The sequence below is a fragment of the Hippoglossus stenolepis genome, chromosome 5 (genome assembly GCF_022539355.2).
Source record: "Hippoglossus stenolepis isolate QCI-W04-F060 chromosome 5, HSTE1.2, whole genome shotgun sequence".
NCBI classification, from domain to species: Eukaryota; Metazoa; Chordata; class Actinopteri; order Pleuronectiformes; family Pleuronectidae; genus Hippoglossus; species Hippoglossus stenolepis.
Window position 1 is genome coordinate 13974470 of NC_061487.1, and position 144179 is coordinate 14118648.

Consider the following 144179-nt stretch of genomic DNA (forward strand, 5'->3'; position numbering starts at 1 on the left):
ATATGTTAATAATAATAACAACAAGTATTATTATTACTCTCCTGTTACTGTAACCACAATCTCTCCATAAACTCAGCTGCAGCCATAGTGTAACCACATTTTATTTCCCATCATAAAATACAATGATCTGTAGTTGTCTGCACAGATATTTGAGTGGGGATTTCGATGTTACGCTATATTTTACTGCAACAATTATTATGTCTGTTTGTTACCACACGACTATAAAAACAGTTCCCATGAACGCAAGTTTCTAAAAATCATTTCACGCCTCAATCAATCGGTAATCAATTACTTTAATTGAATTTTATTTTACTTATCAATATGAATGTTACCTGCCCAATCATTGGCTACACTAAAACTGTCACAGTCTAAACTGCTGCAACAGAGGTGTCACGTGTGAGTCACTGGATTATACAAGAATGTCGCGCAGCAATCTGCCTGAATAGCCAGAGTCAACACCAGACTTGATTAGTCACTACATCCCATGTAAGACATTTGCAAAGTTATTTGCTGTAGGCATTAATTCAAAGGACTTGAACAAGCCGTGATAATGAAGCGACTTTGTGAAGGTAAAGTTCGGACTCTTTGGCCCAGTTTGTGTTGAGACTTTGCTGAGGACAGCAGCTCACATAAAACATGAAGAATGTGTCAGCTCTCCTGCTGAGCGTGCAAATACACAGTCAGTCATATCTTTTCTTTTCCACACGTCAAAGCTAACACATCAGACGTCTGAAGTGACAGCTTGACAAACAAGCTATTTATTGCAGCGCTGCTGGACTGGATCTCATTTAATTACCGTTTATACATAGAAAGCATGTAGGTAATATTGTTGGTCTTAATTCATCTTTATTCATCTGAGCACCAGATGTGATTTGAGCAAATTAAATCCACATTATCCCTTTTGTGTTTTCGATACAGTCTTTTTACAGTTGTGATAAAAAATACTCATATTAACACTCAATGTTAACAGTAAAGATTCCTCTGTTAAATTATGTTAACAGCTTGTTCTCTATGAGCCCATCTTCCTTAATTTTGACTGATGTGCAGAAACATTACGCTGGTCTCAACATTCTGTTGTCCTTATCTGTATCTGTTTTCATTAAACTGTGTGCGGTGATGGATGGAGCGCTGGGAGTTATGGATGGGTTAATTAGCAGTGAGAGCTCATCTAATTAGACAGTGAATGGCATCAGCGCTGAGTCTACAACAGGCTGTCAGAGCTCTGATGACACATTCCTCCACAGACCTGCTTCAGCAGCTCTCCATGTTTACTGCTCTGTTTATGGGTGCTGCCCACCTCATCGCTGAGAAAACAATAGTGCCCCTGCCTCTAAATCACTCTGCACTGAACAAAATGACTTGATGTGTGATGTTGTCACAATTCATATTTTTTAGATTCCTTCAGTCAAAAGAAGCAACAGCAAGGCTCTGTTCTTCTGTGGGTTGAGTTCAGGAACATACTTTTGAGAGTGTGATTATTTCAATATTTCAGTCAGTAGTTAGAGTTGCTCTGATATCATTTTTCTTTTCCTGATACCAATACGTGGACTTTTGGTTGATAAAGAGTACCAATCCCAAACCTGTGCATAAAAAAAAATACAAAAAACAACTTAATTGTGTTGCAGACGTGTTGTAATTGGCAACACAGGAGCCCCCCTCCAAACTGAAGTCTTACATACAGTACACTTTGTCAGTTCATGTTTTACTTGTCGGACTTTCCAGTGTTAAATATTGCCAAATTGCTTACATATTAGCTAGCTCTGGCTAACGCTACACTACCGGAAATTACTGCTCTTAATACAGTACTTGCCAGTGTCAGTATTGTGCAACTGCTGTTTTGGAGCGGTGAAAAAGACTGGAATGATTTCCCAGGAAAAGAAAAACTCGCTCAAACTAACACTAAAATATTATCTATCCATGTTCCTTAAAGACCTTCTACCAAAGGTGGGTCTGTCACATTTCATTGGATATTTTCTCAAAAATTGTTTTCGAAGGATACAACAAGGAGGATGAGGAAGAGTAACATCAGCAGCGAATCTGATGGGTTTCCACTACTAATTTTTGTTCTCCCTGACATGATTTTATTTCCGCAGACAGATTCCTGCATAAATGCTCTGATACCAAATGCAAAGTGTTTCCAATGAAGAATCTAATGAAGCTTGATATGAATCATAGAGCAGGTGGAACGCCTCTGCCTCTCCTTCCACACTGTGTGCTCATCTTTAACACAGGAAGCGATCCAGCACCAATCCACAGTCACATCTCCGCAGCACCTTGCTAGCAATTTAGAAGTCTTAATAATTTAATGATTCTGGCAATTGGGCATTAAATTTCTTATTTTCTAATCATGGAAACCACAGGAGCTTTCTCCATATTGGTCAAATACAGATCATTTGGCAAATCATCCCCCCTAGCAGGCTTAATGTCTCGTGCATATTCATAGCTTTTTCAAATTTCCAATCAAAGTGGCTGGCAGGTCTCTGGTGTGAGCTGCGCCTCTCACTCCTCTATGAATCATTCATGCTGTTTAGCTCACAGTTGTTTGGGTGCATCTGGCTCGGGGAGGTATGGGGTTGGCCAAATGGAGAGGCCACATGGTGGCTCCAGATGTTTTGCTGTTGTATATGCACAGCTCATCAAAAACAACAAGCAGTGCCACCCTCGCGTCTCTGCCATCTGGGGGAGACCAGACAACAGCTTCTCGTGTCCCCTGGTGAGTTATTCGAGGGCTCTTTTGAAAAGATACAAGTTATTTTCAGGCCACCTTAAAATGCCATAATCAGCAACTGTGACAACAGGAGGACAGAGTCTACTGTTGTTAAATCTTGAGTAGCAGGCTGCAAGTTTGGAGATGGCTCTTCAACTGGCAGGGTTTGATTTAAGAGAAAGCAAGCATCTGCAAAGCTGAACTATCCGTGAGCAATACAGCAAATCCCCGCAGGTGTGGAAGACGCTTCGTAGCCCCCATATGTCTGACCCGCCTGTGTAAAATATTGTATAATGCAAATAGATTTCTCTCACCAGGGATCAATACAAAAAAATGATCAACCATGCAGTTCCAACACTAACTCGTCTTTTAGCTTTTATTGAATTGCATAACAACACAAATCAATCACTGCAATTAATGACATATTTGAGTGCTGAAAGTTCTCTCAAAGTTTTGGAATATCTGTCAGGTCACATTATTCCGACTGCTGTGTGCTCTGCTCTCTACAGGCTCTTTGTGTCCGGCCCCCTGTGCACAGTAGATCCATCCCCAGATCCCTGCCACTCTCAGTAAAATCATTATTTAGTCCTTTTGTAAGCAAGCAGGGTCCCAGATCACAAATTAATCTTTCATATGTTTCCAAGATCTGGCCTTCTGTAATCCCATCTGTATGAGACACAACAAAGCACAGCGAGAGAGAGAGCGCTTATGAATTATTCATTCATTTCTCATGAAAGGCTTTCGTTATGTCTGTCATGTTTCACTCTTGCAAGGAAAATCCATTGATCCTTGCCTTTTCTCCGACAACAAGAACAAACAAGCGACATCACATGGCTGTACATTTTCCCACACTCCGACAAATAGATCTGAGAAAATAGCATCGGGAAGAAGGTAATGTATAATATGCATTTGTGCATAATGTGTACACACATTACAAATGCTCACTCACACATACCGTATGTACACCACATTAAACACATCACCATGCTCTTAACTAATAGCTGCAAGTGCAACCTCAGGGAAAATGTTTGAACTAGAACACAGCGAGGCGCAGAAGATTAAGTCACATGTGCCTTGCCAGTAATCATTTATCGCCAGTAGTATTATAATCTAATGGGCATGTCTTCCTCCTGACAAGTTGCCTTCATAATTCAGTGCAACAGAATAGAGAAAACAGCATTGTTAACAAGGAAAGGCTTTAAATCACAAGCATGGAGTACATTTCCTGTGAAATATTAATGTGGAAAGTGTGTTTGTGTACAAGGAACAAAGGGCAGAGTGTTGTACATCAATGGGCTGACAGTGCTGCAGGCTGCACAGACCCGAGCTCTGCTTACTCCAGCTATGGCAAACTGTGTATGTATAGGGGGTTGGTGCACGGGGTAAGAGAGGAGGTCATTTATAATGTAAAGGCCTGGTGGAGCGTGAGGTGTCGGGTCTGCTTAGGTTAGTGTGCACAGCTCTGTGCGGCTGGTCCTCACCTCGCTCTGAGCACTTGCCTTATTTACTTAAAAAGCTTTCCTCTAGAGCCTTGTTTAGAAACTCGGGAGGCTGGATGGATAAGACGGATCCAATCCCCTAATACCTCCATTTTTACAATGACATGCCTATCGCCTTACAAGATTGGGAGCAGGCACAACTCTCCCTTTGAAAGTCGCACAGCCTTGTAAGTCCACATTAGTGTCTTGTTACCTGCAACGTAATGAGGTTAGTCGGACGGTTGTCGGCAGGGTGCTCCACTAATGCTCTGGGCTCTCCGAGGAATCTGGCTGGATCCTATTAAGAACAACACAGTGGCTTTATCTCCTCTCACAGCAATGAAAAACAAAAACACACACCCCTGAGTAAAATCTGTACATTAATTGTACCATTATTCCCAGTGCACCTGTGGCTTTCGCTACTCTTCTCACTCATGCCTGTTTCATAGTACAGTGCAGCGCTGATATTACAAGTTGCTCATGCTGATTGTGTGTACTTGACTATGTAGATTACACAGCAGCTTGCAGGATAAGAGTGCTGTTGTTGGCCCATGCTGCCTCCTCCCTGCCTGTCAGCGCCAAGCGGAGATGAGCTTGTGGCCCGTTCTGTCTGCTGTTAATCCTGCCTGTTCTGCTTTGACAAAGCTGCTGTTTGAACAATGGAGCTGTCTTCTTGTCTGCTAATTTAGGAACAAACATTTGCCTGCGTAGCAAACAAGCTCTCCCAGGAAGTGCTATTAATAGGATAATTAAGCAGACGGTAATGAGCAGGATTACTGCTAATTATGACAAGATTTGTTTTGGCATTTGCCTGAGAGGCAGCGGAGTGTTAAAGTCTGCACAGGAGTTCATCACTGCACCGAGCAAGCAGGCACCTGAGTAAACAGACTGGGACTCACTGGGGGTATTGGTGTGCTACGTGCACATGCGCGTGCATGAGTGTGTGTGTGTTTGGGGGTGCTGGGATAAACAGAGGGGAGATAATAGCAAAGCACAGCAATGCCAGAGGTACTGCCAGGCCAGGATATCACTTTGAAACAAGGTCAATCTAACCAGCCTCTATTTGACTTTATGGGCTGTGAGGAGCTGTAAACAGCTGTAAACTGTATCTATATCCTGAGGCTAGAGAGAAATGCTCATCACAGTTTCCAAACGTCCAAAGTGAAGCTTTGTCTTGTCTCGTCTGAGCAACAGTCCGAAACGCACAGATATTCAATTTACAAAATATACAAAAGTCCATTGAGAAAAGCAGCAGACTCTCACTTTCGAGGAACCTGGGATGAGCAAGTGTTTGACATCTTTCTGTCATTACACACTTGTCCACACTAATGCAGATATTTTGTTTCTTCTACGTTTGGGCCTCTCGTCCATATTCAAACAATTAGACAACACATTCCAAAGCGCAGATGTTCGTAAACTCTGGTTTCTGTGTATCAGTGAGTACAGGTTAAACATTTGTTTAACGATGAGCTTACTTCGGGGATTCTCACTGTTGTTTTGTGTAATGATCATGCACCAGAAACAACAATGGCGGCAAAATTTGGTTTGTTCTATTTACCGCACCACATTATCGGCGTGGAAAAAAAATTATGAGCTACTATGGTTTTGGGTTTTGAAGTAACTACTCACTGAGCATGCTCACAGTGTTCTTCTCTAGTATTTGACGGATCGTTGATGTACACTTTATCGCCACCTACTGGCCCGGCATGCTTGTATGAGCGTTAGTAGTCAAGTTTTGTTTTAGTTTTTTTAGTTCTAGTCTGTAGAAGGTCATGAGGTCAAAAATGTCAATTTAAAAATATCTGCAGTATGTAGTCTAGGCCAAAATTAATCAGTTATTAAAAAAAATTGAATCGATTAATCAATTAGTCGACTAATTGTTTTTACCCTGATTTCCCATATTGTTAGAACTGTTTTAGAAGGCTGAGGAAATTTTCACTTTTTCTGTAACGGAGGAGCGGTAAGTAACGGTAAAATATTGTGATAATGATATTTGAAATGTGATGTTTAGCAGATTAAATGTAACAACATGTTTGTCGAACGCATTAGACACAGTTGTAGAACATCTGTTTCAGTTTGTTTGGTTTGTTAGGAAAACATCTGAATTTAAAGAACACTTCTTAAAAATGGCTGCTATATTAAAAGTAATCTGCACATCTCCTACTCCTTGTATCAGTCACACATTTTTCAGGTCGATGTAATGTTTTTATTCTTAGTTCTGTATTGCCTCTGGACGTCGATAAAAGATGCGGAGTGGGTAAAAATGTTGTCTTGTTTTCAAATAACTTTGTCACCTCACCATTTTTTTCTGCCATTAGACACCCAAAGTGGTGTTTTAATTGAAGTAATACTTTATTCCAGTACTATGAAGTGTGTGATCGTGTTTTGTTCCTTTGCAGTTGACAATTAGGGCAAAAAAGGCAAATCCTTTATTTTTAGTAGATTAAAAGTTTGATTATTTTTTGCAGCGTATTAGTGTATTATTAGTTGTAGTATCACTGTCATTCTTTCACATGATGGGGGATTAAATTAGACAGTTCATTCCTTGGAACACAGCAGTGGGAAGAATTAAACCGTGGGGTGACTTTAACCGAAATGAAACCTTAATTCACAAGATTCAATCAAAAACTGACAACAAACAAGCCTAGTTGAGGTGAAGGGGAATCTTAATGCGATTGTAGCTAAAGCTCAGACAGTGAGCCGCCTCCATTAAAGCATGCCACACGGCCCAGCAACTCCAGATAAGGCAGCTGAGTCTGGGATTTAGAGCTTTGGCTTATCGTCATCTTCACACCACTGTCTCACCAAGAGCAAAGAACATGGCCTCCAAATCCTCTCCAACAGGGAACCAAGTTTGCCTTTGGGCTGGTAGGTGCAAGTCCAAGTCGGGCACAGGTTCATTAATGGGTTATAGCTCTTAATTATGACATTGATCTCGTAGCCTCCTCAAAACACACCGCAGCTCGGGCACAGCAACGAGACTCTTCATTCTGTAGCAGAGGCTGCAATAAGATTATAGCGAGAGCTGTGTGGAGCACTGTTTCAGAAATAAAATTGCTTTTATTCCACCCAACATGTGTTCAGTGAGATTAAGGCATAATCTTACAACGTTTAATAAGAGCCGTTTGTGGCCTTCCGGCTGAGGCAGAAAAAAGTGGAGCATGCCTGCTCTACTTTAAATCCTGTTTATTGAATTATAAAGAACCTTAAAGGATCAAGAATGTGACTCATGCATTTAAATATTTCATGGTATTTTCACGTCAAAGCACATCATCGAGTAAAGTATGCACTGCAGTGTTTAGAAAACTTTTTTTTTATATCCAGCAATTTAATTTCCTAAAAATAGCTGAAGTGCGTTAAGAAAAGAGGGACAATATGGAATACTTTAGGGTGCAGAATATAAGACTTAATATATGTAAATTCATGCAAAGGCAATAATATCAATTTTTAAAAAGATATTGTTTAGAACATGCATAATGATCCATTCATGACGGATTCAAACGTTATAAAAAGACACCGTGATAAAATGCAGAAGATTTGCCGTCACAACCTACATCCAAAATCTGCTCTATTCTCAAACATAAGGGCATATTGGAAATCCCGAACTTCAATTTATGTAATCCAAAGCCCTTGCATGAACTTCAGCTTGAGCTCTGGCTTTCAAGAGGTATTTGGAAGTTAAAGTCTCAGATCAGATTTGGACAGATTAGAATTAAGAGTTGGAAGTCTGGGAGGGGTGGATATGAGGATTTGCACTGCTCCACGAGACGGCCTTGTCAGTGATAAGTTATACTGAGCCACGGGTAAGAGGATTGCCCAGACTAATCCGAATCAAAAGACATACCATGTGAATTACATCCCGAAACAGGTTCGCTTACAGAGATTAGGAGCCTGCATGTAAATCCTGTCATACTCTACTTGGCACTGGAAGATGAGCCAGAGAGAACAAACACAAACATGCGCTTTGTACCGGGCTGCAACTACTGGCACCAGGTCAGCGGCCAAAAATGGTTGGTTTCCTTGATTACAGCTTTCGTTTTCGTATTCTCCAGAAGATTAGATGTCTATTGATGAGTCTATCTAGGCCAGCCACACTAATTATGACACAACATCTAAGAAAGTGCTTATACCGAGGGTTGAGAATAACCCTCCCCTGGTGACCTGACACCCACTGAGCAGCCGGCTCACCCCTCCCTTTTTCTCCTTCGCCATTCCTCCCTCCCACCATCACTAAGCTAAGCTCTAGTTCAATGAAGCATTTATTTCTCTTCCTGTTTGACATGGGTGATTCTATCAAGGCATCTGGCAGCAAGCGCTGTAATACAAGGCTTCTGTTGAGACGTCAAAGAATGTTACTCTCTGCCGTAGTGAAAGAAAAAAATAGCTTACATTTTTCTCTTTTTTTTCTCTCTCTCTCCCCAGAAGTACTGAACAAACAAGACTTGTATCCCTGGCCCAGAAATGCTTCAAAGAGCACATGTCTGCTGGGACTGGCTGTGAAATGTAGAGCAGTGCTGGCTGCTTAGCTTTGCATTTCAGCCAGAGCAAGCTCATAAGAACACTGCAGAATTTGGGGAAATCTCTAAAGCAGGGGGAGTGGGGTAAGAGGCACAGCCTCCTTCTCTGCAACACCTTCACACAATGGAAACACGTTTCTGCTATATAATAAAAACAATTGCAGTTTCATAAGTTATCCACTATATTTCTAACTCTGTGAACTGCATGCTCATTGCTGAGGGTAATAAGACACAGTGATCCCAGAAGCCTCGGAGTTACACAGAGTCATAGGTACATGCTACTGATAAAAACTAATGAATAATATCACGGCTTAAAGATGGAATGAATCTGCTGGGCTCTCATGTGTACAAGGGAGATATACTATGGTAATTACCCGATACATCAAGGCTTGTGAAAAATGCAGCAAAGCAAAGCTATTTTGTTGTAGACTGAATGGATGTAAATTCTGTAGAGCACAGTATAAATGGAAAGCACTGAGACGAAAGCGGTAGAAGCCGGCATAAGAAAAACCATCAAGTGGCGGTGCGAAGCTCTCTGCAGCGCTATGAAGCATGCAGAATAGAGGTCTCTCACTGCAGTATAACGGCTCATAAAGCCGCAAATGGCATTTCCACTTCATTCAGTCTCAGGGCCAGGTTCCAAGCAGCTCCTCAACGATGGAATTGAACCCATTAGCAATCGATTAAAGAACCAGCAGGCAGTCACCACTCTGCCTGCGGGGAGGATGGGATCTGGCGGGGGTGGGGGCCTTGTCGGCCAGTAAAGGCCCCTGAGGACTGCGGTTCAAATCTTTGTTTATGTAGAAATAGCGGCGAGCACTTTAACCTCGGATCCCACCCCTGTGGAGCAGATTACGGTGGTCAGATTGTGAGCGGGGTGTGCTTTGAGATGCAGAGCATGGCAGCTTATGATTGAAAAATCACGTCACGGACACACAAGGTACAACGCTTCCCTGAGATAAAGCAACGCCCAGAGGACACCTGCTGCTCCTCGCGAGACGGTGGGTTACCAATTTGATGAGCATATTCATAAGTCCTATTGAATGCTCGAGCCGTGGATGTTTACCCAGACCATGAGATATGAATGATGAACAGTTTGACCTTTGGAAACAGATTAGAATTTCAATCAAGTGACCACAATCCAATCCATAAAAGTGTATGAAAATGGGAGTGGAGTCATATAATTAGCTCAGGCTTACAACATCTTTAAAAAACAATCTCTCTCAGTTTATAAATTTATAAAAATCAGAATTTGTTCTACTTGTGATCCCACTTCATCCCCACACTATATATGCTCCATACATAGCAGCCTGTCAGCTTTTATTCTTGGGGCCGACCTTTGTCTGCATGGGTCTCATAACTGACATTTTCAATTACACTGCAAACAACTTATCAATATGCATGGATTTCTCAGCCAATATCCGAGCAAACAGAGTCGTTTGGAGAGCCGAGCCTGTCAGGGGAGAGAAATAGGGCAGACATGTCAAGGTCAGGATTTTGTTAATGAGGGACGGGCCGCTGAATAATTGAATGGGCTGAGCAGTATCGACTGTTGAAGCAGAAGCGTTTAAAGCGTTGGCGATCGTTAAGGAAAATCCTCCCAGCACTTTATGTTCCATGGCAGTAATTTATGCACGGGCATCCAAGCGGGTGCCCTATGGTTCACAGCACTGAATGCACAAAGCAATGAGTGGATTAGCCGAGCACACTTTAGAAACAGCAGCCAAGCGTGCAAGTTATTCCTGTGGATGAAGTGATGGCTCTGGCAGTGCAATTATTCAGCTGTGCATTTTAAATACACAGACAAATGGCGACGAGAGTGCTCCGTGTACCTAGCGGAAATATGCAAAAAAATAGTTTAATGTGAGCAGAAAGTGATCAGTTTGCAAATGATGTATCACAGAGAGCGCACTCAAATACAGAGCAGCTGCAGTACTGACAGAGGGCAAACCAGAGTGAGGAAAACACACCATGTGATTTTACACTGTGTACTCGGTAAACAGGCTCCTAGAGAAACACAATCTGATGGACGACTAAACTGCTGACATCAGCTGGTGCCGTTGGATTCCCTGGCAGACACAACACCAATTTTTGGCCACAAAACAAATTCTAATAATTGTGGGATCAAAAGCAGCAGATGTAAACGCATGTAAACAAGCTAAGTAATATTGCATCCAAATGCCCCCTTTTGTTTTGAGTGCAATCTGAGCCATTTTTAATCTGCACCAAGAACTGCTCAAGCTGTTGTTGTTGCAGCAACATACTCGAGCAGTTCTCAGGACTTTAAGCCTCCACCCCTCTCTCCTCTCTGCAGGTTGGGAGCTTTGGGGGGCTTCTAATCCCTCTATGTAATTACTGCTCCCTGCAATGGCCAGACCATCTCTGTGTAAATCAGATTAGCTGACCTAAATCGCTCTAGTTTCTCTCTACCCCATCAAACAATTCCTTATCTACACCCAGAGAGCTTAACAACACACAGACACCACTCCTCCAACCTCCCGCCCCAAAAGACATGGCCTGTTTATTTGATCAGCACAGGAAAGCAAACAGTTTCTCCATGATACACAAACACGCTGGTGCTGGGACGACCCTAATGGGTGGCCAGGGAGCGGGGGCATAGGGCCGAGTCGTCGGCCGGGCCGAGGACATGCAGATAACTGCCTCCCATCACGTCTGCAGCTTCCTCACCGGGCCATTAAGAGCAGAGGAAGTGAGGCAGGCGGCTATAACACAGACGACAATGTTGCTCAATGCGCTGTAAATAAAGGTCAGCGAACATGATAGAGATGTATTACTCCTCTCGGTGCTGCCTCCTCACCTCCTTCCCATCCAATTTATTCCTTGGGTCATACATTTACAACTTTGAGAGAGGAGGTGGGTGTGTGTATAAAGAGGAAACGCTGCTCTTCAGAGGGAATAGAGAGAGACAGGCAAAAGGAAAGAGGGGGAACAAATGAGGTCTGTGATCCTGCCTGTACCTACCCCCTCCACCCCCACCCGACAAGCCCCAATCAGGCTGAACCACTACTCTCAGCGCGACAGCCAGGCCTTTGTTGCCGTCTGAATGGAGGTTAAATATCCCTCGAAATCAGACCTCTTTGGCTTTCTGGACGCATCGTCAGAGAACCGGCGCCTTTCACATGCTAATGCTGGTGTTTTTTTTATTTCCTTTGTAACCATGGTTAGACAGCAGTATCATGCTAAAGGGGGATGAATAAAGCGGGTGAATATGTTTTTTTCCTCTCTCCTCTCTCCTCTCCCTCTCTTTTCTCCTATCCCTCCCCCCTTTTCCTCTCTCTCCCTCTTTTATCACCATCTCTTCAAGCCAGCCCACATTCCATCCCCCTCCTGCAGGGGTTTAAAAAAGCACAGATGGTCTCTCCTGACCTGCTATTCATCATTGTGTCAAAAGCTTTGTCAGAATAATGCTCCGCAACAACAAGCTGAAGGATTTTTATTTGTTTCTATTGATGAGGCCCGTTAATTTCGCAGACGTCTCATTAGGCCTGAACCACCGATTAATTTCTTTTGTTCTCATTAAATGGCTAATTCTAAACATGAACTGCACTGACAATGAGTGCCGCTCAGAGCCAGAGCCAGACAGCCCTGCTCCCGCCACAGGGCTACTGGAGCGTGAAGCAGGCAGGTAGAGGGAGAAAATTGAAGGGCAGGAGGCAGCATGAGATTGGGGGATGAGGGGTGGTGAGGAGAGTGGTGGGGCAGGAGAATGAGAGAGAAAGTGGTGGTGGCAAGAGCAGAAAAGAGCGAGAGAGCAAAGGAGAGCACTGACAAAAGCCTCTGTTAATTTGTAGACACCCTTAACACTAGGCACGGATGGCAACTCATTAACTGCTTGCAGATTTTTTTTTTCTCTACCCTGTCGCGGGATCAAGTGGCCCTCAGGAGTAAAGGTTGCAATCATCTGTTAGTGGCAGCAGCCAGCACTCAGCTACGAATAAAAACGAAAATAAAAACGATAGCGGAATAAATCAAAATACAAATGGGGACAAAAGAAAAAAAATGAAAACCACAGACTGGAAACCAAGGTAGTAATTTTTCTATTGGAAGTGTGCTCACAAAAGCTATCTTGTGCCTGCACTCCATTAAAGCAGTGCAAGCTGTCATTATGGCCAAGGATATATGGAAGCCTCATAATATCCAGAGATTGGTAGTTTGTTAGACAGCACTGTACAATTTGCTGCAGCCTTGAAGGATCCTTGAGCCTCTCTTGACAATTTACCAAGGGAATTGCCGGAGCGTTGCCTTTTGTCTGCTGGAGACACAGGGGCAATTATCCAGCCTTCTGTAATGTTTCCCTGACTTTAATCTCCTGGCTGAGAGCATAAAGCAGAATGGGTAAGGTTTCAGAGTGCCTCTGGGTTCTATTAACACACAACTGCTGTTTCTGTTCAGGCCAGGCAGCCGAGAGAGGACTGCAATTTGACAGACAGGCCTCCCCTGGGCTTTTAGGGAGAAAACATGATTATGTCATAATATATTTTCGAAAAAGAGATCCATTTGAAAGATTGCCCCTCTGTCTTTTCAATCTAACATGGCTCTGCTTTTGTCAGGCACACTGGGAGCACTAGGAATGACAGATGCTTCAATGAACCAAACAGGAATAGAAATAAAGTGTTTTACCAGGAAAAAAAAAAATCACCAGAGACCGGAGGCAGGGGCAAGTAAATCCAGTTTCACTGACAATTTCAAACAAATATCATTAGTCTGGTGTCAACGTTTTCCGAGGTTTATTTAAATGTATTTTGTTGAAGGACAGTAAATACCCTGCAGAGATGTATTGTTTGCAAACGCATGTCTATGAGGTTTTACTCACAATTAGCATTGTCATTGAGGAGAAATGATGTGCTAATCAAGCTTAATAATTCAATTTGTTTACTAATTGTTTGACAGGATAAAGTACACATGACATTATTGTAATTAATCAACAATGAATGTCATTTTTCAAGCGAAAAAATGTGAGGAGTTGATGCATTTCTTAAGCTCAACATCAATGGTTGAATTAAAAAAATATATCTAAAATCATCAGACTGCTGGAAATTTTAACAGACATATTTTCCCCATTTTCTGACATAGATCAAACGAGTCATTCATTAATTAAGACATTACTCTTTGAAAAAATAAAAATACTGAACACTAGATTTTATGTAATAAATTACAAAAAGAAAGGGTTTCATTCTCGAGGCCGTGCAGGTGTTCCTGTCCTCTTCACTGAATGATAGGAAACACATCACTTTGTGGCAGAGAACAACACTGGAGGCTTCACAGCACAGTATTTGGACGGCCTGAGCTCTCCAGCATAGAGATTGTTCAGCCACTTCATGACTTACATGTTTAAGAGCTTTCCAAAAAGCCAAGAGAGACAAGGGTTAGCAATCTTGTGATCAAAGTTTACGCCTTTTAGAGAGCAGGCTGCACTCTGTCTCTGCACCTCTCCAGTCATGACTATAGTGTACTACAGCGACAGTGCAACAAGAGCTATGGAGTGTGAAACACTTACGCATGACACATTTACATTGCTCGTGAAATGGGTAAATAGACGATGTACTGTGCACAGGACAGAAACTGTTGTGAAATTATAAATACCTTCACCAAGGAGGTTTTCTACCCAATTCGTTTGTTGCTTTGTTTTATTGTCATTGCATTTCCATTGGGACATTTTTTGACATTTTCATCAATTTCCCAGTGAATAATTAATGGATTTTGTGCGTCCTGAAGAAGACTAATCAATAATTCTTCAAAGTAGCACTACATGGATAAATTTCACCCATTTGCAGAAATAAAAATCTAATGAGGGTTGCTTCTGTCACGTTTACCTGACAGCAGAAACATTCAAACCCATTCTTTGTTCCTGTATTTGAAAAAAACAAATGTGACTGTGTGAATTCATCACTGTTTTCAGTTTTGCTGGTGAAAATAAGAATAAAAAAACTAATATTTGCACAGGGATTTCTGCAGGTTTCAACAAGTTAAATTTAAGACTTTAAGACCATAATGTTTGTAATTTAAGACAGCTATATAGGAGTGTCAGAGTCCTAGAATTACTCAAAGTGGCTATTTAGTCATTCCTACAGCGTAGGAAGTCTCATGTACTGAGATAAATACCGACTGAAGTGTTTGTATACTCAGTTATATCGCCGAGAACGAACTAAAACAAACAGACACATTACAAACTTTAAGGTGTGATGGAAGTAGCATTTGATTGGTTCATATTATTGAGACCTACGTAAACACATATAAGACCTAGTAAATTGGAGTTTTACTTATATAACGCCTAAAACTTAATACTTTTATACTTTTTAGGACCCCACAGAAACCCTGCATGCAATAGCGTCACTATTTATTATTTTTCTCTTTTACAGTGTTTTAAAAGGAAGTCAGACATGATGTAACAGGTTATGATGGGATTATTTATAATAAAAAGGGAAAATCTGTTTAAACTGATTTTGGTCAAAAACATTGAGCCACATGACTTTTCAACACAGAAGGAAGTATTTTGACATGTCGTTCTGAACTTTATGATGCCATCAAAACTCATTTAGACAGACCAATGCTGTTTCACACATGGTGAGAAACTCAGCCAACAAACCTTTGTGTCTCAATGTCTTATGAATTTAAAATCATCTGCCATGTCATCAGTCACATCCAGCTAACCTAGCTAACGGAGTTAGCTGGATTTGAGTGTTGATTTGACTCCAGGGTGGATAATTTCATATTTTCAGAGATGAATTAAAGTTACATTAAATTAAATTGCATGTGGATCAGTGGTCACATGGAGTGATAACAAATAGCTCACCTGTTGAAGGCCTGGATGCTAGCTGTTAGCTGTTAGCTCTGTTGTTTCCTTTGCAGCGGGGGGGTGGGGTAGCAGCGGTGGTTAGCCTGAGGTCGGCCGCAGTGAATCCAGTCAATCCCGGCGGTGACAACAATTTACGACAGGGAAAATAAAAAAAACCAAAACTTCCACAGCAAGTGTTCACCTCTTCCGAGCAGGGAAGTCCGCCTCTCCGCTGTCCGTGCGTGTCGCCAACGTTGTCAAAACAAAGCTAAACAAACCAGGTCGACTCGGGTCAATGCTGGAGGGAGAAACCTAACAGTTAGCATATCGGCTAATCCACAGCTGGAACACGTGCGGCCTGTTGACATGTGAAAACTTAGCGACCATTTACATGCTGTCAGTGGAAAGTCGGTTTGCAGGCTGCTTGGTTTAAGTTAACAACAGTGGGGGGGAGTTGAAGCTGGTATTAATTATAACGTAGCAGATGAGAGTGATTCTTACTGATTGAGGATTTTGAGCTTTTAGACTATTTACATTCATTTGCCTCCTTGTTTCAAAACAAGGTACTTGACTATTTTCACATTACTGTTGAAATAGTGGGTTTGATAGATTTCTAATAGAAGTGTAGTTTATATTTAAAAGATGATGCTGTTATGTGTTCCAATATCAACATATCACATAAAAAGACCAAACTTAACTACTTAGTATTTCCCATTTATTTAACCTGTGATGTGTCTTATTGCTCTGAGTAGTGTTGTTGTTCAGAAACTGCAACAAATTCATTACTCTTCTTAGTATCACAATTGCTAAAAACCACAGACCTGTTGTACAGGAAATCATTTGACATTTAAAAATAGGAGGATAGTATAAAGAAGGGGCAATCAGGACGTTATGAGAGATGCACTAATATATTGTTGGTTTTGGTCTTGCCGTGGAATTTGTTTACAATTTTTAAAAAAACATAAAATTACAATTTCAATAGGGCCTCCCACCGTCAGTGCTCGGGCCCTAATAAATCCACACTCATCCTTTTGGTAGAAAAGACTAATAATTGCACGATTTCCTTTTAATCCATAAAGATGGAGGAACCACCACATACCATTCCATCAGTATGCCTGACATTACATACTTTGAACATGGTTATCTCATCCAGCAGGAACAACAGACAGAAAGCCCTGTGAAGTTAAACATCATCAGTACAGAAATATTTTGGTCCTACACTGCATTTACATGGTTGATTTAATTCAAACTAAATTATTGGCGCAAAGAGGTAAATCTATATTCACAATTTAGGAAACATAGACCTACAAGCCCTGGATATTAAGTGGACAGTTTCCCTTTTTAACTTTGTGGTGTGTGATCTCACTGTTAATCAGCTCTACAAAAACTAAAGGATATCTTAGAAGTAAACACAGGCAAGAGAAGGGGCCAAAGGGAAATCAAGCTCCCACAACTTTACCTCAATCCCAGCATTTCCTCTGTAATTAGTTATGTTGCTTATTCACCTCCAGCTGTGCCCTAATCAAAGAATGTGTGTGGAAATATAATTAGTATGTTAGCATAATGCACATGATAAAGAAGTACTTGTAGTTGTCTTGATCTTAACATCAAAGAGCGTGTTGTTTCCTTCTCGGGGCATTAGTATCATACAAATCTAATTACTCTGGCTATTGAATTACTGGATATTAGCGGATACTTGGAACAAATACAAAGGAATGTCCCAACAGTTCTCTGGCCTTTCAGTGGAAAACAACCATCATAGAAAAAGGGGCAGACATGAGAAAATGGTGGAACAACTTATTGATAATGTTTGGCTCTCTGCTTCGCATTGAGGAACTCGGTTTTTCGAATTTCACAGATCTCCAGCTGTGGTGAAACCAACCTGCCCAGAGCAGACGGTCCCTTGACCTCAATATCTGAAATAGCATCCAGTCCATTACCATGGCTTCGTTCTCTGACTAAGCTCTGAGACTCCACATGGTGAAGTGCAACATCAAGTTTAACACAGCGGCGGCGGCAAAACAGCTGCAGTGGCGGCGGCGATGGTGGAGGCAGCAGCAATCCAGCCTAATCCAAATGAATCCGGGTCTCCCAGGTTTGTACATCCTGGTTGGAGGGTGATGACTGCTCTGCTCTGCTGGGGTGCTTATCTGCTGTCAGTGGTCGGTGGCTGTACGGGTCTTGTGTTATCAGGGCTCAGCCTGCTCAGGGATTGGAGGGCCCATGGAAAGTAAACATAGAACCTGTCTTTGCTTATCTATCCCAAGAGGGAGAGTGTGTATGTGTGTGTGTGCGCATGTGTGTGTGTGAGGGAAACAGAGATGCACACAGAAAGAGAGAGAGAGAGACTTGTTTCCATGGCAACCTCCTCCTTTAACCCCCACCCCCACCCCTCCCCTCTAGAGGAGAACCCTGGTGGTCTTTGTGTAATGCGATTCCACTAGAATGCACTGTGGATTAGAGCTGCACTGCCTTCGGGCCCTAGGCAGGGCAACAGTGAAGACATTATTACCCAGATCAAATGCTGTAATCACTAGGCACCGGGGGCTTTCACATCCATTGCAGATAAAACCTAGGACTGGCAATACTCAGGTGATTAGGGGATTATTATTCTGCATTTCAGCACGGTGCCAGTCCCTCGCTTTTGAAAAAAAGAGAGAAAAACCCTGATTCTCAGTCTGATGGACGGGGGGGAGGGTGGAAAACAGAATGCCAGCTGAAAGAAGCAGCCAGCTTTCTGGTGGACTGTGATCAATGCCTGGCAGCTAAAACTGAAAACAAAAAAAAAACATTCACACAGTGGTTTTGCCTGTACAAGCCCACATATTGGCATGACAGACCCTCTCTGGTTTTCTGTCGATTCTTGGCTCCAACAATTAGGGCAGAAGTAGAGAATTGGACTGTGCTCTTATGTCTAGAGCTGCTGTAAAACACTTAGGCCACTCTGCACTGTAGTCCTCCCCTAAATAGAACAGCGCAGCATGGGCTTATGCATGAGAACCTGCTGAAAGCCCTCTATTGAGAGGTAGATCAGTGAAAGGCGAGACAATGACCCCTCAGTGTCCAGCAATAGGCACTCGGAGGTACAACCTTTCATCTGCAGATATTCTGCTGTTTGATTAAGTGAGGAAGAAAATTCTACTTGAGCAAGGAGCTTAAGCTACAAATGCACACAGGAAGTACACACTTCAGCAATGTGGGAAAAGAAAGACTATAGCCTTTAACAAATGAGCCCGTGAGAGCGGAGCATGGCGGCTGGCTCCATGCTGAAAGCATCCGGCCCTGCTTTTATAATCTAACAACAACATCTCTGAAGAGGCAGCCGTATGAAGGGCTCACAGCTTCACACACACAGAGTCCTAGAAGAGCCTTGCACTGGAGTGGAAGGACTGGGCCATTCACCTCATACTGCCCAAAAGTACTTAACTACCAAAAGACCTCTCCAGAGAACTCGAGAGCAGTGTTTGCGTCATGTTTCTGAAGTGGTACTGCATAAAATATCGGCCTTATTGTATCACTCGCAGTTGGGTTGTTTGCTTTCTGTGCTAACACTGCCCAAAGTAAGGTGGTAGATGACGGTGACCACAGTCCATTATGCTACATCGTGACTTTGAGAGCTGCTAAGTTAAAGCCACAGACTGATGTCCATATGAACCTCTTTAACAGTTCTCCTTAGACAGTTGTCAACTCTTATCTGGATGCATTTACAGTCGTTTACTGATGGACTTCCATTTACTGTCAAGGAGAGCCTGTACATGGTGCAGCTGCTGACCAGGAGCATGGGAGCACCCTCACAAGCAGCGCACAGGGCAATGAAAACTTTAACGACACAATTTCTGTTTTTTAGACGAAATACATAGAACCAAGATATATTCAGCATGGCAGGCCGGGTCAACAATAGCATCTGCTCTAGCCAGGTTTCGCTCCCTGTCCCACTGCAGGCTACAGCACAACAACAAATCTAAAACCACCTGAAATTTACTTATTTGCTTATTTAGATGAGAAGTTCGTTAACAGAGGAACATACCAGGGGGACACAGCAAGACTGGCTCTGTCCAAAACAACAAAAACCACCACAGTACACCAGTTAACACATTATTGTTGTTGTTAGTTAGGCGCAGTAACTTATTAGAATCTTGCCTTTAACATGGGATTAGCCATCCAGCAGAGAAAGCAGGAAATTATTGCAACCACCCAAAAAAATAGCAGTAATAGTTTACACTTAGTTTTTGAAACAGATTAATTAAACATGTGTTAATTACTGAGTTGCAAGTCGGTGGATTTTGCTGCATTCAAACAGAGCCTGGCTGCTAGCTGCTTTTAGTCTTTATGCCAAGCTAAGATAATCAGATTCTGAGGGTAGTTTGTTTCTTTTGGTACAGACAAGACATTTTTTATCTTCTTTTACTAACTCTTGACAAAAATGCAGGCACATATTTACCAAAATGTCAAACTCTTACTTTAAAACAAGCAGCAGTCAGGATGATTTTATATAAAAACAGTTTATTGATTCATCAACAACTGTCAACTGTACAATCCTTAGGGATGACGACACGTGTATGCTACCCAGTCTAATGTGTGTTTATGCAGAGACCAGTCCCGTCTATGAGAAGACTGTAGTGGAATATTATGAAATACTGAAGAAAGCAAACAGCATACCCAAAATGTCAAATGTGGTCATGGCTTTGCCTGCCACCATTATGAGTAACCACGTAGGTGTTGCACATCAGTCACAGAGAGTCAAACAAGAGAGGCAATAATTAACTCTTACAGACTGATGACTAAACTGCTGAGTGGAAAAATGAAGATTCATACAATAGTCGTGTTACCAGCCTGAACTCAAGTCACAGCTGCTTCTCCATGAAACCCACCAGTCCTCCAGTAGATAATGATCCATTTTAATGTTACTGAGAGTAGCCAGTGTTCAGGGATAGGTCTTCATTTCAAAAGCTGAATTTCTGCTCATCAGAGCCAAAGGGTAGAAGTAACTGGAAACCCGGATTTTCTCCATCTTCCAGTCTGAAAAAAAGGACATTTCCAGAATTCTCCACTGCTAAAATCCATTGGACAAACGTCTGTGTTCTGTGTTACAGCAAATAGCGAAAAAGAAAAAAAGCTGTTGTCAGGGAGAAAAAAAAAATCCAAATTAGATTTCCGAAAAGGTCATTCTGGACAACGAACGTGAAAAAAAGCGGAGGAGGGGAAAAACTGAAATAGAATATCCTCTTACAAAGTCCTAATCTAATTTCCATCCCCAGAGGGAACAGAGAATCACGGAGAGAACAAGAAAGAACCATCACAAGCGTAACTGGACACCAAAATATAAATCTATAAAAGGCCTTTTATTACTCCATTATGTACACTTTTCACAGGACCTCCAAGGAGAAGCTCCAAATGAAGCGCCGCTTCTAGTTGTGTCATGGAACTTTATCTCCACATTAAAAAGGACGAATAAAAAAAGAAATATCCAACAAACAGAAAAACAGCAAGACATTATTTTCTTCTTAGTGCCTTGGGGATCTGCACTCGCTGTACAAGTGAGGAAGGGCAGAGCCGAAGGACACGGCATCCAGGGCCACATGGGCACCGACGTCCATTTCAGTCTGGCACTGCCAAACCTCCTGCCCGCCCACCCCCGGGCTGCAGGCAACATCCATGCTGTCTTTGTGAGGGAAGGTAGATGGAGTCTGTTGTTCCTGAGCATGAACATGCTCTGATCCAAAGCCGTCCGCTCTAGTAGATCACTTCATACACAGTGGCCTTCTTGTCACCAGAGCCTGTCACAATGTACTTGTCGTCTGTCGAGATGTCACAGCTCAGGACAGATGAGGATTCCTTGGACTGTTTAGAGAAAAAAAAGATAAAGAATCAATTTATTCTTGGAGGGAGTTAACATGCTCAACTGCATTTGAAGTTAAATGGAGAAGATTAGCTGACTACAGGGCAAGATTAGATTGCAGTGACATCAAGTTCTGGCATGATGCCACTCAAAAGACTTCTTTGTCAGGTCAATAATTCAGGTTCGGTTTACACTGATTGGAGAGTCCTGTCAGGCAGCGGTCGCTGTGCCCTTCCTCTCAGAGACAACGGTGCATACTTTTGGCCAGGCTGCAGACAGAGTGTATCGATCTACATACCTGGAATATGCTGGCGCCATAAGGAGTCCTCCAAGCATTCAACAGATTGTCCTTCCCAGTGCTTACAAACCATTTACCTGCAAAGAACAACAACAACAGTGCAATCAGGATTCCTTGAACTAAGAAACAAGAGACATCCTTAAGAAAAGGCTCTGCACTGTTAGCACTAAATAAAAGGTCATTAAAAAGGTCAGGCTAAGGTTCCTCTGTGGTGACGTACAGTCAGTTGACATCATCATCATGTGTACTTACCACAGTAGGCGAACTTGAGAGAGAGGACGCAGCTCTCGTGCAGGTGGAGCTGATATTTGTCAGGCTTTGAGTGGTGGAGCACCTCCACGTTGCTGCTCTCCATACCCACGGCGAGCCACTCTCCGGTCGGACAGTAGCCCAACGAGAAGATCTGGAAACGAGACGGAAAGAGACACCATTTAGAGCCGGGTGCGTCATGTGCCTGTATATACCTTTATGACCCGGTGCAATGTTTGCGTGCTTCTCCCTTTAGAGCCAAATGTCTTCATTTTCAAGACATGTGACTAATGAAATACATCATGAGATACTCACGGGAAGGGCAAAATGCATTTTGGGAAATGTAGTTTGTTAGTGCTCTTAGCCTGCAAAACAATTTTTAAGATGGGATCTAAGCGACGGGAGTGATATGGAAGCAGATAACAGCCGTGTTTCATAGTCATTAACAACGATGAAAATAACAATGAAGAAGAATCAGACCCAGACCATGTGCCTTTTGACCTGCTGAACAAGGCTCAGTCAGTAAGAGACAAGGGAAAAGCCAAATGTTTAAGCTATCAATTGTTTTTTGATTTCATGTCTCTATCTGCTTCAGAGGCCAAGAAAGAACAGTTTTTTTTAAACATTAACAATTCTGTCAGCTCTTCACAAAACCCTCAGGTTTTAGGTGGGTGTTTTCCGACAGTTTTGAGGGCGTTTTTTTATTTGGCACCTTAGGTCTTGATGAGTTAATCTGTGGGTGATCCATCTCCTTCATGTTGCTGATATTTTTCTGTGCTGTACCTGTGATGTGAAATCATGCTGCTGCAGCTGTCGTCCCTCCCTCAGATCCCAGGAGCGAACAGTGTTGTCGAGACCGCCTGTCCACAGCTTAGTGCCATCATGGGATATGTCGATACAGCTAGCACCATCCGTATGACCTTGGAACTGCCTGCAATCAAAGTCAGACAGCATACAAACATTTATTGACACCCTCATTTAAAATTACTCACACATAGCAGCAGTCCTGTTGAGGGCCAAAGCCCACACAGAGTGAATAAGTATTTTATTCCCCCACCTAACAAGAGTCTGGTTGTGCAGGTCCCAAACGGCGATGTTTCCATCACTGCAGCAGGAGAAGCAGACTTTGGCGTCAGGGCTGATGGCCAAGGCGTAGCATGCCGGGGCTGAGGAGGTGAGCTCAGCCTTGATGCGGGGTGTTTGAGAGGCCAGATCCCAGATGGTCAATGTGCTGGCCTCGCCTCCAACAATCAATGTGCGACCATCAGGCAGTAGCTTACAAGAGCGGATGTAGTTATCCCTGTTCTGTTGCACAGAGGACAAAAACGAATCAATACGTGTTCAGGGCAGTGGAGCTACAGATAGATTTAGGAAGAATTCAGTGGGAAAGAGGATGAAAATCGTTCTGTCATAACAAACCAAACTGAGGGTTTTCTCAGAACTGGTCTGAACTGAGTGGGCACGTTTTTAGTTTAATGCATTTACACATTTATTCGGTCAGTTAAACATTTCATATGTCATTTCTGGGGGGGAAATGTTGTGTGGTGTTTATAATTTTTTCCCTCAGTTCTTGCCAAAACTTTCTTCTATTTAATTCCATCACTCAGTAACAGCATTTGAGTAACAGTACATTTGCTGTCAAACTGTCCTCATGTAAAACAATAGCATGTGGTTAAAAACGGTTCATTCCCTTTAGATACACTAAAAGAAGTAAGCGGAAAGATGTCAAACGTGAGTCTGCAGCCTCCTCACCAGACAGTCCAGTTGGGACACAGGACTTTTGCTGCCGGGCTGGCTAATGTCCCAGATTTTGACGCAGCCTTTGCCACCAGTGTAGACGTGGCGTGTGGGGTTGCTGATGGTAACAGCGCACACCACCTCGCCGTGGCTCAGTGTGTTGATCTGACGGGCGTGGCGAGGAATACCGGGGCCAATCAGGGCATCAGGTGGGAAGGGCACAGGCTGCATCTGACCATCTGCACTGACGTGGAAGGAGTAAGCCCTGCAGGAAAAGACGGAGACGCGTTAGTGTCTTACATCTATACTGGGTTTTAAGATGTCTGAGATTAACACCTTTGGTGAGACACTTACGGTTTGCCGCCAGAAATGGATGTGAGGCTGGCTGGAAGGCCTGGTGCTCTCATGTGGGTGTGAGGATCAAACCCCTGAAACGCAACAGGAACGATTTTATCAACACATTCTGGGTGATGTCAAATACAGCTGCATAAATGGGCAGAAAAGGATGTTACCATAGGGGAGCGTCCGTAGGCTGCAGCTGCTGCAGCACTCATCTGAGGCGAGATGTGCAGACCAGCATATACACTAGGACTCGTCAGACCTCCATTCATTTCATGATGGCCCATCATGGCAAAGGGGGTAGGGTAAGAGCCTGCGATGGACAGAGGGGTACGCAAAGCTGGTGCTGCTGCAGACAGAGACAGGAGAAGGATATTGGTATGTTAACATAACAGTATATTGGAAGAGGGATGGAACAAGATAATCTCAGTTGCTATGGGAGAAAAGAGAATGGTGCCAACCTAGAGCCTCCATGCCTGGGGGTTTGCCCAGGATGGGTCTGAGGCCAGGAGTGGAGCTGGTGCCCGGGGTGGGGGCATCGTTGCGGGGGGTGGGAGTGTTGGACTTGAGGCCAGGCGTGGAGGATTTGTCATTCTGCCGAGAGGGAACGAGAGAGCAAGAACATTCATAATCCCGGGAACCCAGGCACTGTGCAGACAATTTGAGAGCAAACTGAACTTAATCCAATCTAATTCTGACAACACTCATAGTCCTGTAGAGCCAAAAACTGCTATTTATTCCAAAACCTATTATGGCCACAATGGAGATGGGGCCGTTTTTTATCCCCTTACCACTTTGGCTTTAATCTTTTAGTGAGGGAGAGGGAGAGAAAAAAATCCTGGAATAGTTAAATACATTGAGCTATTAACAGAGAAGACCTGACTGATCCTGATGCGGGACAATATTATCCCTGACGTTTAGTCATGCACTTAAAGCACTGACAGTCATTCCTAATCCACTGCAGAAAACGTCCTAGATTTATTTGCACATATCCCTTTGCTCGCTCTGCAATTTAAGCCCCTTTCTGTCCCAGTTTGTTAGTAACTCTCTTCATGTCTTACATGACTGAGCTCCTTGGCCTTGGACGACGGGGTGCTTCCAGACGACGCCACTGATGCAGGGCTGTTGGGTGTGTCCTTCTTTGGAGGGCGGGGCTTATCAATGCCATTTTCAGGTGGAGAGTGCACCGGGCTCGCCCGCGGAGTGGTGGGGTCCTGGAGAAACACAGCGAAAAAATTATTTCATATTTATGCAAGTGTTTCATCTCACTCCACAACCACGTGCGTCATTTACAATTTCATGCTGCACTGCTTACCTCATTAGACACATCTACCACCAGGTCATCACTTTTCTCTCCGTCACTGTCCTGTAAAGTTAATTGGAAAATTAGTCACCTCGATAAATCTTTTTTAATGAAATCAATGAAATATGTCTGACTACGGGAAGGCTTAAGGAACACTTAAGCCGTTTTCAGACCTGCACTCTGGAAAACGTCCGCACAATTGGGACCGGACTTTTTCCTGATGTTTGCCTTTCACAAATGAACAACGCACGAAGTGTTCACCACAACACAGAAATCTCCGGATGTTAAACTAAGGGGTGGTGTAGGAGGCAGGATGTAGCGTATTGGTTTAGTTTTTTTCAGGTTTGCCACTGTTGCGTGTTAGAAATGTCATCAACACGCCTACTCACTCGCGGTGAAACATCCGGTGAATCTCCTGCTGTGTTCTCACATTGGCTTGGAGTTTGTACTGTGGGCTGACTGGAGAAACTCAAGAGAAAGTCCAGAGCCTCTCACTCGGCCATTTGTGTTCTCATATACAGCCCCTCGGGAGATTATCCGGAGTTCAGTGCACGTCTGAAAGCAGCTTGAGTGTATTTCTATAAACGTAGATAAATTCCTTCAGTGTCTTACATATCTGCTCATGCTGTCCTTCTCGTCCACTTTGCGTTTCTTCGAGTCCAAACTGTAGTCAGAGGAGCTGCGGTGCTTCTCGCTGGCTGTGCGTAAGCTTTCTGATGGGGATATAGAGTTATTCTGCAAAGGGAAAACCAAACACTTTATTACCATTTTGTCTTCCATCATAAAAAGAAAGCAGTGAGTCATTCATCCATTACAAATCCACACAGAACACACTATGCCAATGCAAATACTAAAAACATGCCTCATTCACAAAACTAAGGATGCCGCAGACTCTTAAAATGCAGCTGCAGGCCTGTTCCTCACAGTACCCTGACACCAGCCAAGCCCAATCTCACACACAAGCCTGTCCCTGGCCACGCAACAGAATGGGCCGTTATCTGAAGTTAAAGGGGAGGGGGCTTGTTTTCTGAGCTGGGCTCCCTCCTCCTCATAACTGCACAACAAACAGCCTCACAGGGACATGAGCAGTGTGTTGTGGCTGAACAGAGGGCCTTTTCTCTGGAGTCAGTCAGGCTAAGCGTGAGAGAGAGAGGGGAGGAGAGACAGAGAAATAGAAGGGGTGACTGTATGTTGTGGGCATCGGGCATCAATTGCCGCAGCGTGCTTAGGAACCATGTCAGCTCAGGCTTTGAGCTCCGATAAAGAAAGAGAATCTATATCCTGCCAGTGGGCTCGGCAGCGTGGGACTGACTGCTGCTTCTTCATGGAGCCTGCCTGCCCACACAAGCTGGGACAGCTCACTCCAGTCGCCAGCAAAATTGGAGGAACTAGGCAGGTGTCCAGCAGCTTTCACAGGAGTTTGCCATTTGCCTGCAACCTGCCAAGTCCTCCTGATTCTCCCCGTCCCCTTCCTCTGAGGACCAAAGCAACGACACGGACTATGTCAGCAGCAGCCCAGAGACGTGAACAAAGGCCGATGGACTAGCAGTCTGGGCAAAGGGCCACTGTCTGCATAATGGCTGACTTTTAAAGAGATGCTTAGCGTGACTCATTAACCAAAGTCACCACTCTGCTATCAGATGACCTGGGACAAGAGCGCAGAAACAAAACAGGCCTGCTAATCGCCCCAGGAGTTCCATTTCTTCAGACATGACTGCACCCATTCAGCCAGGCTGGCCTACAGAAACACAATCTCACCGGCCCATCACAAGCCATCAGAGATCGCAGCCATTCAAATCAAATGCTTTAGCAGCTCCAGCCAGACAGGGTGGAGAGATAGAAAACAAAAACAATCCACCATTTTTTGGATCATAAATATTCATCACATGCCAGAGAGCAGAAAAAGCGAGTTGGTAAACAATGGAGACAGAGGAGGGGATAGAATAAATCCTTTAAGAAGGGGAAGTCCAAGTCTTTCTGCAAATGTGATGAAATTACAAGACTTCTAATCTCTCCAGCATGATACCAGTCATTTCCGTTCTGGATTAAACACACAGGATTTACATTTCAAACTACATTTCTAATTAATAATTTTACTGACAGCAGATTACAACAAGGCACAGAATTCACAGTAACATGCAAAGCAAGAATCTTTACTTACATTAAATGTAAATTAGTTAATTTTACAAATGAATTAGAAAACCAACAAGTCTTGCAAATAAAAACATATAAATACAGTTGTTGGTTCGTACACTCACCGCGTTCTCTGTATCGCAGACATTAAAATGGTGGCCGAGGTGATGATGAAACCAAGTGGAGCAAAGAGAAACACACATCAGTTAGCGTATCATAACAGATGCTTCTGGTTGAACGTGTGAGAATCATCTGCAGGGCACATGGCCCCTCTTATCACCGTGTGTTCGGCTGTTGAATAGCTTATACAGTCATGGGCTGGGAATGTACCAGCTCATTACCCAGACAGAATGTGAACAGACAGGATGTGCTGCACACCTAAGGGCCCTAGGATTCGGCTCTATAGAGTGAGAAGCACTCCGCACCAAATTGGCTTTTCCTTGTTTAACAACTATATGCCAATGTTAAAATTAATACACATTTCAATTCTTCAAAACAAACTGGTTTAGCCGCTAATGCCTAATTGGACAGTCATATGCCACGCCAGTTCAACTCCTCACCTCTGTGCTCCAGATCGTGATGGTTTTTCTCATCCTTCACGGGGAGGTGGGCTTGGCTGCCCAGAGCGCCAAGTGCGAGCAGTCCTGATCCAGCGCTCGTCACGGGCGGGAGGCCGGGCGGCTGCAGGCCCGAGGGGTGAGGTGGCATCTGGATCGGAGGCCCGTGAGCGGCATGGGAGAGGTGCTGTGCCTGAAGCTGCTGCTGCTGTAAGTAGACAGGGGAGACAAACAGAGAGAAACCGAGTGGGTCGGAGGGAATAAGCAAGGCATAACCACACACTAAACATGAGGCTGATCAGTTAAACCCCACACGATATTAGCACATTCACACATCTATTACTGTCAGGATCAGACAGCAATCCCCTTCAGTGCTATTTCCATACCAGGCCAGGGTAGCATAAGCCCCAGATCTGTGCCGAGGAGAGTAGAAGTTGTGACTCACAATCGTCTGCTCAACACGTCTGAACGCATGAGGCGCAGGGCAGGAGACGCTCAGTCACACAGTGTTAGCAGTGCACGATGAGTCAAAACCAAAATGATGGGAATATTTTTCATTCTACATTTATGACAGAGAGAAAAATCTGATTCAACCACCGCTTCCCACAGAGGGAATATTTCACTTTGGGTCTACTAGCGCATTTCATACTGCAGCACCACAGCCCTCCTCACTCCTCTGCCACCAGTGAGTTGAGCAATCCTCTTAAGGAACATGAAGCTGTGTGGGAATCTGTCAGCCTGTGGGCTAAACAACTACCTGTTTTTTTTAACGCTTCAAAACCACAGCCGACATCTATTCACTCCTCTCATATTCACATTCTTGGATTAACAGAACATGAATCATTTGCACACCCAAACTTAAAGAGACTGAGGGAACAGTAAGTGCTAGAAGCTGGCACGCCTTCGCTCTCACTCTGAGCATTCAAGTGTGTGAGTGTAAGTGTGTGCGTGGGTAAGTGTGTGCGTGTGTGTGTAAGTGCGTGTACATCTGGAAGGCTGCTCCGGGAGCCTGGACCAGGGGTCCCATGCTGGCACTCACTCAACCCTCCAATATTCACCATCAATATTTGAAAGGCACAGGGAAATGGATGGGAGTTAAAAGGCACTCAGCATGGAAGTAAGCAGTTTAAAGCAAGGTTAAATAATACTTAGCTGAGACACCAATAAAAACATCAGCAATTTATTACTCGTCTACAAGCCCGCTGAATAATGCAGCTGCTGTTACAGCATGCACCTCCCGTCTTTTACAAGACGCGCTTCCATCACTGACCATTTATGGCCATTTAAGGAATATTAGGCAATTTTGGTCGTGGTAAATCACAGCAGTGCAACAATGGGGTGAATGTGCCCAACGCATAGTTAAAAATAAATTAACTCAGTAGGAATTTGCTAATAAATTTACTTTTCAAAACAGATATTCAAAAAAGGGCACATACTATAAAAATAAATCATATCTGGAGGGCGTTTTTAATTGCATCTTGCTTTCTGCATTATGTACCCTGGGGGAAGAGGGGACTAGATTGGAAGATAGTATGGTTTTTAACTTGCAACCTCGTCCTTTGCTCCATAGGACAGATGTCAATCCAATTACAAAATATACCCAGGGCAGAGAGCGTGAGTGAGACCGGAGAGTGAGCGAGAAAGTGAGTGTGTTATAATATTGTGTCCATGAGGGAAATTAAGGAGCCAGTTCATTGGCAGGGGAGAGCCATCCTTGCTCATTGTGTTTAATGAGGCACTGATGGGTAATATGCATGGTTGATCAGCAAGAGCCCTCATTAGAGGGCCATAAATGAAGACAATAATAAATAAAGAAAGGAGTCTGGCCTATTTCCACTAATTTAATATTTCAAGATAAAGACCTACTCTTTGCCCCTTTTTCTCTCAGACTGAGTGTAGCTAAAGGAAAAAACAAGACCCACACAGAAAGGCAGAAATGAGCAGATGTATTAAAGTGGTCTCCAGTGTACTGACTAAACTATTGTGAAATACATCGCACTTGGGCAGGAGAAATGCCATGCAACAAGCACAAGCACTTCAAGCCCAGACGTGTCCATTAACAACAGTATGACATATCCAGATATTAGTGGATGTCACTGACCATGAGAGCAAGGTAGTCAGTTTGCTGGAAAGGAGGACAGAAAATCTTCAGGGCAATAGCTGCCCTAGATGTTTTCTTTTCATTATTGTTCACTGAAATCGATGGAGTCACAAAGAAAAATCGCTTTACTCATTGTTCAGCATCCGTTTAAAACAAAGCCATACTGTGGGTTTATCCAGGTGGCCACTTGCAGGGAGAACCGTGGGCTTATCTGGATATTTGTATGTGTCTTCTAGTCAAACAGGAAGCAGCACCAGTCAGGTTCATCTCGACATGAGCAGCTGCCCTAGTTGCATCCTATTAATGGCCCTCGGTCCCATCAATAAGGCATGCATCTGGATGCTGTCTGTCTGCCTGGCACGCTCTTTCACCCCACCTTGCTTTACAATATGCATGAGGATTTTGGCATGCCTACAGAGCTCCTCAATGAATAACGAATGGAAGGGTATTCGTAAAACATACAGTAGCTACATTTCCACCTCCTCTGACACGAGCAAGCAGCATGACTTGGGAGGAGGCCGGAGTGTTTCATAAATCAGGGCGAGGTGCCAAACACTGCCACATAACTGGGATCAGGAATTGGCGAGTCAGCCTTCTGTGCCATCAAATATTCTATAAAATGTAGATGCCAATTTTTTAATTATAGATGAAGATCAACAAAGAGTCACGGGGAAAATATCACAGACACAGATTCAAGAGTACAGCCAATATTCCTATGTTATATTGTTCCCAACGTGAAAACACACGTACACAGGAAGGAGCCACAAACCAAATTAGCTTTTCTTAGGGATCAACTGCTCCTTGCAGCTGCTCTGCTTTAGTGTAATAAAGCATCTGTTTCAGTCCAGCAGATAAAAACAAACAGCTCTCCACCACCTATTGAATTCCACTATGTGCCGAAAGTCATCAAGTCAGCCTTCTGGGCAGGCCTCTTACGCATGCTAAAGACTCTGCAACATTCAACTGTAGTAATAAGATCACTGATGGCTGGAGCTTTGTAATGAGAGGGAAACCAATCACTTCTCTTTCAGAAGGGCCCGGGCGAGCGCCGCTGATCAATGAGGAGCAGGTGGTATTCTGAAGCCGTGATGAACCACCATACAGCTCGGTGCTGCAGTGTGCACAGAAAACAGCATAGCGGCAGAGTTGAGACTGCTGACTGCTGTCTGTACCGTCTCAGCGAGCTCGCAGCAGCACTGGCTGCGTTCTGCTCACGCTCAGCCTTCTAATTCCCACAGCTATCCAGGTCAGCAGTGAGGGATGAGGCTCCTCGTTAAAACCTTAGCCAATTAAAGCAATACGTGCTGCGAAGGGGATCTCAAGAGCTCTCAGGCTCGCATTTATAAACACACAACGAGGCAGTGAAGATGCCACAGAGACCCGAGCTGGAACAACAAACCGGCTCTTGAGGGCTACACTTGTTGTGTATATAGTATAAATTTATTGGTGAATATGGCACAAAATAAAAAAAATGAACACATTCGATTCAAGAAGAGGCAAATCTGCACTATAAAGCTGTTTTCAGACATGAACTGCGGAGGATGTCGGAGAAATGGAGTCCGAACTTTCTCTGGAGTTCGCCTTTCACATATGCAGCAGGAGATTCTCCAGTCAGACGCGTTCACAACAACAAATTAGTCTCTGGAGTGTTCAGGCAAGAGATGGCACACCATACACAGGCAGGGTGTAACATATCAATTCCGCTGTGGAGGTCACACGTTTTTGTTTAAAGCATATTGAAAATTCTCGAATCGTGTTTTCTTTCCAAGTTGAGTTTTTCATCATCTACATGTATGGCACCTCTTTTTCATTCTGAGAAATTCATATTCTTTTTGCGTCCGTCATGTGTTAGAAACGTCATCAACATGCCCACTCACTCACAGTGAATCTTCTGAATAATCTCCTGCTGCGCTCTCACATGTGCTCATGAGTTTTTACTAGGGAGCTGGCAGGAAACACTCCAGAGAATGTCCGCAGCAGCTGACCCCGACATTTGTGTTCGCATATACATCTCCTACGGACAATTCCAGGTGATTATCCGCAGGTCAGTGCATGTCTGGAAGCAGCTTAACTTTAGCATGTGAAGTTTCACATTATATCAACAAAATACTTGGAAGGCTTTTAATGTGTAAAAATACAATTAACAGCTATTGATTATCTTCTGTGCAGATTTGCCTATAACCAAGGTCAAATAAAGGAATAAAAAGGGGGTATACACACGGTGAGAGGCAGATTGGGAAGTCCACGTACCCCGATGATAGCATTCAGCTCGGTCATAGTCACCTGCTTTGCCCGCTCCACTGCCTGAGCAACCTGCTGTTGGTGCTGTGGGGAGACATTTACAAAAGATTATTGGGACAAGTTCACATCTATCACACACCCACTTATTCCACCTCACTTATCTGTTAGTTTCACACTTAATTTTCACAGCACTGCTGCAATTTTAAAAGCAACGACAAATGCCAAACACATTACTCCCCAACTGCTTAGCCTGAAACTGATTTGAAGTAGTATCTTTAGAATACATGCAACAACAAGTAACTTTATTTGAGCATTAAACTGTGACATTGTTTGGGAGCCCCATTGAAAACTCACCTCTTGAGACAGGAAAGGCATAATTTGAGCTAAAATTGCGTTGAGCCGTTTGGCAATCTCCGTCTGCAGAAAACAAAAGAGGAGCAAAAATGAGACGTTAAAGTATGAAACAGACAGTGACTTCATATAACCCCGCCTCTAATGTTTACACCGATTAAGTCAATTGCTGCGGCAATCAGAACTGCTTGACTCGACATCCTCTAAACAGCGTGATATTGACATTTGAAATATTTAAAACATTAGGAGAGCCCAGGGGGATGGAGCACAGCTGTGCTGAGAGTGCACTCCATGCTAAACGGATATGAGCAGGCAAAGTGCTGCTGAGTTGAGAGGATCCTCTCTCGCTCTGCCCTTCTTCCCCTCAATCTGCAACTGTGATGTCCTGCAGTTAACCTCCGAGTTAAACCACGAAACCACACCCCAGGAAGTGAGGCCCACTAACCAGACTGCGCTGTTTACTTACATGTGAAAGTGAAGGCAGCTTACATTAAGGGTTATAACTGCAGATTGAGCAAAGATTAGAAACCATAATGACCTCCAGGGTAACACACCTCAACTCTAGGATCAATACCATTAGAAGAGAGCCTACCAGCCTGTAAATGTAAGGGGCGCAGAGCTGGAGCTCCGCCTTCCCAACACTGAAGGCCAGGCACTGCAATCAGCTGCCCAGCGCACCACCCTCCCAACCTCCCGTCCATCCCCTCAACCCTCTCTCCATTCTCCTGCTTGTCTACCAACTGCCATGGCAACGGCTGCAGCCCTATCTTGCTGGGATCATTATGCAAATGGCACCTCTGCTTGACCGTAACAGGCTTTAAAATCATATTACGTGCTTGGAGGCAGGTCATTAAATTGGATTTTCAGCCTGTCGATCACATGAAAGTAGCAAATGAATAGTGAAAAAATAAGAGCAGTGGGAGGAGGTGTGATCTGACCCCCTCTCCTGTAAAAACACTGCACAGCCAGCTTGCTCCGCTTCCTCCCTTCTTCCTCTAGTTGGGAGACGAGACTCTCAGGTTCTAGCTCAGCACTGGGAGCAGAAAAATAACAGTGCCAAAGCTACATCATCTATGGAATTTATGAGCTGCAGTTCAACCCAGGGCCACTGCGGAACACAAACACATCACAGGGATTTTCTCAGATTTTTCATTTGGAGCTGCACACACAATGTACTTTGCAGACTGCCAGCTTATTTATTACACATGGCAGAAATGCCAGGCAGTTTTGGCAGCCAGACATATTACCTCTGAGCCGAGCCAGAGAGATTGGAGAGTAATGTCCAACAGAACGAGACCCGCTGACCCAAGCTGCAACACGGATAGCCACTTAGCCGGGCAAGCCGGCAGGACAAACAACCAGCTAAAGATGAAATATCAGATGAAACGATGTAAAGCCTGGGATCAGAGGTAATAATGTGAAACAAATATGTGGTAGCATGTGTTATGGAAAGTACAGCAGTGCATGAGATAACGCTGATTATAAATTGATTACTGTCTGCAGACAAGAAGGACAATGAACCCAAGCCTCCTGTGACACACAATAAATGTGACCTACAACCAATGAAGCAATAGAAGAGTTAGATAAAGGTTTTATGGGCATTAGTATTAATGCAATGTAGTAAGTGCTCTTGCAAGAGCTCAAGAAGGCCCTCAGAAATAGTTGAAAAGCTACCGATGTATAATCCATGTTTGTTGAGATAAGCCATGTCAATAGCAGTCGAACATTTGACAGGATTTGTGAGAAGGCCTTGAGCGAAAAGTCCATTGCTCTGTAGCTTAGTGTCATGGTGACAGCTGGCTGGGAGAGGTCAGGAGGTGGCTGATCCACTGTGCCCTAAACAACTGGCAGCCTCCCCAGCCTCACAACATGTAAATACATGGAAAAGGCATCAACTCAGCTCACCACTGCTGTCAGAATAGATATAGTGCAGTGCCGCGAGGATTTTTTTTGTTCCACTGGCAGATAAAAATGGGGCTGTTGCCACTTTAAGCAGATGACAGCTTGGCCCTTGAGAGGCCAGCTTTGCGCTGCTGCTACACAATTACAGGTACTCGGACCTGTGTAGCACCACTTTAAGAGCACTCTCAGGCTGGCTTGTCAATGCTGTGCAGAAAGGTATTCGCCTGTTGCTATCAGCGGCAGCGAAATGGAGTGGAGACACTGATGAGTATTAAATACAGAGGGAAAACAACTGGTGGCTCAGGTCACATGATCCATTTATAAACGATACTTGACGAGTCAGATTTAGAGGGCCTCCAACTTGTCCAAGATGACGACATCGCCCGTTTCCTGATTTTACAATTAGGATGAAAATTAAAACAAGTACTCAGTGACGCTTGTTTCCACTTAAGTGAGATGTTGAAAAAGCCTCACAGTCGTTCAAGGATTAATTTCTTTTTGGCATTTGAAGTTATCAGTATTGATCTCAGGGAAACCAATAGCCTGCCTGAAAGACTGCACGAGTCATTACAAGGATTAACCTCGTCAGCTGTCAGCTGTCAAAAGATGGCTTCAATCTTAAGACAATAAACCAACAAAAACAGCAAACATTAGCTTCATGCTAAATGTTAAAAAACTAAATATAAATACTCAATTCCAGTGCACTTCCACATGACAGCAGTGGTTGATGTAACAAAGTAAATTTACTTTAGTAAGTAAGTACCTTTTTCATGTATCTGTACTTTATATTCAGGTAATTTTCACTTTTACTCCACTACATATATCAACAAATATCCGTACTTTCTACTGCACTACAAAGCATTTGTAGCATTTGTACTTTTATGTAAGTAAAATGTTGAGTTTTTCCTCCACCACTGCATGACGGGATATAAGCTTGATGGCGAGGAGAGCCACTTTTCACTGCACGTCTCTTTTGTATGGTCCCTGCTGGCAGACCATGTTAGCTGTGACCCTGGGGTATGGCAGATAAGTTTGCTACTTAGCAAAAGCTTCCCACAGCCACTGCTCTCATGTCTGTGTTACAACTACAGGTAACAGCCAAATCTAACTGAGCCTCACCAACACCCGGGCCCATAAACCCTGTGCAGCTCTTGGAAACAAGCACCAGATGATGGTGATTACTGGCTGACATCACGCAGCAGAAATTAGCCTTTTGCATCCACATACTGTCACGCCTGATAGACACGGATCAGATAACACTGCCACATCGGTCCATCTGAGCTGCGGCGGTGTGTGCATTCCGAAATCTGAATTATGTCCCTGCACAGTAATGAAAAAGGCACAGTAAGAGGAATGGATTTCCTCACTATGGAATAAATAACCTGGCAGGAAAATAATATGCCTGTGTGCATCCAATAATCTATCCTCACCCTGCATGTTAACCACTCCCCCATCTTCTCCTCCTCCCCTGCCCGAGCCTTAAGGTGGAGGAGCTGCACTGACGGGCCCACAGTGTTTGCTCACAAACACTCCGTTCAGCAGGTTAGGGCCCCACTGATGAATTATTCAAGCACTTCCATCAGCTCTGTTGAGGTTCCTGATAAAAGTCAGGCGCTAAAATGGATCAGTCGATTAACCTGTTTACACAGAGCTGGGCTGTCGCCCCTCCCCCAGCTCTATTCTTCAACTTGTCTCCAGCTCCCATCCCCCTCCTCTTCCCCTCTGGTTGGCGATAAGTGCCTGACAGAAGCTATCAGAGCAGCCAGAGCCCTGACAGACATGTGGCAGTGTGACACAGGGCCTAGACACTGATGGATCACCCTCCCCGCACAAATCCACCATGCCCCCAATACTGTCGTTAACCAAGCTGGGCTGTCACAAGACCGGGGACCGCCTCGCTGGTTTAAGAGCAGCGTGCATGGGAATCTCAGGATTACTCATTCATACAATCTTTATCTCTTTGAGCATCGGTCTGATTGATCTGTGGAGCAATGCCAGATAGGATCTTTTGATGGAGATAAGGGCATAATAAAGGGACAAAAGGGCTTTTGCCCTGCTCTTGTAATTACTGTTCATTTAAAAAAAAGCAGACCTATCAGCAATCCTCTCCTTTTAATCATGAAGTCAAAGGCCGAGCCTGCCAAAGTCTACCTTTAATCTTATCAAAAGGCTGAGACAAATCCTGTCTTTACACCACTCGCAAACTTCAAAAAAGGTCTTAGGAATTATACAAGTGGTGATACTGCCTTGTTTGTTCGCAGCAGATCCACCTGTTCACAGCCTATTACCGATACTCGGCTCAGAACAGTTCACAGCCAGTAAGCAGCTCCTCCTGGGTCTCGTATCCCCTGACACTGCGGAAAACCAACCAGCTGAAAAATACGAGAAGCATGATGGTACGTACCTGTTTGTGCATCTCTATGTTGAGCCCGTAGGACATCTCGTAATACTGGAAGGAAAACAAAGATGTAATTGTTATTTTAATAAAGTTGACATCTACAAACAGGTTGTCCAAATGCTTCCTTTCTTTAACAAAAATATTTGTATAGAAGAAGCTTTTGTTTATTTTTAAACTCACAGGATTTCAAAATAAAAAAAACACACTAAATGTAGCCACAAATCAATATTTTTATTGATCACTACACTGATTACATCATCCCAGGGTTTTAATACAATCCATCTCCTGTGAGCAGATGTGATAAACTACAATCAGACAAAACAAGAGTTCTTTGAGCAGCCGACAGCGAATATCCAATAAATCTATATTTTCTCTTTTTTTGTTTATTGCGTGGGCACAGAGAAGAAAGGACCTGATTTATTGATCATCATCTTAAGCTCTCAGATCTCCAGGATGTCTGTTTACTTAGCGTAACACGATTGCTCAACACTTGATATTTCAAGCCAGGTCAGTCTGTCTGGCTGAAATGTAATCCGTGGAGCCCACAAGTGGCAGGCAGGGCAGAAATGGCTTTCCAGTCAGCGTCTATTTGATGAGGCCAATGCATTATTCAGTCCATTAGCTTCTTCGAAAATTACTCTCAAACAAGAGAGCCATTCTGTCTGAGATCAGAGCCCCACAGCCGTGGCGTAACCTGACACCTGGTGCTGGCTGTGGGATACTTTCCTACATGTTTACCTAACCTCCTCCCTGTCAGGCTGACATGTTGTTTTCCTGTGAAAAGAATGTTTAACTTAAGCTTGCGTCTATTGGTTTAAGTCATCCCCGGTGTGTTTACCTGGGACAACAGAGCGCGCTGCCACTGAACAGCCTCCTGCGTCACGTCTGAACTGAATTCCTGCATCATAGGCACACCTATGTTTTTCTAAACTGGTGATAAATTAAAAGGTATACCAATTAAGGTTTTCCGCAGAAACTGACTTAGACCTCTAGCAAAATAACCTGCAGCATGTTCCTGTGTCCTCCATTTTGTTTGCTGTGGTGCATTTTCCCACACACTGCTCTGGCCCTCCACCATCAGCTCACACCTAATTTATGGCCGTGCATATGTCTGAGCGTGTCTCCTAGGAGAATAATCAGATCAGCACACACAGAGGGCAACGCTGCAGTCGACCCTTGGAGATCAGGGGCACGCTATAATGGAGCCGCAGCCCACAGCCGCCTGCCTGTCAGGAAGAGATCCCCCGTAACAACCAGCTACATCAAACCCCCCTCCCCTGGGGGCTTTCACAGGCCTGTACCTGACACTCAGCCCGCCCTTACTACCACACAGGTGATCACAATAGTCTGTCTCACTCCACCCCAACTAGATCTTCAACAAGCCTTGCAATTTGGACCCATAATTGCTGCCTATTGTAACATAATCTTACCATGACATAGTGGCGTTGCATCTCCGTCTTCTCATTGGCCAGTTTGTCATACTCCACCTTGAGACTAAAATAGAAGGCAAGGTGTCAATTTCAGGCTTCTCTATCACTTCAATAACACACACACTTAACCACTTGACAGCAGTGTAAGGAAGGGAAAAAATGTCATTTTTCTCGTTCCTGCAGACGTCAACAACCAACTATCGCCCTTTAATATTCAACAGAGAGTCGGGGTTGACTCCGTCTTTCTCTGGTGATGTTCTCTGTAATCAGTACCTGTGATATTGGGCTTGCAGGAACTGGAATTCATCTTTAATCCTGTCACAAGACTCTGCTACTGTGAATTTGAAGCCAGGCTGACCGGGCTGATGTGGAGGCTGTAAGAAGGATGTTAAAAGACAAAAAAAAGGAGAGAAGAGAGAAATCACATCAGATGAGTCCAGTGCCAGTGGGAGGACGTGTTCATCTTCTCAGCTCTCACATTAGACGCACTTTCAAGATCACATCTCCTCTGCAGTTAAGCAGGACATTCTGAGCAGGTGGGTCGGCCTCACACCTCCACCAACTAATAACATGACACTGAAAGGCTTTCACTCGAACAAAATAATGTGAAACCCACTTTCAACAAAAAATGAATTGAAACCCACCACCTGTCTCCATATATTCAGCAGTCGTGTGTTAGTGCACGGCTGAGTAAACATCTCCAGGCGTGCAAACCCATCTGCATCCATTTACCACTAAGTGCGTGTTCTGATGTAGGATAAACGCATCATAATATGACCGTATAGAAATTTGATGAGCTGCATTATGAGGGTGGAGAAAAACGCTTGCATGGACAGGAGGGCACAGCCTGGAGCCATGTCAACAGCATCATGCGTTGTCACATCAACATGTAAAGCTCATATAGTGAAGTATACAGGGGAAGAGCTTTTTCTTACCGGATGTCGGCCTTGTGGATACATCTTGGGGGGGAAATAAAAACCCTCTCCTTTGTTTATGTCTCCAGTGTGCAGGTCGTTTTGAGGAAAGATGGTTTTTCAGATGTGCTCAGAGAGGGGGTGGTGGGGGGCAGGGGAGGTCGAGAAAATCCTGTGTTGGAAAAAATGACGCGGTTTAATAATAACAGTGACGAAAAATATAAAACATAATAATAATAATTAAAAAACACAGTTAATAAATAGTCCGGGCAACAAACCGGCTACTAATTGTAAGGAGGAATTTAAAAAAGCTGTATACTTGTTAGTCCTCGATGACCTTAAACCTAGGATCTAAATACAACAAAAAGAAAGCCACACACAATTTAAACTGCCGCAAACACACGCGCGGAGGCTGCTACTTTTTTCGACGCAGAATTCTGCGTTCAAGCCGCTGCCCCCTGTGACTCAGTCCTCCCCCGTCGCCCGAGCACAGCCCCCCGGGTGTACAGGACGTCCGCGGGCCGGTCGGAGCCGCGCAGCGAGCGATGGAAAGCGGCTACATCCGCTCCCCCCCCCCTTCTCCCTCAAATAAAAACACGCAGAAAAGAGAAATCAACAGCTACGTACCCGTGCGCGCTGACCGTCCGTCCGTCCGACTTTTTCTTATTCCTGAAGAAGGAGGGAAGCAGCAGAGCGGGCTGTAATTCATGCATTTAATCCAACGTGAGCGAGCTGGATCCAGACAAGCATCCTCTCCCTCTCCGGAGCGCACCCGGGCCACACTGGCGGAGAGAGACGTTGGCGCGGTCGTGCTCGAATAAACTAGTTTCTACCTCCGAGGAGCGTGCGCCTCTCCGCCGCCGAATAATCCCGCAGAAAAGAGGAGGAAAAAATATGAAAATACGCCTCCGAGGTCCTGTCTTCCGACTCGAGCGGGCTCGGTTGGATTCTTTAAAAGCGTAACACGGTCCTCTCCACGATCTCGCGTTTCCCCCCCTCGGTCGTCCAGCTTTACTCCGGTTGCCACACACAGGCACAAGGCGAGGAAGGGGCCGAGCTGCCCGTGAAAGCGGCGCGATCCGTCCAATCGGATTACTGCGGAGGGAGCCCGGTCCCGTCTGCCTATCGGAGAGCGACGGCCCCCACGTGGGGCGCGAGGAGGCATGACATCATCCGCGCACGGATCCACAAGGCGGCGGCATCATCATCATCATCATCATCCGTGTCCGACAACAACAACAACATGGATGTGCCGGTGGTGATGTCTGAAATCTGACAAATCCCACATCCAAGCTTCATCTTTTATAAAGTTGATTTTATTTGGGGGGGCTGAGACCACCACCGGCGGGACGGGGGAGGCGGAGGGAGGGTGTGTGTGTGTGTGCGTGTGTGAGTGAGTGTGTGTGTGTGCAACAACCATACTTCATTTTTATCCCCATACAAGGAAGCAGGGGTGTGTGCGTGTTATTCTGTGCAACGTTGTAATAAAACGTGTAAAGAAACAATGATCGGGTTCAACTTCCCCTCGTCGCACCGTGAAGGACACGATGCTGACCAATCGATCGTCGATAACCTCCGTGTTGACGCGACGTGAGCGACTCCACGTGTTTGTCTCCGTTCGAGTTTCTCGTGATCCCCCCCCCTTCCCCTCCTCCTCCTCCCCGGGATGCGTGTGCGGCGGCTGCACTGCGGGGACCGGGGGGAGAGCGGAGAGGAGACGATGGTCTTTGTCTGATACGAACATATGAACATCAGCCATGTCTGAGCCTCCTTCTCCGGCTTCCGCCTCTCTGCCCCCACGTGGGACCACGCTGCGGCTTTAAGGCGCCTCGTCCAATGGCGGCGCGCCGCACTTACTCGCCGGCCTCCCATTGGCCCCGGCGCGTCGGGCCTGTCATTCACGCGGCGGCGTTGTCAATCAATACCACGCGGGGTCAAGCGCTGACAAATGCCTGTGCTCCTCGGTGCTCCTCCGCTGCTCCACCGCGCCAGAGCCGGGGATGGCTGCTTCATTAGCTGCGAATGGCTTTTCTCTGCAGCTCAAACAATCTGTTACCACCGCGTGGTAATGAGAGCCTACATTAAACAAAGGGAGAAAGGAAGCAGGCAAACAGACGCACCACTACAACCTGGTGTTTCCTTTACATACGGACCCGAGCAGCGGCAACACACCAGAAAGACCCTGTCTCCTAACACACGTGTTCCAACACCTCTACACACTCTGCGGCTCCAGCAGTGAAACACGGACCTGGCTTTAATGCTGTTGTAACCGTGGTTACGCTGCACATCATGTTTTGGGTTTAATATAACTAAATATATGTTCATTTCATTTTCATAAATATAAATTTCCTATTGTATACTGTTATGAATATACCCATGTATATACAGTTAGTTAGAAAGGAAGAAAGGAAGCAGGCAAACACTTCAAACATCAGTTTCCTTTATATGGACCTAAACAATGACAACACATGAGAAAGATCCTGTCTCCTAATCGACCAACATTAAAACATGGACCTGACATTAATGCTGTTGTAACCGTGGTTACAGTGCACATCACATTTTGGGTATAACATACCCAAATATATGTTCATTTCATATTTATATATATTCATTTCATATTGTGTACTATTTTAATATCTCCTACTATAGTGGACAAATACAGTGGTCCTATACACATCCTTGTGCAATCATCCTTCGCCACTGCACTTTACTCAAGTACATTTCTCTACAATCAGTTTTTCCGTCTCTAGTGAAAGCTTTATATTATGTACATATTCCCTGTATTTTTAGTTTATATTATTTTGTCTGCCTCATTCCGACTACCTGCTGCTGTCACAGGTGAATTTCCCTGGTGTGGGATCAATGAAGTTTACTCTAATCTTTAATCACTAAAATTATTGTGCAAATGCCATGTTTTTGATTGAGCTGTGTAGTTCACAGTGTAAATCATGTATTTCACTAGGAATAATTCCACAGCATTGTTGTGCGCTTGCAGAAAGAAGTTTACTGTTAAATACGTCATTGTTTCATTATCACAGAGCACTTTAATTCGTATTTCATTGATATACTTTAATGTGTAACATGTCCCCCGAGGAGTTAATCGGTTCCTACCTGCCAGTGTTTTAGGTATAGGACAGGGAAGAGTGCAACATGGTAGAACAGCCTCGTGCTAGAGTAGCGTGAGAGGCCTTAAAAATAACAAGTACATGTACTTTATCGTGGAGACAACAAAAGCCCTTTGAATCACTGCTGTTTGATACCCTGTGAAATAAAAGAAAAGCAGCATCAGATGGCTAAAAATGGGCGAATAATTATATTATCTCCACTTGATATAAATCACACATTCAAAGATGCTACATTAGAGAGAGAGGAGACATGCAAGAGTCTTTACACATGTTTAAAATGTAATCTTATACAAAACCAAACTTAATTATAGCCATGTCCATTAAGCATGATTAAATCAGTGACATAAGTCTGGTCTGTGTAGGGCCTGTAGAGTATAAACAAGCTGACATATACGCATAAATAAGATAATTTATTACATCTTTGTCATAAAAAAGTCATTTTTAAATCATTAACATGATTTAATGCTGCAAACAGGGATCAGTATTTAGCAGGAAGTCATGTGTATCAGTGTGCTACAAAAAGTATAACACTAGGCTTAGTTTAAGGTCAGTTCAAATTCGCTATGGCTCTTTTGGATATAAATCTTTTCAGTATGTAGATGCTTTAAACTGAAACAGCATCATTTTATGGGAAACACATTGTTTCTTTTGCTTTGTAGGCTACGTATGCTTTGTTTAGTGTTGGCATTCCCATGCATATGTTTCATGTTGTATTAAAATCAAGTTATACCCTCTCCTCTTCCTGTTACTATGTTTGTGATTTTCTTTATTATGTGTGGTTTTGTCTTATGATAAAAACAAATACCCAACCAATTATGCGACCTAAATAAGCAGCTCTGTTTCACACGGAGCGTAGCTGCATCTGTTTGGGAATGCTGAGGTCATTTTTGTCATGTTAAGGTCTGAGATTGCCCAGCAGTGGTCTTACTTGTCATTCTTGTCAGCCACCTCAAGGATGTGGGATAACTGTGTTATTTCCAAAAGTGCGGAGGCAGTCTGTGAGAAACTCAAGCACACACAAGAGCTGGCAGGCTAATCTCAGCCAGGCACCCCCTCATGCTTTTCAATGGAGAGTGCTTGGATTAAAGGCAACAAAAGACCAGGCCAAACCCCAGGAGGAGGAGGCCCTCCGCCCACCGAGACCCCCACACTGTTTATTTACACGGAAACCCCAGCCTCAGTGAAACTCCCACCCTCAGGCATTACACACTGGCCTATTTGCAGAGGTGGCTCTAATTCTTGACAGAGCAGGGATTGTCCTCACTCCTGCCACTTTGAACTGAGCAGCATCTTACTTTCCACATTTCTCACATATAGCAAGAAAACAAACATTCCACTTCTTCCAGAGAACAATTACTGTGAGGCCATATTGTCCCAAAGGATCTATCTGCATGCATTTCTTAGGCTGCATCCACACTCACCTACTAAATTTCCATTGGAAAATGCATCAACTCTGCTACGGATGCCAGGCATCCACACTACTGAGGAGTTTTAGAGCCGCTAAAAAAAGTTTGGAAACGCTGCCGTACCCGTTTTAGTTTGCAAACAAAGATGATGTAGACACTCATATCTGCTTGCTGATTGGATCTTTTTGGTCATGACACAGTCTTCACTGATTCTTCCTATCACATGCCCTGAAGAAAACAACTGGCACTGTGTAGAACGAAACATGGATCATCAATTACAAGCATTGTTGACCCCGTTGTTGTGTAGTTAAATTCAACATTTTACAATGACACAACTGCACGTGATATGTGTTTTCAGGTGTATTACTATGGACAGGGATGAAAGCATGATACAGAACCAAAAAGCTTGTGTGGACAAAAATCGTTTTAGATTGAACATGCAGTTTCCAAACTAAAACATAGTATGGATGTAGCCTTCGGTAAAATTGGCATTGCACTGGGGTGTACTGTTTGAAATCATGGCTTTGCAGTGAGAAAACGAACCAAAGATATGGTGGAAGTATTTATCATGAACCTGCATTTGGGGATCATATGGCCTTGGCTCAGTAATGACTCGGGTATTTGTCTCTCTGGTGCAGCCTCACTTTCCTGTTCATGAAGCAGAAAATGAGGGCCCTGTTACTGCAAAGGCTGAGGTCTTTGTTGCCAATGACTTACACGTCACTGTGCTGGCATGCTGTTTGTATGGAGATGCACAGAGACGCACTGCACATTCACAAACAAACACACACAAACTGTGTATTGCGGGCACGTCATTCACAAGCGGGAGGCAGAAATCCGCAACACAACACACACACAGAAATGCCTAAACACACACACACAGGCACCCACATTCCATGCAACAAAGGACTCACAGTGTGCTGGAAAGATGAATTGCCGGCACTGTGTTATCAGGATGACTCATCAGACAGTAATCAATGAAAACAGGATGAAAGTCCTTATCAAAGGAGAAGAATGCAGACATGAAGTGTGTCTCAAAACAAAAAGAAGAGGAGGCTTTTGACACGTTTGGATGAGGAGGACATGGAGCCAATTGCTACTCAATTAATATTCTAAGTTATCAGCAGTCCATCACTGATAGAAATAAGCACAGCCATTAAAAACAAAACACAAAGCTTAGCCTGTATGTGATTTTGTTTTAAGATCAAGAATTGAGGAAATGCGTGTGTTAATCAAGAGAACACAACTTAAAACATTTACACTAAGAACTGACGTTTTTGTAAAATTAGGTTTTTATTGGGGTTTAAACCGGTAAACAACATGTGCCAGTGGATCAAATATGACACAACATGGAATATAAATCTAAATTAATTACCTAATTAAAAGGTGCAGTGTAGGATATAGGGGATGTACCACGTTCACTTACAGCTGTGAATTATTGTGTATTCCTTAGTCTAGAATGAGGTATTTATGTCGACATCAAAGGAGGTCCTTGTTCATGGAGTCTGCCATGTTGCTCCTCCATGTTTCTACGGCAGCCCACAATAGACAAACCAAACACTGGCTCTAGAGAGGGACTTCATGTTTTTATGTTACCTGCAGGCCACCGTAGTTTCTCCTACATGCTTGGAAAGGGAGGGTGAGGCAAGCAGTATTTAGTTGGTTGTAATAAACAACGTCACTGCTAGATGCCACTATATCCTACACACTTGACTTTGAAATTGAATTCTGATTGGGTACCACTTCTGACACACCCACCAAATGGTAAAACATACCTCATCGTTTCACAATGTTTTGTAGTTCAATCTGCAAACCGTAGAAGAACGCTGTGCGCCATCTTGAGATTGAATGTGTTCCATTTGCTCATTGTTTTTTTGAAGAAAACTCGGTCTTACTGTCCATGTGCAATACTGACGTGATAGCAAATTCAACAGACCTCTCCACACCAGCGGCAGCCATCTGCAAGAGGGAAAAAACATGTGCTAGCTGATTGGTCTGGTTTCCAGGCTAATTACATGTACTATAAGCCCATCTGCCAAGCTCTTTCAAACTCGCTGATGAAATCGACAGCACATTGTAAATAAACACAAAGTTTACATGTCAATTAAAAAGGCTCAGGTTAACAATAAAACTGTCCTTAGCATTAATCGACTGTAAACACATCCATGCTAGAGTAAACATGACGTCCTCAGCGTTCTATTAAAGTTTAGTGATATGAACTTAAACTCAGGATCAATTCATCACATGTCTCTTCATGTTTACAATACACGTCCACACAGTTAAACAATGCTGATACAAAGGTCTAAAATAGAAACTAGAAAACCTCAGAACTTCTGCTCTGTATTCAACCTGTAATACGTGTCACTGCTGAACCACGGCTGTTATACAAACACTCATATCTTCACACAAAATTGTTGTCTTGCTATGTTGCCGTTATTCTGTGGAACTGGAGGTTTTTTCAGACATCTTACACATTCTAGTTTCAGAGGTTGAAGTTGATTATTTTTGTCACGCTCTTCACGCTCCATAATCAAGAATCAGAATGACCACAGTGAGAGTTTCCTCAACATACCTCAGGAAATGCATAGCTGCATGATTTTTGTTTCGATAACAAAGTGCAGATTAAAGCTCGCCTATCTACTGATTTGTTCTTCTCTCTGGAGTTGTGCCACAGTCCAGCTCACAAAAAACTCTGCAAAAGAGTCCGCATTAAAGTGATCAGAGGATCAAGTGGTACCAGTTGATTGAAAAGGCCTTGAGCTGCTCAACAAAGATTTTGTTACTCTGATTCAGTTTGCTAAATGGCTAATGTGATTAAAAAGATTCTTTGGGCCTAAATTCAGTTATGGTTGGTGATTACATTCACATGGCAGGGGAATGACTTCACATGACTGTCTAGAAAAAGAAAATATGTTGTCAAGGTAACAGCCCATGCACGAAAAAGCACAATTGCTCCTGAGGTCAGAGTCTGGGAATTGTTTGGCTGAGAGTCTCAGGGTGAATGTTATATTCACTTACATCAAACGGAGATATACCAGCGAACGGCAGGGCGAAACCTCCACAGCGAGAAGCAGCTTTATAGAAGTGAGCGCTAAGCTGCATTCATCGCAGTGTAATGAATGGTAAACAGAGCCTGTTAACAAGCTGCATAATGACAATGTGAGCTGTGTAGTAGCTCAGAAATCTCCTTATGAGACCGCAGACTTCTGTACTCATATACTGCATTTCACCACTTCTGGCTCACTGAGGAGCATTTCATATTCCCTGGCACACAGTAATATAGCTCCGCTCCTCCATGCCAAATTGACTCCACAAGTGCTCCTATACCTGCTGACCGACACATGATTCCTTCACCCAGCAGCCAGCATTTCTGCTCGCTCTGGAGGGGTACTTGATTCCATTATTAAGTTGAAAAAGAGAGACACAGCGCGGGGATAGTGGAGAGAATGAAAAAAAAGAAAGAAGAAGAAGCTTGACTGAGTAGAGAAGAATAATAGAGAGCTGAGGAAGTTATCAGGGCAGGGGAGAGTGAGGCTGCCGTCTGACAGCAGATCAGAGAGCTCCTCCAGCTGGAACCCCTGCTCATGAGCCCAACCGCCCGGCGGAGCAGAGCCCAGCAGTCGACCGGGATGATGAGCTCCATACTGTAGCCTACAGGATAGGTCAGAGCAGCACCTATACTGCAGCATATATCAACTCCACTTCACTTCACCACTGCTCCTCAAATATTCTAATTATTTATTGAGGCAATGGTGAAAAAGTGCATCTACTACTATGACTATACTGTAGTCAAGTACAATTTTGTTACTTACTTCAGTATATGCACCTTATTCTAGTTTATACTACTCCACTATGTTTGACAGGTTTAATTACATAGTGGACACAGGTCAACAGGTTACATTGAACATATGGATGTCCCTTTGGCTTTTAACCTCTTGTCAATAAGATGTCAGCACTTCTACCGTAGAGTAATTTCTGTTCTGAACTCCTCGGATGATTTCTTGTTAATAACCATTAACCATTTCAGTTGAAGTTATTTAGGTGAAATTTAAGGTTAAGTTATAAAATAAGATTTTTAAGGTTTAAAAAAACCTACTTGACAACATGTAAAGTAGTAAAGACCAGCTCCACTTTGACCAGCTACAACTTTAAAATGCTGATTATGCATATAGAGATTGGTACAAACAGCCAGTCTCTGCATGTGTCCTCATGTAAGGGTTTGAATAGAGGACACTTACCTGTAATGGAGTTTCACATTGTTGTTTTGGCACTTTCACGTAAGTAAAGGATCTGTACTTACTGATAAGTACAACACTAAATTATGTTAGACTACATATTACATAACTGATGCTTTGGCCTTTGAGTAGTAAGTTATTGTTGCATTTGGTTGATATAATTTTAACTACTGTATATACTGTTGATTATCTTTAACAATTTGTTGTATCTTTTAAAGATGTGTAAAGTACCCGAAAATGTCAAGACTAAAGTACAAGTACCTCCAAACTGTACCTAAAATAAAGATACTTAGTTAGGTCCAATCATTGTTCACGTGTCATCAGCTTTCATGTAAGTAAACAGTTTGAGAATCAATATTATATTCACATGACATCATTGTAATTGATTTTTCAGGTGTAAATATTCCTGAATATTGATACGATTGTGTTTTTCTTCCCTAAACAACACAGAAGGGTTAAAGACTTATGGCGACAGAAGCCCTGAGAGAGAAAGCGAGACCAAATCAACAAATTAATGTCTGTCCTATGAGAGGCTAAGCCTCTTATTTTTATTTCAAATGAGGATAGAAATTGACTTCCTTATTAAATCTAATTATTAGCCGGTGCCCTCCAAAAGTCTTCAGAAATCGCCTAGAGCAGCCAGGCTATTAGCATAAACACCACCACTGGCAAGCTTAAAACAAATGGTATATTTAGTCAGTGTTAATGGGATTAAAGTGTGCTGGATTCAGGAGCAGTTCTACTAACATTGAGCATCACATCTTCATTATGGATGCCCTGACTTCATCATTTCCACTCTCTTTGTTTGCATTTCATTCCACTCTGCTGCCTCCCGCTCCTCTCAGTTATTCAACAGATTGTGTTAAATCTTGATCCAAAAATCCTAGACAATCATAAATAATAAAGGATTACACCAATCTCTGAAAAGCTGGTGGCACGCCAGCGGCAACGCACACACAGAGAAGTAATTGTTGGCCATCTGTGCAGCAGACTGGTAAGAGAAAGGGTAAACAAAGAGCACAGCGTACCTGCTGAAGCTACCTCCCATTCCCTGTCTGTGCCTTTAGCCGGGGAACATAAAAAGCTTTGATGATGCTCGCCCCTGCACTGGCTCGCTCCAAAAGATTTTTTGATTAGGGAGGTTTCAGAACCGCAGAGTGACAAGCCGCGCCTGTCAGGAATGTAACTAGGCTTGGGGTTATCTCTCTATCAGCAGCCAAACAGCGCTGTAAAAACTGCACCATGGCAGCCAACAGAGTAAAGATGGAGGATAATTGACCAAGCAAACACACATTTACATGTCATATACACAGCTCTCATGAAAAGAAAGTGAAGTCATGAAAGCTTAGCCTCTGCAGTCTCATAAATCACTCCTCTGTGGGATGAGATTGGATTTACTGGCCCAGTTTTACTTTGAGCTCTGCCAGAACCAGTGCTGGGGCTGCAAACACCTACACAGAGCGTCACACATCCTTATTAGAGAGAATTGATCTTGTTGCTAAAGACTGTGCGGCAGTCGGTCAATGCATTTTGATGTGAGCTGTAAAGTTAATCACGGTATGCTTTAGATTTGTGGGTCAGAGTATAAATCAATGAGATGGATTTCTCACACATGATGGATTTCTGCCATCTCTTCAACACCATGATTGACACCAATTTACTTCCTTATGACTCAGACTCATTTGGTATGAACCGTCACATTTTCTGTTTGGATAATGATCGCCAAATGTTGGATTTTCCATCCTAAACAGACACACAGTCACAGCTGTTTGCACCTTCTACTGGGACACTAAGACAAAAGCCTATATTTGCCTCACAGTCTGTGCAGGGAGTGAAAAATGACCTCACGCCTTGCCATCCATCCTGAGTGGAGGGGCCTCATTATGGTGTGGGATTTATATATGTATATATGGCGACAGATAGATAGAGATAAATAGTGTTGGATTCTGGAGCAGGGAGAAGACAAAAGATAGGGCACAGTCATAATGAGCTGTGTTTATGTGCAGTGTTGCTTGGCCTGTTGACAGCGGTTAATGAAGTTACAGTTAGTGGGGGGATCTGCTGGCACTAATTAAACTCCCTGTCATTAGCAGTGCTGGAAGGAGGAGGCGCTGCAGCAGGAGTGGGAGGAGCGGACACAGGCTGATTCACCCGAGCAGCAGAACAGACACAAACAGGAGCTATACAGTATGTGATGAGGGGGATTAGCTCTATAACTTCATGATATACAGGCAATTCCTGACTTAGCATTTCACTTTCCTATTGAAAGCTGACTAAGGAACAGAGGCTTTATCCTTTTTCAGCAAAAAAGAACAATATTTGAAACCCTAAAGGAAAAAAACAGTAAAATGAGGATATGCCCTGTATATATATATATATATATATATATATATATACATACATATATACATACATGAGGGTTAAACATAGTATACAGTAATTTATTAAGTGTCTAAAGATATAAAGTCAACACACTATGTATTAAACAGCAGCAACAGGAAATATTCTACACCTAACTGAGCCTACAATGTAGATTAGCTGCCGTAGAAGCCACAGCTCAGACATCTGGAAATGTTGCCGTCACTGCTGAACTGTTAGAGAGTGGAGGAGAGCTCGATTGACTGTCACAGAGTCTGAGTGGAGCTCAGTGTGTGTGCCATCTTAACCACAGCTCCATCGTAGCCTGTAATCCAACTCACCACCAAAGCCACCGGTGTTGGCTGCCGGCGCAGACCGAGCCTCTCTGTTTGTTTATGCAGCGCATAGACCCGGCCATTAAAAGTGGGAAGCCTGTCAAAAATAAAAGGAGACTTTTCATGTTTGAGGGCTGCAATTGTGGCTCTTGTGTGATGTTTTTCCTCCACACTGACCCCTTGCTTTGAGGTCGGCAAGCCGCTTAACCCTGGGCTGTGGAGCCCACCGATTGGCTGGGCCAAACAGCATTTTTGAATGTGGTGGCGTTGTGGGTGCCTCTGGCAGAGGCACTGTGGTTGTGACTCTGGCTGTGTAACCAAGACAGCATACACATCATTATAATGGCTCCTCAGGCAAAGAAGCCAAATATCCTTCATAAATGTGCACATCATTTCCCTCATTATATCCTAGTTACCTTTGCTCATGTTTCCTAAACTTCACTACAAGGTGAAGTTAACCATGCAGCGAGTTGAGCTGAGAAAAGACTATGGGTCACACCATTGCCAAAATAATGGTAAAGCAAAATTATAGCACGGAAACACTTAAATAATCTGTGTAAATACCTCTCCACAACACCCCCCATACACAGAAGCTGCTTACAAATGATACAAGCTGTTTAAAATAGCTATCCCCTGCTCACAGACATTCAAATACTGAAGCAGAACAGGGAGAATGTGGAAATTTGCTATGTAGTTAACTTGCGACAGCCACCAATTAGGTTTATGATTCGGGCGCCTTTGGGCCACTGTCGCCAGGCCTCAGTCTCCCTCTGATGTCATTACACAAATCAGCTGCAGTCTGACAGAGCAACAGGGCTGCAGGACACAGGGGGAGAAGGAGAAGGAAAGTTGGCTCGGCTCCTCTCCTCTGATAGCATCAGATAAGCCGGCCTTAGGGCCTCTTATCTCATCTGTGGATCCTGTGTAAATGTAAGTTTTAGTCTGGCAGATTACATCAGCAGAGCCTGCTGGGGACAGAGGCCGGCCGCCGGGGGACCATGATGACTCCCTTCATGCGACAAATGCATCCTCTCCACCCTTCATGGACTAACAAAGCAGGACCGGGCTGTATTGTGGGAGACGGCTCCTCTCAGCCAGTTAAAGTGAGTCCCCAGAGGAACTGGAATTAAAACTGTCAGCTTCCATTTAGTCCAAAACGCTCACCCTATAGCATTTGTTGTCACTGTCAGCTGCACACTGCGTGCACTGATAGTGATATTAGAGGACAGCATGCCTCGCTTTGGATAAATGTCTGTATTACAGCAGTGCGGAGGTGTGTGTGCTGACAGGAAAAGAGCCGACCAGCTGACACGGGACTGGGCCTCCGTGGTCCAGGGGCCACAAAGGTGCCATGTGACTGTGAGAGGTTCATTTTAGGATACATAAACACACCCTCCCTGTTTGTCTAAACATCTCTCTATCCGTCTACTGTACAGCACATTCCAGCCAGACAGACAGGCCACATCTGGGGAGCAAGCGATGGAGGTCCATCCCCCTTCCTTCTCCTCTCCCTGCTCCCAGCGTCTGTCATCCCACCCAGAGAGGGGAAGTGGTGAGGTTGAAGTGGTTGGCCAGACAGGGGCAGCTGTGTGACCACAGACCTCTGAGTGTGTGCATGTGGGAGGGAGGGCGGGATCCATTGGCCTTATTACAGACCCAGCTACATACTGGGCCTCACAAACAGCTGCTCTTCAGCCAGCAGCAGCCTCCGAGCAGCAGCAACAACACTGCAGGATTTGTACTGTGACAGCATTAGAGTGAATGCATGTGTGTTAAAATCAATCAAACGCATATCTACAGTAGTAACCGGTGTTTTAATGCATACTTAACAGCACGGCTGGTTTATTTCTAGATGGAACAAGAAAAATAAACGGTGTCATTTCTGTTTCTTAGACAAATTCAAGACATTAAGTCAGTGAAATGACAAAAACACTCAGATGATACAGATGTTAAGTAACCCGGGCAGTTTTGGGTGGAATGTGTTCTATCACAGACTGCTGCCAACTCTTATCAGCTGAGAGCGACTGTTGCTGACTGCACGGTCAGCTGGATCACAGGACGTAGAGTCTCATAGTGATGATGTCACGGTTTTTTCCTTGGTCCCCAGGGCAGTGATTTATGAGCTAATCTGGGTCTGTCTCCCCAGATTCCAGGTCGCTGTCTCCCTGGGGGGCTGCTAATGGGACAGTGGGATGGAGCCACCATGCAGCAGTAGTCCTCTCAGCTCCCAGGACCGGACATCCATCTTCATGATCACACACACCAAATGAAAAAAAAAAAAGAAATAGAATAATGTTGACTTCATTTTGCGGTGCACACATACACTTGCAGGCATGCACACAAATGCACACAGCCCGATACACACACACGCACAGAAGCAAATACAGAATAAATTAAGTATTGCATATATAACCTTGGCTATTTGCAATTTGTCATGCAACCCAAGAAAGATAATTGAGGCAACCTCCCAGTATGCAAATAGAATGATAATCAGCCTGAGCCACTCTACCAAACACATATGCACAGAAAAAAACTGTTACATTGTTAGCAATTTCTAATAGAGGACACCTATTGACCCATTTTCTCTTGAAAAGCAATTTGTCCCTCCAAAATAAAACTAATAGGTGGCAAGATGAATGGATTAGAGTGGGCTAGACTGGGTGCACCGTGCCACGAGGCACTAAATCACCAGATTATTAGTTTTATGAGCCGAGCCCATGAGAGAATAATTGCTAATGTTCCCGGAGTAACCAAGGGAAATAAAGGTAATGGAGCAATTTATAAATTCTGATTGGTATACATAGGGAACTTCCAGCCCATCTCCTTTGTTATTTTACTGCTCTCGATAAAATACGCCCCAAGCCACACAAACACTCGGGCCGGCTATCAAAATCAATACAATCACACAGAAGTGCGAGTGCTGCCTCTGCTCCTTTGTTATTTTTAGAGCAATGCAGCTTGACTTGCAGTTATAAATCAAAATAATGTAGAAAAGAGGAAGAAAAAAGCACCAACACTTCGTTCCATCTCTTTACTTTATTTAGCCTGTCAGGGAGACATGATGCCTCACCCATACAACAACACACTATGCATAGGGTGTTTCTGATGAGGGAGACAAGCTCTGTCTAAAATCATACTTTGCAAGAGCGTCTGCACAGACGGGAACAAGACAGGCCGCTGACGTGGACAGGTGTTCCGTTTAATCCGCCCAGCACAGATGAATAACCTTCCTTCACTCATCCTATTTTCGCAGCCGCACAACTTTCCATCACACAGAACCAAATCCCTAATTTCCACCTCTTCACAGCTCTCTTGATGTTTAAATTGCAAGTTGCTCAAAGTCCAGAACGTGGTCTGAAATGTTATGCAGATGTCGACCCTTCTCATGTGGTTCATGAAAGCGGAGATTTATCTGGTTAGACAGGCCTCGTTGCTTTGCGGCCGCAGTCTGACTGCGCCTCTTATTCGAGTCGAGCTGGGTGGTCTCAGCATCTCTACATGTCCATTTCTGGGGAGGGTAAACAGTCAACGTATCCTGTAACAATCAACTCCTGTTGTTATGCTTTCAACACACCGCGCAATTATAATTTCATTAAAGTCTCAACTAGACAGTTTTGCTGTTTAACCTACACGTGCAGCCTCTACTGTCATTTGATCCACTGCTGTATTGAATTATACATTGAAGTCAAGGTGAGGTAACAATGCAGCTACATGGAGGCACAGCGTAGCTGTCGTATCGTCTTCTCCGCCCTGAGCTGCTCGTCTGTCGGTGCATCTGTGATAGATTTGCTCGACTGGAGTGTTTGCAGCTGAGCAGAGCTGATGTCGTACCATATGCCGACACAGCACACACGCACACGCACACGCACACACGCACACCTTTCAACAGCAGTGATGACACAAGCTATACTTCCCACCCACTTCTTGTTTTTCTGTGGGGAAACTGTGTTGCTCACTTTGTGTTCTCACTTCCTTGTCTAACAGGTATGAAGTAACACTGTGAACCGTAACGGCACAATCTGTTCAGACATGTTGACTTAAGCTCAAGTCTCCGTTTTGTCAGTTTAACGGTCGTTTCCTAAGGGGGTGAATCAGCGGGGACAAGTCACCGCCGTCCTCACACCAGTGTGTGTACATTTTGGAAAATCCAGACTTACACATATACAGTATATCTGACATTCCATCTGAACTCCTGCAGTCCCACAGAGAGTGTGTTTGTGGGTCAGATCGTTCGTTCGTCAGCACCTCACATTTCCTGTTATGAAATAGCATGACACCCGGCACAACCCGATCTTAACAAACCATGAGGGGGTGTGAAGACTCAACTCTAGTGAATTTTCTCTCCCTCTTGTTTTCATGCTGATACGTTTTCTTCTGGCTTTATAGTACCATTTAAATTGAAACAGGTTTTAAAGTAATTCACCATCAACCTCAAATGTCAATTTAATTCCACACACAGCTTTCAAGAACCACTGACAGCAGGACGCGAGCTCAGACATGGAAATTGATTTTCCAAGGGATTGATTCCACCCCGGATCCTGCGCTGATCCACAGAGAAAGACGCAGTAATGACACATTCTGTGATCCCACAGTTTCTATACGATGTGGTTAGGTTTTATCCCAAATGCGACAAGGCCTGTAATAAATCTTGTCTTCTTTCCATCAGCTTGCCAGCAGCTGGGAGCCGTCAAGGGAAGCCACCCCAAGGAAAATGTTATTCCAGCTTGTTAGTGTTTGAAGTCGCAGCAAGCTGGGCTGCAGAAGCTGCTGCCTGTGGTTTATGGCTTGTAGGGTTGCTCAAGATATGGAGTCTCACTTTCCAAGTCAGGATGTCTCACAGCCATTGAAGCCACAACTGTAGCTGTGAGATAACGCAGGCACGTTGAGAAGAAAGGACTTTAGAGCAGACATGTGGTCTTGACTCAGTGAGTGACAACACTACAGTGTGTGTGCGTGCGTGCCTGCGTGTGCACGTGTGCCTCAGTTCATGTTGTTTTTCCACATCCGCCCATCCGCCCACTGATGCAGAACTGCAACCCCTCGCTGAAACACTATTGCTTCCTCTTCTCTCTACTTGCTTTTATCCAGAAACATGCTGATTTTTACGAGTTTATACACTTGCCAGATTCTTGTATTCTTGCAAAAAACATTTCTTTGTTCTCCTTTTCCTTCCGACAATAAATTAATTAGGCACTCTTGACAAACTGGGGAAATACATTTTTTTGTACTCACACAAACACAATGAATAATGGATATAAATATGGATATGCAATTGTGCTTTTGTGCAAGAGAAAATGAAATATTTATATTTGACTACGAGGCCACTGAGCCACACAGCTGCTTTGTTTTCTGAAATTCAATAATGTCTTGAAAATCTTGGCTCAGATCAGGTTCCTACTGATTAGAGTGGTTGTATTTCAACCACAACAGGTCAAAGGTCATCAGCCAGCCAGTGTATCCAGTCGGATATTTTTTCCTGTAATCCCTCCCTGTTGCACTTTGAGACTAATCCCTTACATTCCTTCACAGTCACAGTGACGACCCTCAAACAAACTAGTGCTGACAATTCACAACACTTTTACTGCACAGTACGAGTGAAAAATACAAATCATTTAGTGAAACACAATTACACTGAAGTACAGAAGTATAATGAGCAAAATATAAGTGATTACACGATTCGACGTATTATATTATTCATCATTTAATGTGTTGGTAACATTATAGAAGCTGTAATGGTTAAAGTGGAACTCAGCTACATTATTAGGTTGTTAAATCTCTATCAATACATCATGTTTTATTGCCGATTAGATGATTTTAGAAGATGCTGTGGAGTAACAGCTACAATATATAGAGATGTAAAGACACACAAAAAGAAAATAAAGTACACAGAAGTGTATTTTCTGTAGAAATATACATTTGGCATCAATAACACCCAGATGCTATTCACAATCTGCCTACATATTGTCATCAATACATCTACATTTCTAGATCTGTCCTGTGTATCTGTTCTAATTAAGTATTTCCATTATCAATCTATCTGACAATTATTACTATCGTCTGCAAAATAGCTGAAAAAATCTAAATCTAATTTCTCTGAACATGAGGGTGGTGCCTGTTTCTTGTTTTATCCAACATTCAGTTTATTGTCCCAAAAGATAAAGAAAAGTTGTTTGTAACGATACAATATCTATAATTTATGCTTTAAAAGGATTTTAAGATTATCAAAGTAGTTTAATTATCAAACTGAACAAAACTTATTTTAGTTCTATACCTTTAATAGATGTGAGAACCAATCACCCATCTCTGGACTCACTGGGATGGATGTTCTGAAGGGAAGAAGGGTGCAGGACGCAGGAGACAGTAAGAAAGTATACTGTATGCTCTGTGAGACTGACAGGGGAGGCTGTGAAAATGTCTCCCATGTACTACTATGAATAAACCATTAGAGCTTAAGCGAAGGACATGCAGATACTAATTGGATATGCTTGGTTGATTCTATTACACTGAGAAGATAAGGTTAGGCAGAGAGGTCAAGAGGGCAATGTGATGCTCCATCTGATTCAGTGATAGTTTTCTTCTCCCAAACCTCTCTCCTCCCCCGCCCTCACACATACACACACATACACACGACCTGGGGGTCAGCTGTCGTGGCTGCTGCTCCTGCTTGGCCCTTAGGGACGGCAGGCGGACAGGCTATTGATCAGCTGGACTATTATCAGAGCTGAAGCTGTTTATCATGCTGTCTGCTCTCTAGAGGGAGCCTCCCTCTCTAATGGAGCGTGGTACAGTGCTCCCCTGCACCTGTCCTTGTCACCCCCACACCTTAGGCGCCATCGATCCCCACATCACCTGTCCTTGTCCCACTGGTGCCCTGCTCTCTCTGGGGGAGGGCGCAGGCTCCTCCTGGCTCTTCTCTCCTCTGTCCTTTAAGAAATCACCGCTGGTAATTAGGGAGCAGTGATGTGCAGGTAATCACACTCTGACCTTTGCCATATTCAGGCTAATCATAGTCTGGTAGGAGACATGAACCAACAAGAGTCATCTTCTTTCTTTTCACATCTTTAAGGTGAATCATTGTGTTAAAGGGCAGCTGTTCCTCAGAAGGTAGAGCGAGTCTTCCACTAAGCAGAAGGTTGGTCGGTAGGTCAATCCCCGGCTTCTCCAGTCCGAATGCTGAAGTGCCCTTGGGCAAGACACTGAACCCTACATCGCTCCTGACGGCTGTTAAGTCAGAGTGTAAATGATGTGTGAAAGAAAAGCGCTGCATATAGAAGCTCTGCATGAAGATGTGTGTTAATGGGTAAAAGTGTAAAGCTCTCTGAGTGGCCATTAAGACGATAAAAACGCTATAAGCAATAACACATTCCATTCATTATAAAGGGCAACCAGCTATTGACTATGTAAGCTTGGAGGCTTTGAAGATACACATTTAACAAAAACTACCATTACTTTTAGATCCTAGTATGGCTCAAGAATCAAAAACATGTCCAAGGTAACAGACTTTGAATCACTGCTCCAGATCCAGATGGACTGGAATTGGGACCTCGATCCCACAGCTCCACACAACGATCATTACTCTGCACTCTGGCTCAAAATGACATCAAAGGCCCAAGATGACGCTTTACTTTAGCATCATTTTTTTACAGTGGTAGGAAGTGGAGAGCCATCATCCATCTCTATATATATATATATATATATATATATATATATATATATATATATATATATATATATATATATATATATATATATATATATATATATATATATATACGGTCAATACTCCAGTGCTACATTATTTAACTGCTTTCACTGGGTAAGTAGGACTATCCTTTAACAGTAAGATGATTGTGACGTGTAAAATTACCTTCAAATTAAGCCAGAACTCTGTAGAACAAGCAGACCAGTGTTCAATAAGCTAGTGATCTATTTTTGACTTTTGCCCTGAAGACAAATTGAGAGGTGCGACTGTGCTGACAAAGCGTCGATGCATTTTCTGTTGACAGCGGGTCACCTACTATATGAGCTCCCTTGATGGGTTAAAACTGTGTCCAGTCACACCCTCTGAGGCTGCGGTCAATATCTGCTCTGTGTACAGCAGCAGCGTTACACTGGCCTATTTAAAAAAGAGGCAGTAAATGTCTGCCACCAGAGGCCATAAACAAGCCAGTGGACAGTGGTTATTTAGAGGTCACGCAGAGTGCTCAGTCGTCTGTGGCGGCAGGCCGGGGGAAACAAACTGATGAGGATTTAATGATATCCAGCTTTGTGGCTATTGATAGCAGAGTCAATGGGCTGCACCGTGGGTGTCTCTCTGATACACAGCAGATTAGCAGCTCTGTGCCAGATGAAAACGTCAGAGATCAATAGGACACTGGGGAGAATCAATAATCGTCCCATCGCTCTGTGGCTTTCATTTGGCGGATTGCTCTGGTCCTTTAAGGCCCGCCGCGCTGTCACCGTGCCATTAACTGCATTCATAAAACATGCATCACATATCTGTCACGGGCATCATATGTTAATGCCTGCTACTAATGAATATGAATGCTCCGTTCATAAGGAAAGTCTCGATCTCATTACATTGCTTTACACCTCGCTGAGCGCGGAGAGCTCGCCTCTGATGAAATGTAAATCACTGCTTTATTGGAGTAAAAAAAAAAAAACAGCAAATGCATGACTGTCATACTAAAGTGCAGCGCAGGTGAGAACAAAACACTCACTCTGCAACCAGATCGAACGCTTTGAAGCCAATAGCCCTGTGAAAGGTGTGAGAAAGAGTGGGCTAATTGCAGCATCATCAGTGAGCCTGGGATGAGGAAATAACAGAGAATATTCAGTCATGTCTGGAATACTATAATCAGCATTACCTGGCTTGTCGCGCTTCATTATAGTCCAGAGATCTTAGATTAATTAGCATTATTGTGCACAGTGAGTGAGAGAATTGGACAGTAATTACATTAACCTTTGGGATCACACCTTGTCTTTTTACAAGACGTGTCTGAGCAATAAAAGATTGCCGCTGCATAGATGATTACTCTTATCCTTGACAGTGTCTGCCTTCCAAATTGATCCAATTAGCCATTCAGGGCTAATTTAATTACTTGAGGCTGCTATAGCCTCTCTATCTTTTCTGTCCTTGCCACCGGGATAATCATAACTGAGCGCTGGAACAGATTACCCTTGGCACATGCATGAAGAAAGCAAATTTAATCTGATATGTCAAAACACAAATTAACAATCCCTCTTACAGCAACCGAATGCAAGCAAAAAATACATCCCTCTGTCCTGATTTCTGGTGTATTAATGTGCTCTACAGCCAGCGTTTTCTTCAGACTGCGGCAGGAGAAGATAGCAAGTGGAGCTTTGTCAGTCGTCAGTCTCAGAAGTCTCTCACTTGGGGAACTTCTCCAGAATATCAATCAGGTTTAAAACAAGCATGTTTCATTTTAGACACTAATGAAGGTGAGAGCTAGTTCGTACGGAGGAACGTATCCGTAGGATTAGTATGCATGGTGTGGGCTCGCGGTTGATATTAGGTGAAAGCGTGTTAATGCACACAGGGTAATCTCATCTGCTGCATTTTGAGCACAGCACTGAGACGTCGGGCACGTACCAATCTTCTCCGCTCCAGGGACAATATGGGTTTGAGAAATGAGAGGTGGGAGCCGCCACGTTGCCAGCCACATCCATAATTGGCAAACGGAACATGATGAGAATGAACTCTGTGCTTGGCTCGTCTTTGTTGTAATTAAGATGAAATTCGCCAATCATTTAAAGTCATAAATGGAGGTTTGAAAAGAGGCCAAGAGCCAGCTGAAATGTCACTGGCATTCTGTTTAGGTATTAATCCGTCTCTGTCCGTGTGTTTCTTCAATCAGCATTGAGGATTGTGATTCCTGTGGCCTTAAACTCTGAGTAAAGGTCAAAGGCTACATCCATACTAACATGCCTGAAACAGTATATCAATTGACCACTCATTGGTCATGCAGGGAATGTCTGAATTTAAGTGAACAACTGTTAGCAAAGACAACATGGTCAGCAACGCTTGTGATGGATTATCCATATTGCGTTCTACTCTGGTAGCCTTGGCTAATGCCAGGTGTTTTCTTCTGGAAGGGGGTCATGTGATAGGAGCCTGACGAATCAGCGAAGGCTATGTCGTGACCAAAAACACCCAATCAGGAAGCAGTTGTGAGTTTCTTTGTCATCATTTCCAAACATCCAAAAATCAGTTTCCGCCCATCCAGACTAAAACGCAGCTCCGAGGTTTTTAAACTAAAACGGGTCTAGCTGTATTTCCAAACTTCTCCGTTTTAGCAGCTCTTAAACTCCGAAGTAGTGTGGATGCTAGTCGCATCCGTAGCAGAGTTGGATGAAGCAAAAGAGTAATATATGAGAGAAAGCAGAAAACACGTAGGTTATGATTGAATTTGAAATTAGATGCTGGGAAACGGATATGCAGTTGCACAAATGTAGAATAAGAGCTTGTGTTCCTGCACTGTAAATTTGAAAGAGAAACTAATCATATCTTGAAGAGGTTTCATACGGTCTGAAAAAAAGCGAGATAAAGAAAATACCGGAAAATGTTTCTCTCTATTTTTCTTTTTGTTCTATCTCATCTCTCCACGGATTTGATTCATGTGTGACATGTTAAGATTCAGGCCAAGTTTGAAAGTTAATGAGTTGAAACAGATCTAGAGACTTGGTGTTCACAATAGCTGGTGGGAGGCACATTAAAGACTGTGTTCGCAGCGCTGCTCGTCCTGCGGGGGGCTCTCTTCGAAGCCTGTGTGAGAATCCTCACTTGGTCATGAGCGGAGCGTATGAACAGAGCTTTAATCAGGGAATTGTTTGGGGAGAGTTCTTTTAATCTGTGATTATAACAGCAGATCAATGAGGATTCCTGCTCTGAGCCGTGTCAGTGATAAAAAGGAGGATTTACATCAAATATTCATAGCCCAGCTTTCCCAGAGGATTCACAAGCACAGACAACCACTGACTTTTATTTTATACAGAGCAGATGGAAACCAAAACCAGTGAGCGAATTCTCTGTAAAGAGCCAACCGCTCCAAATTGGGTCTTCTGTAAGGAAAGTTGCAAACTGCAGTAATTATCTACAAAGTGCTGCATTGTGACAAAACAGAGCTTTAAACAGAAAAAGAAACGGGGCTTTCTTGCCGTCCATTGCCTGCAGCCAGCAAGCCAACAACATGTTAAACATGGTTACACAACAGCACTGTCTCCGGAGACTAACCCAGCCCTGTCATCACAAAGTGTTTGGTCTCTGCCTCAAGATTCTCTACAAAAGAACCAAGGGATATAACTTAAGAGTGGACACAGCATTTTAAGAGCAACAGCACGATGAATAATACATGATCGCTGTATTACCAAAGTGAAACAATAAAAAAGTTTTAGAGATTAGAGCAGGAGATGTCTGTTGTTGGTCCCTTGTGTGCTGTCAGCAAATTGCAGAGGCATTAAAGGGCAACATGAAAGTGGTTTTAGTGATTTAGTTTAGTTTTTACATGCAAAAATAAGCACCAGTTTCCTTTATTGATCATAATTACATATTTCTTCATGATTTATTATTAATTAATATTTTAAACTGCACCTGTTTTGTGAATGGTCTATACCTCTTAATTCCCACACAATCACTGGGACGACACACGGTGCTACTGTGGAGACACAGAAATCTGAGCCTGGAAATAACAAACCCATTTATACTAATGTGGAACTTAGAGAACCAATACAAGCTCATTGCTGTGCAAGCCAGTTTAATCCTTTTTAATGTTTGATGGTATTTGCTTGAAAGCAAAAGCAACAAGTACATAATTATCTGTCTAATTAAGCTGCCAAAAAACAAGCAGAGTGCTAGAGCACCTCTGAAACAGTGAGTGCACCATTCATTAGCATGTGCTATAAGCTTATTAATCATCTAACAGCCAATTAGCACACTGTTACCATTTGCAGTGGGTGTGTAAATAAATTCCTGGGTTAATTTCTTCCTCTGATAATAAAGGGAACATTATGAAAATGAGCTCTGTGACTATGTAAATGATCTATGTCGTTAATTGCATAGCAGCGATAGATGTTTGCCATGAACCGGGCTGGTGATGCAACAAATATTTCCCGGGCTGTTAGAGAAATTAAACGGGAAGCTGCTGATTCCCTGGAGGAATCCACAAGCTACAATAATGACATTTACCGAGCCCTCTGGCACACTGATAATGACAATGTCGCCGCTTGGCAGCAGGCCAGTGGGAGGTGAGGGCGAGAGTGTGGGGCTGGCAATCATCTCTGAGAAAGACAGCACGGACCCACACACACACTGGTCACACTGGCAGTAAAACACTGGGGTTTAAGGATTAAATCAGCTCTTGTATCACCCACTGGTAATTAATAATAATTGCTTTCTAATAAGGGCCATGCCATTAGCAAATTACCTCTCTACTGAAATGCTACCACAGCAGAACATGCTGTTATTGGAAATGGAATCTAATAGGATTCACTTGACCAAAATAAACACAAACACACACACACACACACAAATACACAGGGAGTTCATTGAAAACAAGTGATGGTCGCTCACTGCTAATGGAATTAGATGCATAATGCATTATGACTGTCAAAGAAATGTCATCACTTGCGCAGACGTGGAGCTGATGCTGAATCAGTGTGAAGCTTCAGCAGCACTGAGGGAACAGATGACGTTTTACTGACAAGTGAGAGAAGTGAGAGCTGTTTGGATGTTAGAGGAACAAAAACCGAGGTGGGCTCTGTTTCCTTTTGCTTGAACTCCGATGCCCCACACCGACTCTACCTGCCCGTGTCCTGGTCGAGTGATAAATACTTGAAGCTGGTCTTAATCATGCATGTGACAGAGGAGGAAATGGAGGCTACTGCACACAGTTGTGTGAACGGAGCGTTTACTTCAGGCGGCTTCTATAAAACAGACCTCCGTGCAAAACTGTGCCTGCACCACTGACACCGTCTGACTACTGACGGTGCAGCACAGACAATGAATCGTCTGAATAAACCCAGAACATGACGAGTGAACTGCATTGTTTACAGTCATACTTGATGGTTATAAAATGATGAATCTGCTTGGTGTAATGAAAAGACCCCATTTAGCTCTTTGGACCACGGCTATTGTGACATATTATATAAGCCAACATCGTGAGTTAGTGCTTATTTATCAGCTGCTTAGCCTTGAATTCTCAAAGCAGCCAGTTCCTCCCTCCTCCTGCTGCCCAATCAATTAACACACGGGTAATACCAGGCCTATTAGAGGCAGCCAAACCTTCCCAGCCCTGTCATCTGCTGTTGGAACAATTGCTTAATATAACACCAGACTCAAAGGAGCACTTACTGGGGCCCAATCTTCTGGAATCAATAACAACAGGCAGGCTATATTGTTTCAAACAAGGAAACAGTGGGGGATGAGAGAGGGAGAGGAGAGAGATGGGAGGTGGGTCAATACAAGTGCCCCGTTTTAAGAGACGCTGGCTCAGCCATTAAAAAAAACAACACATTGTACGGTAAAGTGCTGCTGTTCTCCGACATGGATATAAGCACCACTTCCTGGGCAGAGGGGAGGGCAGAGGGCCCGTGTGTTGTTGAGGTCTGAGAAAGGACGTGGCCTCTCACCAGGCCCCTCCAAGACTATGAGAAAAGTCATGAGGTTTGACCCCTGAGCGGCAGCACAACAGCTAAAGGGCAGCGGTCTGGAGGGAGACGCTGTGAGGCCGTCTACGGCTTTGTCGCCAGCACAGTGGGACGCCGTCAGGGAGTGGCAGCAGCAGCCACGGCATTTGCGGTCACGGGGAAGATTTCATTTTCTTGATGATAATTCCTCGAGAGCTGTCCATCAAGGTTGATGAAAATTCAAATTGGGCCATGAGCAGATGATTAGAAAGGCATTTGCCATCCACATAGCACAAATGTCACCGCCTCGATAGCATAACAATGACAGGGCAGAGCCACCCGGCCAAGCTAATGGAGAGCGTTTTTCTAGTGAGTGAAGCTGTTGTCTCTCTGGGGCCCGTCAATGTCAGAGCTGCATGGATCACATCTTTTCCTGTGCCAGCCGGCAGAACTGGCTCGGGACAAAACCACGTATCGATCCGCCTGTAATCACATGAGCAGTTTGGGCTTGAGAAAAACTTCATCCTGAAGTGCTTAGCTTTAAGGACAGGATCCAATTTCTTTGAGCAGCGCAGGGGAGGACTGAGGGAATGAGGCAGAAAGATAAGGTGTCAGTGATCTTTACTACAGGCCTGAAACAGAAACGCAGACAGATATCGACAGTGGGCTGTCTATCATCAGCACTGGAGGCCTAACTCTGCCAATGTATAACCCAGTGGAAACAGACCTCATCACCACAGGAATCCTTTAGCACACAGTCCAGCAACCAACCCTTACAGCTCTCTGCTGCCAATTTGGTTTGGTTCAATCATTTAAGTGAAGTAACAGGGCTTCATGCTAAAATATGTATTTTCAACAGGAGTATCAGATCGCTGATGAATAAAAATCAACTGGGGAATGAAATACCACATTCCTCATAATCCTCTCACGGTGTGTTCTTGTGAATTTCTATAAAAAAAAAAGAAGAAAAAAGATGAAGGGCTCTGACAAATTGTGAAGTTTCTGTGAGGAGTGAGAGGAAAAAATGACAGGCGTTCTGATTTTGAATAACTCGTGTAGTCTGGGAGCAGAGGAAGAGGTTCTGAGAAACAAAGGAAACAGGTGAATGATTACACCTGCGTCTTTGGAAGAAGACCCCGATCCTTGAGGGAGGGGAAGGAGAGGGATCATTCCTGACTCACTCTGATCTATACACATGAAGGTTTCACATATATATCAGACTGAGAACCTCCAAATGAACAACGGCAATCAATGAATAAATGAATCATTAAATAAATGTATCACATGCCTGTTTTCCCCGTGTCTGTGCATCTTCCCTCCACGTTCTAAAGACATGTGAATTGAATGCTCTTAAAGGTCCAGTGTGAAAGATTTAGTTAAAAGGGATCTATTGGCAGAAATTGAATGTAAAATAATTCTAGTGATGTTTTCTCTAGTGTGTAATTATCTAAATTGTACGAATTGTTGTTTTAGCTCCCCGATTTGAGGCAATCCTCAAGGATCTGAGATTTATTTTTTGAAATATTACAAAAATGAAGAGTAGAAAAAAGAACAGAAAGAAAATATATGTTATTTTACAGCAACATATTGGTGTAGACACAGGTGGACAATCTGCTGACAGACAGACAGAGCGAGCCGTCTGCTGCTGCTATCAAACAGCCCACCATGACTTCTTCCAGCACACTACCTGCATACGTCCCCCCCAGTTGCCATGGCAATGGAGACCGGCGTAAATAGTGACGGGCAAACCACAGACATCAGAGCGGCTCTTAAGCAGAAACATCAGACGACTGCTGGCGGAGGTGATTTATTAAGCCCGTGTTCAAAGTCCATCTGAACCATAACAAGCCTATAAGCATGCAACGGATCGAATACATTAAACCGGTTGAGAAAGCCCTCTCCCTCTTCATTATGGCGTTCATATTACATTCCACCATGCATGAAAGGCTGAATGGAAGGACAAACAATAATCTGAATAAAATATACCAGAGTGTGCCGAAAATCTAGCTCACAATCTTATTTGGAGCATATCATGTTTATGCACAGAGTGAGCCATAATTTGCTCCTAAATAATTGACTCCTCCAGTGTGAAGATCTCGGGAGAGCCTTTCGGTTTATTCGGTGAATGGCCTTTGCGGCATGCGCGGCACATTAGCCTTTCAGAAATGTCTTGTCAGACCTGCCACCAGGCTGTACGCACACTCTCCTCTATACGCCTTCCCCTGAATAATAACCTTCAACTAACCTTTAAACCACGGCGAATAATTTCAATCCTATTTTCATATCAATGGCTGAGTCAAGCCTGGCAATTATCTTTTATCCGTATACTTTGCCGTCAGTGGAGAGAATAATAAAGTTTTCCCTTGCGAGGAGCTGGAGAAGGAAGAAAAGAGAGGCAGCCAAAAAAGCGAAGCAAGATGCAGGAGATGCTATCTAAAGACATTAATGCAGCGATGAATTATTCAGTAATGACTACAAGATCTGTCAAAAAAAAAAAAAGCGCTGCTAACATCTGCACTGTGTTCTGAGGGGGCTGAGCAGAGCAGGGCATTGACGCCAGAACGCCTCTGAAGATAAACATGACAAATTGGCAGATCATCTGTTCAATTAGGATAGCAGAGCAGGTGTGCCGGTGAGGCGCCTGTGCCACAGGATGACACGGTTACCAAGCCAAACCAGAGGCATGATGGGAAATACCTTGTTTGTGTGACAGTGATTTAGAGCGATGCACCAGAAGGATACCCCAAGAAAAAAAAAATAGGATATTCCCCTTGGTGCTCATTAAAATTCAACTGCAGACGGCACCCTGCCCCGCTCCCCCCTCCATTTCATCGCTTCATCCTCCTGCTGTTGGCTCCTCGACTGCCTGACTGGACCTTCCAGGATCATTTCTTATTAATCCATAAAACATACCGTCCTGGTGATTGGATTGAAGGGATCAGTGGAGCAGCAAAACATGAGATATGGAAAAATATCATACATTTCAGCGAGCAAGCAGGCAGGCAGTTTGTGGGGGTTTGGCGTTGGGGGAAGAGTAGAAAGGAGAATAAGTGGTGAACAGGGAATGGAGCTGTGAGTGTGTGTGCATGTGTGTGTGTTTGAGAGAGAGAGAGAGAGAGAAAGATGATGTTGGGGGAGGAGAATCATGGGGGCAGAGGAGGGAGGGGAGGTATAAAGGGAGATGGAGAGGAGGGGGGTGCAAGCAAGAAACATGTTTTGAAATATTAATCCGTGGTTCTGGCCGTGGGCTGGTGCACAGAGATGAAAAAAAAAAAAGCAAGGGGAACCTTTGAAGCGAGGGAATGTTCCCTGCGTTTGTGAAGTCGGCGCAGACGGCCATGTTGCTGGAGAACAACTGGGGCAGGTGCGGAGCGTCTCTACCTCACATCTGAGAGCCCTCGTCCCCGCTCTCCCCCGTATATACGCCTTATTGGTGCAGCGTGTGTTTAGAGTGCTCCCTTTACCCGGCCCTGACACAAATGAGATGAGTGTGTTACAGTCTCTTAATCCCCGGTGCCTTGTAAAGCCTTTGAAAGGAATACTTACTGCGGCATAAACTATCGTTCACAGTCTTAAAGCGAGCACATGAGGATCTGCGCTCTGAGGCGGGAGACGGCTTCCTGCGAGCGGCGTCCACCGGCTGTGGCATCATCGGATTTAGGCGAAGAGGAAAAGTGTATAACAGGATATCACAGGATCTTATTGAACCCTAATGACCTGCTGAAACCCTGTTATGGGGCTAATGGATTCAGCACTCTGTTGTGACTGGCCTGTTATAGCCGCGGCCCACTTGCTCACAGCCAGCTCGCCGGCCGCATCACCTCTCTGCCATCTCTCACTGGCCTTACACAGGATCGCAGTACACGCACAACGCCCCCCCAGTCTCCAGCTGTAACAGAAACACAATACACAAGCAGAAGCATGAAGGCATCTGCAGAAAGTGGCATAAAGTGAAGGCTCATTAAACATGGAAGAAAAAAAAAACTCATTTAGGTGGATAACTTAATATGCAGTCCTCGGGTTTACCACGGCAAACACATCCGCTGTGAAGACAATACATTAAAACACTTTGAAAAATCACATTGGGAAAAGTCATCGTCATTAAAGCGTACTCAGGCTAAGTATCTTAGATGAATTATGCTCCCTGCATCAAAAGACAGCAGGAATAACATTGAGAGTGTGTCCTTTTCTTTCTATTCTCCGGCAGCACCCTGCTGGGAAACTTGAAATTACCCTCTGTCTGGCTATTCTCCACTAATAATAATGATAAAGTTTATACTCCCTAATTATGCAAAGAACTCCCAATTAGCATAACTCGTCCTCTGTGTCAGTACAAACAGTAGAACACCCCGCGGGCCCATGATGGTTTCATTCTCAGCCTGTTGTTTTTTGTTTTTTTTCCCTTCTTTAATTTCTTTTTTTCCTGGCTCCTCTTGTGAGTTAATGAAGATGTATGTTAATAAAGATAGCTGCTGCGGTGGTGGGGGTGCAGGTGCAAAAGGAGCTGCTGTCTAGGTGGTGGGGATGTGTTAAGTATGCTGCCCTCTGCAGGCCCCCCAGAGATGCTGCAGGGCTGTGAGAGGCACAGGCCTGGGGACTCGGTGGGGAGGCGGTGACACACTCTCTCTCCCACAGCCTGCAGCGGAGATTAAAGATGTATGTTTAGGGCAGATCAAATAGAATGCAGAAATCCACAGGCCTACTGAGAGAAAACAACACATTACCAAAGATTTTAAATAAAACCATACACACTGTATGCTCGGGGCTTCGTCTGAGCCCCGAGTCCTGGCGGCTGATAACATCCATCAAGCCTGCTATCATCAAAAGAAACAGGCATCCTGAAAACCAGAGCTACTGGTTGCGATTTGTGCATTTTTAAGGATGATGCTGTCCTGAGGGGGAGGCATGAATGTAACTGTGAACAAATGTCAGATTCTTCCCATGCAAATGAGTGTATAATGGTTGCATGGGAGATGGCAATCAGTCCTTACAGACACAGATAAGTGACTCCTGGGACTCAAAGGTGTCGCACATAGTTTTTTTTTTATGCACAGGAGCAAGGGAGGAAAATAAGACATTAAAGGCGGAGGGAACAGAGGCGGGGAAGTGTGCACTATGTACTACTGAGTGCTGATGAAAGTGCCTGTAAGTCCTTAAGGGTTTGGCAGTAAACACTACAAACAGACAATCCCCAGAGAGCCCCATCAGCGCCCTCCTCCTCCTCCTGTCTCTGAGGAAGTGCTCTTTAAGAGGGGACGCCATTAAGACCACACCGATTGCCCGAGACGCAGCATTTCTTTGAAAAAGTCCAACCAGATGCCAGGAACCCTCAAATAGATCCAGCCGCCTCTGCTGACTTGTGCTCTATCAGGTATCCTCAGCACTGGTGAAAGTCACAGCTGATGGTGTGGAGTGGACACCCATCCACCACATGACGCAGCGATATCCAATCAGCAAACGGCGTTTTTACACATCAGCAGCACTCCAGAAGGCCCGTGTGTCGGCTCGAGTGTCCACATTCCTGCTCAGTGGGTCGCTCGGCCTGACCACGGACGCACACACGTAAACTGGCGTGTACAATGAGCAGGGTGGAGCTCTGTTTCCTGTGAGAAGTGGAGATGAAAGGTCACATTATGGTGTCAGATTAGACATGGCTTTGAGTCCCGTCCTCTCAGAGCTCGCTCAGACACATTAGAGGGACATGTTTTCCCATCGCCTCATTTGAGGTGTGCTTGTGAGCCTCACAAAATCCTCTCCCCTCTTTAGATCCCACTTCCACCGCCTCAGGCGCTCGCAGAGAAAGAGAGGCAAGAGTGAGAAGGAGTGCGTGTGCGTGTGCGTGTGTGTGTGTGAGAGAAAGAGAGGATTTCACGAATGCCTTCATCATTTAAACGGCTGTGCTGTCGCTGGAGCGCAGCATGAATAATTCATTGAGACTGCTCCTTCTTCAAACAGACAAATAGAACAGGATTACGCCTCCACAAAGCAAACGGTAAACACCACAATCAAAACAACAGAATTAATTAGGTAATTAGGGAGACAAAATAAATGTGAAATAATGATAAACTCTTCAGAGACCGCAGCTGCAACTCTGTTACAGTATTCAAATATGCAGATACGAGAGTTCAGAATACATTACGGGCTCAGAGGATTGTTTGGAGTGAATGGCATTGGCAACCATTTTTTAAAAAATGATGAGATTCAACATATAATCCAAGCATTGCAGCGCTGAGGAGGAATTTCAAAAGTGTATTTGCAAGACGGCCTCACACAAATCTATATGAAGCCAATCAATCAACAGTGATAAATATTCAAAAGCTTTTCCAGGAGATGATCAACACAGAGTGTATTTGCCTACTTATTGTTTGTATTGCTTAAAATCCCAGGGCAAGAAGGACTTGTGCTCTTTATCTACGCTTGCGTTTGAATTTTGAGATTATAAATCATATCTGTGATGAATACATTTCTATATACACAATGACACGGCTGAGTAGGAAAAAAAACACAGATGGAGGCTTACATAATTGAAGAATGAACAGCAATCCAGCTCAAGGATTTGTAGTTCATTTGCAGTCAAGAGTTAAGAGGGCATTTATCTCCTTTTCATTCCAGCTGGAGTATTTCACTGCTCTGTAGCTGATTAAAAGTGTAAGCAAAGAGAATCCCCCTCATCTGTCGGAGAAATCCAACCATGAAGAACAAGTGACAAAAAGCATGTGGAGGAGAAGACCTACAGAGGATTTTTGTTTGCCTTGTGATCTGGAAAGGTCAGATGCTAAACCCTCCGCTAGCGGCAATTAATGTCTTCCACTGGCGGCGCAGGACGTGCGGCGAACGTCAGCCGACATCCTCGGCTTTCATCACATGACGGAGCATGGCAATGGGGGTGGGGGGGGGTTGGGGGCTTAGGTGAATATGAGCTATCCGTTTCAAGCAATATATAAATCACATTTCCAATTTGCAGCCCTTGAACAGCAATTTAGAGCGGGATGAGGAGGTTGAGGCATAATGACAGCTTCTCCAGGGTTTATTGAAAGTGATGAATGCTCAGAAGAGGGGGGATTGCTCAATGTGAATTCATGAATTTGAAAGAGATGATTTAAGCAGAGATCAGTTTGAAAAGTCCTACAGCTCAATGTGACGCAACGTTTCAAGGGCAGGAGCATGACCAAGTGAAAAAAGGAAAAAGACAGAAAGACATCCTTTCAACCGCCTGAAAAGCCCTTCTTTTTTGCCACTGGAACAAATTAGCTCTCTAAATCTGATAATGCATCCACCCGCACCAGTTTCATCAGCAATATCAGGGCGAGGGGGACACTGCATGACACACTAGAGTGGAGAGATGCAGCGGAAAGCGTGCAGCATATAATGATGGATGAGTATGAGGATGGAGAACAGGCCTTGATGTGGACCCGAGCAGCAGGGGTCACGGAATTAAGGAAAGAGAAGCAGTCGTTATGCCGGAGAGTGAGTGCGAATTTACTGCCGAGCTGCCTCTAAACTGCAGGGACTAACTATATTACCCGCTGCCGGATACAAACCCCTGAAGACGGCATTAAAAGGCTCTACAAGACCGACTGGAATACAGCGTTGCTATCAAAGGACCACAGGAACAGATCCCCTGTGTTGGGAGAAAAGAAAATACATCACTAATAAATGAACATGAGATACAAAGAAAAAGGGAAAAACTGGGACAAAAAAGAATGAGGCGCTCATATTTTGTGCGAGTCAAATGGAATGGAGAATGAGGAGCTGCTGCTGCTGCTGCTGCTAATGTCCTGCAGGGGCAGGGCGGCTGTTTTTCGACGGCAGCACATCCCCGTCTCTGCCAGCACTCATTTACTGTTCTCATTAATATCCCTGCTCTGAGGAGGAGAGAGACAGCAGCCGTGAAACAGCCTCCCCCGTCTCCTCCTCCCTCCCTCCCTCCATCCGCATGTGCCTGTTCCACTGGGTCCCCCTCCCTCTCCTCTCATCTCCGCCTCTCTGTAGTTCAGTAATTGGGCTCAGCTCATTGTTATTCAAAACCCTGTAGAACCAATTAGCTGCAGACCTCCTGACCCTGGGTTGCTATGTAATGGTGCAAGCTAAAGACTCTAAGTGAGGAAGCCAAGAGCAAAGGTTTTAAATTCCTTTAGTTCCTGATTAATAATCCTGTCAGGGCGATCAGAGACATTAAAGAGAGACTCTGGTTCGGCTCCTGCTTTTATGGCTTCTCCCTCATTTCTAGGCTGTCCATTAAAGCTTAATGATGCCGGGGGTTGCTCTCTCTCCTCTGTCTTGTCAGATAAATGTACAGTTAACAGGATAATGAGGAATCCTGATCCCCCAGCAATCTGGGACAAAGCAGCCCTGTGACCCCACCGGGGAGAAGTAGGGCATATAGCTAAGGGGAAGATGAGCGGACAGCAGAGAGGACAGCGGCAGCGGTGGTGGTGTGGATGGTGGACCCGAGATGCCCGGCCACCCCGGAGGATAGAGATGAAAGAGACAAGGGCAGATAAAACCTAGGGTGGAAAGCAGAGATGAGAGGGATGCAGATAACACCTCATGCAACATTGATGAGGAGACTGAAGGTAAAAGAGGAGCGGCGGTGGAGGCTTTCCTTGGCAGCTGGCGCTAAAAGTCATTTGTTTAGCTGGGAAACACGGTGCAGATGTTACAGTGCAACACTGAGGAAATAACAACTAATCAGCTACCCAGGAAGATGGTTTATTAAAACCTGTTTATGTAAACTGGTTTTATAGCAGCATATGTCCATAGATTGATTAATTTTGCATAACAGATCACCACGCCACATGCTGCGGCAACATTTAAATATTTAACAGCACTCCGGGGCTTAAAGCATTTTTGGGAAATATACACTTCTTCACTCTCTGGCAGAGATTCAGATGAGAGGATCAACGCCTCTGTCGGTCAAATATCAGGTCGAATGAGAGCAGCACTTGTTTTAGCAAATGTAGCAAAACAGCCTGTTTACATTCAAGTGGCGATACCGTTGTAGGAAGTGTGACTCTGGTCCGTTGGGAGGGAAGGATGACGTAGTGCGGCATCGCTCCACAGATGGAGGAGGTCAGGGTGGAAGGATGCATCGACAAAATGCCATGGGAAGCAGTTGTATGTTTTGGGACTGGAAATGTCACACTGGCAGTAGTGGCAACAGATCAAGATCAGATAACTAATTAAACACAAACTTAACAGCAAATTGAACACCTAAATAAACATCAGTGTGATTAGAACTTATTCAAATTGACAGAAACTATCTTTGAGAAAAATTTACTTCACACATACTTTTAGTCACTGAGGAGGCGGTATTTCAGACCTATTCTGCAGCCAACCACCAGGTGGCAAATGAGATGTTTTGGCTTCAGTTTTAGGGAACAGTCATGTCTTTCATCTTCATATACAGTTTCCACTGGTCAAAAAAACTCAAAAAAATCTGACTGGCAGTGATTGAAACATGACATACAGGTGAAAAAGCTAATTTCTTGGCAGTCAAAATGCTGATGCGGTACCTTCTCCTGCACTACATTATGGCCTGCATTGAATTTCCAGTCGTTAGCACATAAATAGCCATGAAAGTTTGTGTATTTATTGTTTTTACATCTTGGCAACAATGTTAAACAGCAATTTTTTTTCTTTCAGTCGTGCACAGAGCAACATTGGCAAGACTAGAGGTGAGAGAGCATCTCAGTTTTCCGGCAGGTTTGTAAAGTTGCACATGACGCACCGGAGAAAAAAAAAACAGAGAGACAAACTCTTCTTCTGGCAATGAGAAAGAAGTCAATCGCGTCTTTACCCTTTAATTTTGGTGCAAAAGAGGTATCATCTACTGTCCTTCTAGTGGTTAGTTTCCATTTTATGGAACAAATAATTGTATGAAATCGTCAGGAGGCACAACACCTACTTTTCAGATCGGTCCATATAAGGCCACTGACTTGTCCTGTTTATGAATCGTCCCTGCAGGGGATTACAGTTTGGGAGCCAAGAGGACACAGAGCTCACACCTGTTTTCTCAAACCTGTTTGGAAAAGTTGTGGTGTTTGCATTCCTCGCACTCAAGTGCTTATTTGGTCGAGCTCTCCGGGCTTGGCCGAGAGTTGTGGGAGGATTCACATGCGATGCTGTAAACACTGGGCCGCCTCGAGCCCTTTGACACTGATGCATCGCCTCCCAGGCTGCTATAAATCCTTTTACAACTAACTCCATAAAGCTCTTTGATGCCTAAATATTTATGGTTGCCTGCGTTTCCCTTGAGGGTTGTTCTCTGTCAAAGTACCAACAGCACTAAGTCATGTGGAGCGACTCCAGACATCTTATCAGGGAGTCAGGGTAAAGGGCCTGGTGGTCTGGACATCTCCACCAGGAGGAGGAACACACAGGGAGGAAGGACCACTAATGAGTGCTTCTCCCTCCATCACTTCTGCTCACCGACCTCTTCTGTTAGTGGACTCAATTGACCCAGCAAACAAACACACCGCTGCGTGACCTCTGCCGACCAGACGGACAAACAAACAAACTTTCCCGTGTCAAAACTACCAAGCTCGCCGCTGACAGGGACCAGGATGCGCTGGACGTAGCACAAACACGCTGGAAATATCAATGGGCAGAGGATGACAACAGACATGACAGGCCGTAACCTTACCTGGCTGCCGCATGACTGACGGATCAGGAGGTCAAGCGGTGTCACCACCGTAGTACATGCTGTCAGCGTGTGGATACGAGACTGTCGGAGGGTAAATACAGGTGTGCTGACAGTGAGTCTCATAGGTGGGCGCCTTTCTGAAACATCTAATTTTACACGTCGCGGTGGTGCTGTCTGTTGCTAAACACGGCTGCTCCTTGAAACAAGTGACTCTAAAAAAGCAGCAGCGGGCCTGATGAGTCCTCGAGCATCCTCCCAGTGCTGTGATTACTGACGTTTACCCTCTTTAATATGTGTAATTCCCATTTTCTCTGATTCACGAGTAAGAGCCCTCAGGGGGACCACACTAAGTGGCAATCTGCCAAAGAACCTCCTGCAGGAAAGGCTCTAAGTCACGTCTCCTGCAGCAGTTAGACGCAGGAGTGGCAGTTACAGGTTACACTCACTCTACCTTTATTATTGTTATTTGCATCTCGGAGCTCAGATGATAGCTTGATTATACAACGTCTAATAGCATGTGCTTCACATGCAGGTGTGACATAATTTGAGTTCATACCTATATAAAAGGAACAGAAAAATACTGAGATGCTGTTTGACAAACACTGGCTATAATGTAGTGCAAATTGCACATTAGAGCCCATATAATTACCACTGCTTAGAACAGCCGGCATAAATAAATGACCACAGAGGACGCTAGGACTGGTATTTTCTAAATCCGTTTTCCAATACAGCCCGATACTTCACAGTAAGTCATAAACACGTGTGCCATCTAATCCAACATGTAAAAAAAAAATTTGGCACAAATATCACATTGGAGAGGCTTGTGATGCAGTGATGGTGGCGAGAAGCGTTGACTCACCTGGACGTGCTGTGATCACACAACACTTGACTGTTTGTGTTTGGGCTGAAGGTTTTAGAGCATCATGTTAAAGTTCATGAAGTCGAGCTCAGCCACAATCCAGTACGTCAGCTGACAGCAGCAGATCTCGACACCATCCCACATCAGCTGATCCCCTCCCATGCTGTTAATTGGCAAAGCTCATATTGCGCACTCTATTTAAGCTGCTCTACTCTTCCTGCTTCCACTGCAGGAGACCCTCCTCATCCCCAGCACCTCCATTTCCTACTGAATCTGACCTAATCAAAGTCATGTGTCGTCACTGACGCTGCTCTGCTCTGTGTCGGGGTCTTTTAGATGCTGCTCTCCCTGCCTCACTTTTCATGGAGGCTCATGGACGCAGTGAAGGAACATTTTACTAAAGTACAAGTACAGATACAAAGTAAAAGTAAGAGTACCACATTAATAATAATAATAACTTTAATTTATATAGCGCCTTTCAAGAGACCAAAGGACACTTAACATGTGTCACTAGGGACAAAAGTGAAAAGAATCCACACAGAACAGAAATAAAGAGCATTTCTGGCAGGGTGGAGTGTTAACTGAGTAAGTATATTTAAAATCATGAACTTACTTCATTTTGCTTTGGCCTCAAAGTGCTTACAGAGTGAAGCCTATTCCCTAATGCAACAATCATCTCGATCATTACGGCTGAGTCTGGGCCTTTTCTGAAACCACTTCAGGAGTTCCTTCTCCACTGAGGACTCGGTCACACATACGCAAATGTTTCAGTGACGAACCTTCGCCTCCCTTTCACTTCCAATCTGAGCGAGCGAGGAGGTGAATACAAGCGTCTTGTGGTGAAGCATAGTCACAGTCATTTTCAACTTTGGTGAACTTTGACCCACGGTATTCGCTTGACAATCGTGCACATGTAACCGCACACCCGAGGCTGTCGCAGGCGGGGTCTAATGTTACTGCCCGCTCTGATTGGATCAGTAGACCAATTCCCCTCTCATTATTGAGTAGTTTTGGAAATATAAAATACAAAATAACAATGTAGAAAGTAGAAAGTGCATGATATATGTCGTGGAGTAAAAGTCAAAAGTACCAAAAATAAATGGAAGGGTAGGGATAGGTGCTCTCCCTGCCTAAGGCTTTCTCCACGTATGCATGTGGAGGGGCAGCGAGGTTCCAGAACAGAGCCATACCGCCAAACATAACATATTACTATTATTGAAAGCAAATTAATTTTAAAAGTGGTCTTGACTGAAATGAAGAAAAAAAACAGGCACTTCTGTTCTGTTCCCATCTGGCCTCAGCTCTTCTTAACTTTATTTCCAGTGATTCATATTATTTTTCCACATCCCTCCTCTTTACTGACCCTTGACGACGGCTGGCTCCAACCTGACCTGAAACAGTAGCAGATCCGATCGACACCACAAGCAGAGCCAAGCGGTCCGCTGTCAAAATATTTTATTCCCCCGCTTCAGCTAAACAATGGAACAGAACTTCAGAGTCGAGTCAATATAATATTGGTTTTCTCCCACTTCCTGGCAGGAGGTGCTCTTAATCTCCACAAGCAGAGAGGATGTGAGAGGTGGTGGTTTCATTTAACGTCCAGTTAGTGTCCTCTTTTCATCTCTGGGTTCCAGAGTGAGCTTCAGGCCAAACACAGAAGGCCCTCTGTTGGAGAACAGCTACACGATGACAGACCCACCAAGAATGTTGCCCAGACCGCCACATGTAATACAGCACCAGAGTTCCCTTATTAAGGAGTGAAATAATTTCCACCAAAGCGGTTGGTGGTGCTGACAGCTCAGATTAATGCTCTCTGTAAAACAGCCAGAATAACAACTGCTCCTGCATGCATCGTGAAAACCAGTACGTTTGGCTGAGGGAAGCCTGCCAGCTCTACAAATTCATGCATATTTGGGTCTGTGAACATCTGCCAGTGCAAATAATTTATGCTGTTCTCTCAGCTAAGGGGCAGCGAATCCCCTCAGAAAACTTTTCTCCAACTTCTACAGCAAGCCTGCGCGTCCCCGTCCCCCCCTCCCTCCTCTCCCTGGTGTGAAGTGGTGCAGACACACGCTCCAACCGCAGACCAGGCTGAACGAGGAGGATCCTGAGGCGTGTGGGAAAGTCCCAGGCACCACTTCAGTCGACTGAGAGCCAACTGTTTCCTGTCCCTCTCTTCAGGGCCTCGGGGTTAGGAGTGTGCTCGTCAAGGCCATATACATAACATCCTCCGTGCTGCAGCATGAATGGAGCCCTGCCCTGGGTGGGATCTCCAGAGCGGCCCCAGACACGGAGCAGATATCTGCGTGCACGCCTCACTGTCAGGGCCCCGTAGACGTGTTCCTCCACTGGAGCAGTGAATATCTTATGAGCATTCGCGGAGGTGGATCAAAAACATTTGGGCTCGCCGACACTGCACCGCACTTCCAACAGCTCTGTTGTTGTGTTCCAACACAACGGTATCAGGTGATTAAACATCCGATGGGAGTCGTATTGATATTCAGAGCGCCACCTCAAACAGATGGCATATTAATCATTAATTGATTCTCTGCCATTTCTGTTTGATCTACGGCACAAAATTCTGGGCTAATTTAGCTCCACTATGAGCTGCTCGCTGATCACAGCAAGACTATTTATGAGTGCGGAGGGAACCTATCATTTTCCTCTAAAATTATAATAATACACTGCTCTCTGTTCCTGCAGTGAACAATCCATGCTGGCTACCGAGCCAGTCCTTACACCATTAGATCAGCACGAAAATTGAGGGACAACCATCAAAATATTTGTGTAATTACTCACTTGACAACTGATTATAATGCCTGTTAATAAAAAGAAAGTAGTGATTTAATAAATTATTACTTTGCCCTTTGACTCACACTGTGGGAGTGTGGGAACAAACTAACTAACTCTGCAAGGCGTGTATGTGCATGTGTGTGTGTGCGCGTGCGTGCGTGCATCACACAAGGCAAAAAGCTGTCAAGAATCTGTCCTCTCCTCCTCATTACTACTCTCGGCTTCACTCTCCCCTCGCGGTCCACGCCGCTCTCCTCCTCTCCTTCAGCAGACTGGCAGGAGGTCAGCATCGGGCCAATCCCCGGCAGCCCCAGCAGGGAGCTGCTGTCAACAAGCAACACGGATAAGTTTGAACACCGAGGGCAACGCTGTGGCACGTCGAGGTCAGGAGGAATCACTCAACCCAGAACTGACCAACAGCAAAGTTGGAGGAGATGTAACTGTCACGGTCCAGGACTCCTCGTGAGATACCACCACCACATTCCCACACATCTAAAGGAAGCTGCTGCCTGTCAGACGTGAATTGACAGAAGGCACGTTGTGTTGTTACTTTGCAACTAATTACATTTCACACAGTTTATTACTTACTTAGAGCTAAAACAGACAAATACAACAGTCCTGCAGTTAATCCTACCTTCATGAACCTTGTTATTATTATTATTATTATTAGAATAGTTGGCACTGTTTTACAGTGGTCTTGATTCCGCTTTAAGGAGATTTTTACAGTGTTTATGTATTATGCTGTATTGAGAGGGGGTTCTAATATTAACTCTACTCTGGGATCTAAATCAGGTTGAGATGAAACTGAACATTATAACCTTCATGGAGGTAGGATTCACAGTAAGGTATTTGTATTAGATTGTGTTAGTTTAATTTAGGCGTTCCTAATAAATTGGCAGCTGGAGTGTCTCATACAAACTGCTCTCATCTCAACAGATTATTTCTCAGCAAAGTCTGCCCTCTGCAGGTTAAATCGTGGTGTTTGGGTGTTGAAGTCTATTATGGACGGAGATTTATTGTAAAATAAATATTAAAATGTTATGTTTTTGCAATAAGAAAACATTTCAGAAGAAATAGTAAAAGTCAATGTTACTCCACTGAGCTGAATAGACAAAAAAGTGTATTAATGTGTTGCCATGAACTATAACTCCTCCTGCGGAATTCCATAAGTGCAGGCTGCTGTACAATAGATAATAAACTATAATGACACTCAGTAGAGTGTATACCTCCAGCAAGGCTCAATAGTCTCCTGATGAAACCACATTTAAATTCACCAAATCCATAAGATATTTTCTTAGAAATCAATGAAAATTGTTGAAATCTGCCCTCTGATCCAAATCTGAACCAAAATGTCTTCGTTCCTGACCCACAACATCCTTCCGCCATTCGTGGTAAGTAGCTTATCGCGAAATCTAAATGAACACAGGGACAAATCTACAGCACTGAGATGTGATCACAGCCAGACACTGAGCCGTGGATCAAAGCTGAGGGAGACACTGGGGAGCAGCAGATGAAAGAGGAACATTAAGCTGTTTACTGGGGTGACATGAAAAAGGTGTTTTAGCTCCGTATTGGGCCTAATGAGGGAGACGCAGGCTTCTCTTATTAGATACTCAGAGCTGTCGGTTCACAGCCTTTCACATCCACATCAAAAGAAAACTCCTGTTTCTGCCGAGGTGATGTCTAATAATAGTATGATTAACTTTCAACTATTTCGCTGACAGGCTCACGTGCGCTCTGAAGGTAGCTGAGGTCTCAACACTGTCACACCACAGACGTGTATATTTAACCTGTGACAATGGTGTGTGTTGTTTCCTGGTTCCCAACCTCCGGTCTGGCCCCCCCCACAAAGAGTCATAAGATCAGTTTAAATCGGTCAGGAAACATATTCATGATGAAACTTTCTAATCTTTGCAAGTTTTATTCAGTATAAACTTCTGGTTCATTATACTAATTAAGGATTCATAATTTGAATAAAATAAGGAAAATATAGTCTGGTTGAACTAAACCGGTTTTAGACATGGTCTTTTGAAAATGTGTGGAAAAACAGGCCTGGACAGTTTCTGGAGTTCATCTTTCACATATGAAGACGCGTGCCCAGCAACAGGAAATGGTCCGGAACATCCAGGCGAGGGGAGAAACCTGGTTAAAGCACGCAGGAGGCCGGACACCAGCGTCTGCTCTTGTCGTCAAAAGTTCTCCAATCTCATAAGTTGACATCTTCATCTTCTACGTGTAGGAAACCTCTTTTTCATCCTGTATTCTTTTCAGTTTTTTTCTGCCGTATGTTAGAAAGGTCAACTGCACGTCCACTCGTTCACTTTTCCTTGCTGTATTCTCACAGGGGCTAACTTGGACATTTTCCGGACAACTAACTCTGGGACTGGCATGAAAAGTTCTGCAAATTGTCCAGAGCATCTGACTGAGACATTTGCCTTTTCTCCAACAGCCCCTCCAGAAAACTTCAGGAAAATGTCTGCAGTTAAGTGCACGTCTGAAAGCAGCTTGACAGAAACTAGAAGGGCGAAGAGGGGCTGCAAGCTGCTCTGTTTTAACGAGTCACAAGCTAAGACTGCTGCAAACATAAAAGTATGCATGTGAAATCTTAACCTGCAAAGTGACTAATAAGTGCAGCTGTCAGGTTCACTTGCTCCCACAATGTGGTGGAAAAGAAATCTAAATGGTTCTTGAGTGGATTCACTTTGCACTGAGGTGGGTGGTGTCTCGGAGCGCTCATCACACACACACATGACAAAAACCCAGAGTGTAAATTGAGTAAAGGCCCCCGACACGCTCTGAAGTCTCCCACTGTGTTGGGATCCTGCGCTGCACAAAACCACTACTATGCCGCATTGAAACCAGATGGATCAAACGGGCCTCGGCCTTTACTTGGACTGTGTTATTGGAAAAAAAATCTCAGTAAGAATGACAGAATCTGGCCACTTCTCAGGAAAACAAATGGACACAGATGTACTTTTCCATTTTACAGGCTGTTTATGTCTTGCAAATTCCTTCTCCAGAAGAGTGGGGTATGTTCTTTCATGTTTTAATGGCGCCGAGTGACCGCAGCCCTTTGTGGCAAATGCACTTTTCCAATACTAATGACACACAGTCACATGAGGCTCTTGGCAGCAGCGTGCTACTGAGGCTGCATGCCCAATGTGTAATTAGTCTACCACTAACTCCTAGTCTGGGGAAACATTCACAACCAGATTAAACACTGAGGGTTTTTCACCTCAGAGAGCCCGAAGCAGATGGATTCACTCCGGAGGAGTCGTGGAGAAGCACAAATGGCTTTCATCAGTCACTTAAACTGATAACACTTGTTGTCTAATGGACAGGGGGGGGGGCTCTCAGCGATGCCTGCAGGACTTTGTCTTGAGTTTACGGTCTGAGAGAAGGATTGTATGACTGTCTTTTTATTGGCATTACATCTCCGCAGTAACCTAATCCGTCCCCGGGGTGGCCGTCTCTCATGAGCTTCTGTTAGAAGGAGAAATGACTTTGGAGAAATAAATCTGAAGCAGCCAGCGGGGTCAGCTTCCCAGCACCTCACAGAAACTGCACATGCACTGAGAACCACAGAGCTTCGGTGTGAAACTGCTGCCACTGTTGTTCTGTGCAATCCTGCCACCTGCTGGCTCTCACTCAACACTACACCAGATCAAACTTTTTCCAGAGGTGGAGGAGTTAATTGGATCTTTTACTTATAAGTAAGTATAAGTGATATTATAATTATCGTAATACAAAAATCACAGTGTGACAGTGTTTGTTTGTTTGCAGGATTATTCCAAAATGACTCAACTGATTTCCATTCACTTTTGTGGAGCTGTGGGATATGACTCAGGGAAGAAACCCTTAAGTTGTGTAGCAGATCCAGTAAAAAAAAAAAAAAGAGTCCTTTCATTAACTTTGCAAGACAGGGCGTTTTGCAAGATTGTTTTTTATTTCTCAGAGAATAATTCATGGATCTAAATGAAAATGAAATGAAATCTTAGGGGAATGATATCTACGTGTGTGTGGAATTTGGTGCCGCTTGATTGAATATAAGGGGACTGACTGTTGGGCCTTCGGGGGGATGAGCTCTACTGAGTCTCTAGTGTTTCATATTGATATTCACAAATTTGAGATAAACTACCAGAATGTTCTAATATTTTGGTTTGTTCCTTTGATTATATGAGAGAATGGATATTTTGCCTGTGTTTAATGTGAGCAGTCTGCAGAACGTTTCTGTGTAAATGGTTTTTGTATCTGATCACATGAGTACATGTAAATGTAATACAGTGATAATGTGACCAATCAGCCTTGGTTGTAGCTCCATAAAAACTGTAGGAGGTTGAATCAAAGAATCTGATTTTGTAACTGATCATATCTTTTGTTTTTTAACATGTAGCCATAGTGTGACATTGTCCTCTGAAATGTAGTGAACCCCAAAAGGTAGTGAAAAAGGGCAAAACCCCAGTTAAACAACCTTAAAATTGTACTGGATCAAATTAAATGTATTATCCAAATGTTATAGTTTATACATATAAAAGATCAACTCCTCTTTGCTCTGATATATAAAGCAGAACCACATATAGATGTTACAGTACTCATATTAAATCCTGTCCGTCCCCACAGGGCAGTGAACTCAGGTCGTTTCTGATGCCTGTTCCAGCAGGCCTGACTGAAGTGAGTCTTTTAGATGAGAGCAGACACATGAGGAGTATAAACCTGCTGAAACCATCACTCAGACTTTGTTTCAATAGCCGGGGCTGTATCATGCATACGTCTGTCTCTCTCATCTGTGGGGGTTATGGCAGCTCTACGGCTCAGTGTCACCAGGGTCACATAAAAAGCAAATCGCACAAGAGGGAGGCCTCTGCGTGACCCGGCCTCAAACGCAGAGTGTAAAGTGTTAATCGCGGCGGTAAACTGAGCCAAAACAGGCACTGAGGTGTCTCCCTGAACAAATCTGCAGAGGAGTCCTGTGTGTGTGTGTGTGTCAGTCTTTCTGACGGGCTGTTAAAAGCTATCAGGCTGCTGTGATCTGAGAGCACACCCCAGTGAAAAAGGCATATGGTCCTGGTTAAGGCCGAGGGACATCGGATTAAAGAAATTCCTCTTGAAACAGTTCTGAGCGGCTCTTGCCAAAACAACTGCGAGCGGCTGACACAGGCGAAACCACAAATCAGCCTGAAACTAATATTTAGCTTCTCTTTTTCATGTCGAGTAACAACAGCGGAAAAGACGCCAGCTGGAGGGGATTCTGCTGAACACATTTCAGAGCAGAGAGGTGAGAGGAGGAAGGTGCTGTGGCCTGGTTTCAATAGCCTATTACGTTTCTTTCCTCTACCGCGCCACATGCTTTCCATCACCCAGATGTTATTCCACCACTGGCACCTTCCTCAAACCATCAGAGCAGGAAAATCATTTCAGCCGATATGAGAAGAAAACGCTCACAAGTGTCTGCGTAATCCCCAGAGACTGATCACATTCACCAATTCACTTGAAATTATTTTAAAGTGGAGTAATAAAAGCTCGGAGGCAGAACCACAGCACACGGGCCCCAGACTGTGTCTTGTAAATGTTTAAATTAAAACCACATGTCCAGTTCATACCAAGTGAGCCATAAATTACAGTAAATATTTTTTTTAAAGGATGGAATCTTGGCTGCAGTCACTAAGCCACAATTAGCTGAAATAAAGCAGGTCACCATCAGCGTGATGATCCCATTCAAACATCCCAGGTTACTGAAAGCAACTAGACAGAACATGAGCAGATGATTAGGATAAAAAATTCCAGCAGAGCCTTAAAGTGAATGAAACAAGCTGAGGCAAAACAGTGGAGGCACCTGGAACTATGAGCAACTCCACTAATGTCAGAGGACATTTTTATTTAAATATAATATTATGTTTATTAGATATTTCAGGAAACAAGCAGTGGCATTATAAAGCACAAGACCAGCCACAGGTCACTGTTTAAACTGTCATCTAGTGACAACAATGTTTTCATCAGTGTTTTCCTTTAGCAGCATTGCACAAAAACTACTTGGACGGACTATCAGGAAACCTGGTAGAAGGTAGTATGGGTCACGAAGGAACCCATTAAAGCTCAGTGGGTTATTGATCGATCACTTAGAACAAGCAGAGCTGCAGAACAACAGGAGCAGAACATGTGAGAGCAGTGACACAGACCTGGGCAAGTGACAGCATGTGAGAATACAGCAGCTGGTCTCAGAGAGTTGTAGCATTCAAATAGTGACGAAGAGCCTAAACTGTACGTACAAGGTGCTGCAAGTTCACGGCTATACTGCTAACTTCTAATAGAGCCTCACCCATATTCCCCTATATACTGATAATAGGGAATAAAACTGTCTGACACCGTTATATCAGCCGATATATTTACTACAAAAAGATTTAGCCGTGATTTACAAAGAAAAGTAAATGATGCTTGATACTTTACAGTTTAACCATCAACTTTAAATAAAAAGAAAACTCAAATACAACCAAATATATAGAACATGAATTAAAACACTTTTTGTTTAATTTGTAAAAAAACATTTTCATATCAGCAAACATAAACGCTGATAGCACATGTCTGTGAAAAGCTCTCATAGGATGATTTTTATCGGCCAGCCTATAAATCAGTCTGGCTCTGCCTCTAGAAATCCTCGAGTGCTTGAGGCCTCTCTCACAGATGATCTGAGCCACTTTCCCAAAGGGAATTACTTTGGGGCCATTATCGCAGCACTACTGACAAACGTGAGTCTCAATCCGTCTGTGTTAAATCAGATTTGTGAACGTGTTAAAGAATCTCCAAATGTGTAATGAGATTTGTGAATGTGCTCATGGATCTGCAAATGTGTATTTAGAATGATAGTGTGTGTGTGTAATCGGATTTGAAAATGTGTAAAGGAAATATCTTCAAATACATATTCAGATTGTGTATTTATATCTGTAAATGTGTAGCCAAATGATAAACGCGTTCATGGAGATGAATGTCGGAAAAGGATTTTGCTTCAAGAGCTGAAAATACAAAGAAGTCATCAGGTTTCTGCTCAGGCGGCTTCTCAATTGGCTGTTTTTTTCTGTGACTTTTGCTGAACTTCTGCCGTGCAATGCGTGGAGCGGTCTGCAAATATGTGAGGAGATTAATCTTTGTTTTCAGGAGCTGCAGCCTTAATAAATTACCCAGAGTTCATAGCATTGTGACATGGATAAACAAAGCATCACTTACTCACTTTGCACTTACACCACTCAAACTTACATGTCTTGCTCAGAGGTGGCATGTGTGTACCTGCTACTGTTGCCTGATTAAATCATCAAGTCAAATTAGGGTCATTAATAATTTGAGTTTGTGGAATATTTCAGTCAGCAGTTGTTTAAATACAACATTTTCTTAAACATAGATTAAATGTGATGACCACAGGGAGACAGTAACATCTGTATCACATGGACTTCTCAGTAGAAGCAGGATTGTAGAGCTGCAGAAGTTTGGGACAGAACTTGATAAATGAACTCTGCTGAAGATCTCAACATTAGATCTTTGGTTCATTTAGCTTTAGCCTGGACGAAGTTTTGTGTGAACTCACCTGCAGCAGCTGCAACAACCGGAACAGACGCGATGATCCCGGTGCTCCCAGTCCAATCGGAGGCAGGGGAGAGGTGGGTCTTGGGACAGTTTGGCTCCGTCTGATTGGATGGTCAGTGAGCAGGGCACTGATTGGCTTGTCAGGTATAAATTGAAACCAACAGCATGGTTAAGGACCGGAAGTAAAAATCCCATTAATTTCGGGAATAGAAATATTGTAACAATTCAGAGGTAAACTCACCACAAGCTACGAGACTGGGAAACGATGTTTTATGCTTCTGTAGAGGCCACAAGTCTGTATGATATAAACCAGTTTTAAGAAAAACGTGTTTTATTTGCAATGTCAACAGGAGTAGTGCATTACCCACAATTCCCAAGTGCAACAGCGACGTCTCTGATTGGTGAAGCATACTGTTACCATGGAAATGATTACTACAACCGGGAAAATCACGTGTCCTTTTAAAAATAAACTTGGTTAATTAGCAAAATAAGCAAGCAATAACAAACAGAAATAAATAGATCTACAATGCCAGGGAGTATTTACACACGTTAACACAAACAAATGAAAACTGTGTTAAAGTAAACAGATATAACTAATAAAACAATTACTCATATTAAAATTATATCAATATATTAAATTTGGTGCAAAGATTGAAGGTTTTTACTGCTTTGCTATTAGAGGAGGTAGACAATGAACTCCTATAGAACCCTGCTTCCCTTTTAAAAACACAAAAATAATTTCTTTTTCAGTACGTTAGAGAAAAATGATGAAGTTGCAAAGAAAAAAATGAAAACAAAAAACCTGACACGTGTCATGCTGCCTGTAGCATCATCTAGCATGACCGGTTTGGCGGTGGGTCAGTGATGTTCTGGGGAGGCATATCCTTGGAGGGTCACACAGACCTCTATGTCATAGCCAACGGTACCCTGACTGCTGTTAGGTACCAGGAGGAAATCCTCAGAGAGGTTGTCAGAGCTCTGTGCAGTGGGCCCTGGGTTCCCTCCTGGTGCAGGACAATGCCCGGCCTCATGTTGCCAGAGTGTGTCGGCAGTTACTGCACGACAACCTGGCCCTCACGTTCCTCTGACCTCAATCCAATTGAGCCCCTAGGGGACGTTATGTATCAGTGCATCTGACGCCGCCAAGTACCACCACAGATGGTGCAGGAGCTCACTGTTGCCCTGATCGAGGTCTGGTAGTAAATCCCCCAGGACACCATCCGCCGACTCATCAGGAACATGCCCAGATGTGGTTATGAATCAAGCCCTCAATGGGTTGATGATTTTGGTTTCCACTGACCGTCGTTACATAATTTTGTTCTCAACAAATTAAACAATGTCCATCAGTAAAGATTTTCAACTTGAATAATTAGTTCATCAATATCTAATGTGTGATTTAAGTATTTTTGGGAGCAGTGTATTTTAGCCATAGCTGGACGACACGAGTGATGTCACAGTCTGCTTTGACCCAGAATGAGACATTTGTCCAGCTTCTAGATTGATTGCTATGAAATGTTGTGCATCCAAGATTCCCAGTCAATGAATCCTACTGAAAGGTGAAGCCTGGACTCATCTCTAGTGCCACACTGAGGTTGACATTTCAGAGTGAAATTACAAGGAGCGACATTCAATTTATAAATGATATTTAAGGTCCCCGGAGGAAGCACCCTTTGGTGATCCTCTGTTTCCTGTGGCACCAGGTTCAAGTTTGAACTTACCCTTTAGAGTTTTATGACTTTGAACACAATTTGGTCCCAGTTTCCAGGTGATGCTCTGACTTTTGACTTAGTGGCACAGTACAGTTGCTTTCTTCTTATGTTTTCATCCCTGTCCGATTGTTTGATGGTACGTTTGTTTGTTTGTCAGAAAGTTTACACTAAAACTACTGGACTTGGACTGATTACCACAAATTTGCCGTTGAGGGTCAGAAAAGAACCCATTGCCTTTTGGTGCTGATCTGAATCAGGGGGCAGATCCAGGACTTTTTTCCCACTTTCTTTTTCACAATCATGGATCTTTATGGAAAAAAATATCAGGCACATATTTTTAGGGAACTGATGAGTGATGAGACACTTGAGTCTGTGTCATTTGGTACAGTTTGATTGAATTTAAGGAGACAGTTGGGCCTCGGCAGAGTTGTGGGCTCTACTACTGAGTGTCATTCTCTTTTCAGTTCATTAACGAAATAAATCAACAACATTTGGATGGTTTACTGTGACATTTGCTTCAAACATTCATGAATCCCAGAGAATTATTTTCAAGTAACTGTGATCCCCTCACGTTTTATTCATACACTTTTACATACAGAAATGCAAACTGATAGTGATAAAGTATATAATTAATAAAACATTTACTTATATTCAAATTATATCAACGTATTACATTTTTAAAACAAAGATTGAAGGTTTTTACCACTTTTCTATCACAGGAGGTAGACAATGAACTCCTACAGAACTCTGCTACCTTTTTAAAAACACAAAAAGACGGCAAAAACCTAAAATCTAAAAAATTCCAAATGAAAAGTAAAATAAAAAAACAAACGATGAAGCACAGCTGACGCATGATGCGGTTCACAGCTGCAAAGTCAGTTGTTTTTATTTGGGCCAGAACCAAAGGCCTCTGCTCCTTCATAAAAATCCTGAACGCGTTAGGCGGCTGCTTGATGTACGACCGTCTGTTGTCCTGCTCACGCTTTCTGTTTCTATGGATAAACAGAACAAGAGGGAAAATTGCTACAATGTAAAACTGTGAGGTAAGAAAAGAACAACAAAGTCAACTGGGATCTTGACACACAAATAAATATAAATGTAAGAAATTTGACTGTGATTGGATTATGAGTCTGGTTTTGTTATGGTCTCCCAGTTGGTGCCACAGATGATGAACCAGTCGGGTGGACTTACTGTGTAATGCGGGCGTTTGCAGAAGGATTTCGAAGAAGCAAAAGGAAGAGCTGTCCTTGGTGGATACCCATAAGCCACCTTTCCATCCCTGGATAAACACAATCAGACAGATACATTAGATAACTGAAGTGTGTTTGAAGATGCAGAGGCTTTATGTGTTTATTTACATTTATGTGTGAGCGATACATACACAAATCCAACAGGAACCAGGTTCTGCTCCAGGCCTTGAGGAAGTCTCACTGTTGGAATGTTTCTGTACTGGAGATATTCCAGTTCAGCAGGAATCCTCCATGGCGGCACCCAGCTGATTGGAGCTTCTCCATCCAGTCCACACAGAGCGCATCTCTGAGGGTGGGGGACAAAACCGTACATGGCAGGGACAGGAGGTAGAGGATTGGGTGCGCCTCGAATAACCTCCTCCATCACTGCCTCATATGGAGGTGGAGGCTGGTATGTCTCCCAAAACATTTCCTCCATCAATACCTGGGCTGTGTGCCGCACCTCATGTGGAGGTGGAGGGTTTCATGTGTCCCCAAATATTTCCTTCATCACTGCCGGTGCTGTGTCCTTCACTTCAGGTGAAGGTAGAGAATTGGATATGCCTCCAAATATATCCTCCATCACTGCCTGGGCTGTGTCCTGCACTTCCTTCCACGCCATCTCCGACAACAGTCGGAACTTAACTGCTCCTCTAATAACAATGCATCCTGGCCGGGTGGCCTACAGACCACTGCTAGCAGCCTGAAGTTGTGTGCTTTTGATTTATATGTGAAATAATGCAGAGCATCCAAGCTTTTCAATTTCCATTGGATGAATGTCAAATGTCATTGACTCAACTGCATTAGCATAGATGTTATTTGGATATTATAGGTTCGTCACTTTAGTAACTGTAAGCAATAGCATTGATTTATTTAAGATCTCAACAATGTTATTCCAATGACATCCCCGGCAAAACATTTTGTCGCGTCATTTTACACCGACGACTACCGATGACGTAACGGCTCCCCTGATCCAGGTCTCGGAGGAGATCCCCAGGACACCATCCGCATACTCATCAGGAACATGCCCAGATGTTATCAGGAGTGCATACAGGCACACGGAGGCCATACACACTGAGTCAGCCTATGATTTCAATTTTTTACTTTGATTTTCTGTGTTCCGAATCAAGCCCTCAATGATTTTGGTTTCCACTGACTGTTGTTACATCATTTGTTCTCAAAGCATAAATATTTAATATAAATAAAAATACAAATGGTCACAAGATAAATCAGAGTATACATCATGCTTGTGCAGCTATTCTTATTAGGAGTTTACATTGACTTGGAATTCATTTTGGACAACCAAACCAAAACCTTATCCCCTTAACCAGGACCTCAGAAATTAAGTAGTCTCATCAGGACTGAGCTTTGGTCCCCATGAGGTACACTAGTCCTGACAAGGTCTGTGTCTATGCTTGAAAAGGTCCTGAAGAGGTAAACTCAAAAACTCACACACAAAGACAGACCAACTAGAGAGTGAAAGACTTTTATTAGAAAACGATGACAGCCTACAAGACAAATTTAGCCAGCATCTGCACAGGAAACAAAATAAAAACCAGGATGAAATTCCTTTTCACGAGATTTTGGAAAACACCGGGCAAAACAAGCATCATAGAAACTAAAATGTGGTACTGAAAAACATACCAATACAGGAAGAGTGTACTCAGCAGCTTTCCACATGAAAGAAAATACAATTTGTCCAGGGATTAGTGTGACATCTTGCTCTGATCCTTCCTTAATAAATCGACAGATCCCACACAATCCGCTCTCCGAAGGCTGTTTGTAATCCCGTCCTTTCCACAGTCTCCAAACTTCCACAAACAAAAGGCTCCTAAAATAAAAATCCTTAAACTGCCTTGCGGTGGTACTCTGGAGGGGCAACTTCATAGTCACTTGCATTGAACAGCGTCGCCGAGTTCTTTACAAGGTACCTGGAACGGAGCAACATTTAACTAATGTTTGCTGCAGATGAATCAATACGAGTTTTTATTCACAGCTTTGTGAAAGCTTGAGTACTCACTTGAGAAAGTCTTGTAGATAACTGAGCAGGAGTGCAAGGCTCTTCTCGTCCAGCGGAGTGTACGCCAGCATGGCTCCGATTCTCACTTTCAAAACCAAACAAAAGAGTTTTACACACCACACAACCGGTAACCTTTATTCATAATACCTTTCTATTTCCACTTCACTGGTTCAATTCTTATAAAGCAGCGCAGAACACAGGTCATAAAGCTAAAGAAATGTGAACATTGATCTTTTCAAAATGAAGGTAAAAGCAGCTACAGGCTGCAACTCGCGTTTCTGTTCTATGTACAACAAATAATTCAATAGCAGGTTAGGAAGCTGTTCTGTTGGCTTGAAATGTACAACAGTTCAGATTTTGTTTTACATGTCCATCTCATTGAAGCCAGTGTTGATTTTCTAAATATGAACCAATTTTTAAAAGTTTTTTTTGAGTCAGAAATCAAGATCGTGAGTTAAACATCAGAAAAGATCCCTGTGTCTAAAGAGGCAGAGATCTCATTGCAGATGTGGTATTTTATCCTGTCAGATTGGAAGCTACGGTTTAATGCTTTTAAAGCTTAGATGAGGGTTAGGTAGCGAGCTTGAGACTTAAGGCTGAGTGTCAATTTACATCATATCAAACAGTGTCAACTTTTGATACCCGAGTGCATCTGGATGAGAGGGTAACAGAGGATAGAGGGAAACGTGAGTCCACACTTCAGGTCAGTGGGTTCACACGAAAGCTAAAGACGAAGAATAGGTTAACTTGATTCTACAGCGAGAGGCAGGGGACTGGCAAGAAGAATGTTGTTAAAAAATATTGCAACAGTGTTTGTACCGAAGAGTCTGAGTAGATGAGGAGCGCCATAGATCTGAGACATGGATGTATCCGTGTGATTGGCCAGGATGTCTGCATACTGCGGCCTCTCAAATTTGTAGAGAAGTTGTGTCCCCAGCATGACGTTGAAATATTCCCGGATACCAGCAACCACTTCGTTCACAGCAAACTCCCTGAGCGGTGAAAAGAAGAAAATGTTTAATCTTTACAACACAAAGAACTGGGAAATGGAAAAAAGAAGGTCGCATGTTTTGGGATTTCAGAATGTGAAAAATGAGTATTTTTACTTGCTGTCAGAATTTCCTCTTGATCTCTTGTAATTTGCATAATCTTCAAGAACTGCATCAATGGACTTTTTGGCAGGTAGGTGGAAGAGCTAACAACATAGAACAAAGAGACAAAATGCACATTATGTAACATTAATAAATAAAATGCTGTGAAAACGGTGACATCTTTAAATCACTGGTTACTGACCTGTTTTTGCCGTGTAATTAGGTCCCAGTCATCCACAAGCCACGGTTTCAACTCCTCAGGGATTTTTACTTTAACCTCCACTCGATTAATGAAGGTTTCCTCCTGAACAGATTTCAGAAATTAGACTTTTTCGAGCAAGTACATATTTAAGCATCTTACTCAGATACTTTCAGTGCAGCTCAGTATCAATTTACATTAAAAGGGCAAATTAAAAGGAACCACCAACCAAAACAATAAGAGGTTAATAGATTTGTGAACTCACACTTTCAACAGTCGGGTCAACACGTGCCCTTTTCTTTCGTGGAGGGTGGGTTGGGTCTCCTCCTGAACTTGTCCCTTCGCCTGGTCCAGGAGCTTCACAAAGACAAAAATAATTTACTGTAATTAAATTCATAAAAGTTTTTTGCTACACCCTGTTATGACTGTAGAAACATTTGTGCAATAAACTTGTAGAATATATTTTGGAGGGTTTTGGTTTATGTGTTTTAACAGTGTCAATTATAATTGTATACTTACTCTTCTGTTTGTTCTTTTTGGTTTTCCTACAAGAAAAAAAAAAAAGTATTAAAGTGACAATAAAAAATTAAATAACAGGTATAACACATGTTAAACAGCAGCTGACAAATAGAATACCAAATGACTTGCACTCACACATCAGTTTTCTGCGATGGAGGAGGTATCTTCTTATTCGGTGCAGCTCCCCTCATTCTTCCTTCTACATAATGGTCTCTAAAATAAGAAAGCAAAAATTGCATTAATTCAAAATATACACAGAAAATTGTGTGAAGACAGTTTGTCTTTCACATATGAAGAACGCAGCAGGAGATTGTCCGGATCAGACATGTTCGACATGTCAGACATCAGACAAGTCGAGCGTGCAGGAGGTAGGACTTATAAATTCCACTGCAGAAATCACACGTTTTCAGTTTACAGCACACCGACACCAGTGTCAGCTCTTATAGAATCTCATTCGCTTCTACGTCAGCATCTCCTATGTTTATGGCTCCTCTTCTTCATTCTTAGATATTTGTTTACGTTTTAAGATTTGCGTCTGTTGCATGTTAGAAACATCATCAACACGCCAACTTACTCACTGTCAAATTTCCGGACATTTTCCTGCTGTATTCTCACTCACCACATTATTACATTGTTCTACTGAAATTTGATTAAATGTATTATTTATATATTTATGCATTGGCTCTGTGGAGCTCATAATTAACTCTTTACTGCATGACATTAAAAAAAAAGAGACTGCACTTACTGATTGGCCCTCTGAAGCTCTTTCTGTTTCTGCAGATTACTGTCCACATACTTTAGCACTCTGCTTTCAGGAACCCATTCGTCCCAGCTGGAGCAGAAAGAAAATCCAACAAAGGACGAAATCAAGCACTTGTGAAATCTTCACAGTGCGAATCTTTGAGACTTGATTTAACTGAACAGAGAACTTACTTTTTATTCCAGCCGCTGTAATGAATAAAGTATTTGATCTGTTTTTCCTTGATGTTTATCTTCACACACTGCAAAAAGAGACAGGATTGGCTGTTAAAAAAGGAGAGGTCAGAGACACAGAAGATGATCACGTGATCAGAGGTTACCATGTCAGCCTACCTTAGCTTCGTAGAGCAATGGCCCATGAAAACACAGCACTCTTTCACCTGCACACAGTGGTGGTCAATTAAAATCAGCATGAGAGGAAGCCAACTACACTACTTCCACATACACACATGCTGAACGTTCATTAGAGGTTTCGGATTAGGGGAACATAAACAATTCTCCTAAAAGCCTTGGACGTCAGCCAGAACATAAGCCTTTAGTCAACCTGTGGTATGAAGTGCAGGCCTAGAAAAGGTTCAATATTTATTACATTTTATAATTTTGTCATGAAGCCAAATACAGTACATTCAAATAATAACACACGAGTAAAACAGAGAAAATGCTGACATTTCAGAAAATGTTTAACTCACTGACAGTTAACTGCATGTCCAAAGTCCAATCAATAATTAATCATCTCATCATTTATTTACATTGCACCCAGTTAAACAGAATGTGTTTCCGTTGAGACAGTCACGTTACCTCGAGGCTCAACAAACACTACATCCAACAGCCTCAGAAACAGGAAGTGTATCATGTACATTGGCTTTAGAAATGTGCTTTTCTTTTTGATACTATTAAAGCAATCAGCAGTGACTGAAAACATCAAATTACTTAATTGATATGCACTGTACCTGTCTGGATATTAGTCTGTATATATTGCTTGTATGTGTTGACTATAACAAGTCATGTGTTTTCAAAACTGGCCAGAGAAAACTGATGGAAATTATTCATTTACAGTCATTTTGCTGTTGATTAATGACCATTGTCATTAATGAACAAGAAATGAAACGGTCCACCCTCGAACCTTGTCTTTCCTCTAAAAGGTTAATTGACCTCTCGGGGGACACGCAGGTGTCCACCGTGCTCTCGGTGTCTCTGATAGAGAGCAGCAGTGATCTGTATAAGAGAAGAACTGCGGTGAGCCCGTGAACACCACATGAATGATGCTCCAGCCTGGAGCTAGCTGACCACAACATGGCTGCAATCCGGAGCCCAGGCTGCGCTGCTACCGGGCCGCCGCCGCCGCTGCGCTGTGTTGGGGAGTTACACACTCAACACGGAACCAATGTGGCGAACAACCGGGACGAGGAGCCGCTTCGTGGGCTCGCATCAACAATGAAAGCTAACGGCGCTAGCTGCTCGGCGGCAGCGTCACTGTCAGCTAGCGGCTAGCCAGCTAACGTTCCCAGCGGCCGCGGCTCTGACAGAGGGCGCGGAGCCAGCCGGGGAGGAAACAGAGAGGTTGTTACCTTCTTGAAATTTAGGCTTCGGGTCCTGTTTCGGCGCCATTCACGGATTAAACTAACAAAATATGGGGAAAATCGCCAGCTCCCATTCCAGTCTGAGACGGCGCCGCTTTCTACATACGTCATGACCAGCGAGGTGACGTATTAAAACTGCGACGTGAGATGCGACCTCAGGGAAACGCGCTGTGATTCAGATCGAAGCTCTTACGCATTTTATTTCCCGCAATTTTTCAAGTTTTCTTTGGGTATATTTTTTTAAATTTTGACTTCTGAAAAGAACCCAAAGGAACATATGGTGTCCACAGACTGTACGATGATGTCATTATGTCAAGTGAAGTGTGTTTGCAGGATAAATATAAGGAAATATAAGACAATACTTCAATAAGTTTAGCTGTGCAGTTTGTTGATAGATTGAGTTGATGATGCAGATTTGTAAATGAAAAAGTTCAACATCTATTTAAAATATGCAACTTTATTTCCTGATTAGATTTCTAACCCCTGTTCTCTCTCTCTCTTTTAATGCATTTTTATCATTTTGTTGTATGTTCATGTTTTGTATCTTCATACTCAGTCTGGTTTTAAATACTATGTTTGTATTGACAACTTATTGCCTTTAAAAAAATATGACCAATTGCAAAAGAAACACCTAAAAACGGAAAGGACTTGCCTCCAAATGAAATGTATGAAAAGAAAATAAGACACCCTTGTAAATCTATTTGTACTTAACATTGTGTTCAATTCCTCTGGCACAGATTTTAATTAGAGTTGTTTTTTTTACAGAAGTAAGAGGAATGTCCTGGCTAAAAATAAGTAGTAAAGCCAATAGCCAAGTCAATACTAGTTTAGATGGTTTTGATAAATTGAAGAAATTCAAGAAACTGCACAGCTACTATAAGGCTGCAAAATGACTAATTACCTCTGGTCTCAGGATATTTTACCATGAACTACTTCAGATAGACTGCTATGCTATTTTCAAATGGAATAAAAAAATATCTCATTTCAGACGATAAGACTTTCAAGATGTTATAGTTCTATATTAAAAAAAAATTCAATGTGACCCTAATGCTACACTGTGTGGGATTTTCTGCATCTGTCCATTCTTATACTAAATCTTGAATGTATATTCTTGTACACAGGTCTCTCTTGAAAATTATACAACCACAGTAATTCTTTCTTATTTATTATACATGAACAGATAAGATAAATAAACCAAATTTATAAATCATATTTTAAAAACCACATTCATTGTGGAAATGCTTTGGCCCCGTAATTTTATTTTCAGAAAACAAAAAAATCATTACTGAGTGTAATGTAAATGTTAACTGGAAACCCCCAAATGATCAGAAACACAACTTGAGACATGTTGTCTTCAGAGTCAACTACAGTCCTGCTCCTGTGCCTCTTCCTCTGCAGTCACAGCAGCGAGGCCACAACAACTACAAACTCAGTTCAGTGTTTCACACAGTGGCAACAGACATCAAACTTTCCTCCAAATTCTCACCTGTCTGTGAGGACTTTTTACTTTTTTGCATTTAAAAATATATAATGAATAACTTTAATTATGGCTTTGCATGGAACTGAGCAGACATTAACACTATTACAGACATATGAATGTTGTCGTTCCTGTAGATGTGTGTTGCAATAAAGCAGTCCGTTATAGAGCAAGTAATTTGCCGCAATAAAATCATAGTTTTAAAGCATTTAATTATCATAAATGAATAAATTGATACCTTTGGAAAAAAAGCATGGTATAATATGAAACTTTTGATTTGCATTTGATGGCTCAATGAACCCAACATCTAATGATCATGATTAATGATTAATAAAAAGATAATTTGCCATTTAATTATCACACAGCATTTTCTTATTCTGTCCATAATTGTAAATTAATTATTTAATTGAAAAAATGAAATGGCAAATTTCATTTTGAAAAGGCTTTTAAAACTGTACTTATTGCTACTTCATCCAAGTGAACTCATGCAGCAGCAGGAGCTCCTGCTAAAAGCCTTTCTTGAATTAAGTGTAATTCCCTCTTGATTCCCTTTTTTTAATTATTGTTTTTATATTTTAAAGACAGATTATCAACTGACAAATTCATCTTGTTGCTGTAGAAAGGAGATATAAAACACCTTTTAGATTTTTCATGGAACGGCCTTCACCATACTTAGAAATTCTAAGGGAAGTTCAAATACGATTAACAGTTTTTGATCTCACTGATCACTAGAGACACTCAACAAGCTAAAAACTCAAGGTCCCTGACTGTTTCAGTTATAGATTCACAAATGAGTTCTGACGACAATCTAACACCTGCTGAGTCACGACCTCAGTGTCTGCTGTGCACTTCGAATCATTTCATTTTCATTTTCAGTGACAGTTTGTTTAAAACAAGTATGCAACCTTTTTCTTTAACAATACAGATATTGATACCTCTATTGTGAGCATGTTCTATAGTGAAGACTTTAAAAGGTGTGATTGATTTTAGGGTTTTTGCCAAACAACAAATTGAATTCAAAGTAAATCTTACAGCAGAATGTGACAGAATGAGCTGAATGAGTTCTGCCCTAAGACCGACTACAGAGATGCACTTTCTTATATCTGTTTAATTCTTACAAATATCAAACAGCACAGTAGACCTTGTAGCGGTTCAAAATGATCAAAGCCTCTAATGAGTTATTGACATCATCTGATAATAAAACGGACAGAGAAACAAAAAATGATACATTGCGTGTCAAGCAACAATGACATTTTTAAATAGCATTAATTATATAATTACAAAAGAAATATCACATACAATGACAGCAATGCATATCCACGAATCAACAAATGCTGGAAATATATATGATAATAATAAATAATCCTAATTGTAAGCACAAGTAAAGAAAAATTAAGGGAGGGGGTGTGTCCATCCTAACTTCAATAGTTTTGAACTTCTAGGCCAAAATGCATGTTGTGATACACTTGAAGACTAAGCTATCACAGATATCTTAATTAAAGGCTGTTGTAAATACACTAAACAACAAAAACATGGGGCTATGCTAATCCTGTGGACTCACTAAGAACCAGCATAGCACTCTAACAGGTGAGCTTTCAGGTAATTCGCAGACACATGCAAAGCTGAAAACTACTCGTGTTTTTAATGCAACTGTGAACGCTTCACAGCTCCATACAAACCTTTAGGTAAAAAAAAGAAGAAGAAAGCAAGTGCTAAAATCAAACATAAAGATATCATGAAATGTCATTAACCCACTTGCACTCGCTGAACACTTTTTAAGCCTTTCAATTAAATAAATACTTTAAGTGGACCAGAAACTAGCCTTGTCTTGAAAGCGGAGAAGGAATTTGTCGACTGGCAACTTCACTGTCGTTCACTGTGTATATTTTTTAAACATGTAATAGAGCATTAGAGCAGCTGTGCTTTAAAAAAAGACACAATACTGCAGTTCTTAAATGTGTACAAAGGTCCAATTGTGTCACTTACCAAGAGAAGGCTGCTTGCTGGACTAGAGCCATTCACACACTGAAAAAACCTGCTCTTACAATACTGACTTACTCCCAATTTATATTTGTGTTAAATAGAGTATGAACTCTGATTTGACTGACAGAAAGGAGAAGGAAACGAGTGCAGGGTCATGACAACAGAAGGATGTAGCGTTTGCTTTTGCAAATTCTAGTGGCAACGGTTCCTCGAGGCATAGGGAATGCTTCTTTAAAAAACAGCATACATCCAACATAACTTACATCATAAATAATTCCTTAAAAATAATATGACCACAGCATGAATGTCTTCCAGAAAAATCTACAGTGATGGCGTAAATGGCCAGATCTTTCTGTTGTCAAAACATTGTCTTTGACAGAAATGATGCCATTTAGAAAATAGAGAAAGTGTTACACATTTTTCCTGTTTTGCTGTAACTTGTCTTTTGTACATCTATAACAATGCCCATTTTCTTTATATTCTAAATATCATGTTCCATAAGGTGTCACCTTACTGGGTTCTGTGCATGTAACATACTGAAATAATGCCATTGACATGGAATATCGAAACAAAACTGTAAAAACCAGGTACAAAAGATACAATATAATCAAAGGACCACATGAAGAGGTGTGAAAAAGTCTTCAGTATTCACAGAAAAATATCAACTGAAGTAACTCACTGGACAAGAAGCGTCCTAAGTTTATATACATATGATAAGTAAAATTGAAAATAGATTTTCCTCTCTGTACATAGGACTGTATTCTTTCGTCTTCCTCTTCCTTATTTACAAAGTACTCCTGTTCTCGAGGTCCCCCGTGTCTTTCAGTTCTGTGTGGGTCTAGTCAAGAGAGATAACGTCAGATATGGAGCCATAAATGGCCGCTGCAGCTTCCACCGAGGACCTCGACAATCCTGAGAGGGCGTGGCTGTCCCTGTCTCGGTCTCTGTCTTTGTCTCGGTCCCGCAGACTGCTGGACGACACCAAACTGCTGGTGCTGCCACTGTTGCTGCCTCCGTTGGTGGCTGCCAGCGTGCTGCTCCCCGGGGTGCCCGGCGGCTCCCGTAGCATCTGAGAGGAGCCGTACGGCAGGAAACGGTTGAGGAGCAGCTCGTGGTCCTCGGACGCCGATGCAGCTGCTGCGGCGGCCATCACCATGTTGTAATGCTAACAGAAAAAGAGGAAAGCAACAGTTACCCAACAACCAAGCTTATACTGAAGTATGATGCTGCCTTGTGACACTACATTCTAGTTCAGGGGCTGTTTGTATGAAACATAGGGAGAAAAGTAGCTTCTAAGCGACAGATTTAGGAGAAAAACACAAAAATATATGGGTTTGGAGTAAAACACATTTAAACTGTAAAATTACCTCTCGAGTCTTTGAGAAGTTAAAAGTGCTGAGCTCAGTATCTCAGCCATCTGACAGAATTACTACCTCCGCCAAGGAAGTTATGTTTTTATCCCTGTTCCGTTTGTTTGTACGCAGGATTATCAAAAAACTACTGGACAATTACAAAGAAGAAGTGTGGAAGGATGTGGTATGGGTCCGTCACATTTAGGTGCAGATCCAGGAATTTTTATTTATGACTTTCTTTATCATTGCGAGACACGATTTTTGGACATTTTCACTGATTTCCCAGGGAATTATTTATGGATCTTGATTAAAAAAAAAAACAGGCATGTTTAGAGGACATATATCTATGATTCTTGGCAATTTGGTGCAGCTTGATTGGATTTAAGGAGACAGTTGGGCCCTGGCGGAGCTATGCGCTCTACTAAGTGCCATTCTAATTACTTCAGTGTTCTTCAGACTGCACTGTGTGAATAAGACTCGAGAGGAAACTATTTGCTGCGACACTGACGAGTAAGGTAACTGTAAGTATACCTGATTGTCGCCTTGGAGGAAGGAGAAGAAATTTAGATCTGCAAGAAAAGAAAGAAGTCTCAGTCCAATAACATTCATCATATTTGTTGTTACAAGCTGATTGAACAAACACACAACAACAATACCTGGCAGGTCACTAGTTGTGTGGTAATAGTGGCGGTAGTCCTGGATAAGAGGTGGAGGAGGAGGAATGTAGCTTGTCTCCACAGAGGGCATGCTGGGAGCTCTGCTCACAGGTGAGGCCTGGCTGTGTAGGTTCAAAACCCTGAGAGGAAACAACATAATCATGTTAATGACAAAAAGCAGCAACACAACACTTCCTGCTTGTGGTGTGGGTGACTCACCCTTTGTTTGGAGGTGGAGAGACTGGTGAAAGTGAGGGACAGGCCCGTTTAGGAGGCGGCTCATCATCAGGTTCTTCCTCCGAGGAGCTGTCCAGCGTGAGATCAATCACATCAACCTTCTTGTTGTTGTCGTGAGATGACCCCCGTTTTAGATCATGGGTATCTGTCGAATCTGAGAAGAAACAGCTTAGTTACTCTCTGCCCACAGATCTCAATGACGTGAGCACATGCACAAAATGTGAAGTCTATGTGCTACTTACCGCTGTCGACACCATTATACGAAGCAGACACCTCCTGCACCTCTTTCTTTGACCTCATGGGGGACCAGTTTCCATCTTCTTTGAACTGGATTTCATCACAGTCAGAACAACTACTCAAGATTTCCATGAACAACCTGTGAAAACATCATGATATTTCAATACAGGTTTTTTTTGTGGAATTAATTACAATCCTCTTCAGACCTGATATTAATATCTTCGATCCGATTACAAGAGGACATCTCCGAATACATCTGTTCACACCTGGTCTTAGAATGTCTCCACAAGCATTTCTGTCATCGGTGTTGATAAAGACCAAATGTCCCTTTTAAGCAGTTCAGTGTGTGCATTTCATTGTGTGAGGGAGAGCGTGGAGCTGAGAGAGGCTCAGCAAATCAATGTACAGCTCTGCTATAAAAAAAATAAAAAAAGATCAATATGCGTGGGTGTTAATATTGTGGCTGTGGCATCAAATAAATCTGTGTGTGGGGAAACGGAGAACTGTAAAAATACTATTGGTTCATTGTGAAAGTGTGAGCTGGCCAGAGGACGTAAGCAGAGTAAACGGTCATACTGTATACTTCACTTGCTGAAAAAGATCAAAAAAGGATTCATGTAGTCGATGAAGCAGTGTTGTGCTCACCCGTCAATTATGAGGTGCTCATATGGAGCCTTCTTGTCGCAGACTGGACAAACCCAGGTCGGCTTCTTCTCATTCATTTGGATGTAAAGCGTAGCGTCAAAGCACTGAAGGTGTGAGCATGTTAATGCTCTGCAAGGGATTGTCAGCCTCATCTTCCCCAGCTTTAAAAAACAAACAAAGGGAAACACAGGATCAAAATCCCTCTCTCATACGCTATACAATACAAACATTTACGACAAATTATAGCAGAAGCAATAATATAGTTCCCCAACACTTCTTCATTTCCCCCCCCCTTACACAATAGAAATGTTCTTTATGAAGCAGTATAGTAGTGAATTGTATTTACAGGACAAAGGAGAGAGACTCGTAGACTGGTGGTGGCGATTTCACTCTCTGGATCTGCCGTCAGTTTTTCTTTGACTGTGAGAAAGAATAAGAAAAACACAAGGATTAAATACAAGAATGAAGACGGTTGAATAAAAAAAGAAGAGTGAAATATGTTGATTTATTCATTAGGACCCCAATCTAGCTTCTAATACCCTCAGATACACACAGAATGACAATACAAGACAAACACCACACTTGGATTTACTGTATAGCTCCACACAGTAAACAAATGGAGTTTTCCTGGAATCACAGAGGAACTTAAGCCCAAGCAGCATTTACTTCCCTTTTTATGTCCTAAGTTTAATTCCTGGAAATTCCAATCTATCATTATATGAAATAAGAACATGTATGTGGCAAAGCTAGTTCAACGTTTTCACAATAAAATTAAGTGGTGACTTACTTAAAGCTCTTGAGTGGTCAGGGTTCCTAATTCCTTTGGCCCTTAGTCTTTGCAGCAACACTGCAGACGACTGCTGTCTTACCAAATAAACAGCCATGGAAAAACTCTGATAAAAGAGATAAAAAAACAGTGAGTAAAAAGGTCAAATATCCTCCTCAAGGCTTCGGAGGAAAAAGGAAAACAGTTTGTGGTACGAGAGCTGTTTCATAACACTTGGCCAATATTCTGTTATGGATCTTCTTACCCTCCCAATTTCTGAGGTCCATGACACCACAATTGTGTTAGGGACTGTGGTGGACAATCGCACGAGAGAGGTTATGTTAATAGGACGACTGGGCCTTTTTGGTTCAACTCCATTTTTGGTGGGAGGAAGATATCCCTGCAGAAAAAATATCAAACATCAATGACTTGAATTGTCAGTGGTTGTATATGGAGCCAAAAGAGAGATTAATGACAAACTGTGTGGACTCACCGGCAGATTACAGGGTTTGCCGTTCACCTTCACACACAGATTAGAGGGGAAATGATCCTCCTGGGGACAGCTCGTCTCCGATAAACAAAATCTGAAAATAAGGAAAGTAGATTACGTAAAGTGATAAGTTTAATGTCAAAAGTAATTTGTTTCTGTTGCCACTGTCACAAAAAGGTTGGCTTGCTTGATTTATTTTTACCATGTCAGTTGTGTCAAGTACAGCCATCTCCATCTATGATATAGGAGAGCACTTCTTAAAGGATGGCAGTCATCCCAACACTGAATATTTAATCCTGCAACTGTGCTTTGACCGGATTGTTCATTCTTTTTTTTTTTATCATTAATTTCTTATAAAATGGCTTAAGTTCAATGTGTTTCAAAACTTGTGAATGTGAATCCAAGACACAGACATGCCCTGCACGCCTCATCCCACAGCTCAGAATCTGTTCTCATGGTAAATCATCTTGATTTCTAGCTTTGGTATTTAACATCACCTGTAAATTAAAGTTAAACCTTTTTATTTTTCTATTTAATGTTTTTATTTTTTTTACTTTGTAAATCTTAATATTAAAGTGAACCTTAACCACAGGGATGTTTATATGATATGCAGTTAGGTTTTAAGACAAAAACATAATGAAGTAATGGAACTGTACAAGTGACATGGACGTTTTTAGTTCAAAACTGAGAATAGCTTTAAACAATACTCACTTTAGAGCAAATATACATCTTAAATAAAACAGAAGGGTTTTGTGCTCAGAAGAAAAGTATGATAGTTAGACATACCTTAACTGGACTTGAACAGCAAAGTCACATTTAGTCGCAGATATGTCCCTAAAGGATAAAAAGAGAAGTCAGGTCACACTGGTGAGAACAGTTAAGCACAGATATTGAATAACTACACAGTTTACTGTAATTGATAGGTGTCAGATAAAACCTGCTTTCTTGAGTAAACACATGTAAAAGGGTTTGACAGCTACAATGCTCTCATTGTATTATTTGTTATTCCCTTTGAGCTGAAGACAATTTGCACCAGAGCTTTCTCACTTACATGGAGCTGCTGATTTGTTGAACTTGTTGTGGTGTTAATGCGAAGGCATAACATGATTCCTGGAACCGTTGACTATTGTCTGAGGCTACGAAAAAGAAATTAGAAACAGAACATCACAGTCAGGGGACAAATCTACAGAAAACACTAATCACTAATGTGATCACATATTGGACTTTCACAATGCTCCATCAGTAAACACATGAGAGAGAAGTGTTATCACTGGACCCAGAGCTCAGCATGAAGTGGTGGACTCACCCAGGCTGGTTGGCTTAATGAGCTCATCCAGCACGTCATAGAATGGTAGTCTCTGGAGTTTGACATCAGGGTGTACTGGGTGCAGGGCAGAGGGGAGGTGAGGCAGACTCAGCTCATGTTTAGGCCCAAGTAAAGAAACAGGCAGCAGAGGTGACGGCGAACCGTGGCTGTCAAACCCCAGCTGAGCGAGGCCAGCGGGCAGGCTGGAGGCAGAGTGAACGCCAGGCAGGGCCAGGTCCACTGGCGAAACCATTTTGGTTGGGAAGCGCCGTCTGTAGAGCTCCTTGATCTTCATCTGGACCGCAGGACTGCAACCAGCCTTGAGTAGGTGGAGAGCTTTGGTCAAAAGTTCATGTTTGCGTCCGTGCTTATTCCGCCCTGCATACCCCAACAACACCTGGAGCTCCGAAACTCGAAGGCTCATTACCATTTGCTGGTGAAAAATAAAGAGTGGGAAAATGGTCTATTATACCCCGGAGAACACATAATTGCTACACTGATGTAAAGAAACACAATTTCTTTAGACTTTAAACATGATTTGTTTAAAACATAATATCAAAGCTGATTGGCTGATCCTGAATATCCTTTGCTATCTTGCGAATTGTCCATAGAAGACAAATATAATATAGTAGTATACATAGTCTTTGACATGTGTCCCACTATCTGTTTTTGTAAACGAAGACGAACATATGAACGTCATTCTACAATAAATGTAACAAACACACCCACTCTGAGATTACTTCTTCCTCAATCTAGTTTGTCAAATCCATAATCTATAAATCTCCCGACCCGCAAGTGATAACACAGGATGTGGACACAATAACACAAATATCTGTACAAAAGAATTGAATCCAATACAGCGTCACAGAAATGTTGATTCAGCTTTGGTTATCTTTTCAGAAAGTAGAGTGTGATCTTGTATTATATGACATGAAGGACATTGTTTTTTTGTTGTAGGAGGTTCTCAAAAACAGAAACATCTTACAACAACACATAATCTAATACCCGTGTTAATACTTGTAATTCTCCGGAAAATAACAAACATCCTAATGACATTAATTTAAGCAACGCCACAAGTTTAGGTCCACCCAGTATAATAACAATCCCTTGTCCCTGCTAGTGAACAAATCAAACACTTGATGTTAGATTTAAAAAGCCAACCTGATATTATGAAGCCTAGAAACAGACGTAACTGTCAAACTTTGATGACCAGTCGAGGTAATCTGTGAATTTGTTAGCACAGTTAGCCCCGAGAGAAACAGCAAAAGGTAAATATTTGAGTAACAGTAAACATCCTGATGACGCTTGAAATCTAGCCACATACCTTCAGACATACGTAGAACAAATAGTCGATGTTAATAAATGACTATTGAGCTCTTGGATTTAGTTAAATGTCTTATTAGCGGTGCTGCACTCATGTATTTACTGTATTTACTGAGTTTAAATGACACAGATTATTTAATCGTCTGGTGAATGTAGTGTCAACAGAGCAGAGATTAGTTCAGGGAGGGAAACAATCAAAACAAGGATGTTTCGCGTTAATATCGATAGCTGCTGTGTATTGATTACCTAAACTGAATAGATAGGAAGAAGGAGACATTATAAAGCAGCTAACAGCGCCTGAACGATACAGGTGTCATCCGATTTAAACACTTACATTTACATTGTTTACTTCATCCCGTGTGTTTGAATAGTAACCATCAACGTGGGTCAACATCAATCCTATGCAGGCTGTGGATTATTTCTGTATTTAAGGGGGGTTTCACATTGTATCTGCTCAAGAGATGAGAGGTTGGAAGCTAAACGGCGCTCGCCTTCCAGGGAATAGACAGAGCCCGTTTTTTTGAAAGAGACACAGCGGTCCGGTCTGCGAATCCCTGATACTATCAGGTGGATGGAACTACGGAGCTGCTGAGCTCAAAAGCGCTGACGTGACTGTGTCTTTGGTCTTTTCCTGAAAGCGATATGTGGCCTTATCTGCAGGGGACCGCGGGGACAGCCTAACGCAGCGTCGGCAACAATAACAAAGCTAATGCTAACGAGCTAGCCAGTCAGCTAACAGGCTGTTCGGGCCTCCCTGCCTCGCTGTTTCGTTGGGCGCTTCAATCACACCGCTCCTCGCCTCTCTGCTGTCGAACAACAACGACGCTTCGGTTTGAACGTGAAATATCGCAATGGGAAACGTCTATTTGTCAAGCTACGGTAGAGGCTAGCTTTACCTTCAGTTCCGCACTCTCCGCCATCTTGTTGTACTGGCTGCGCATGCGCAACAGCCAGCCTCAAGGGACAGAGAGGATTCAAAATAGTCCGTCGCTTCTCGGCAGCGGACAGCAGAGGGCGCTGCCGGAGCACAGACAAATACACAGGGAACCGCTGAAGAAACTTTATAAACAAACCACTCACACCCAGCGTGTGAGGCGTGTACACAAAACATACAACATAACACTTCTTTTTCTTCCAAGACAGCAACTGTTAATCAATTATTTTTAGGCTACTTCTTCACAGTGTTACGGTGCTTGTACTTTACTTTTGTATTTTCTTTAAAGGTTTGCTGAAGATTTAACATATCTCCATATAATAAAAGGCTTGGTCCCAAGATTAAACCAGAAGTTAACAACCTAAATGGCTTTTAACTCCCTACAAAAAAAAGACCCAACAGCTCATTCATTCATTAAATGTCTATGAATTGTCAGCAGTTATACTGGTTTTATTCAAATAGCCAAATCAAATATCTGATGAGGTGGCTCAAAATGTTCTACTCGAATAAATGAATAAATAAATATATGTGTAGAGAAAAGACACAAACAACAGAAGTGGATTGTGTGTATTGATGACTGATTTTCCTCTTTTCACAGTGAATCAGTAGGAGGCGCTATGACCCTTAGTAAATATTGACATATGGAGCTGTTCAGGCTGGGACACTGATCATGTGTCAGAATTTCGGTGCTGATTGGACAATTCACACTGGAGTTATGACAACTTTGTCTCCTTTGGCGAAGGATCAACCTTCGCCGCACCTCAATGTTTACACGGTTTGAGGAAATGTCACGATTCTGACCATGGTCATATGACTTGTCTGAGCTCATTTGAGCTGTATATTGTAAACCAGCCAGGAGCAGTGCATCAAGGTAAAATAAATGTCACTTCCTGTTACTACAAACCTGTAGTTTGAGGGAGATTGAACAAAGTACACAGAAGTTACAGCAACTTCGTGTGTAACAGCACGCCACTAACATGGTACTGACAAAACCTCACAGTTTCCATAATACTTCATCATCAATGTCTTGAAGCCCTTCTGAGAAAGTTTGACATGGTTGTGGTCTATAGACGAGGAGGAATACATCAAAGTTTAAGACGTGCAAAAAACAAGATATTTCCTGTTGCCACCAGGGGGCGCTGTGATTTTAATTCATGATTTTGTGTGTAGATGTCATCAGGCCGGGACTCTTGTCATACATGTCCAGTTTGGAGTCAATTGGACCATGTATGTCCGAGATACAACAACCTTGTGTTTTGATGGTGATTCATCAAAATTTGACGCCACGCCACGGTCACACCGTGTGACGAAAACTCACAATTTGAGTTAGTTTTAATCTGCAAGGAGTCAAGATGACACTCACCGAATTTGAAGTTGATCTGATGAAAGCTCTACGAGGAGTTTGTTGAAATACACAATGTGTTAAACGGCCAAAATGGACAACTTCCTGTTGCATTAATCAAAGTGGTGCTAGGAACTTTTTTTTCGTCCGGTCATGATACACGTTTACCGAATTTTGTGATGCGCTTTAGGAGGCGCTGTTGAGCCATTTTGCGACGCCTATTTCAAATTACTCCAGAATACGTACATTTAAATCAGGCCTGACACGAAGTTTGGTGAGTTTTTCGAGTATGTTCAAGCCGTCAAAAATGCGATTAATTTTCCTGAATAATCAAACGAAAAGCAGTTGGTGCTCAGGCCCTTATCAAGCACAAATGACGAACAATTGTTGGTTCCATACTGGGGAGTTTAATTTATGTATTTTATATATGCAGAAAATAGGAAAGTTGTTTTTTTCCCCGTGGATATAATTGCTATAATGTCGAAAATCAAGCACATAAAAGTTGGATACAAAGTTGTTCTGATAAAGTCTTTGCTCTTCCTTTATGGGTAAGATTAAGAGTTATATGATCCATATACAATCTATATGCTCATATTTTTGCTGTTTGTCCTTTTGTGAATAAACATTTGCTCAGATGAATAATCCACATTTCTTTTCATTAAACGATTTATTCAGTAGAGATGAAAACTATGACATGAACAAATAATCTACTCTTAATACAATATGTGGCTACTTACAAGGTCGCGGGGGTGAACTTGTTTAGCCTACTAACTTCTGTGTTTGTTCAAAAGAAAAAAAGAATGCATGGTTTGACCGCTATATACTTATTTTAGGCCTAATTTCAATGCACAGGCTTTCTTTTTTTTTATTTCACACGTTTAAAGTGCATAACAACCAAGCTGATGGCCTGCGGAGGTGTACAGTAAAAAGTAGTGGTCGGCTAATTCACAATACTGTGAGGATCAGGAGCAATGGATGGGCTAATCCAAGCTGCTATTATTGACATAAGAAAACCCAAATAAATAAATAAATAAACAACCTAGAACTATTACAAGGTACATATACATTGTCATTGCACTTTGCCACAAATAATAGATATCAATTGTATTATTTCAGGAAAGAAAAACAAATGTCACCTTATGCCAAAATGGTTACATAAACGCTGGGAGTGTGGATACACATTTTTTTATATTACAGGGAAATAATACACGTTAGTCTTCTCTGGACTCGAGTGTCTCTGGAGGTTATTGTGTCCTCCTCCTCGCGGTGTGCTGTTGGACAGGAGCTGGAGGGAGGATGAGGTGTCCTCTGGTTTTCATCAGGTCAGGTGTATAAAGGGGGAGCGGTGTGGTTCAGGGCGGCAGCAGAGGAGACTTGAAGGAGCAGGAGCCGCTGCAGTGGCGAGGAGTCAACATCTTACACGAGAAATGGTGCAAAGCGTCGTGAGCTTCTATGAAGAAGGGGATATAACCATCAACCGTGAAACGCGCACGCGAAAACAACACATGATTGACATTTGATACAAGGTGAAGGAGGGTGGGTAATTGCCTTACGCACGCGTATGTGCAGGTTTGATGCGAACAGTAATGTGATCAGCTGATTCACGACCATGCGCAAAACATGGAGGCAAGTTTGGATTGAACCTTTAGAGTCTATAGTCTGGATGTACGGCGGTTAAATGTCTGTCTGCAGAAATGTCTACATGCACCCTGGCTTATATTCCACCTCCTGTATATAATGTAACGAGGATAACAATTATTACAGAAGTTCCACTTGTGCTTTCTTGGTCCAACTCAAGTGTCAAGCAGGAGACACTGCAGAGCCAAGACGTAAGGAGGCATGTGAGATGCACCGAGCACTGATAATCAATGTACATGGTTAAGAGAGAAATGTTACGTCCCTTTGTAATTTCCATTAGGTCACAGGCCCTGTGCAAATGTGAGGAAAACACGACGCTGATTATGCGTAAGAGGCAGGAAAGTCCCCAATAAGGGATTTCCAACATAAACTACTCTTGATTTGAAGACTTTCCCCTAGTTAACTAAAGGATATGTAAACAGTATATATAAGTGCAAGTGAATTCTGCAGGAAGCCCGGACTGATCCGTGACATTGCGCACACACAGACCATTTTACGCACAAACTGTCAATCATCAATCACGCCAGTAAAACGTGCCACAGCGGTTCAATCTGGTGAATCGATATAGAAAGTGATGGTGTGTGTGCACGTGCCGTGTCCGCATCCCTCCGCTCCTTATATGTCTCTCACCTCTGACGATGTGAAGCTGCTGAACCATCTCCTCCCTGTAGGAGAGCTCCCTCTTCATCTGATCCTGGAAATTATCTGAGGGACGAACGTGAGCCACACATTTCAGTCAGTGGGATTCGGTGAGTTTCTAACATCACAATCAGTCAATACGAACCAATCTTCACAGAAGAAACGTGTTCATTTAACCAGGCTCACCAAAATGCTGAAAACATGCGTGAGTTTGTCATGAATATTTAAATGAACCTTGAAAATTGGTTGAGCTTTTATGTTCGAGAGTGTGATGGCAGAGATAACAGTCACAGATTCACTCGCCTCTACAGGGCGCTGTTCTCAAGCTTAACACCAGACAAACCACAGGCCTCCTCCACACTGGCTCGTGGTGTGGAGATATATCAATGAGAGCTTTAAAGTGGAGATATAGGATTCAGCCTTTTCAAGAAAAGAAACCTGTAATTTATCTGTAGTTCATTTATTGCTGTTTTTTGAGAAAAAAATATTGAATGGAGCAATGAGAGTTGAAATGAGCAATAGCAGTGTAAGTCAAAGCTATAAAGTGTAAATCTTAAGTTGACAATTTTATTTTTTACTTAAACAGATCTTAAAAAATACAATTTGTAAATTTAGGATTTTGTCAATATTGTAATTTGGTCTTGTTTGCAGATCAAGATTAGTCCAGATCCTAACACTCCTCACTGCCTCTTTAAAGTATTATACAAATATGGAATGAAACCAATGCTATAGATGGAGCACCGGTCGCACTGTGTTGTCACTCAATTGTTATTGCTTCTGTCCCAATAGTTGGATCCAAATATCATCAATGAATGTACAGAGAAATATAAATGTATTTATGGATGTGAGTCAGGTCCAAAGCAAAGATTTCAGTTTTACAAAGACGCATCACTGGGAACTCATGTTATATGTGTTAAAAAGCAATGAGACAATAATACATAAAACCCCATAATACAACTGTAAAAGCTGGAAGTGTTAAATCATTTTTGCTAGTTTGTTTACAGAGAAATCAACAATGTGCACACTTCACAGTGGCTTTATCACTTTATCTTTCTGAATTAATTTAAAGTGCCTCTCTAACATGCATGGTTTTGTACAAAGGTGATTCATACAAGATGAATATGATTTTAAACAACAGTAATATATGTAGTATATATATGTACGAGATCTTTTTGCTGCATCTTCAGTCGTTATCCACACACTGGCCTGTAGTGTATAATTTAACCTTGGACTCAAAACCCACAGAGACTTGGATCATCCTGTGCTGATCTTCAGTAATGTAAACATTTTGTTAAAGACTTTTAAAATCAACAAGTCTATTGTTTTTCCTCTCTCTGGAGATTTGAGGTTTCTTAAAGTTAAATATAATTTTACCAACTAGAGCTGTTAGGGATATGCTGCTAGTGCTTTTCTCTTCTTTTTTTTGATATCACAGACTACTTTTAAAATCCATTCTAGATGTTACTATACTTTTCTCAAAAAGCTTCGAAATCAGAGTGTGAAGAGTTGAGAGGGTGATATTTTGGAGAAATGTTGGAGAGTTTACTTACTGACATAAAAAAAAAAAAGTATATGATGGACTCCATATCGTCAGTTGCTAAGCCTTCAGTTTATTATAAGCAATATGATCTGTACAGCACTAGTTTGGAGTTTTATGTGTATCATATATATATAAATCCAGATGTTCTGAATGGTTTTAAAATATTTTCTGTAACATTTTCCTTTGTGTTGACGTTCAAAACAGCTTAAGATCAATTCTAATATTTCAGTTAAAAATCAACACTCTCCTCATTGTTCAACACTTTGACATTTTAGATTAAAAAAAACTGTCTATATGGACATCTAGAGTATGTTTAAAACAAGTTATTTGTATTCACAGTATCAATGTTTATAAATTAAACTGAGCACCAAAATATCTGCTTGTCAATGTTCTTCCCCAGTGCTATTTTCTAACCATGCGTGAGTATGTTTGGACTTAAGGTTAAAATAATAATCCTCTCAAATCTGTGTTAAAATGGGTTTTGGAAACACATTCTTCTAAGGGAGTGTGTCCCTGAACCACTTAGTGTTCTTTGGATGAATGACGCCCTTTAACTGATTTTTGCTTTGCAGAGAGAGCTCATGCATGCCACTGCTGAGGTGCATCCGGTCATGGCATGGCAAGGCCCGGATCACGAAATACGAAAGAAAAAGAACACTTAACTTTGAACTGGAAGACTTAAGAGTCTCTATCTATGACATCACTTTCACAGGGATAACAGCCAGAGTGGTGGATAAGGCACTGTTGCAGAATCTGGCTTACCTTTCAAGTTCTGAAATTCTCGTTCCAGTCTTTTCCTCAGCTCAACCTGCTCTAACAGCTGCTTCTGGAGTTCATCTAAAAAGCAGACACAAATACAAGCTGTTTGAGGGGCAGAGGTACAGGAGTATTGTGTGTCCTTCTAGGGCGGTTTTCAATTTTTAATGACAGGGAAGAGGACATCATCATCATTTACACTGACAATTTAGAGCAGGTCTTATGGGCCTGAAGCAAAAAATAAATAAACCTCCACTTCTACATTTTTTGGGACACAACAGAATCTGCCTCAAGGGGAAAAAAACTGAAATTTATGAATTGTTATATTTAATTTTAATTCTGTAGGAGAATGTGAGGTTTTGCAAGTGAAACTTTGGACATACGACCAAAGTTAGAAATAAATGGGGAATTTGAAAGTGTTTTGCCCTAAGGCATTACAATTTGAAGGGGATGAGCAATGTGGGAGGAAGTGGTTGAAATTAGTTCATTAAATGGAAAGTGGCAATATCCTTTTTAAAGCTCATTTGAATTACTCTTAAAACAATTGTTGTTATTGTATTAAATAAAATGGATGAAGTGTAAATAAGTGGGATTTCTACTCATCCAATAGTATAATACTAATGCTACTAATAATATGACAATGTTATTATATCCTTTCTTCGCGTTAATTCTTTTAGTCACTGTCTTACCTTTAGCCAGACTTTCTAGATCTCTTTGTGTCGCCACAGCTCGGACTGGCGCGTCCTCGCCTGAACACACAGAAGATAAATTATATTTCTCTCTGTAAATGAAAAGTGGCGCCTCCGTGTTTTTAAACAGACTTTATGAAAACGGAATTTAAGCTTATTTTCTCTGACCTCAGTGTGACTTACCGTCTTCGGGCTCCCGCTGGTTCTCCTCGCCGCTTTGTTCATGAAAAGATTTCGTTTCGATCTCCTCCACTGTGGAAGACGGCTCCTCTTTACTCGCACCATCATCTTACAGGGGAAAATAAATCGATGTGAGGTTGGCCCTCTTTTTTTCCGATTTTTTAAAAAAGATTTATTGTTACAAACGCAGAATAAAAACACATCTAACCATTAGTTGGAAGTACTCCACTCTGGTAACTGGCAGCTCTGAACTGATACGGACTGCTCCTTTGTTGCAGCTCAGCTCTCTCCGGTGTGAAAACCTACAGGAGAAACAATCACCACTTCTTTCAGCTCGTAAAATTACAATACGTTTGGTTAAATTATAACAATTAATTTAAATAACATCTATAATTCATAATTCAAAATATAGTCTAAAATTGAAGGCAATACATTTTTATTTAAATGATGATTTATGCGTTTTTCTCTGGACATGCTGCGGTTACACTGTTTTAACATGACAGACACAAGCATCCATAAGGACACACAGATGTTCATGTGCGTAAAGATGCACACAGGCTTTAGGAAAACAAAGCCACTGGAATGGAAACTTAAAAGTGAAGGGTTACAGTTTTGTGTTCCTCAGTTTGAAGTCACTCACTTCAGTGAAAGACGCAGTTATGTGGCTCTCTGATAGCTGCTTGCTGTGCACGTCTCTGTCAGAGGACTGGGCCACGTGGACGCTCATTTTCTGGGAGTCAAACACCCTGCTCTCCTGCAGGCCCTTACACTCCGACTCCTTAGGCGAGACACTGCGTGCCAAGCCGGGGGGAGTCCGAGCGCACACCGAGGACGGAGGCCGGGAGTCGCCCTCGTCCTCCTCCTCCTCGTCAGGTGTTTTGTTCGTCTCCACGTCCACGTCCGGCTCGCCCTCGCTGTCCACGCAGGGGGACGCGGAGCGGTAGCTGGAGCTCTCGCTTAAAAAATCGGGCGACAGATAGCCGGTGCGACAGTTGTTGTAAAGGGCCCTGTTGCCGTAGAGCTTAGCGATGCAGTCAGCGTCTTTAATGACGGGCCTGAACGCGGACACGTAGCTGATTTTCCGGGGCACAAGCGCCATCCCCTCCAGCGGCCTCGCCTCGTCCCCGGACTTGTCGTCGTCGTTACGCGCGGACTGCGTGCTGGAGCACCGGTCGTTCTCCACCACGCTGTCTTTGGACGTGTTGGTGCTCCGGTCACTGTGCTCGGATATGTCCATGTCAGTCTGTCTGGGCGGGCACAGCAGCTCTGGCACGGGCTTGTGCTGGGTCTGGTGGTACGGGGGCAGCGGCAGCGCGCCCGCCGCGGGCCAGAACATGGGGAAGGGGTGATACGCGCTGTCCTTAGCAGGCCACAGGACACCCGGCAGGCCCGGCTTGCTCTGCTCTCCCATGATGCTGTCGTCTTTCTTCTGACACAGGCCGAAGGCCGGGAACCCGTATGGATGAGGGAAGAGGGGTGGTGGGATTTTTTGCAGCATCCCAAACCCTTTATTGGGCACCGGGATGACCGGGTAGCTGCGTGCGCTCGGCATGCCGCCGCGGTTGTCCTCGCAGCTGATGATCTTCGCAGGGATCTCGGGTGACTCTCGGGGACGGTTGGGTCCTTGTGATTTCATATGGGATCTGGAATCGGACCCACTGCCCGGCAGCGTCCTCTTCCGACTGCCCCCGTTGAACATGGCCTTCACATCTTCCCATGCGTGGAGTACATCTGTCTGGCTGCTTTTATCTGTCAATTTCAGATGTCGCCTCCACGAGTTAAAATTTGCTGCATCTGGCTGCGTGTACTTGGATTCCGGCGTGCGGTGCGAGTGAAATATGAATTTGTTTGGGGAGAAATACATGTTGCAATATGTGCACTTGATGCACTTGGCTCTGGAGCTGTTGTATCTTGCCGGGATGAAGCTGCCTCGGCTCCCCCAGGCGCACTCGTGGGACACGTCGAAAGCAAAATTCTCTGGAAGTTTAGGAGGCGCGTGAGCCCCGAGAAACGACTTACAAAGTCTCTCCGCCTCGCGTTTCGTGATCATCCCGCAGCGCCTGGAGGAGATAGGCATGGCCCCGGCTCTGCGGAGGATCTCCAGCTGGACAGGGGTGCACTGGACGCAGGTGATGCCCAGCGCCACACGCCGGTTGTGGATCTCGTTGTAGCTGTAGTTCTTCAGGAGGGTGTTGGATATCTGGGCGAGGCAAAGTCTCTCCTGGCCGTCTATCACCAAAGACACGATGGGTATTCCGTACAGCACCGTCTGCCCGACCTGGTTGGGCTTCATGTTGGTGCTCGGGTAGGACAGTTCTTGTTTGGAGCTGGGCGGGGAGCTGGAGTCTCGCCCCGCAGGTATGGAGTCCATGCTTGGAGGCCTGGAGGCTGCGGAGACGACGTTTGACGTGGACATGTGAGTTTTTGACAAATTCAAACCAGCCTCAAGCAAAACTTTATAATAGGCAAATTATTCGAAACACACTTTAAGCTCTTTATTATAGTCGGCATTTAAAATTGTAAACACAGAAAGAAGACAAGTAAGTTGCAGGCCAGCGTTTTTACTTAAGTCCAGTATTTAAGAGACAATAAAAGCAGATCGGTATTGAGCCATAGCAGAGGTTAATGTGCAAATACACTTAAAACTCGACTTTATTTTATTTCCCTGTAACTTTGCAATTGTTAACATACGAATTTCTGCAGGTTTAAGTTCTGGATAAATTCATTATTGCATCAGACCGTGCGTAAAAAAACCGTTGTAATATTAGATTGGTGTCGTGGCACCTGATAGAAGAGCCGGAGACACAGACCGAGACACAGCTTGAATGCTCTCTGCTTCAGTTCCTAAAACTCACCTTCAGTGTTTGCGCCGCTCCCCTCCGTCGTTCCACCACAACGCTGTGATCAGCTGGATGTCGGAGCTGGGGAGAAGTGTGGTGCCTGGATGATCTGGTGGAAGATGTTTGCTTCAGGAGTGGGACGCAGTTGTCCGCGCAGCACCGCCTCCTCCCTGCTCACTTGCCCTCCTCCGTCTCTCTCTGCTCCGCTGTCGGTGTGTGCGGATGGTGCGTGTAGCAGCAGCAGCGGCAGCAGCAGCAGTGGCCACATGGCCTGCAGACTGGAGTACAGCCCCCTCTACGACATAGACAGCAATCAAGTGACGGTGAAAACTTATGGCAAGGCACTCCCACTCACACTGGCAGTCTGCATTAACTATGGCTTCATGAGCAATGAAGATGGTTGGAGTGTTTGGTGTTGTGGCAGCCTGCAGGTGCACACATGCGGATAAGATACTGGAGAAAGTCAAATGATTAATTAGAAAACAGCTAAACATTGTATTTAATACAAACTATATATGCACCATATGTTGAAACATATTCTACATACAAAAGAAAAGAAAACATCCACATCAGTCTGTCATTACTCATTATAGCTTATTGTATGGACCGGACCATAATGAGTTTAATTTATTCTTTTGCACTTTCCTGTTTAAAAAGATGACAGTGTGAATGGATGAGGCGGCAGTGGGATTTGTCTTTCCACTCAAAATAAAAAACACAGCAGGGACCCACAGACCCATTGTTGTGTGAGTGGACGGAGTGAGGGAGCGCAGGCGTGCGTCATGTGCTGGGTTCCCACGGATTCACCGATTACAAGCTACAACCTCGCCTACACGCGTCTCGACAATAACCAGCGGCTCCAAAGGTCACTGTGTGTGATGTGCACTTCAGTTCCCCTCAGAGCCGTGAGACAGAGAGCAAACACAGGGACAACACGCAAATACGTGCATGCGCCACAACTGTCCACCATTCAACTTTGTTTTTTCCAGTCAATAAAGGTTTTGGGTTAATCATTTCCGTGCATGTGGCACATGCGCGACGCGCAGCACCGATGCAATATTGATGAAGGTAACAGGACACGCGCCCCTGTTGGTCCTATTGACTCCACAGGGACTGAGCTGAGCAGCAATAAGGACAGTTTGGCCTTAATTATTATTTTAGCATAATAACAACAACAATCATAATAATAATAATAACAGCATTTCAATTTTTTTTATATAATAATAATAATGATAATAATAATTATTATTATTAGTATTATGCATTGTTGATTAGAATATATGTAGAATTGATCCTATATTTGGCGACTAATTTCAACGTTTGGTCTTTAAAAAACTGTCAATCCTTTTTTGAACAGCTGCCAAATGCAAAAAATATAGTTATGTAGTAGTTAGATTATTGTTTAAATGTAAATTGAAAAAGCTTCTTTAAGTTATGTCAGATTAATTTAAAACGCAGGTTAAAAACAACAGGACTTGAGAACGATACATGTATGAATAAAAAGAAAGTGAAAACAATAAAAACAATGCAATTCAAATACATGATAAAAGTAAATGAGATAAAACATAAGACTGACTCCACCAAAATTTTACATTTTCTTCATTTCAATTCTCTCCCATAATGATCATCGTTTTTTGCATATATGATTAAATTCTCTCATCTATAATTGATGAGATCAATGCCAAAAAATATGAAGTTTTGAAAAAAGAAATCTATTGGAGAGAAAAAGCCTGCGACAGTGAACAGAGATTGTTCCAACTCGAAGCGTCTGCTTACATCCAAAGAGCTACAAAATTCAAATTATACAGCAATCTCCTCCATCTGCCAATCTATTGATTATTGACTGGATATGGCCTGTTAAACCTGGGCTGTCACCAACACAACCCTCTTAATTAAAAGTCATTGTTACTACCAGATACATTCATTTTATTTCCACTGTGAACAATCCCTCCGGAAATTAAATTAATTAAAACGTTCAACAAAATGCAAATAAAACTTTAACATCATCTTAACCACAACCCAACACTATATATACTGCAGATTGATATGAAACCTGTATTTTCAAACTCGTTCACTGTAAGAAGTGAAGTGTGACGAGTGTGTTTCAACACAACGTGGGCAAGGAAATTAGGAAAAGTAGCCAAAAAAGTCAGTGAGGTCATTACCAGGCTCATATAAACTCTACCTTTTTGTGCCAGAGAGAACGGCTCATTTAAAAGTGTGTCTGCATTAATCACAGTGCTGCATCAAAGTATGATAATCACCTGAACACTCTATTAAAATAAAAGTGCCAGCCCAGGGGAAATCTTACCTTACTCTTTAATTGTTTTGAGGCTTTGATAGGCTTTTTAATCTAAGATTAATTTATGCATTCTTAAATAACTCTACATATGATTAATAAGCTTGAAAATTAAAAGGAGACTGAAGCAATTATAACAAGTGGTTGGTCATCACCTCATTAGATGGGTTGAGAAACATGCAGTTTGTGTGCGTCTGTGTGTGTGTATGTGTGTGTGAGTGTGTGTGTATGTGTTTCCCTGACTGGGAATCACAAAATGGAACAGTGGATGAGTGGAAAATGAGTGTTTGGTGACAAAAGAGCTGGAAAAGAGCTAATTATTCTGCTTATTGCTAGTATTTGCTCTTTATGAGTGGGTGAATCACTTTCATTTATTGGTAACTTCATGATTTATTGCCAGTTTTAACAACGCAAATCCGAATCAAGACCAACTTCGACTGCTCAGATCGTTCACCGCCGACCACAGCGTCGATCCTGAATGGATCCTCAACTGCAGGCACAACAAAAGAGGAAGATCAGCTGTTTGAGAGGCCACCGGAGAGACCCAGTGAAAACACTGAGACTTGCTAAATGGTTGCTAATGTGTAAACAAGACATCACTCCTCTCCTCCTCTGATGTTTATTTGTCTCCTAAAAGCCCACCCCTGGGTCCTGACCCCCACATCCTCCACCGCTAAACGGGAACATTTCTTCTCGCAGGAGGCGGTTTGCAACGTGTGCGTGTGTTTGAGTGGGGTGGGGGTGAGGTGGGGGAGTTGGGGGAGTTCATCACTGCATCAAATGAGGCTGAGCGCAGGGACCCTTTTGTCACAGACAGGGACTCATCTGCCAATGGTGAGCTGTGAGGTCCTGCGGGAAGGGAGGAACAAAGGTGCTAAAAGGCTGTGTGACAATGAAGGTGCTCCGAGGAGAGCCTTCAAGTGTGGGGGACACAGGCTGCACGGGACAAGCTGTGCCAATCACTCCGCAATTACTTTTTTGTGCGATCCAGGGGCCTTGTGAGGGCATTCATGGAGAGACGCAAGGACACGAGCAGCCATGGCAAGGTCCATGTCTCTGTGCGCTTTCCTCCTCACACAGAGCTGACCTGAAACTCGCGACGACAGAAATGTGTAGTAAATCACCTGCTCTTCTGTTGATTCAATTGTCAGAGAACGTGACTAGAAAACCACTGGCAAATTCACCCCCCGTTTTTCCCACTGTAGACACATCAGAGAAGACATGAAGCAGGCAAAATATTATTTGTCACACACAGAAGTAAAATGTGTAGTGAAATGCAATGTGGTAAAGTTGTGCTTCAAGGATTGGAACAAAAGAAATGGAAAGGATAGAAATTCAACATAAAAACTGTCAATATATTGAAAGAAAAGAGTAAATCATGACCAATATTATACAAATATCAGAGGATAATTCTCCATCCTGATTGGCTGAGGGAAGCTTATTGTTTCTCAATCTTAAAATAAAACTAACATTTTTGTAAAACTATTGCATTTTAATTTGAGAGCTTGCATTCAATGTGCTACACTACCTTGGCATGAGATGACGGCTGAGATCAATATAACAAAAATCATATTTTTCTGATTATAATATGGAAAATTACACATGACAAATATTACAAATAATCCAATTTCTATTAAATGAAATGACATTTGGTTCATATTGTGTTAAATGAGACAAGCTAAAATAAAAGCCACAGTTTTGTGGGATAAAGTAAATTCATGTTGGCAACACAAGATGTTAAACAAAGTCCACCATCGTCTCAGTTTGTTTGCGTTTCATTACAACTTGCTTGAAATTATATAATTAGGACAGCACAGTATGGTAAAACAACACCGTATAATCATATTGTCATGATGTCATTACACTAAAAGTCAACATGATGATACTGACTTTTTTTTGTTGCCCTATCTACCACAAATTAAGGACAATACACAGACCTCTGCTATTTCATGATGACAACTCTTACACTTAATTGTCATTACAGCGACTGACTCACTGTGTTTAGAGTATTGAGGGAGTTTAAGTTTTGCGTATCAACACTGTACGCTACAGTGTAATAAAGAAAAGATGCAGGAATTTGTCTACATCCAACCTCGAGCAGTTTCGATGGTGTAATGAGGAGTCAAGTGAGAATGGGAATTATCGTAATGATAACAAAGGTCTATGCACCATAGCTTGGGGCTGTATTGTAGGGCATTACCATAAAGATGCGATGTGCTTGTATTGCAGGGTTTTTGTGAGGGAGCAGGCCAAAGAGATAATAACTATTAGTAGATGACAGTGCTTTGTGGGATTCCAGCTGTGGAGCCCAAATTTCCATACAGATAGAATGGCTCTGGGTGGATGATATGCGTGTGTGGGGGAAGGGCTGGGTGACTGTGGCCTCATCCCGCACCCACACACACGCACACACACACATACACAGGTCTGTAAGTGGGAAGTCTCAGTGTTGGACTGTCTTGTCTCCAGTCAGACTTTGGGGTGAGACAAGAGCCTCCGGTTTGAACACTCTGCAGGTCTCTGTGGAGGAACTGTCCAGAGTACTGAAACAGTCTGTTGTTGCCCTGCTGACAGCTTTCAAAGTCAGGAGGTGTAAATAGCTCAGACTGTGTGTGTGTGTGCGTGAACAGAGAACCAGAGATTTCCATCAAGATCACATGCAGGTGAGAGGGTGGGTGACATACTTGTCAGCACCAGGGACTGGGGCAAACAGACAAATATCCCCACTTCCAATAAGAGGAAAAAAATGTACACCTTCAAGGTTATAAACTCAAAAACGCACAACATCCCCAGAAATACAAGGTGTATCCAGCGTGTATGAAAGTAAAAATGTTCCATTTGAAAAGACTTGCATGAAAAGATCGATACTACTCTCATATCTGCATGGTGAACTATAGAAGCTTTCATCTGGGCCTTTCTATTTGGAGTTTGCATGTTTCCCTCCATGACTTCCTGTGGTTACTCAGCTCCAAAGACATGTTAAGTTGAATGGTAACTCTAACGTCCATAACTGTGAATGTGAGCCCTGTGATAGACTGGCGACATGTCCCGCCTCTCCTACTCTGCTCGAGCCCAATGTGACCCTGTGTGATTCTTCAGCCGTACATATATATATATATACTTTTTTTTTTTTTTACAGTTTTCAGGCCCATGCCTTTCTCCATTGATTAAATTGGCTGCATTGAAATCAAGCCTACCTTTGGCTCTCTTCATCACTCGTGAGTTTGGTCTTACAGGTGGTGGCGGACTGTTGATGTTGACACCTTGTTTGTTCTGTAAAGAAATACAAAGATGAATTGTGATTTTTATGAGGGCAAAGTCATTGTGCCCAGCAAAACGTTTACAAATTCATATATTAAAATTACAAATGCCCAAGATATATTATTTAACCATTTTTGGACATGCTAGTCGTTTCCCTCTGTCTAGTATATATGCAAAGCTAAGATAAACTAAGCTAAGCTAAACAGCTTCGTAGTTGAAGGACAGACATGGGAGAGGTATCACTCCTCTCAGCTAACTCTCAGCAAGAAAGTAAATGCAGGCATTTCCCAAAATGTCAAACTGTACTTTTCATGTTGAAAACTGGACCTGGTTTTACATAGTAATTAATTCAACAATGTGTTCGCTCTATGTGAACTGGAGCATCAGCTTGTGAGAGTCATTATGACCCAGAAAGGACATGCAGATGTGAGGATTGAGGGCTGAGTTAGACAGAAAAAATGTGAGATTGGAAGGAAACTGTGATGAATTATCTATGGGAGGAGGTTAAGTTAATAATAGCATTAGATGAGGTGATAGTGGCAGAGAATTAAAGTCTAAAGTCTCCCGTGTTCCACTCGAACAGCTGGTGTAAATAAGTCCACAAACATCTGTAAACACTGATGCACATATTTTCTACCAAACAAACACAGCTGTTTAAAACAAGGCCCCGGAGACTGGGACAGGTAAAAGAGCCGGGATCCCCGGACTGAGTCGCTTATTTGGTCGGCTTCCAGTGCTGTGACTGCTGTGTGCGTTTATGTAAGGGCGAAGCTAACAGCGAGAAGACAAAGATAGTGAGAGCAGAGAGCGTGAGGACACCAATCACCCCGTAATTATCCCCCTGGTGTGTGAACTGTCCAACTCTCCGTCCTTGATAGATTCACCTGACCCAATAACACAACACATAGCCACAATGGACTTGGGGCAGGATAAAGACAACACCATAGATCAGCCAGGGATCAGCAATGAGACAAAGACCTAACATCTGGGAGCTGCGGTGAAATTAAAGAACCGAAAGACCGAACCAATCCTGTTACAGCTTCCCATTAATAGCCTGGGAGCTGCTTGAGAAACGGCACAAGTGAGGTAACGCAGGATTCAATTTCATTTGATATTAAAGAAACACCCCTTGGCATCCCTCCCTCTCTCCCCCCCCTCTCTCAAACTCTTTCCCTCTGCTCCTCACATCACTCTGTTACCTTAGAGTGATGTATTAAGCCATTTAAATTAACAATGGAATGGCTTATTCTAATGCGCCCATCCCGAGGAGAGCCCGGGATGTTGCTTGCTCGAGTGGGACATCAACACAAACACACACACACACACGAACACACAAACACACACCACCTCTGAACCCCAGGCTGGGCAGCGATGCATGTCGCTCCTTCCAGATAGCCCAAACAATCAGGCCAGCACTCCATCCAAAAGCAGACATTCATATGATGATCATGATGTGGAGAGGGTGAATAATACTGAGCCTGTCGTTACCGGACAGAGAAACTACGGCTCCCAAAGACGAGTAAATACACGTCCTCTCTGAAGTGGAACGGAGAAAAAAGGACCAGTAAATACACAAAACTCCTATAAAGAAAATGAGTCTTTTTGGGAGTTTGAGGCAGTGCAGCACGAGCTGTGGTCTTTATGAACTTCAGCAGCAGCTTGTAAAAGCTCATATTACTTCCTCTCACACACTCTATGTCTTATACAGACGTCTAAATCATTGATGCCAAGGCCTTGGTCAGCTGAATACAAATGAGGATACAGTGGGTGCTCCATCTGTCCCTGAGGGGGTGTGCAAAAATAGGTGTGAGAAAAGCACAGTTTGATTGATGCCTCTACACTCTGAATAATGATCAGTTCAGAGGTCAAACTACTTCAGTGACATGCATTATATCATTAATTACAGACATCAATAAACAATAGGACACTGCCCATATGTTTTAAGTGTGCTTATGCCTTGTCTTCTCCCCACTGGATCATTTCACAATTAGTAACTGTTACACACTTACCTTAAAAACACAGAAGAAAAATAACACACACTCCCCAGCTATTGATCGCATTCTCAGAATAGCGCCGTAGAAAAATGTGGCGTAGTAATTACAAGTGATGAGAGAAGAACATTTCGATCTCACAGTTACATATGCAATTAAAATATTATTCATTACCTCTTAAATAAAAGCCTGGTACTGAAATCCCATTAAATTTGGGATAATTGTGTGTGTTTAATTATAAGCCGTAGCAGGAAGGAGAGAGGGAAGGAAGGGAGGAAGTTTCTGAGAAAGTAGCAGAATGTGCCGTGACCTAGATATGGCGGAGGAGACATTTTGTTTTAAAAGTGACCTTGCTGTGAAACCTCGGCTCAGAATAGCTCAGATAGTTTTCCACGGACTCTCGGAGCACAGACCGATTTCTTCAGCTTCTGGTTAAATGGAGCTTTAAGCAGCGAATGGGGCCATCGCATCTTCAAATGTTGCTGATTAAAAGCTTTTCATTAGAGTGAGAATATAATGCTTTAATACTGTGAAAGAGTTTACCGCCACAAAGCCACTTTTTTTTTACAGTTTGATCTGCCGCTCAAGTGTTTATATGGTCAGATGCTGGATTTTTTTTTTCATTTTACTCAAGTAATGTACCTAAGAATAATTTATACATAGCTGTATTTATCTAAGTACATTACAAGTCATTTTATGCTACTTCTGCTCCTCTTCATTTTAGAAGGAAATATTGAAACCTTTTACTTTTGAGTGACAGCTACAGCTACTTGTTACTTTGCATATGAGAGGAATAGTTTGACATTTTGTAAAATGTCTTTGCACGTTTCCTTGATGACTTAGTTGAGAAGATTGAAATATGAAATATGAAGCTAAAGCCAGGAGCTTGTTTGCTTAAATTAGTGTATGGAACAAGTTAGCACTGTATATTAAAAACAAGAAATCACTACAGTTTTAGTAAAAAGGCTAAATTGTGTGAACTAATTTTCTCAGTTGATTTGTATGTAATTCTTATATATACAGTATGTGAATGACTTGGAGTTATTTTTCTACTGTTGGCTTTAGAAATTTGATTTGATGGTAGTACAATGTATCCGTCCTGCATCAGTGCAGTGCTCTTTAAATTGATGACCACAATGAAGTATGAAAATAAGTCTTGGATTTTGTTGTGTTACACTTGACATAGATCGACTGATTCCTTTACTGTCATTGCAGAGAGTGCAACAAAACTAGTAGTAAAACGCAGATGCATTCACACAGTACAAATGGTGCTTATTTAAAGTTTTATAACGAAAAACCAATGACACACACACATAAGATAATACAATACGAGACATAAGACAATACAATTCGAGCACTTTGGGTAATGTACATGGGAGAGTTGCAGATGGTTGTCTAAAAATATATAAAAATACATCTACACTGTATATAAATAAATGTAAACATTTTGAAGATATGAGTGGGTCCACTCTCAATATGTTAAATGAAGTGAACCGAACTATGGAATGAAAACAAAGGTAAGATACAGACTGTCAATCATGGTACTTTATTAAATATTTGTTTTGCACAAATAAGATACAACATGTTAGCTGATGAGCTTCAGAGGAGCTGGTTGGTGGATATTTTAATATTTAGGCAATTCCCCATATTTCCAGTCTGAGCTGCTGACAGTAGCTTCAAATTTACATCACAATCATGGTATCAAGTGAATGTGGGTATTTTCCAAAGTGTCAAGCTATTCCTGTATATTTTTACATACACAAACTATGATCAGTTTATACAGTTTTCTGCATAGTTACAGATAAAAGTCCCTCAAACTACCATACCACATTAAATATATAATATGCCGTATACATGTGCTCGATGAAAGGTTTGTTTTATACCTAAAACTACATTTTGCTGAATATATTTTCAGATTTTTATTTTTGTTTAAATAGCCATATTGCTATTTAAGTAACATGTCTGAATCCACCAACACATTTTGTATCTTTTATCTTTTTTTCCACAGATTGATTCCGGCCCGTGCATAAGTTCATGTCTAAGCTGTCTGCTGCCCCGGCACAACATCCCCTGCTGGCTCCCTCAGAGCAGCTCGGCTCGGGCCGGTGGCTTCAACCTGCAGGCAGCCGTAGGACAGCCCAAGCGGAGCTGTCTGCCACTCCTGTGCTTCATTAGGAAACAAAATATAAGGTTTCCACTCCATTAGGAATGACTTTAGGAGTGAAAGCACATAAGACGCCGACTCACCTCATCAACAATGCATTGCAATAACGGCTGAGGATGAATGAGAGCGAGCAGAGAGGGGAGAGAGGAAACAGCATTAGCCAGTATACAATGTCTTTACAGCAGAGCGAAAAGGGGGAAAAAAATCATTAATGCAATAAAATGTGGTCAGATTAATCAAATGCCTCAAACTCTTATGAAAATATTACAGGGAGAGAATTTTCTATTACATCTAATGGTGTCTAATCTAATACTGGCAGTTAAAGGCTTGGGCATCTATTTATTGTGAAACACAATTTAGGAAGTTTAAAGGGAAGCAGTGAGGCATGCGTGCAGCATAGCCGTCAGGAACATAGGCAGAGATCTTTTCCTGCCATTTTCTTTCCTCCAACTCATAAAAGCTCACCATTAAAGACTGTAGGTCGCTCTGAGTTTGGGGGAAGAACACACAGAGAGAGATGGCAATATGTAATTAGCGTGTCATAATCAAAATGACCCACTCGGACACTTTATGATCAGCGAGACAAAATTACTGCACCACTGGTGGCAATCTGTGGGCATGTGTTAACACCATTAACATAATGAAAATACAGAAATGTTAATAGGCCGCCTCTTCATACGGACCAAGCTGAGGCGCAATGTTAATTTCACAGTGCATTTTCACTAACCTGCAGGTTGTGGGGAGACGCCAGGCTCAGAAAACATACAATCTTGCTGTAAATGGCTTGGAAGGAGGGAAAAAAAGTCTCCTTGTCTCTTAAAACAATCGGTGAGAAGTATCATTCCCCTGTCGCACATCTCCAGTGAGAGACTCTATGGAAGATCTCATTTTCAATTAAAATCTCATTTGCTTGGAAGTTGAAATGAAATCATGTTGTGAATTAGCACATGAATTTACATATTGGGACGTCTGCCAGTGTGCAGGGAGACTAATTTACCTTAAAGACTATTTCTTTCTTCTTCTTTCCTTTTTTTTTGTTAAAGGATCTCAGTGATGGCGTGAGAGTAATGATGCATAGATCTGAGAAAACATTTACCAACATCCAGCAGCAATGAAAAACTGGAGTGTGAGATGTAAGTAGTGAGGAAAAACAAATTCTGCGTGTGTTCCTGTACAGTCGAAGAGCTTTTCTTACAGGCGGAAAGATTTTGATGCAAACTTCAGAATAAAAGAAGGGAAAAGAAAATCATTATCCAAACTTTTAAAACCTTCATTAAAAATGGAGTAGAAGATTGATGCTTTACTGTTCACGTCTGCGTACGAATGGGACAATATTTATCCTTAATTATGGATTTGAAGACATTTCACTTGACATCTGAAGTGTGCAGCGTTTTTGTTGGGGAGATGAGACATGTATTGACGGATCCTTTCTGTCACTCCCCAGCACTGACGCTAACCGTCCACGGAAAAAAGCGTGTCCTTGTAATTTGTTAAGTTTTTAAGAGTCCCACCTGCATCTACCTGCACTTGATGGTCCTCACACCCAGAATACGTGCCTTCAATCAGCCATCCACTGGGCCGCAGATTGTCCACAGTAAATTACTTGCTCATTTCACAAGGCCTTCTCTGACAAAGCGCTATAGCCGTTATTGATTAATTCTTTCAATTAAATAAAGCTTTGCTCTCTCCACTCCTTGTAAATACCCAGAGACCCCCTATCCAACACAATATCCATTCTTTTTACACTGCTAACATTATCAGTCTGCACGCAAAATTAATTCCCCCACTATTGCTGAAATAACTATAATTGCAAACTACACAGAGAGAGAAATTGGAAAGGGCTTTTAATATACATTTCCAGGTGTATCCTCCATTTGTTCAAGTCAATAACATTTTTCATTAACATTTGTAATAAAAAAAAAGAGAAGTTCTGTCCCCTGCTCATTTCCTTTTTAATTCAGAGATGAATTCACGGCACACTTTCCAAACTGCTATACGTGCTTGACTTTCTCATTTAATTTGGTTTAAGACATCCAAATGAGATTAATGTTGGCTATCAACTATAAAGCATTTTAATTTACATATTTATCAGCTGAATGAGCCATGACTCACAATAGGTAAGATGTATTAATGTGATTGCGTGTTGATGCAACATTTTAATATAATAGAAAATCAATATGTGGATGGAAATGGATGGCAACTGGAAGAGTGCAATTCTTGTCATTTTAGATATTTATTGAGTTATTCCTGTGATAGACTAAGTATTTGTGAGGACGCCTTGAAACATTCTATTTGCTACTTGAAAAGCCGCACAGCGTTATGTGAACAGCTGTATTCTCTCCAGGAAAGCAGAGATGGTCAGCGTGCAAGGACGTTCAGGTGTCTCCATAGACGGGCCGAGGAGAAAGGGAAAGAAGAAGACAGAGAGAGACCCCCTCGTCCGTCCCCTCGTCTTCATTGTTATCCCACTGATGATACGGCAGGTGGGCAGAAATCAGTGTGTCTTGGCCTCAGCTGCACTGAGGTCAGCTCTCTGCTCGTCTGTGCTGGAATTATGGGCTGGCCTCTTGCCCGCGGCACACCGATTTAGCAGTGACCCTGAACACAGCCTCCCCCAGAGGTTGACCAAATTTTTATCACCACATTTTCCCAACTTTGCTCAGGAAACCAACTCGACTCACCAACCCACAGCCCCACCAGTAGCTCTCCCCATAACCTCATATCTCATCTCCACACATAATGGGGAAATCAGAGCTCTGTGAAAGGGAATCTTTTAAGATTCATGGAAAATAAGGACATGTGCTGGAGTGACAAGGGACTCTGAGCGCTCACAGCGTTTATCAAAGAAAATTAATATTAAGACTTGGACCAAATTGTCACCTCAAATATTTCAAATAATTAGAAATGTTGTAAATTCACATTACATCTGAATTAAGAAACCTAAATTATGAGGAGTGGTGAGAAGTTTCCTTATTTTCAAAATGATGAATTCATGAAACCTAAATCTGAAAAAAAACAAATGGTTCTGAAATTAACAATGTGTCCAAATAGTAAATCTTCTCGGCACACAGGGATTTCTTGTTTTATAAGGTGTAAAACAACAATCATGACAAATATCTTTACAGTGTTTGCACTTCTCTCTCCAAACCGTTGGAGAGCTCAGAGTTCTACCCAAAGATAAGGAAGAAGGGGGAAAAATGAGGCAACACAAGAGACATAATAAATCAGAAAGCTCTTTGCTAGCGGCTGCATACACATTAGACCACATCTTCAAGATTTTCAGAGCAAACCGTAGAGCAAAACTCCATTACCTCCTGACACAGAATGCAAATGAATCACAACATGGGGTGGGATGGAATTAAAGACCCTTCTCTAATCAATGACAAGCCAGGATGAAACCCTCTCTTCCATGGCTCTGCCATAGGCAAACTTCAAGCCCCCTGAAAACACACACACACACACACACACACACACACACACACACACACACACACACACACACACACACACACACACACACACACACACACACACACACACACACACACACACTTGTGTGCACACATGCATGCACACACACTCAAAGACAGACTGACAGACACACACATGCACAGATTTGGCATGATCTCTCTGGCTCGTTTCCAGCTTGTCTTTTGGGAAACTGGTAGTGAGGACGTGAGCTCATTGCATTGAGGGAGTCTTGTCTTAACCTGCTATACCATCTTTCCATCACACAATATTTCTGAAATAGCCTCCGATTTCGTCAGGTGGATGGTGCCGGACTCAGGCTGCGAGGTGAAGGGAAAAGCTGTCTCCGTTCCGTTGTGCTCTGTTCTGCTCAGACAGATGCACGGGCCTGTGTAAATGACAGCCTGAGCCTGAGGATGTCTGCTGGCTGCCGCGCGGCCTGCTACAGCCTGCAGGTGAAGTGTCTGTGGCGCCATATGGAGCAGGGAAAATTAACAACGAGAGGAAATTCTCCACAACAGCGGGAGGTCTTGCTAGTCTCTCCTCCAAACAAAATTTAAAGACGTAGAGAAACAAGAGAGGGGGAGTGATAAAATTAATGGGGTTCAACATTTTAACACAACACCGACGGCAATGTTTGCACAGAAAAACAAGAATTCCCTTTACAGTTTAGTCACATTGCACTCCTCCATTATAAATCAGTGCCTGGCTTAAGTAGTTTGACCTGTTCTATAAATGTACATTAACCCTGCTGGTGCTCCCTCCCAGGTTCTAGTGTGTGCTCCACAAGCCTGGTACAGTGGCTGTTAGTGCAGGTGAGCTGCCTCTGTCCCTGGCGGCTCCTTATACACGCTGCCATCATAGCGGAGGCGCCCCATGTGGAGCCTCTCTTGGTTTGGGTCATTGATTACAAAGAGCCTCCTGGTTTTGTCTGACAGATGTGAATCCATGCTATTTAATTTGGAGAGTTACCCTCAGAGGGACCACCATTAGCTATCCAATCTGACCACAAATAGTGTTCCATTAAGCAAAGAGTTTGAGAAGCTCCGGTGGTGTGTCTCCTGACAGCATGCAGGAAGCCTTGGCATATTACACTGAATGTTAAATGCTTGGTTGTTTAAACAAAAGGGAGATCTTACTTTAAAGAACGTCTTTGTTTTAGAGATACATAAAGAGTCCCCTCAGCGGGATTCTACAGGCATATTAGAGCTGAAACTGTCCTTGTTTAGTGTCTAAAGAGGGTGGGGTTGGTAGTTAAAATGTTAATAAGTGCAATTCAGTTTTAATTTAACAGCCCTCTGCATTCCTAATTACTCCACTAGCTGTGAATAAATGAGGAAGAGAGCTCATCTCTTGCCCTCAACACGAAACACATTCTTACCATTTTCGATATGGAGCAGAGGAGGACTGCGAGGAAAGTGATCTCAACTTATCGTCTCCTCATGAACCAAGCAGCATGGCTCAGTTAGTGATTTTAGCTATTATTTTCTCAGTAGGCAGAGGCCTTCAAAACTTTGCGAGACCCTTTTACGGATTTGTTGATGAAGTAAAAGGAAAGTGAGGGAAAGTGCGAGAAGGCAAAGCGGACGAGATTCAAAGGAGAAGGGAAGAGAAAAGGAATGCTACGATCGCAAATTGTTCTTTTTAAAACATTCAACAATGGGTGCACGCATCCCTGTGCAGCCATGGAATAGAAGTGTGCATAAATTACTTTATGTAATCATACAATGTAGATTAGCATGATAATGGTGGGTGTTAATAGATGCCAGGAAGCAGGGAGTGACAGCACTTGAAATGAGACATGCTTGGGGCAGTGCGCTCACACACACTCGTGCATACACACAGCATTGGGGAATAGCCAGTGAGGCTCTCGTGCCATTACGACAAATGTGAGTGACGGGGAAGAAAGCCACATCTAGCCAGCTGCCTGAAGGCTGCTACAGTATTTCCACAAGTCTATAGGCTCCTGGTCTCTTGGGGAGCCCTATTAATTGTGAACAAAATGGTCCACCATTAGATCTAATGCTTTTAGAGACCAGAGGACATCTTAGCCGGGCACCGGGGCCAGATTCGAGTGATACCCTCCTAGATTAGCCAAAACATTTACCCACACACATGGATTCAACGTAGTCCTAAACCAAAGACGTGTTGAAGTCTAGAGTTGGGCTTAAGAAAGAGGGAAGAACATGGAATAAAGGTGAAGAGGATATGATTGAAACCCATCTTGACCAGCCATCAGTGTAATGTAAGCGTGCAGATCCGGTGGACTGCTGGTTTAATCTCCTTCTGCAAAGCCAAGGTGAAGAGCAACCCACATGATGACAGGGCTTTGATCACAGCCCACGGTCGCCTGAAAAAACCCAAATGTCTAACAACAGTATCCATTAGTTAATCAGACTAAATTTAGCCCCCACAGAGACAAAAGAGGGCTAAAAGGAGACGGGGATAAACCTAAGAATAGGTCAAGGGCACTTATTTAAAAAGCCTCCTTTAACACAGTTGGCACGTTCAACAAAAATAAGAAGTCCCACTTCCTTTCATCCTCCAAAGCCGCGGCAGATCACCAAAGCACGGCGGGGGTCCAAGGTGGAAACATAAGGACCTATAGATTTACAAAGCGCACCGGTGCGACCACTCCTGTGGATTAATCCAAATCAGAATGCCTTTAAGACAACAGCAATTTGATCAGCTCTGATCCGGATTAGACACAGGCTGTCCAGATTTGTACTCTTGCATGGCGAGCAAGAGCGACACTAAAACGATTAACCGTGGACGCTTAAAGCAACTTGACAATGTGAAATTATATCTTAAGCTTAATAAGCTTTGACGGTTCTGCCAATAACTGACACCGTCACGATAAAGACAATTAAAATGGCAACTGTCAAAACAAGGGCCTCATACGGCTTAACACCACACAAAGCTTCAACATTCAGAATCTATTCTGCGAATCATGTTTAGCATGCGATTACACCAGGCTGACTGAATGTCCTTATTGATCTCTGACACATTCTGTATATTTTTCTAGAAGGAAGAAGGGGGCTCCGGCTCAGGGAGCGAACACCACTGACCTTCTGTCAGCCGGGGCTGAGGAGAAAGCTACATTCATGAGCAGATCTGAGGTCAACATCACCACACACGCGCACCCCGAGGAGAGCTGACTGAAAATTAATTAAAAACGCTAGTGTGCTGTGAATGACGGCCGCTTTTGTTGGTTGTCTGCATTGACGGAGGAGGCAGGACGGTCCCGTGTCCCTAGTGCTGAAGAGCCCCTGGTGGCCTCAGCCATTGTCTCGCTGCCAAGCTCTTGCCTTATCAGCGGCAGCATATCAATGAAGCTGCTGTCTTGTTTGTGCAAATGGTAATTACAACATCCACATTTCTGTGCAGTGACACAATCACATCTCAGTAACGAGTAAGATGGTGGATCTTTAAACAGATTTTTTGGGATATATATGTAGATTTGGTTTCCATTCAAGTATTTTATATAATTAACAGACACAAGTCGGTAATGATTGTTAACCCATATATCAACTAAATATATAGTCCCAGCAACGCCCAAACAAGCTCATGGATAAATCCTCCACAGGCTGAAGTCTTCCCGCAGTGATATAGCGGAGAAGCTTTAGAGTGCAAAAGCATTTAAGCAGAATGAAGCTCAGAGTTTAATGTGGTCTATCAATCCCATTCACACAGGGTTGCAGCCTCCACATCTGTCCTGTGAGACCATCAGAGTAGTTTAGTGGCATGTTGCAGTTTAAAGGTGCAACAGAAGAGTCAGGTAACAAGGGACAAAATAGTCTCGCCAACTCTCAGTTTTAACTACCCAGGTTCCCTTTGGCCCACACTCATTAAATGCCGAATGCATTTGTCCTTGTAGTGTCTCTCTCTCTCTCTCTCTCTCTCTCTCTCTCTCTGTGTCTCACCTCTCACACACATGCACACAAACAAACACACGCACACACGCAATGTTGCTCACAACTCACCACATCCAAAGGCAATGGCCATTAGGTGTAAATGGATGGTGTTCTGCCCAAGTCTCAGCCGAGCGCATGTTTCAGGAGCAAAGCAAATGCAAAGGCCAACAGATCCATTAAACCCCATCCAGTAACACTGTAGCCTGTCTTCACCACAAACTCTACCACTACTGCAAAAATAACACCGGTACGAGGCTCAGCCTAAACATCTCTGCAGCCGAGGGTAAAAACTGTAACAGTGAACCATTCCAACAGGATGAGGCACAAAAGCAGAGGAAACGGATAGATGATAAAAATCATAATTTCTTATTATAGAGACAAAACAGTAAATTCATTGTGAACAGTGATTGTCTGGCTCCCACTTGTCCAATCTTTGTAAATTCAATATCATTGGGTTTTAAACTGTTGCTTGGGCAAAACACAACATTGAAAGACATCCCCTCCGGTTCTCGGAAATATAATGGGCATTTTGACATTTTAGTTGATAAAGACTGAATCATTAGTTATAGCCCTATCCATTATGTAACGTCTATGTCAATGTTAATGACAATTCAAACAAGAAGAGAGTAAGAAAACTGGAGTGACTAATTACTAATGGGGACACTAAATAGAGTCATCAGAATCTGGTGTAATAACACTGGATGACGACATTGGTTGACTTTAAATATGGATACGAGCTAATCAATCTAATTGACACGTAAATAAAAGCTCTGAGTTTTGATCGTGATCAAACAAATCCTTGCACTACAGACTCTTCAACACGTACTCTGATGAAAACACTTAATGATCCTTCTTTAAAGGATAGGTTACCATTTTTATCCTACATGCCCAACCGTGCATGCAAGGTATGGTTTTCATCCCTTCTGTGTGTATGTGTGTAAAAGTAAGTCAACACACCATGGACAGATTTTCATTATATTTAGAGGGATTATTACTTCAGATGGTATCTCCCGATATGTAACTTTTGGTCGAGGGTCATGGGTCAAACAAGCATATGGTCCAAAAACACATTTTCTGAAAATATCTCTGAAATAAAAGAGACATTTTCTAAAGCTTATATTGATCAGTAAATGATTCCCTATCATCATTACATGTAATGAGTGCTATCATGAAGAAGTCACAAAGAGGTCAAGAAGAAAATGACAACATGCATTGCCGTGCAAATGACTAATATACAAGAGAATAACATGTTTTGGAAGCAAGACACAGTAAAAAACAGAGGTGAGAGGCTGTTGTGTTGTAGAATTCACGGCAGGCTACAGGGTCAAAAGAGCAGTGGTAAGCTCTATAGCCACAGTCAAGTGACTCAATTACCTCATTTGCTCTTTGTGTTGACCCCTCAATTAGTGTGGAACTGTAACAATCTGCCCAACAAATACAGTCATTCATCACCAACTGCCCAAACCACCGGTCTGCCTCCGCAAGCCACCTCAGTGGAGAAGAGGGCAGACAGAGGTCAAATTAAAGTCTGGCCTTTGTAACTACCCTCCTTAATATCCTCACTTCAACAGGACAAGCTCTGATAGGTCCACAGTCATTACACAAGCTGCGCAACAAGCCACTGGATATTAAGGTAACAAGGAGCGGACATGACTGCAAGCCTCTCGCTGCAGCGCCGTTTGTTGGAGGATGGGGATTCAATATCATTCAGTATCTGACGGCAAATGAAAGACATATATAGGTTTTTGAAGGAGCAGGTAATCTGCAGGTTATTAACTAGATTTGCACCCTCCTCCTCAAAGGTAATGAACAATGTTTAAAAGGAGTGCGGTAAGTAAGGGCAATGTAGGAGTAACTAAGAGAGTGATAGCACAGATATCCAGATAAGGTCTAAGCAGGTGTTTAAGGGGGTGGCTGTCGCACCCCCAGCTCCCTCCTTTCTAAACCATTCAGGGCGGCTCTCAGCTCCTGGTTTCACTGTCATCGCAGGCGAGCGCAGCCACGCTCCTCTTACCCCTCTCCTGCAGTGGTTAGGGTTGCAAGCACAGTAAAAGCGAAGCAGTGATGATTTAATTATGATACTGGTTCATTCAGTCACACAGGTTAGGTTTCCAGATAAGGGTGATCTGATATGAGCTAGGGTTGGTTTAGGTTTACACAAGCACATGTTGGATTCCAAGCTGATAACATTTAATCTAGCAGGGCCGACTGGCCAGAGGGTGTGGGGTCTCTGGGGGAAAGGTCCCATTCGGGGGTCCAGCTCAGCTCCGTGGAGCCAGGCCGGTCGCTCGGCTCTCTGAGGCCTAGTTTATTCATGATAGATAACATCCATTGTCTTGCTACCTGCACCGGCTCATCTCCTGCCCGGCAAAGTGAGTGACGCTCCTCACTCTGGGGGATTCACTTACTCACAAAACTGCTTCACAGGTTCCTGACTGACTGTTTTGATTAATGACCAAACTCTGCACCTGAGTGGTAACTATCATAATTGCTATTCAACTCAAATTTGTCAGCTACAGTGCAACTTCACCTTACTTAACTTCATCATCTTCATAAAGCAATGTAGCCAACCAGTGTGTGGCTGCCTGGCTTTGGTCTGTCAGAGTTAATCCCTCACTGTCCACTCACGACTCCAGGGTCGTCTCTTCACTTTTAGTTTGACCAATTACTCTTCTTTTAACCTATAATCAATACCTGTGAAGCAAAAAAATTTGATTTCTTAATTAAAACTAGATGGAGATATCAATCTGGAGCCATTATGCACCAGGCCTTATGGTGTCTGGCATTTAGTTGTGATTACACCAGAGCCTGTATACTCATTAGTCATTAGGCTGCTGTCATCTCAACATGTTTTTCTGGCCTCATTAACACTGCCTTCAGATTGCAACATGACTGCTACCTATAATCTTAAACTTGGAGGAGTGGTTAATTTTCCCATTAGCATTTATAAAAGGGGTTATATTTGGGGATGGAGACGAGTCAGTCCACCACTTTGGTCCAGAAAACCACTGATGGATGGTTGTCATTACCCATGTTCAGACATTCATAGTCCCCATTGATGAATCTTATTGGTAAACTTGCCATCATATGGTCAAAAGTTGTGTGTAATAATTTGGACAAATAACTGGAATAACATTCCTATTACTCACAGGTGTAATTTGTGTTTAGTGCTTCCGCTGCCCCATCTCTGATCTCTACCGTGCAGGCACGCCAGATGCCAGTGTTTGTATCCAGGATATTTTGGCTTCATTTCTGTATAGTGGGAGGAAGTGGAATCATCTTTGTATCTATCTTTATATCCATCTAATTGTTGATCAGTTCCAGATTTTTGTATTCTGTTATCTAGATACATTTCCTTTGAGATCAACACAACTGTCAGTTTTACAAGTAATTTGGTACCATTCACATCATCAAATAGGATTGTACAAAATACAAAACTAGTGGTCGGGTGGTTTACATGAACAGGGCAGCCCCGGCCTACTCTTGTCAGCTTCAAATGAATGGAAGGGCTTTATTTCTATACTCAAGCACTATTGTCGGTATGAACACATCTTTACTCTTGTTTCTGTGCGGCTACCGGGAAATGTGCAAATAGCAAAGCCACATGAAACCGAGCTGCAGTCAGCCTGACCCTTGAAATGGTGTCCCAGTCACCTGCATCTTATTTACATCCATGTCTGGGCCACAGTGAATGCTTGGACATCAACTATTCATGGAGCTTTCTAAAGCGCCCATCAGATGACAGTCATGACCCTCAGTGAGAACAGGGAGCTCTGTTACAAATACTGACACTCCAGCACCACTGGACCAAGACCAAAATCCTACTCTAATTTGAACTTTAGTGCTTTACGTGACCACTGTTCTTTTTTTCCCTTCTTTTTGTGAAGTCCTGAGGAACACTTTGCAATGCTGGGTTATGAATAAATAAAAACCGGACTTGTCTTTACTCAAAAGAAACGTCATCTGCTTAGCATCTAAAGACCTTACACACTTTTCTGCTCGACCCCCCCCCGCCCCCCAAAACTAACCTGTGACTGAGGAAACACAAAACATACTTCAAGAGCTTGACACAGGTGCCAGACTGGAAAATTATTTTTAAGTAGCGGTGTTGTTCCTGGATGATTGAATTTACGTTAACACGGATAAAATGTTCAATTGAAAATAGCTCGTAGGAGAAAGCAAACATATTTCTTTCATCATCCAAGGTGCAGTCTGCAATAGCACATATTCTCTTGCACGCACTGGAACTCCCTGAGCTGTTTTTTGGTTGTTGTTTTAATTAAAAAGACAGATGGGTGAGTAAAAAAACAAGGGTGTAATTGTATGTATTCAAACAGTTCTCTTTCTGAGTGTAAGTGCACACGATCCTGGCTGACAGATACACAGAGTAAAGGCCAACAGACCACCTGGCAGAATTATTTTCTGGAAAAGCAATCTAATGTAATATCCCCCATGACCTGCTGCACACAAATAAACCAGGCGTGGCGGTCAGCCTGCTTGGGTTTTTACAGGAGTCACTGCATGTACATGAGCTGGAGCACAAAACAAATTATAAAAGTAGGTAAATGGCCACAAGGCCTCACAAGCTATACTGAACACAGCAAAACAGAGGAAACATCCCACACAGCATCCATTCTGTGGAGGCTGCTGGAAGCTAAATGATATCGCCGGCGTTAATAATCAATTCTGTGGGATTAGTTAAAAGTGGAGGACAAAACACTAACAAATCAGGTGGCTTCTTCTGAAACGGCGCCATAAAGACATAGAGCAGCAGAGCATATAGATTTTCCACAGGGCTCAATTGTGTGAGAAGTTGTTGGGCTTGCATTATTGACTTTCTCAGTATGGTGGAACTGTGGTAGTTAGGTGCCTTTCCTCAACTCTAATTATGGTGTCATAAACAGGAGAGACCATTAATGAAACCCACTCATGGCTTTAAAACCGCAGATAGGATTTGGAGAGGAAAGAGGCAGGGGGGGCGCTTAGAGAGGTCTTAGAGTAGTCATGGTATCAATCACAGCAAACTACTCCTCTGTTGAGTAACAAGCATGAGAGCTGGTCAATAAGTCAGCCAAAGAGCCAACAGATTGTAATAGAGACACAGCTGGGAGGATGGGAGACGGAGGTATTTGACCTGAGACTGCCTGTCATGTTCACAGGGCGGCGGTCGTGCATCATCGGGGAGAAAAAGTCACTCCGCCATGTGCTTGTCCGCAAAAATCAATATCACACAATATCACTGCATTTGATGTATTTCCCATCTTTGTTAGAAAAACACTCCTCAGAATAATCTGATTTTAATTGTCTTTTAGCGGCTGGAGCGCTGACCCACAACCTTTGCCCGTGCTGTAAATCAACTTTCACAGAAATGAGATGAAACTAACTAACAAATTTGCAAAGGTCAAGCTGAATGATGAAACGCCAAGGCTGCATTGTCCCACCTCTAAACATCGGGGCGGGTCACCTCAAGTTCAGCTGCTGTGAGAGGCGGGAGATCAATATAACATTTGCTGTACAATAAAACCATAATACCAGGGAGCAGAAGCTGATGGACAAATCTAATGACAAATTTGTTTGGCTGGAATTGTTTCATCTGATTTTGATAAAAGCTGTCAGAGGAGAATTGTGAAAACGAGGTCCCCACACTGGAATTATTGGACATGAAGAATTCTCTGAAATGGCCCAGAGATAGTGCACATTGGATTTCTTTGAGAGTTACTGGTGTCAACAAAAGACTAGTAGTTCCTGTGGGTTTTCAGTTTCTGCTGGTTTATAGGAAAAGACTGATCACTCTCTTGGCCATTGACAATTATTGCAATCTACTTTTTCTTAAATGAAAGAAGATAATACAGTTTACAATGAAATAGTCATTTTGGACCATTTTCATATTTGCATAACAAGAATTTTCTGTCAGTAGCTGTGACTGAAGTGTAAACAATTAAAAAGCGACAAAGCGCATTCTCAAGTGAGGAAGACGAGGAGATCAAAAAACGCTGTGACCTGTCTCTACATCCTGCCATCACGGCTGTTAGTCAAGTGAAGTCACTTTTGTTTATATAGACCAATACCACAAATCACTAATTTGTTCTCAGAGACTTTACAATCTGTACAGTGAAGAGCAACAGAAGCCGCCCCTGTTCCAGGACACACAAACAAGCAATAGATGTTGCATTCAAGAATGAACCATATTTGCTAAATCATAGTATGGACAGGTGACAAAGAAGAGATCTGACAAAAGGGCTGTATTAAGCATTAGAGCAAATGTAAAACTGTCCTTTTCTGCAGCTGTTGAAACAGAAGCAACATATTTTGCTGCTGACTTTAAAAGACTGATCATAGGTGCTCATGTCTTGGCTGCTCTTTACCTGCTGTACAAACTTAGTATCTAACCATTTGCAATAGCACATGTAATATCATGATGTCTGTATAACTCACAGTTATCAGTTTGGACCTGCAGCCACACAATGGCACAAACTTCAAAAACTTAAAATCCAAAGTGTCTAAACGCATGCTTCATTATATGCTGTAGAAATGAACTGCATTGCTGTCAAAAATTTAAATAATAATATTCCACATAAAATATTAAGACTCCTACAGTTCCGATTAAGGCATTTCTGTTTTCTCCTCATGTTTCAGGGTTTGAGTAGCTCCTGCAGTGATGTCGTGACACGTGGCAGGTCTACGGTACGAGGGCCTGTGTAAAGCCATTTTGATTTTCTCGAGTGAGTGGCTATAAAATATAATTACAACATGTTTTACTATTAACTTCAAGACCGAGTCACAACAGCCAAAGCAATTTCATGCTGCCTGTAAAAACAGTATCCAACAAGAAGGAAAGGCAGAGTCATGGTTGAGTGGCGTGAGCGAAGGGTTGATAGCCCTCCGTGGGCTAACCGTAGACACACTGTGTACCTTAACTAGACAAATCTATTTCAGACACATATTAGATAAATATTTATATACCATAAACTGTATCAATAAATCCCTTGGGGAGGGGAAGCTATTCCACAGCGTGTCAATAACTGATTCCAGCAGCAGATAATCATTTTTCTCTCAATGGCGGAGCTTGATATGACGTCGATACCTGCTGTCAGTGTTCATTTTGTCTGCAGCCGTTAGAGAGAGCGTCACTGAGAGGATATGGCACCCTTCTACTCAGCTCCATTGATTGGGAGGCAGTCTGTTAGTGGGGGGAGAAGAGCTGGCTGTCATGTCTTATGTCTTATGTTGTGTGCTGTGTTAAGCTGGAGGGAGACTATGGGTCGTGTGGAGGGTCTACGGCTCCATTTGACCGCGGTGTTGCAGAGGACACAGGGGAGTCGGGTCTTTTAATTGTCTCATTGAGACCCGGCTGCATACAAGGAGCCGTGATGCACAGGAGCAGGAGCACAGAGCGGGGGTCCATGGGTCTGAAATGGCAATTGCACAACGGCGCGCTGATACGATGAACATATACAATCAGTCAGGATAAAGATCTCACCCTTGGCGGCGTGAAAGGGGGAAGTGAGGAGAGCTCAGGAAAAATCAATACGGAACCGCTCATTTTGGAGGGACATGTGTGTCACAGTCAATAGGAGTTAATAGGCTGGGTTGTTCAGCGAAGACAGGCGGCTTGGGAGAGCAGCCCACTCTGACAGCTTAATACATACTGAATGGCAAGCTGGTTGCATGTAACAGTCACTATGGACACATCAAGTGTGGAATGGAAGCTGATGGGCGCAGGCAAGAGTTAATTATAGAATAGAGCTGAAGGTCTTACACACAGAAGTACAGAATTACCCATCCAGTAATCAGAACAGACACATGCAGCTGACCCACAGCACACACACACACAAACACACATATCTATTCCCTGTTATTAACCATGACTGTAATATACACTGTGTGCCATTCGGACTGATGTATTATAACAGGTATTGAGTCATTTTTGAAGTATCTTTAATGATTTCACAAAGGTTTTCCAATGTCTTTGTACTTAAAAAGCAAATACAATTAATTATTCAAGTTCAAAAGAAAACAACTGAACGCATTTTTACTGAGAAAACATCACTCAACTAGTTGTCATTATATTAAGGAACTCAACAATATTTTTCCGATTTCGGTTTTTATTTGCAATTGATATAATTATATAAAATTATTGATTTATTACTTTTCTATTTTTACGATCCCCTTTGCTGCTGTAACATGGCAAATTTCCCCACAGCGCGACTAATAAAGAATTATCTGTATCTGTTATCCTTTGGTAATGTTTTATGAATTGGATAATTTGCAGATCTGCCATTCATCATGGTTTTCAAATTGCAAAGTATTGTACTTCACTTACCTAATCATTATAATTAATCTGTATTTTGAAGCATTTTGCAGACATCACGCTCCACTGTGGTTGTGATGCAAATGAGTTTTACATTGTGTCCTTTATGATCCTGTTGAACACCTCTATTCTGGAAATATGTAAATATATTACCTATAACAATGGAGAAATGTGATATTAGTGATAACAGTAAAAAGTTCTACTATCTCATCCGAATCTCTATTATGACATTGAAGACAGTTTGCCATTTAACCAAATAGCTTCTTCATGTCTAAGCTGTTTTTTAGTGTCTGGGTGACTAAGACTTCACCGTGTTTCAGTTCCCACTCGTGTGGATAAAGGCAACAGATAACTGCCTGTACTAACATGTGCTCACCTGAGGGCTTCTCCACAGCGTCATGTGTGCATCTCTTCCCTGCTCTAATTAATCAGCGTTGTACCAACGGGCTCGTCACAGGTTAATTGGCTCGGAGGACGGGAGGAAGCTGTAGGAAAAAAACAAACAGGAACACATTTCCCACAGTTTAGAAACAAATGTTGCTTTCTGTTGAACAAGATCCAGATCAGCCAAACACGGGGAAATGGCTAATAATAGCTTAATTAATTGGGGTCTACAGGTCACACTGTTTGGTTCCATAAAGAAGGATTCTCCACTTAATTAGTGCCCATTAAGACCTAATTTGGATTAGTATCATCTCTTAATTCTATCCAGCTAATTATCAATTAATTACAATTTCAGTATACAGCAGTTCAAATCGTACATTTTTATTTCACAAATGACAGCAAAGCTGCAAGTCATGGTTTTATTCAGAGAAACCTCCAGAAGCTAATCTGTTCTGTTGAGCTCTTTGTAAATAAACCGTATCAAAAGAGTCGTCACGAGAACACACAGGGTTTGGAAGTAGAAAGAGGAAAGAGGAAATATCAAATTCAGTTTTACTCCTGTAGCAATGGTTAGGACACAGGGAAGGAGAGGTGAAGCAGTCATACTGCACCGAGGAAGAGTGAGAGGAGAAGTAAAAGGGTCTTGGCTCCAATTGACATTTCAATAAGTGGAACAGAGCATTAGCAATCCATTCCCAACTTTTCTGAAACAATTATTGAGATGGTACCTCCAGGCGATGTATGTTCCTGGTCCCCGGAGTCCTGCTGGCTGAAACAGTAATTGACTAAATTGTAGAACACATCAGGGCCATTTACAAATTTGCCAAAAATGAATCGTTTAAAATGAAATGAGGGTGACTCTCAAATTAGCAAGGAGTATGATTGAGATGTGGCTCTGGGAATTAAGAAACATGATTTAGAGTTGTGCAGAGGAGCATCTGTGAATAGTCCAGTGTTACTCACCAGCCTGCTCTGACTCGTATTTAAATATCACTGTGGTTTAACAGATGTTCACTAAAACACAGCGACTCATATTTAAATGTTTGACTATTCATATTTAAATGTTTCAACGTGGGATAGATAGAGTAGATAGATAGATAGAGAGAGATAGACAGAGAGATAGAGAGATAGACAGAGATAGATAGAGTTATCCCCTCACTTTACTTTAGTTCTGTCTCTACTGATTCCTTGTATTATATATATATATAAATTTAAATATGTGTATATAAATAAATAAATAAACAAACTCACAAACTTCTGCTTTGTTATTCATATGTTTCATATATATGTCATTGTTTGTCGAGCTGCTACCAAAGTGTAATATCGTCTCATTCTCACAACACGAAATGCATGATTGACTAGACATTAAAGTGAAAAACAAAGCAAAGCAAATAACAAAAAACCACTGAGCTGTAACACTAAGCCCAAAAAAAAAACACTGAAGGAAAGTAACATTTAACCACACAGTACAGTGTATTGTAAAAATAACTGACTTCAAGCTCCAGTGGAGTCATTTGAGCCCATGAAACAGTTCCTTAGCTAAAAATAATAATTTTTCAGAGAGCAACGTGATAAATCATATGGCACAGATCCCATTGGTTTAAACATATTGTGCTGCAAGGTGTTTGGGAAAGTGATCTTAGCTACATTTTACAAGGTGTACTCATTTCTGAAAAACAACAGCAAATTACTGTGAGTGTTAAGGGCCTGACAGTTTTGATTGATTGTTGTGCAGACACTGTGTTGATTGTTGCCTGTTGTGCCGTTCCTGTGGCTCCCAGCAGCCACTGCTTTCATCTCACCCGGGCTAAACTCTCCCAACCAGTGATGAGTAATTACTAAGTTCATTAGCCACGCCAGTGGCCTGGAGATTTATTAAAACAAGATTTGCCATCAACGCTCTCTGCTGCTTTAGAACATCTTAACTGACTACATTTGGCATAGGTGGGCAATTATTAGCTTCTCTGTTCAAATGACTTCACAGGTGAA

General features: G+C 42.8%; 5 protein-coding genes and 1 long non-coding RNA gene across 13 annotated transcripts in view; all 6 read right to left on the reverse strand.

The window, feature by feature from the left end:
- The window catches only part of ddb2 (damage-specific DNA binding protein 2), a 71794-nt gene extending 55752 nt beyond the window's left edge, over positions 1-16042 (reverse strand). Inside the window, exon 1 of the mRNA XM_035156102.2 lies at positions 15517-16042. The gene's annotated coding sequence lies outside the window, so the exon portion shown is untranslated. The remainder of the gene's footprint in view (positions 1-15516) is intronic.
- A 3939-nt stretch (positions 16043-19981) lies between these two features.
- Positions 19982-40428, reverse strand: tle3a (TLE family member 3, transcriptional corepressor a). Of its 2 annotated transcripts, none has more exons than XM_035156099.2 (21): positions 39918-40428; positions 39312-39462; positions 38650-38750; positions 38377-38440; positions 36953-36997; positions 32650-32712; positions 32305-32379; positions 27957-28161; positions 27522-27529; positions 25876-25998; positions 25276-25326; positions 25022-25174; positions 24422-24554; positions 24134-24309; positions 23976-24049; positions 23637-23886; positions 22942-23189; positions 22668-22815; positions 21888-22038; positions 21636-21712; positions 19982-21339 (listed from the first exon to the last, which is right to left on the reverse strand). In XM_035156099.2, exons 2-21 carry the CDS (start codon positions 39333-39335, stop codon positions 21232-21234), a joined length of 2277 nt encoding a protein of 758 aa, XP_035011990.1. In that variant the 5' UTR covers positions 39336-39462; positions 39918-40428; the 3' UTR covers positions 19982-21231. The 2 variants fall into 2 exon arrangements, with proteins under 2 accessions (XP_035011990.1, XP_035011989.1); XM_035156098.2 differs by having other exon boundaries at positions 32275-32379; positions 39918-40426.
- Positions 40429-52544: 12116 nt separating this feature from the next.
- On the reverse strand, positions 52545-86408 carry LOC118109968. Its single transcript, XR_004696880.2, has 2 exons — positions 86264-86408; positions 52545-52994 (listed from the first exon to the last, which is right to left on the reverse strand). It is a non-coding gene; the product is annotated as an uncharacterized LOC118109968 (long non-coding RNA).
- Positions 86409-90670: 4262 nt separating this feature from the next.
- On the reverse strand, positions 90671-95533 carry morf4l1 (mortality factor 4 like 1). Its single transcript, XM_035157810.1, has 12 exons — positions 95357-95533; positions 94122-94168; positions 93963-94030; positions 93775-93861; positions 93165-93242; positions 93030-93055; positions 92776-92867; positions 92514-92615; positions 92327-92415; positions 92040-92212; positions 91221-91305; positions 90671-91131 (listed from the first exon to the last, which is right to left on the reverse strand). The coding sequence occupies exons 1-12, from the start codon at positions 95394-95396 to the stop codon at positions 91047-91049; spliced, it is 972 nt and encodes a 323-aa protein (XP_035013701.1). The 5' UTR covers positions 95397-95533; the 3' UTR covers positions 90671-91046.
- Positions 95534-97933: 2400 nt separating this feature from the next.
- pias1b (protein inhibitor of activated STAT, 1b) lies at positions 97934-106784 on the reverse strand. Of its 7 annotated transcripts, none has more exons than XM_035157287.2 (15): positions 106737-106782; positions 105679-105740; positions 104518-104950; positions 104263-104347; positions 103998-104045; positions 103215-103305; positions 102987-103121; positions 102743-102848; positions 102302-102375; positions 101956-102116; positions 101316-101449; positions 101056-101227; positions 100837-100976; positions 100712-100749; positions 97934-99993 (listed from the first exon to the last, which is right to left on the reverse strand). In XM_035157287.2, the coding sequence occupies exons 3-15, from the start codon at positions 104945-104947 to the stop codon at positions 99667-99669; spliced, it is 1941 nt and encodes a 646-aa protein (XP_035013178.1). In that variant the 5' UTR covers positions 104948-104950; positions 105679-105740; positions 106737-106782; the 3' UTR covers positions 97934-99666. The 7 variants fall into 7 exon arrangements, with proteins under 7 accessions (XP_035013178.1, XP_035013179.1, XP_035013181.1 ...); XM_035157288.2 differs by lacking the exon at positions 106737-106782 and adding an exon at positions 106175-106730; XM_035157290.2 differs by lacking the exon at positions 105679-105740 and having other exon boundaries at positions 104518-104836; positions 106737-106784.
- Positions 106785-108871: 2087 nt separating this feature from the next.
- Positions 108872-116649, reverse strand: skor1b (SKI family transcriptional corepressor 1b). Its single transcript, XM_035157183.2, has 8 exons — positions 116414-116649; positions 114199-115946; positions 113767-113860; positions 113562-113666; positions 113379-113438; positions 112696-112770; positions 110385-110459; positions 108872-109566 (listed from the first exon to the last, which is right to left on the reverse strand). The coding sequence occupies exons 2-8, from the start codon at positions 115927-115929 to the stop codon at positions 109469-109471; spliced, it is 2238 nt and encodes a 745-aa protein (XP_035013074.1). The 5' UTR covers positions 115930-115946; positions 116414-116649; the 3' UTR covers positions 108872-109468.
- Between the last annotated feature and the right edge of the window lie 27530 nt (positions 116650-144179).

Coding starts and splice junctions, on each gene's coding strand:
- tle3a (XM_035156098.2), bottom strand. CDS start 39,335: ATGTATCCACAAGGCCGACATCCG. Junction 32,380..32,649: donor TGCCTTTCCTGTCTCAAGAG/GTGAGTTTTCAA, acceptor GTCTCCCCACAG/CACCAACAGCAGGTTGCTCA. Junction 24,310..24,421: donor CCCAGGCATGGAGGCTCTAG/GTTGGCACCATT, acceptor CTCTGTCTGCAG/CAGCACCAGCTTTGCGTACC.
- morf4l1 (XM_035157810.1), bottom strand. CDS start 95,396: ATGGCGCCGAAACAGGACCCGAAGCCTAAATTTCAAGAAG. Junction 92,868..93,029: donor CAAAAAGAACAAACAGAAGA/GTAAGTATACAA, acceptor GTCTTTGTGAAG/CTCCTGGACCAGGCGAAGGG. Junction 91,132..91,220: donor TATCTACAAGACTTTCTCAA/GTGAGTACTCAA, acceptor GCTCCGTTCCAG/GTACCTTGTAAAGAACTCGG.
- pias1b (XM_035157285.2), bottom strand. CDS start 106,234: ATGTTGACCCACGTTGATGGTTACTATTCAAACACACGGGATGAAGTA. Junction 102,376..102,742: donor TGACCACTCAAGAGCTTTAA/GTAAGTCACCAC, acceptor TCTTTCTCACAG/TCAAAGAAAAACTGACGGCA. Junction 101,450..101,955: donor GAGCACCTCATAATTGACGG/GTGAGCACAACA, acceptor ATGTTTTCACAG/GTTGTTCATGGAAATCTTGA.
- skor1b (XM_035157183.2), bottom strand. CDS start 115,929: ATGGACTCCATACCTGCGGGGCGAGACTCCAGCTCCCCGCCCAGCTCC. Junction 113,667..113,766: donor TGGAGTACTTCCAACTAATG/GTTAGATGTGTT, acceptor TTCCCCTGTAAG/ATGATGGTGCGAGTAAAGAG. Junction 112,771..113,378: donor TCTAGAAAGTCTGGCTAAAG/GTAAGACAGTGA, acceptor TCTGCTTTTTAG/ATGAACTCCAGAAGCAGCTG.